Source organism: Pagrus pagrus (assembly GCF_965226575.1).
Source record: "Pagrus pagrus genome assembly, chromosome: 11".
Lineage (NCBI taxonomy): Eukaryota > Metazoa > Chordata > Actinopteri > Spariformes > Sparidae > Pagrus > Pagrus pagrus.
The window spans coordinates 22091061-22212570 of record NC_140195.1 but is presented as its reverse complement, the minus strand read 5'-3'; the positions used below and the strand labels follow the sequence as shown (position 1 = coordinate 22212570).

Here is a 121510-nt window from a genome sequence, read left to right as displayed (position 1 = left end):
GTTAGAATCCATCTTAAATCCCTCTAAGTGCTGTATCGTAGGCCACATGGACGTGTTTCAGTTTCTTGAAGACGTTTAGCTCTCATCCAAGAGGCTTCTTCAGTTCTCACTAACTGAAGGGGAGTTGCAGTTGCACTTTTTCCTCTCGTCTTGGAGTTTGTCCCAATCACTTTTAAGCATAATTTGTTAAAAATGTTCTGAATAATATCTTGCACCAAGAAATTGTGACACATGAAAATGACTGGAACTTTCTATGTAATATTGGCATTGTTCTGTTCTGATTATCGTTCTTGGTTGTTTAACGTTATTGTGGTTTTTTTATGTATTTAGTAGGCTATAGGCTGGTGTGCAACTAATTCCCACCTTAAAGTGACACCCTTGCTATATAGTATAGTATATACAGTATACTTTAAAATTGGGCCATACTCCCCTTGAGATCAGTACGCTTGTGCACTTTGCCAGCCTGGTTTATGTGGTGTTTTATGCATAAAACTGAAGAATGATGAAGGGTAACATTACTCAGATGGTTGACATTATTGCAGTTGAGCTGGACAGCACACATCAGCCAGTAGGTGGTGTAATTGCATCACAAAATTCCTTCAGGAAAGCCTGTATTGTATGAATGTAGTGTTTGTAGATGAGTGCTCACATACAGTGGGCATGAATGAAACAAGGACCCAGCTACTGATTAAAAATGCAGACTTCTAGTTCTTCTCACAGGGTTTTTTTATTTGGTTTTGGGACTAAGGATGTTAAATAGTTCTGACTTTATTCTTGTCCAAACAGTGAGGTCCAGTTATCAAAATATTACTCTGCTCTCTTACCACCAACACATTTTGAGGCCTGGATGTAGTTTTGAAAGCGCTGATCGCATGGTGTTTTCCTCCATCATTGATCTCAGTCTGAGCAGGATGAAAACTTTCAGTTGTATCTGGAGGAATTAAACAGTTGTATCATTTCAGACGACTTCCTGAGTCATTGCTGTTTTTTGACTGCACAGATGAGGCAGTAACGTTGAAATGCAGCAAGCTTCACAAGCCAGATGACCCACATCACTGCAAGCATATGTCACAGTATTCATCATCACTCTGTTTTCTCTCAGTAAAGCTCTCTTCTCTCATCCTCCTCCTCCTTGTTCATCCTCGTGTCAACACCTGATAACACCTGAAGAGAAAACTGGCTGTGCGACAGCAGTCCAAGACGGAGATGTTTGAGGGTTTTAGATACTAAAACTCACGCAATACACAATAAATAATTATAATGTTTTTTCACTCCATCTCTGTCTCCCTCGCTTTCTTTTTTCTCTGCCCCATTTTCTCTCCACTCTCTCTGAAAATGTAGGCTAGCCGCTCTCCTTGAGACAATTTTGGAGTTTGCTGGAACCACATTAGCAGCAGCAACTCCCAAAGGATGGCACTTCTAGGAAAGCCAAGACCACAGTCTCAGCTGTAAATGTGAATATTCATCTGTCACTTTCAGTCCAGATTGTACTGCCACTTGTTCATGTTTCTGTGGGTCCGGAGGGAAATTATCCTTCCACAGAAAAAAAGCACTCCCACGGGGGGGCCCACACTGACATGAGTGTTATTGCAGGCCAAGTCGCATACATCACATACAGCGGTGATTATTATTAACAGTAAGGTTCACAAGATAATTGTTATCATATTGTTATGTTTTTTAAAGAGTGTGTTATTTCTAAAGTCTATTCTCCCAGCAGAGGGAGCCTGAAGGCCTGTTTTTCTCCTGTGTTTGTTGGAAACAAAGATCTAAGCCAATCAGTAACCGGTTTGAGGAATTAAATCCGGGCTCCCTGTGGCCATGGCAACGGCTTTACCTCTGTGACAGCTGAGGAATGGAAATGCAAGAGAGGAGATGCTACATGGACTGTGCCGGTGCTTAGCAAACCTGTCAGAAAAGGTACCTATAGATGCAACCTTAGTGACCCCTCTCCACTTCGACTGCAGCATTTCGGCAGGGGGGAAACTGACTGTGGACCTGGATCCAAACAAAGTTAACAAGAACAGGAAGAGGGGAGGGGAAACAAGAATCATTAGTAGTGATGTGCTGACGCGGTGTGTACAAAAATAGAAAGAAAAACAGACTGATGAATTCACTCAGATGAAATGTGATTTTGAAGGTTGCATGAAGATTTGATATATAAACTCAAAGGGTAAGAGCAGAGCGTGCTGTCTTGTCTGAACAAAGGGGGGGAAATGTGATGGATGGATGGCAAGTTAGGGCGTGGAGTGAGTGTGTGATGATTGCAAGGAATGGAACTGAGACAGAGAAAAATCTTAGGTGTTTAGTCCTTTTACACTTAAAGTTGTACACAAATGCACTATTACATACAGCTGCATGGCGGATAATGTAGGCACCAGGTTTTGAAAAGGCAGTAGAATGGGTGGAATAACAGGCCGATATTTCTGGTTCTTCTGTATCAGTTTTGATCATCTGTTCATAAACTGCCCATAACGAGTCCAACAGACATTGTGGGTAATCGCTCCTACATTACCCACAATGCAACTTAGCCAATGAGTAGCATCACTGTAAACAGTTTATGAGATATATATACAGCTTCCTCTGGAGCCAGAAGCTTTATACTACTTTTTTCACATATGCAGTAGTACTCCTCAAGACCTGTAAACACACTTTAATGTGTACAGTTGGTGGAGTTACCCTTTAATACCACAGAGGTGTTTTCAGCTCCTTGTTCTCATTCTCTTCAAGGTCCCTGATCGCTATGTGTTATAAGTCTGTAATTCAGTAAGTATGTAATAAAACAATGACACAACTTGAGGTGAAGTGATGGGTTCCGATGGTTAAAGTGCAAAGTTTACCATTTTCCTTTAACATGTCAGTTATACATGACTGTTTTCTTAACTGTATCGCATCACAGGTGCATTTTCGAGGAGAGATCCCACTAATTGCAACACAAATGCAAATACTCTGAACACATTTTAGAAAATATATTAGAAAAGACAAACTCTCACAGCTGTTATAGATCAATGCATGTGTGCGTGTCTTCTTCTTTTTACTTACTGATCCTATGTTTCTAGATATCTCTACCAAGGCCACTTCTGTGGGTGTGGTCCTATTTAGGGTTTGCAAATATGGTTCAGCCTATACTTGCATTGCCAAATCCGATTGGCTGGAGTATTATAAACCTATTTTCTGATTGGCCGTTCTTTCTGTCGATCAATGTCAAACGCTCTCTGCTCACCGACTAACCACGCCTCCTCACGCTCGCTTGATCTAGAGGTCCATTCGTGCGTGTAAAGCTGTGGAGTGCCTCGCCGGGAGGGTGGATGCGTGTTTTCTGTTCATTTTTGCAGGCTTCTCCCGTTGTAATTCGCCATCATACTACAGGAATAGCGTTAAATAAGGGGTTTCCCTCAGTACTTCGAGTTGAACTTAACGGCAGTGTGGCGCAACGCTGTAAGCGCTGAGCTTAGGATCTGTCACCTTGGTTGCAGCAGCTGCATTACTTGTGTCTTGAGGAGAGTGGAGTCGCTAGGCAGTTGCCAAAAGAAACGGGCAGTTGCTAACAAGTAGTTAGCAAGTCAGACAGTTAGCCTGCCAGCTAGCCACCTCTCCCTCCTGCCACAGCAAGTCCCACCCTCAGCAAGTGCGTGGACGTCGTAAGAAGCTGCAGCGGTGAAGTCGAGTGCTTTTCCCTCTCAACTTAGCCAGCATCGCTGTACAGCTGGCTGGCAAGCTAAAATAGCCCTCCAGACGTTAGCTAGGTGACGCCAACGTACGATTGTTGGCTTGAACGGTGGACAAGTGTCTTCTGTGGAGGGATACGGTCGCTACACTGGCAAAGAGACTGGCTAAAAAGAAGAGGCGAAATAAGAGCGAACAAGGAAGACACCGAGAAGGAGGGGACTGGCTAGTATAGCCGGGGAGACTGAATTTCACGTAAGTGACACACAGTTGGTAACATTAAGTTAGCTTACCAAACGGCTTACCGGTCCTGTACAACTTGCTGTGCTTGCATGGCAACGTTTATCCAGACAGCCACTTAGCTTTATCTGTGGCTTAACGCTAGCTCCTACAGCCTGTGCGCCATACTATAGCGTAAGCTAACGGTAAAGGCTTCCTTGAAGGTGGCACACTAGCTAGCAAGAGAGCTAATGCCTGATGGATTGAAAGTGAGACTGCACTTGAATCGCAGCCTGTGCACGTTTGCTGCACCCTGTCCGTATGAGCTAAGTTAAACAACTTCAGTTAAGTAGTCAGCTCGTCAATTTGTACATTGAACAGAACACCAAACCGGCTGTCATGAGTATTGGCTAATTAGCTGCTTTGCTAGCTAGTTCAAGCCGGCCACCCACCCAAGTTAACAGTTCAGTTTCTGACGATGCCAAGCAGTAGTGTTTCTGAAACCCCGTGAATGTGACTGGTTATCTGTTCCCCCCAAATGTTGGGCTCATATCTGTGTGGTGCAGCTGCGGGAACTGTGTGTTCCCTGGCTCAACCCTAGATTAAGTGGCCTCTCAGTGACAATGTCACAGCAACACTTCATGTACGACATTACACTGCCTTGCTTATAAATGGCAGTGCAGTATCTGTTCAGCTGTCAAACCTGGTGGTAATTTCTTCAGTTAACCTGGCTGTCTCAGTATATTTCAGTTGCCATGCAGAGCTGTCATCAGTCACTTAACATTCTCGGGCTGCACACAGCCTACTGGCATAGTAAAAGTCAAAGTCAGCTGTTCAAAGCAACAATTAGGCAGTCCTTAGCCACATCAGTGCCTGGTACTCATACACAAATATGACTCTGTACCCACACAAATTCTGACTTATTTTCTCTCCTTCTGTAGATAGATAGCAAAAGCCGCCACTGAGCCACGCACAGCCATGAGTATTGAGATACCGGTGGGCTTGACAGAACTGCTGCAGGGCTACACTGTGGAGGTGCTGCGACAAAGGCCGTCAGACCTGGTGGATTTTGCAGTACAGTACTTCACCCGTTTGCGGGACACCAGAAGTCAGGATGGAGCTGGTGCCTGTGGCAAGACGGGGAAAGGAGTGATGTTCGATGGGGAGCCGATGCAAACAGAGTCTAACGGAGAGGATGATGAAGATGATGATTCTGACTTTGAGCGTAAGTCCATATTTTATTGTCGTGATTGTCAGCCGATGCATTGGACAAGTCTGTGTGAGTGAGGATGAAAGAGTGTGTTTGCGTGAGGCGGTTGGACGGTGAAAGAGGGAAAGTGAAGGTGAGGATTGGAGCCTTGTCACTGATGTAGTCAGAATATATTTCATCTCTTCTTATAGAGACAGATTACAAGTGTGTAAGGCCTGCTATATTTACATACACACGTTTGCATCCAGAAAATCCAATTGAGCAGACAGTTCAGCTAGGCAGCCCTCATCTGCCACTCATCTAATCTAGGTCTTCTCCATTCTCATTATCTATCTGGCTGTAAGGATCTAAAATAGTGCTTGAAGTTTCAAGGCCTAAAAGGTGTCATTTTGTTAAATTTAGCTTTCCAATCACATTGTTTCAGAAACAGTGGAAATATATTCAACCATGAGGTGAAATTATTCCCTGACTATACAGACATTCAGGAAAAGCTTTCCACTTTGAATAGGAAAACTGAAATAGGATGGCACACACAACTTGACAATCTTGGCATCTCTTGACAATTGGAAAAAAATATCATGATAAAATGTGTATGTCTCAGCAACAGTAGATACACATTTTTAAGTGTAAGAGTTTATGAACTGCATAACCTTTGCTTTCTACCTTTACTTATGGTTCTGCAAAAGCGATGCCGTGCCATTTTCACAGCACTCCCCTGTCTTCAACACGACTGGCAGAAGATGTAAGCTGCTCCATAGCTTTGCTCTGGTACTGAGCTGCAGAGAGCAGCGTGGCCTAGATCACATCAGTGTGCTGTGGAGCCAGGGGCTGTTACCTTGTGAATGGGGGTTCTGTGTTTTCTCAATGAGTTTATCCATTGTGATGATCTGCTGTGGATGATCCGTGAAACTATCTTGCGTCTATCTTCTAGAATCAACTGAGCAAGTCCGATTTTTAAAACTAATGATAGAATTTCATAATGCTATTTGCTTGTGGAAATGTCAAATTAACACAGTCTGATCACAGTATGATTATGGGTCAGACACTTTGTCTGTCCATCAGTATCATTGGCAGATGCTTAAGCGTTGTTGGAGTGTCACATCTAGGTGTGCTTCAGCATTGTGAAATTTGGAATCCATCAGAAATGTTTCCTGCAACTTGGATACAATTTTTATTTTAAAGTTTTAGTTTAGTTCAAGTTTTACTCTGTTTCATTTGTAGGTTAACCATATTTATCATGCCCCATATGCACATGCTCATCCCTGCTGAAAGCAATATTGGCCAACCTTGTAGATTGGTACAAGCTGGCTCAGGGTAAAAGAGGGATTACAGTTTCTGTTTCTATGCTCACACAAGTGGGGTTTGGCTACTGTCAAACAGCTGTGACCTCAGCTGAGAGAGCGGTGTGTGTGTGCATGCGCATGTTGTGTCTGTGAGTGTATGTGTATGTGCACACTTGTGAAGGCAAACAGTGTTATGTCTTGATTTCACGCCCGTTCAAATTCCAGCCTGGTGACGGCATGAAGCGATTCTTCCTAGTACATTCTGATTAGCGATCCGTTGTTGAGCATTTTCCACACCTCATCCAAGGTAGCAATAAAAGACAGGGAACTGAAACTGTTGTGCTCCAGGGAGAAGCTGGCTGTATGCTGTGGGTCACACACATGACTTCCATGAAAGTAGGATAAACAGCCAGGCTTGTGTATGCAGCCTCCAGGGGACATTATTATTGAGGGGAACAAAAAAAGGCCTGTATAATGAAAGCCATCATGTGCTCTTGCCTGACCACTGTTGTAGCCTTATAGGTATAAAGAGTACCATAGTGTTACTAGTTCAACAGCACATGCTCCAGAACTGTTTGGTCTTGTGAAGAAAACACCAAAATAACTTTTTAAACTCGGGATTGCAAAACAGGGATGGATATTATTAGTTAGTTCCATAAGTGACGCGCACACAGCCTGGTGTTCTTAGTTTCAACCCCTCAGCACTGAAGAGTCCACAGACATTACAGTCACAGTACTTGGACCAAGTTATCATTCCAGTTTTATGGGGTGTTCTGGTTTCCCAGGGTCTAAAGACACTGACCGTGTTATCACAACTTCCCTGATTTGAGTCCGACTGGGGGCCTGTGTTAGATGTTATCATAGCTCTGCTCTCAGCTCTATATTGTTCACAAGCCTGTAAAAAAAAAAAAAGTTTTAGTTTGAAATAGAAAAATATTGTGTTGTCAAAATTCTTGTGCCAAGATTGGATGAAATAACAATAATAAAAATAATTCAGCATTTAGCTTCACCTTAGCACAAAGCACATTAAAACATAATATCATATCATCACGTAGGCCAATGACTCATTTCTGGTTTTGACCCCTTGATTAAGAAATATGGCCATTGTGAAATATAATATTGAGCTGAGAGGCTCTGTCTCTGCATGGGAGAAGTCGTTTATTGGACTAATGATCAAGATTGAATATGGTTATATAGTTTGGAGAGCTTCAAGGTGAAATGCCAGTTGTGTAACATGAACATGATCTGTTATATGTATCTTATGATCTGTATCTGTTGTAAATTGCTGACACTCTTGTTATCGTTTTTTATTAGGCTACTTACAGTTGAAGTGATTCACCAGTGTGCTCTTAACCTTTTATTTGTGCTGCAGGAAATGGCTGCGTATGAGTGTTCCGGCTTAACGCCTAAAATGCAAATGAGTTAGATAGCCACCAATGTATTCCCATGGACAAAACAGTGTACTCCTAAAACATGACGTCCTGTTTTACGTGCCTTGTTTTCCAAACTCTTAGTGCCTAAGTCCACAGTAGGATCAGTAGACAGGTCTAAGCTGCTTAACAAAGGGAGATATTGTTTTGAATACAAACTGTTGTACCTCCATTATGTCTAGTGATGTTGGGCCAAAGATTTTTAAGTAACCCTTTGTGTCGAGGCTGAGCTTCAGTTATGAAGTGGTATACATTTGAATCAGAGCTGCTGTATTTTGCATAACAGTTGACTGAGAGGCTAAAGCATAGGCTCTGCTAGAAAGAGTAAGTGTAGTTTGACTAAAACTGATTGCTCTGAACATCAGGATCACCTGTGGTCTTTTTTTTTTCAATACTTCAGTTAGAAAGGGCTGTGGTAGATGAACGAAAGAACAGGCGTTATTCAAAAAAGGTGCAATCCAAATATGTGTCCTAATATGTGCATGCTTTTTTCGCTCCTTCAAGCTGGCTGGGCTAGTGTCTGGCTGTTCACACAGAGAAACAGGAGGGGATGAATGGATGCCTCTGTGACTGAAATGAGTGGGGCTTTTCATTAAAAGATGGATGGAGGCACAGATGAGTTCCAGGGATGATAATAGAAGTGAATTTAAATGTGTTTTTATAGGGAAGACAGCAGGGATAACGCAGAGGCTATATGAAAAAGTGATTGAGGGAGGAGAAAGGATGAGAGTCTTTCAGAAAAAAAATCTGCTCTCGCTAACTCAAAACAGAACATGACAAAGCTTGGTAGCTAGATGACGAGTCACCTGGATACATAACAGACTTTAAGCTCAGCTCTTATTCATCCCTGACAGTGTGGTTTTTACCACAGATGAATGGGAAATTTCTGCTAACTTTCAAAGATTTACCTCCAAAATGATGTAATCTGTTTGGGGGAATATTTCTCCTTCCTGAAAAGCAACCAACCAGTATTTTCAAAATCCTACCTATGTGTGTTGTGTTGATCATTTATAAGCACTGGTATTTTGAAAGCAGAGGTCTCGGGAAGACACATAACACCAACAGAAATCTGCAAAGTGTTTCCTTTTCATTGCAGCAGCACTCTTGGAGCAGCAAGTGCAAATTTTCCGAGATCTGTGTTCATTTTGGAGTGTAGTTCAACTGTTGGTTTTTAAACATTCACGTAAATTGTGACAGATGGCCCATTGCTTGGCGAACTGTAACCTTGAAAATGATGGCCATGATATAAGGAAAACTTACTACGCAGAATGTCTGTCTGCAAGTTATGGAGAAGATTGAAGGCCTTGCATAGTCTGAAATACAGTACAATAAAGGGTTCTACACTTTAAATTCAGTTGCAAGGATTCTTAGTTGTGTCTATCTTCTGTTAAGAAATCGAATGTGCATCAGTTTTCATTCATTTTTCAGTGCCCTTCTTACAAGTAAATTGAAGAAAATGTTTTGTGTACCCTTGGTCTTAACTGTCTCTGTATGTGGGTTTACATACTAAAGAAGACATACAGGAAACATGTATTTCTGTTTCCATAACGCTGTACTGAAATATTTATGTGACCAAATCGGCATTGGTGACATTAACATCAAATCCATCTGCCGTGTATGTTGATCGACGGTGTGAACACGTCCATGTATACAGACCACATAGTGTCTGTGGAGCAGATAAATATTCTTGCATGTTTGGTTGTTGTTAAGCCAGGGGTCAGTGTGGCTCGGGGCATGATCACACACAATGTGGTGAAATCCTGCCTGTCTGATATCCCTCACTCTATAATCTCCTCGTTGTCACCCTGACTCCCTCTCTCTGCCCCTCCCTTCACCCCCTGCTGTTCTGCCGCTCTCTCTCTGTTGTAGTTAATGATTAGGCTGTGTGTTTTGTAGATAAAGTAACTCTTGACTGTCATAACATACATTAGAGTTGCTGTGGTGATAACATTTTCCCACTGGCTAATAAACTCGTGACAACAAAAGTGTTACCATTACACTGTTTTGTTTTTTTTTTAAAGAAAGATGCTCACTATCTGTAAAAATGTACCACTAATGCAAACCAAACATTTACTACTGCTAGGTTTCACATTGCGACAGGCTTTACACCTCCAACTTCTCAGTGAGATAACCAACTACTTTTCTCTATTTAACGTTTCAGGTTCCCTTTTAGTATTGGGTTAAATAAAGAAACCAAAACATTGCCAAATAGGTTTGACACTTTGACAAGAAATACTCCACCATCATGTCAGTTACCTCTCCTTACACTCGTCCCCTGGAAAGTGACTCCTGCAACTACCATGTCAAGCCTAACATACATAGAAAGGCTTTACTGTGTACTATTCTCTTTCCTGAACTGTTCTCACTGTATCCTATTTTTCGTCTGATTCACACGTATGTTCTTTGGCTTCTACTTTGGACAGTTTTTAACTAACCTTGCTTTGTGACATTTTCCTTTCAGTTGTGTGTGTGATAAATAGACATTACACTGAGCCCCTATAGGTGCTCGTAATTAGTGCAATAAGCAGAGCTGCAATGTCCCTGTTCATTATCCTGCAGGGTGTTTGCGTGTTTGTGTGTATGTGTGTGTTCACGGTTGTATGAGCGATTAATAGGGAGAGGGAGTGCATGCGTGCACAGATGCCCCCTTACTGAGTGTGTACATTTGTATATCTGTATAGGTGTGTGTGTGTGTGTGTGCACGCATGTGGCAGGTCTCAGCGCAGTGTTGTGCAACAGGTGACCTGATTAGCAGGCTGCAGTGTGTGTCCAGTGTGCTTTTAGCCTGCAGGCAAATCTAATGCAGCCTAGCATCCCAACAGAGACCTGCTGCACTGGCTGACTGACAGCGTTAAGTGGAAAAGCCCTCAGATGGCTCATGCTACTCAGTCTGGCTTTCTGACTGTTTTTTAATACGGTACCTGTCTGTCTCCCGACTTATCCCTTCAGGTCTTGTCTTTCTTTCTCTCTGTGTGTATTTATTTTTTGTAAACACTCATTTTGGCTCTTTGCCCAGTTAACTGTCTTACATGTGTGCCTGTTTGCTGAACATACTCTGTCTTGCTCCGTGTGTTTCTTTTCCTTACAGTTTTCCCTCCGTTTCATGTACCTGTATGTCTGTTTTTATCTACCTGTTGATCACCCTCTCTATTTAATTGTCTTATTTTTCTGTCTGTTTTTGCGTCATTCCTTTGAAAGCCAGTCTGCTGGTTTGTCAACTTCCCTGCCTACCTGCTGTCATCCTACATTGCCTTTCTTATGTTGTTGAGTCTCTTTCTTCGAAATTCTCTGTAGCTGTATCTCTCTGCCTCTCAGTGTACCTCTTTCTCCACCTCCCTTTTGGTCGTGTTCTGTATTTTTATACATCTCCTTCTTTCTGTCAGTATATTTTGGTACATGACTCTTTGGATTTTTTTTTTGGTATCCCTTTCTGTGTCTTTATTAGTTTATTATGATAGGGAGCATGTTAGAAAACATTAACAGTAATTGTTACAGACACACTATGTTGTGCAGCCTAGATACTTGAGATGAGGCAAAAACAACCTAAACCAGTGCAGTGTCAGTCAGTTCTTTATCAATTCTTAGGCCACAGTTCACGTCACAGAGACACGCTTTGAAATTAGGAGGAAATAAAGCATTGAAAGTCTGTGTCAACTTGTAGCTGTCTTTATCTAATCTCCATGTAAGGCGACGTGTCTGCGCATCCACTAAGACATTTTTGTGGTTGACAAAAGGACATAAACAGGGCAGTGTATTTGTTTGTTCTATTAGAATGCCATAGCGGCAATCTGGTCTTCTTTTGCAAGAGTATAGAGAGACCAAACTGGAAGAATGGAAAAACAAAAATTTGCACATGTATGTGAGCCAATGAAAGAATACAAAAAAGGATAAATCCTGTGACTGTGTTACAACCTGGACTGCTTGCATTTACCATTACACATAATTTAAACTTTGGTACCTCCTAATTCTCTGTTCACAAGCCATCTTTTGTAGCACTGCAGAAAAATGAGGAAATGGAGGGGGTTGGCAGGCCTTTAGCCTGTGGCTGTACATCCTCATCCGCTGCCCCTGTTAAGAGTTCACATGGCCCCCTTCCTCCAACACACACTGTCTCTGTAAAAGGTCATGTTTTCCCCCACTGACCCATCCAGTCCACCTGAAGCCTTAGCTGATATACCACATATTGAACTAGATGGAGGTCTGAATGAAGTAAACATAACCCACAATGTTTATGTAAATGTGTTAACCTCCTACTCCGAGTCATCTAGATTAGCAAGGGTGTGTTGCGCGTCCTTTCTCACTTTTTGTTATTGTGAATTTACAAGCCATTACAAGTACCTCTCACCTCAGACTGCATTGCTAGTTGGAAACAACAGCGACACAGGATAAAAGCCACATGTCCCATTCATGGAGGCAAAATAATAAATCCGATGAATAAAGCATTACCGGTCATATGTGGGAGTGAAATTGTTTTGAAAAAATGTGAGGAGAACCTGCTTTAGACTACATTAAGATGGAAACTGTAACTTTGGTCTGTGTGCGTGTGAGAACAAGAGGCAGCAAAGCGATTCGCATCAAAGCCCTGTACAAGTGGGTGATGTTTGAAGAGAAACACTTAGTGGCCATGGACCTAAACTGACCCGAGATCCACTATGTACAGAGAGAGGAGGGAGTGAAAGTAAGAGAGGGGTATTTATGGGTGGGGGTTGGGGGTTGGGGGTAGGAGGGTGTAGGAATGGTCACAGTGGAAGTTGTTCTTTTAGAAAGTGAGGGTGCTAAAAAAATGTTTTAATCAGTCTTAAAATCCAGTATTTTAAACTGGATTTCAACATATCAGTCATTACCCATTTGAACTTTTGTTAGAGTCTTAGTATAAATTCAGATTTAACAAAGACTTTTGTCAGTTTTTCAGTATTTTCACTCCGTTGCCAATTTAATTACTGCATTACGTACAGGAGATAAGATTACAAAGATGCCAATTCCTCAGTTGGCCAGATAGCAGCTGTAAAACTAACATTGGGCTGAAATAGTACTGTTGCAACACTGCTACTGGAAGTAATGCCCATGTATTGATGCTTCTCTCAGGAGAGAAGTGGGAGTACAGAGGGGGTGAAGAGAAGGGCATGGGATAGAAACAAAGTTAGGGAGGGAGATGAAGAGAGAACAAATGAGAAGAAACTCAAAACAGAACAAGACTGAGGAGGAGGAGGAGGAGGAGGATAAACTGGGCTGAGAGTGGTCAAATTACAGAGGATGTGGGAATCGGGCCTCCAGCGATCAATGTTGTGACTGGCTCTGCATTCGGCTTCGAGATTTTAGGATCTTCAGTTATTCCTGAGAATTAAACAGATTCCTATTTTTTGTGGCATTCTATATATTGTAAGTAATTTATGTTGTGTTTTCATGTCAAATATTCTCAACAGTATTCCAGTATTAACCCAGTTAGGACGCTGCTTTAGCCCAAGTAAGGAAATATTCTGCGTTTGAGGTTTCACAACATTTAGTCACACATTCGGCAGTCTGTTTTACAATGTATGCCAAAGATGCACCCTTGCGAAAGAACACATCACTCTATACAGTATATCTTCCATTGTTTTGTCATTTACAAGCGTGTGTTGCCACTATCTCATTCTTGGCAAACATGCTTCCTGTGTGGCCGTTTTCCAAGTGCTGTGTCTTTCCTCCGGGCAACCATCTTTGAGCTCCATCTCCCAGTTGAATTTACTCTTGTATATATGTGTTTACAAGGAGGCTTGAAGCTGTGTTTTTGAATAATGTGAATGGAGGATAGAAAGGATAGTAGACAAATGATGGCAGCACAGGGGTAAAAATACTGGAGGGAAACTGAGATGTTGTAATGTGGAGATGGTGGCCTTATTTATCACGCTATGCTCAGGAGCATGAATACGAATGGGATAGTTCTATAAGGAAAACATGTACACAGCGTACAAATAAGCCTATTTAGGATAAGATAAATGGTTGCATCATTGCAGTTATGCAAATATAGTCAGTGATTTGATTCAAACATTTATCAGCACTATATCAGGCCACCAGATCTTTTTAAATTAAACAATGCTTGGTTACTCAACATGGTAGCTGTAAGTAGATAAACTTGCCACCTGCAGATCTTGTTTGTCAGTGTTTCCTAACCTAGCAATGTGAGATAAGAGTGAATTGGCTATGGTTTTAGGACTACTAGGTTACCTAGCATTGCTTTTTTATCATTTTCTACACTTGCACAAGAAAAGCTTGTGAAAACAGGTTCAATTTGTCCTCTGCTGTGGAGTTGGCTGCAACAGTCTTAATCATGGTCAGACTGACAGAATGAGAAAACACATGCCATGAATTTATCTCTGTCACACTCCTGGTTGCTTTTTTTTTTTCCAAATTCAGCGTTTAGATCTCTACCGCTCTGAAGCACCGTCCACCACATCTTTGTGTCTAATCCGTTGGTCTGTCGTTATATGTCAGCCATCACTCGCTCATCCTGTTTGCTCTGAACCTACTCTCTTGTCCTCTCAATCCCCCTGTCTCTCTCGCTCTGCATGTGTTGGTCTCGTTGTACAGGCCCAATCTCATTAGACAAGATGGCTTAGAGAGAGAAAGGGTTATAAGGGCGGTTTAGCTGAACCGTATTTGGCACAGTAAGAAAGAGAGAATTAACAGGGGGGACAAGTGTAGAGAAAGACGGAGAACATGAATGAGACGAGACTGAATGAGAGGGAAAGTAGCAGGTTAGAGCCAGCATTAAAATGCCAGCCAAATACAGTTAATTTCTGACTTGGACTGCCTGGTTTGTCTACCCTTTTTAGCCACCTTGGCAGACAGGATGTAGATATCACTAAGAGGTACCCTAGAAAATATGTTTGTCTTGTAAACTGTGAAAAGTGGCTGTTTTTGGAATCCTTCTTACCTGCCTCGATACCAGCCAGTCACTCCAGCCAACTGGACTAAACCATGTCCCTTAAGTGTCTGTAGAGCAAACATGACCATGCATTGGATTTCTGTGCGGAAAGAAATGTGATTTATCAATTCCAATTTAGCGCTGTAGTTTCCAGAAATGCAGCCTTGTGAAGCAGATTGAATCACAGCTCTTCAGATTATGAGTCAGGATGGAGAGATGGATTGCATGAAGGTGACAATGGCCTAGTTCTGGTGTAGTACATAATGATTTACCTTTTTAAAAGAGGTGTTTCAAATTTGTCGGATCATCTGCACAGATGTTTGTCTTGGGGTTCTAATAAGGGCATTTTATTATATGGACTCCATTAAAAGAAGGAACAAAAATGTTCAATTTAGTGTCAATTATTGCCCTTACAATATGTGGAAATGTGTGTCTCCTACTACATGGGCAATGGTGATTGATTTTTTGCACTCATTTATGTCACCTGTTCAGAGTAACCTTAGACCAGGGTTATGAATGTACTTTGACTGTGCTGGGTGAACAAAAGTGTTCCCTAGCCTCCAGCTCGTGCGAGTTTTAGAAAAGGGATGATGGTTTGGTTTTCTGCCAAATTGGCTGTTAGAGCAGACAGCTGAACAGACAAAGAGCAGCGTGTCGCTCACACCCTGCCTCAGATATCATTCTGACTTGTCAACTGAACAGTCGAGCACACATGTGAAAATGGGGTATATTTTATAAATTCTGCACTGATGCTGTAAGTTCTTTGTTGCTTTTACACAACACCAAACTAGTATACATGGTTAAGGCCACATGGAAGATCATGTTATGGATCTAGAAAACTAATATTTGTTATTAATTTTTATCAAAAGTTGTTGAAATTTGTTCCAAAGTTTTTCAGATATCTTGTTAATACACACAGACGTAACATAATTGGAAATGTGACCTCCTTGTTGGAGGCAATGAGAGGTTGCACTCCTTCTCCTACATTATATAATGTGGACCCTCGCTGGGCTAGAGATGGCAAGTAAAATGGTCTTTTCTTCCAGTAGCAGTTTTTGATGAATCCCAGCCCCCCCAGCTGTTTTCACTATATACCATATAGGAAAGAGGCTTAATAATGTACCTTTTTAAAAAAAACAAAAACAAAACAAAAAAGATGTATTTACAATACTGTGTAGATTCTGGGTTTAACATGGTGGTACTAAAGTGGCACAGCCATGGTCACTATAGAAACCACTGACATTGAAACTGCTCTCAGCCAATCTCAGCTGGAAGTGACTGATGGGCAGTGGCCTCGCTTCATCATGATTCAGATAAAGAAACTCGGGAGGTCACCAGTAGTTCACAGTCCTCAGTTCTTTAACTAGTACCTTTTATCAGTGTATTTGCATAGCCTTGATATGACAGACTTTTATACCGCTGTCTTTGTGTTGCAGTTCTGATAATGTGTGTTTGTGTAACCCTCTTATTATTTATCTTCTTAAAGGGCAGCTGCACTGTCAGTGAGGGATAAAGTTGTCATTGAAAGCGAGAGAGGGATAAAAAAAATAGCAAGAGAGACAGAGCACAAACTGTTACTCTTTGCCCCAGCTGTTTAGGTTGTTTATGTATAATTGTTTATTGTATAAACCACATTTCTTCCTGTGCTAGCCTGTGTTACTAAAGACCTAATTGGCATGACATTGACAAAGTTTGGCCTGCTCACCGGACTCAAGTACCTGGTCAAATGTTACTGTTTTGTCTTTTTTATGGCTGCAGTCTGATTTAAGGTAAGCATACAAGTGTGCATTCGTAGTTTCCATGGCACGGGAAGTAGTACCCATGTAGGTCTAAGTCAAATTGTATTGCATTTAATGACCTAACTCTAAACATAGGCTTGAGAATGTGGAGGTTTGGAGCTCTTTTGTGACTGTAAATGGTCAAGTAATGGGAGACCAGATTGTCCTCGTTTACGTTACACCACAGTGGTTTGATGAGAGTATGTTGCGCTCTCCTACCCGCAGGCTGGCCACTAATGTTATTCTGCAGTTTGACATTTTACCACTGCACAGGACCTCTGGCTGATATTGTACTGTACTTGTGTGTTAATGCCATTCAGTTTCTAACCCGCGCGTTAGTAAACTTTTTAACCCAGGGAGCCAAAATGAATAAATTGAGTGTCATCCTCAGGATATGAAAACATGTCACTGTTCTTGTCATGTGGAGACTTGATGCTTTAAACCCAGATGTTGTTGCCTGAGTTGTTGTAATTGTAAATGTCTTATAGCTTGCCTTCCCAGGCTGCTGGCCCACTACTGGTCCATGTAATGTCTCCAGGGTCTCATCTCTTAAACTGTGTGTCAAGACGCCAAATAATTACAGCCCATCTCTTGTGGGTTCTCCTTATGGCAAAAGGGGCAATATGTTTTCATGAGAAAAGCTCCAAGGGGTAGAGTGAAATTATTTGTTGGGGTTGACACTGTAAATGTTGCAGAAAACCTGCAGCATCTAGTTTCATAAAGTCATTGTCAGATATGGTAAGAAAACAGATTCCTTTCTCCCACATTCTGCAACGTCACATTCTACAGGTCACGGGTAACACTCCTCAGGTTCTGCAGGTTTACGATTATGCAGGCTGTTACTGATAACGTGGTGGACTTTGTGAGCAGAAGTTGAGTGAAAATGTGCTTGCAACACATGCCAACCTCATGTAGTAATGCTTTAATGCATTCAGAGTATTTTTGAAGTTTTTAAACTGTATCTTAATATTATTATATTATATTATATTATATTACTTTATATTACATTAATATTTTCATTCATATTCCTAAGCAGTGGCACAGGTTCACATTACACTGCACAGTTTTGATATAAGCACAAAGCAAAAATCATTATTGACCAGTTCCTGCTAGTTCTCCGAACAACTGTCTTTTCCAAACGGCTCACTGTTTCCCCTTGAGAAAAGAAGTCTGGGAAAGGCAACCCATGAACAATCTACAGTCAGTTATTTAGTATGGTCTCTTCAAAAGTCTTAGGTCATCGCTGCTACTGTTGCACATTGCATCAGTTTTAAACAAATTACTTTTTGCATTTACGGGAGTTTTCTGAGAGCTGGTATACAGTTTTCCTCCTTATCAACATCAAAGTCATACTTACATGTTAGCTATCGTAAATGAATGGGTGATTTTATTTTATTTCATTTATTTTCTCACATTATTGAATATCAAGCACAGGAAACATTGCTTCAGTATTACGTCATATGGCTGTGTTATCATAGGATGATAAAATGCCGTAGTCTCTCAATACTCTTCTGAACCAATGAATTGTGACCTTACTTGGGTCAGTCTCAGAGCAGCATGTCCCCTTTAGGAAAGTGGAACGGTCAGCTCAGGAATTAACAGGCTAAGTAACCACTAGTGAATTAAGTTGACATTGAAAGCTGTTTTGTGTCGCTTTCATGCAGCATAGCTTGTCTCTATACCCTCTCTTATATGTTTGGTGTGTCCAGTAATTGAAAAATATAACACTCATACTATTTATAAAACAGTCATTTCTGCTTTTTTCACTGCAACTTCTGCTGGCCTGTGTGGGGAATGCATAGTATTAACACTACCAGGGTCATGGGGGGATTTCCATGGACACTAAATAAGCACTTTCTCATGGCGCACTAAGATACTTTGACAAAGCCTGTGCTTAATGGCGTACATGTGCGTGTGTGTGTGTGTAGTTCCATTACTGCTGCTATCAAAGCATAAAACGGTAGCTGCTGGGCTGATAATGTGTGGGCTGTACAACCTGTGGAATTTCTGTTTGGAAATTGTTATAATGTAACTTTTTTTACTTTTATTAATCCTGCTTGGTCAGATTTGTTTGTGTTAGTATATTATTATTGTGTGTTTGGGCCACAAAGACCATGTACTAAGTGGTGTGTTAAGAAAGGTATGGCCACAAACAAACGTAAGCAGCACAGGCATTCTGTAAATTAATCAGTTGATGATACCAGAAAAAAAACACCAGAAAAGTTGCTTGTGGTTTCTTTCCTTAGTTTAGTAAATAGCCATTAAGCTACTGCAACATTTTCTTTTCATTGAGCCTCAGTTAAATTCTGTTTTTTTTAAATCGGTAAATAAAACAAAACAAAACACTGTTTTGTACAGGGGTTGCCAGTACTGCTAGTACCACTGGGAATCAACACCTGAATCAACAGCTCTGTGCAGCTGACGCACTTAAAAAAATGTTGTTCTGTGTAACTAAGTAGCAAGTCATTAACACATTATCCAGAGCAAATGAATAAGTAAAATTTTTCAGTCATCTGCTACCGAGCAACTTGTGTATTTATTGATGGGTTACAGGGGGAGTTTGGTTACTTCAGATGCTTTGATCATAGTATTACTTTTACGTGATAATTGGCACATAGTCTCTGCTGAGGCTGTCACCCTCAGCTTGTGACATGCTAAAGATTAGACCTTGATAAACCAAGGAAAGGTCATCAGGTCAAGTCAGGCTTAATGGGGTTAAGAGGCATCAACAAACCTGGAGCTGCTGTGAAAGGGTTAACGGCAATGCAGCTATGAGCAGGACATGGCTGCTTCCTTTTAAGGGCTTAAGTCCTCTGAAGTGAGCAATAGACTGAGAGAGAGAGGAAAGAGAGGGGGAGATACTGGGAAAGGGACAGACTCGGATATGGGGCAAGGGAAGACAGAGAATGTGAGAGAGATGGAGACCAAGAGGGAAATGGATAGAGTTGGATAATAGAAAAGGTAAAGAGAGTGAGAAGGGAGCTGCATGATGGGAAACAGGGAAGAGCGTGAGAATAATGGTGGAAACTCGATGACATAGGAAGCGAGCGGTAAAGGCTGTGAGAGAAGAGCAAGAATTAAACGGAAAAGCTTACAACAAATGAGAAAGCAAACACAACAGTTAAAAAATAAATAAATAAAAATAGAGGAAAGGGAGAAATGTGAAAAGTGAGCTGCTGCAAGAGAACGAGTGAGAGAAAACGTTACAGCTGTTTTTGTTTTGGAAAAACTTTGTTTGACAGGGAAATGCAGCATGGTGAGAAGGAGAGAAAGAAAAGACAAAAAATTGTTCGGGTGAAAAGTATTTAAGTAATCAAATGGACCCCTGCTGTATATCTTTTACAGAGGAAACCCCAAGTGTGTATCTTTTGTGATTGAGGTATATGTGAAGTGCAGATATTTGTGTGTTAATATTTGTATATATATCCCCTTCTCCAGTGTTGCTGATATCTTGTAACCTCGTATCTTTGTTTGTTTTTAACTTCTGTGTAGTAAATTCAACATTCAAACAAGTTCTCACAGCTATAAATCATAGTGCTGAGAAACCGTAAACTGGTACAAGCTTACAAATGTATAACTCATGTATGCTCAGCATGTTTATGCGCCAAATATCATGCTTGGATTCTGCGTACGGGTTCAGACATACATGTTTGCGTTTGTGTGTCACAGAAAGAGTGAAAGAACTTCTATTAATTTAAGTGATAAAATATGACCGGGAATGTAAGGTCTACACTAACTTAATAACATGTTGACCTGTTTTACTACTTGACGCTACCAGTTCACCCTGTTAACCGTCAATAAACCAGAAAAAGGTGTCCCTATGTAGACGTAAGGTAATAAACTGTGAAATATCTCCATGTGTCAGAAAACATCTTAATCAGATTGTCCCAAGGCCATACAGTCCACCAAAAGCCAAATGTTAAAACTGAGTTCACAAGGGCTGAAGTCCTAGCCTCTAGAATTTCACTTAATGGAAGCGAAACTGACGGCTTCTAAATCAGTTGCTTTTCCCAGTCATTGCCCTTCACAGCAAAACACAGGACACATCCGTCTTGTCTGTTTTCACTGCAACTCTGCATCAGGATATAAGAATTATTACTTCAAAAGAAGCATTAAAACTGTATTTGACTTAATGGTTACAAGTGTGCCGAACCATGCTACAAATCACAGAACAACTACGTTATGCAAGAGAGCATGAGCACAAATACAGTCCCACAAACTTCCTTTCCCATTTGCAGGTAAAGTTTCCAAGCCTCAAGAATGGTATTAGGTACTGTCCTAACCTCGACTCACTCGGTACTTTATTGCCTCTGCTTTAACCAGAATTCTCATACTCATTTTAGCCTCTTGGTTCTTGAAATGTTGTTTCTTTAAATCCATCAAATTTCCAAACAGTCCAGATTTCTGATTTATGGGTTTTGTTATGAGTCATTCGTCACCATACATACAGAACCTTTTGCTCATTTTACTTATGTCATCCTCCAGCTACAGAACAACAGAGGTTTCAAACCCACAGTATTTGGAAAATTAGTCGCTGATCAGCTTTACAACATTTGATATGAACTTGTAAACCAACTTAGTCAGTATAACCACACAGGAGCTCCACTGAGCTTGGTGCCTTGCTCTAAGCAGTCTCAAAGGTAGTTGCCGTAATGTTTCATAATGGTAAGAGTAATGTCAGAAACTCGCTCTCTGTAACCCCTATTCTACCGCCAGACACATTAAAATGTACTATTTCTCAACAGTCGACTCCATTCATGTCATCTATTTTCCAGCTGACTCTCATGTGATACAAACAGCCGCCGGCGTGAAAACAGCCAGTACTGATGACACACATTAACTCCATGTTTGTATGACAAAGGAGAATTCCACTGTAAAATATGATCCTATTGGTGTGATCCAAAGTACAGTTTTAATATTCAGTATTTTGAGTTTATACTCAATCCATTTTGTAAGGTCCCAGTTTGCTGGAGGCAATAATTGATGTGTTTTTTCACACTTATAATTTGCCTCTGGTGTGACGCACCACAGCTGGCAGACATGACACATCAGCAGTCCTGATACCTGCATTGCACTACATATTTTACCTGAAATGACACAAAGGATGTCATTATTATGTTAATGTTTATTATCAACTGTCTGCTCCCTCTCTTTGGACACCAGCTACATCAGAGCGGTCAAAGTATGTCTCTGACTTGACATTTGTGTAGTAGTTAAATTGTCAGCAGATCCTGAAACCATAGGAAGACGTTTACGTGATGGCTCCAGAACTGAACTGTCGGGTTGATTTGCAGTTCTATGTGTTGCTTATTGTACACTTCATTAATGGGAGCTATTTAAGATGCTGGCAGATTAAATCTAAATGACACCCAAACTAATTTTCACTCTGGACATCAAATCTAAGTGAAAATCAGTTTCATCTGATTTGCTCCTTTTTTAAAAATCATGTATATTTCAGTGATAATTAGCTTATACTAAACACAATGATCCATATAACAGTGTAGTCTCTAACAGTAACTTTTAGAGGTACACTTTGAAGGTTTCTGCTAAAGTCCTTCACTTGTGGTGGGCTGCCACGCCTACATTTCCATTCAAAAACATAGATCAAATACGTGTCAAATACATAAATACAATATATGTCAATATAATAATACTAATTTTGTCAATATTGCCCACACCCTAAATCATTTGAAATACATTTAAAAAACGGTTTTGGGCTGGACAGCCGTTTTAAAGAAAGCAGTAATAGATAATTAGTGGTATTGTGTGTGTCAGTGAATCAGGCTGTCTGTGTATTAGTGTACCTCCCCTGCTGTCTGTGCCTCTGCTTTTTATTATGCGGCTCTCCACATACACTGCAAGTTTGCAGCCGGCATGCATAATTGTGCAATTGTGTGCAAATTTGTATAACTTGTAATGTATTGCAGACATTATGTGCTTTTTGGTTAGATTCCCACATTAGCCTGGTATTGTAGTGCAAGCTGTAGAGCCTGCAGTCAATGCTGCTGAGCTCAGCACTTCAGCACGCATCGACTGCTGACATATAGAGGCAGACTACATATATCTACTCTGCGGAGGAGGACGCGCTGGGATAGGATTTATGTTTGTTCCTCTCTGCACAGGTCTTGGGGAAAAAATGAAATGGGGCTGGAGGAAAAAATGAGGAGAGAGACTTGGAAAGACAAGAGATATATTGATAACAGATCATGATGACTCAAAGTTGGGTGAAGATGAGATGGTGATCAGGTTGTTGACAATACAAGCTCCTCAAGAGGATTAGAGGGTAATGCCACAGTTTCAACAATCATATCTCAGCTGTTTTCAAGGGAAATTATTAATGTTTTTTGTTTATCATGTTTATTTCACAGTCAGCCACTGTTTATTATAGTATAGGAAATGTTGCCCCGCTGCTCTGTATGAAGAAGCTGCACGTGTGTGTTTTGAAGGCATGATTCTGGAGGGATTTCTGGGTATACGTGGGTGTGCAGTAGGAGATTGGAGCTGATGTGCTTTATTGAGTCTGCTTTCAGCTTGCCAATTGTGCGTCTTCCACCTCCTGTGTATGTGTGTGTCTGTATGAGTTTGCACATGTACACATGTACTGTATGTATGTGTTCAGCTCTGCCTGCTTTACGGTGTGCCAAAGTGCATGATTAAGTCCCCCCTGTGAGTGCATGCCAACAGAGGCTGACAATGACGTCTGAGGCTGCTGGTTCTGGAGGAGAGGCAACATGTGAGGGAAGCTCCCTGCTCCACATCTGACCCTGCTGTTATCAATCAGACCTTGAGAGGAGGAGAAATGGGGTGGGGGGGTGATAAGCAGAGAGGAGAGAGGCAGAGAGGAAACAAAAAAAGAAAAAGAAATGGAGAGACAGAGTGGGAGGATAGAAGAGGAGGACCAGATGGCTGGGCCGTTGTTGAGGAAGAGGAATGTGGGGGAAAATAGGGAGATACTGTAGGTCAGAAGAGAAAAAGGGGAATGGGTGGAGGAAAGGTGAGAGATAATTGTATGACTGTGTTAATGTAACTCGATTAATTATTTAGTATAAAAAAAATATTCTGTGTTAATATTTTGTATAAGTACAATAGTCATTTTTTTACGGTATTGTTGCAATATTGATATGGAAGTATTTGGTAAAAAATAAAGTAGTATTATTGATCGCCATATAGCCTAAAATATATATATTTTAAGGAATAAGTATATGTATAAAATCATAATCTTAACATTGTGCTTACTTGCGCGCTCAAACTTTAAAATTTCTCAGTAAATAAAAGCTGCCACTGTGCCCTCGACTTTGTCTGACAATCAGAGAAAGATGGAAGAACAATAAATGACTGGAAAACTTGTCAACCTTCTGTACCTGAAATGGGCACAAATTGGCCATTTAGGTGACAAAAATGTCACTGAGTCAGCGACTGAAGCATTAGGAGAGTGCCTCCACTCCTCACAGGCTTCTGGTTTAGGATATTTGCCATCTAAAATGAATTAATCTCACAAGAGTGCCGGTGTGTGTATTGAAACTTGAGAAATAGGAAGTTAAACAGCTTGATCTTCTCCATTTAATGCAACGAATGAATAGGCAGGCACCATTCATATCTTACATGACTATTTTCAGTGATGGGCTGAAAGACCGCCAACAGCACACCCATCCCCAAACATGATGCAGCTCCTGTCACTATTTTATTCTGCCAAATTCATCCGGTCCAATAGATTAAAGGCTCCAAATGGTGGTTGACTCACAGCCAAAGTGGCTAATGTAATGGACAGACTTTTCCTTTTTAAAGCACACATTTTCCCTGTGTTTTTGCTGTTTCTATTCAAGGAAGCATTGGTAAGAGGGAAACCAGGAGGTGTGAACAGCAACAGGTGGGCGGACAAATAACAGACCTGTCCAAACTTAGTTTACGTCACCAATTTTCCTTTAACTCCCCCAGTTGAAAGCCAGCTGTTACTTCCGCAGTTTAGGTTAGGGTTCATTTAATCCTTACCAACTGTGTCGCAGGAGCTGTCTTTTTTTCATTTATTTGTCTTCTGCTGTTCCCCTCTGTCTCATCCATCTTATCAGTCGAACCTCTCTGGAGCCGTTTAGGGACTAAAGATAAGCAAAATGTGAAATATTGAAATTTAAAGTGAATGAGGCGGAGTGGCCACATTGAAGTTCTCCCCTCCAGCTAACTGGCTGGTGTATTGACGGGCCATGCAGACAGACAGTCACACATTGAGAATGGCTGTAGGGAAAATCAATGGAAAACACCAGGCAAGGACAGACTTATTGCTCCCTTTTTCCCTTCTTCATTTATTCACTCAGTGGGCTCTGTCTCAATGATTATCTATCCTTCTCTTCTTTTGTAATTGTTTCTCTACAAGGTTTTCCGAATCACCAGTCATCACATGCTATAATCATCCTCTTATCCTCTTATCCTTTTTATCCGCCTCTTTCAGTATTTATACACATAACAAATCTGAAGCTAGTTTGCTGTCTGTCCATCTTTCTTTCCCTTTTTTCTTTATATCTCTCCTTTCTCTTTGTGTTTCCACAGGCATGTAAACTACCTTACTACTCATCACTGCCATCATATTGGCATTTGCTATCATGTCTTTTTTTCTCCTCTATTTTTCTCACTGTTTCCTTTTTATTCCTTTAATCACACCACACAATAAATTTCTCCACGTCACCCCTTCTGGTCTGTCATTTTGTATATCCCCCTCTGGTTCTCCCTCTGTCCTCCCCTCTCTCTTTTTCTCTCCCCCTCTATCTCTCTCTTCTCTCCATCTGTTAATGTTGTTATGGCAGTGAGTGGGAGTATAGGGAGGGATGGAGAAAGATAGAAAGAGAACGTGAGAGGAGGTGGTGGTGGGGAGGGGGGGGATCTACCACTTGGATAGAGGAGAAGGGGGGTGGATGGAGGAGGGAGGGGGAAGGGGGTAGAGTTGTTATGGTGATGAGATCTTCTTTGTGTTAGGTTGCTAAGGCAACTTCAGGCGTACACTTGATACAGCCACCATCACCATCACCACCACCCCCAATCCCCCCCTAGCCACATGACTGTAGGGAGAGCACTTCACACATTGCACACTCAGACTAGCACACCCACACATTGAAACACACAAATGCACGTGCACGCACACACTTTTTTTTTTTTTTTATTATGTCCACCTGCTCTTGACAGACAAAACTGCATTTTATGTGACTGTTGGAGACAATGTATGATTCATTTTCAAATCAACCAAACCACCGGGACTGAACACGTGTTGATCAACCTTCTGCTTTTGGTTTAAAATGGACAAGAACAACAAACTCGCTAGTGTTCATCCTATTCTCCTGACTTTTTTAACACCCCACAAACTTCAGGCTTATGTGTTCAGTTGATTTACCAGTTGTATAGTATTTACTTAGGTAGAGTTTAAGAGCTCACAAACTGTAAGGTAACCTGACTCTTGAGTCCAAACAGTAAATGTTGAACCAAAGCAAGAATATCCACACGTATAAACAAAGAGGAGCGACTAGACAAATAAGTGTTCCCTTGCATGACCTGCTTTGTTTGCATCTATGTGTAGATCTTCAATTGTGTGTGTGTGTGTGTGCGTTTTCATTGGTCTTTGTACCTCTTAACTGCAGTACCTGCAGCGATCTGACCTATTCACGAGTTTGATTTGGATCAAAACAAATCATTTGAAGCAGTTTGGAATGTGTCCTCCTGGTAGGTGGTACTGTTGCAGATGACAGAGTTTCGGAGTGAAGGGGGTTGTGCTCAAGAAAACAAAAGGAAAGGAGGGTAAAAATGAGGTCACTGAAATGATGATTCTCATTCTTTTCAGGTGGCGCTATCATAATTTCTGTGAATGGACCTTTTTAAAGGATGCTTTTGGTGGGGCATGTTTCATTCCATTAATCACAGATTGTGTATACTTTAAAAAGACTTTTCACTAGTGAAGGAGGAGGGTTTATGTCTAAATTGGGTCCATGGGGAATAGGCATGAGGGAGTAGATTATTGATGATCAATGAGTCAAGTGATGTTAAAGGATGTTGCTGTATGTTTTAGGACAAATGACTCATTCATTTTTCTATGTAAATATCAGCTGTATCCATATTTATCTGAATGCCTCAGTTGTGCTGAACTGAATCAAACAAGAGATAATTAGCTGCCTACCAACCTTTTTTTATTTTTTTTTCTATCCATACTCAATGGACTGTACTTATTTTTGTAGTTATGTGTTATGCCAGGGACAGGGAGGTCAGAGGTCAAGGTCCAGAGTTGTTATTTAGTTATTTAGTTGTGGCACCACATAGCTCAGATGGGCATTAGGTCATGGGAGCAGAGCTGTATCAAAATAGCATATTTGATTGTTGTTTGGGAAGAAGCCTGAGATCAGTTAAAGACATAAACTGTCATTACAAATAAAAGCAGAGGTGTTTCTGTAATTACTGCTCTTGTCATTTCTTTTGTAATTGTTGTTGTTCATTCATATTGACATTACATATTCATTACATCCTGAAATAAGTAAACAACACAACGTCACCCCAGAAAATACAGTTTGAGTAGCATCTTGCAGCTGAGCGTGATGGCCTGTAGTGTAAACATGATGGTAATGTACTGTGTTAAGAGTTAACATCCTAACTGTGCACCAGGACTGAACAAGAGGCTGGTATCTGTTAAATACTGCCATCAGAGTGTCGACTCTCATCTTGGTCATAAACTGATGAAGACAAAAATATATATCAGGAAATACACCACAGTCTCTATTTTGTTATTTTGTTACAGTCCCCAACAGCAACTCTAAAGGACTGATCTATCTCTTGAGGTTAAGGAGATAAAGTAAGAAAAAAGACTGAGATGCAAAAGAGAAGATGACGGGAGGGAGAGGAGTCATGAAGCTCTGGGAGCAATACGGGGGAGGAAGGTCTGTTCCTTTGAGACAACTGAGGGGGCGACGTATACAATAAATGACAGAGAGGAGGGAGCTAGAGAAACTGAGAATAGTGTGGAACTCATGGGAGTGCATTACTATGACTGTATTCCTTTGTAGGAAGAAGAATTCATGATGACGAAGAATTAAATCTAAACATGTTTGATGTTAAGTGGTTTGTGACGTTATTCAAGGCATCTGTTTATTACCGTCCTCACTATGAATAATTTTTCATCGTTTTTTTTCTTTTTGTTATTTTTAAGAACAGTCACATTGTGATTGTAATAGCCTGAAGGATTTCTGGTACCACTGTCACAGGGTTTGGTATACGCTGCAGTTACTTGGATGGGGATTAAGTAAATGAAGAGACAAAGACTCGCAGGTCAAAGAGTTGACTCGGTTGCTGCTCGTTTCCTACTCCATTTTGGCTGTGGATGGTAGGTTTGTCTGCCAGTCTTGTTGGCAGGCATTCAAACATGGTTCCGAGATTGTTTCCATCCTAAAAAAAAGTCCAAGAAAAGTAAGGATCTCAAAGACCTGCCCTGAGACATATGAATAAAAATGTTACGGATGCATACAGTATATGGATTTTTTTAAGACAATACCTGTAACGATAAGTTCCTGCCTTTCATGTCTGATATCGATAAGATAACTGATAATTTAACATTTTTGAAGTGTTTATTGGTAGATCACAAACCAACTTTTAAGGTACAAACAGCCACCTACTGTGTCTGAGTTTATAAATGTGCTTATTAAGTCAGTGAAAGTAATTTGGCTTCATGTTATTGGCTCTATTTATCGGCTACAATTTCACAGATACTTATAAATACCAGATAATATGAATTTCTCATTATCAGGCTGATAATTTATTGGTCTGATATATATCGTGCATCTTTAGAAAATATTTAGAGAGCAAGCAAAGCCTTTGTGAGTAGAGACAAGAGTCAAGCAAAGTGAAGGAGAAACTAATATGTAAGCAATATACTTTTTGGATTAATTGAAGTGTCTCTTGTAGCTGCACATGTAACACATTTGTCTTTGTCTCAAATATTGGTCTTGGGTCAGTCTCATATAGACTGCAATTCACTATGTACTTCCAGAACATCCGGCACCCAGTGTGGACAGGATTAGAATGGATCCTCTTCCTGTTTCCTGTTTCAACTAAAGTTCATTAACATTACCCATCCAGTCTTCTAAGACACAGAGAGATGACATGCCACTGCTGTGTAGAACCAATTTCAACACACTGACATTTATGAGCTTGTTTAACCGAGCCATGGTTTTACTTTGTTTTGATTGGTTGATGGTCAGAATGTGCTGTGGCTGGCAAGGAAATCTCTATCTGCCCAGAGCCCATTTAGCAGGTGTTTGATACTTCTTGCGTTATAATTCACTGTGACTGTGTTTAAACAACATTAAAGCCGCAGATGCAGGCACAATGAGAATCACATAGGTAAAGCAGATGCCAAATGAGTTTAAATGTCCAGCATGTATGTGAGAGTTAACACATGCGTACAAATGGAGTAGAAATGCAGAAGTCACTCTTACTGCATTCTTTCTTTGTGCTGTAAAAAACAAACTCCGTTTCAACAAGTTACGACACTGATGTAGATAATTTCCTAAAAAGAGACAAACTTTGTATGTAAAAATTTCCTTTGCAAATGCTATAAATGTCAGTACGGCAGTGGCTGAGACCATGCTTGATCTGTGTTGAGTGATGGTAAGAGTGATCTCCACGGAGAGTAGAGTGTTAAACTCTGTCCATCTCCCCAGGTGACCGGGGGGAAAGTGGTGTGTGTGTGTGAGTTTCCCCCAGGCTCCCGTCTTCACAGTCTAGATCTAATGGGCTCTGACAGGATGGTAATAAGGTAGCAATGGACACACACTGTGCGTCTGTGTATATGTGTGTGGCAGCAGTGAGCTGTGTCCATGCCGGCTAGTAACAGCCCAGCCTTAGAAAGCAGGTGTTTAGGACTCTGACCTCACCCCCTGTGTGCGTAATTTATAACACCCTGTTACACACATTCACAAGGTCAAGGTGCTCCTATACATGCACACAAATGCTGCGCAAGGCCAAATTGCAGACATGCACTGTGTCGACTATGCAGCCACACATAATGTGCACACACATACACAGCCCTTTTGTTTCTCCCTCATGCACACAGTTCGTTCTCTCTTGACTTGCCACTTTATTAGTCCTGATGCATATTCATATCCAGCAGTGTCTTTCCAGGCTCCCACTACTCTGATGAATACTGTCTAGTGTCAAGTACACAGCGCTGAAATCATGACCAGAAATTAAACTCGATTACGGCTGCCGTTTAGACATTTCCAGGAAACATCCTCTGCCTTGCACAGGATGTTTTTCCTGTGTTTGGCTTTGATGTTGTTAGAAACATAGGTTGTAGCCAGGCTGTGCCATCATCGTAATCTAGGAAATGTGGCTTAAAGATAATGCTTTATTACAGAATGAGACTCCCACAATTTAAAAGAAAAAAAAAAAAGGCTGAAACCATGAAATGAATAAACTTTGTATTGATATTAAAAATATTTACAGGGTCTGCTTTTAGATACATACGACCTACCATCCTCAGTATTTCACTAGCAAGCTAAATCAGGTGAGGCAGAACCCCCCTCACCCTTGGGTCCCGGCCTCTGCGTGTAGCCAGGTCTGTGGAAAGCTTACAGGCAACAGGCTGGTGTCTTGGCCTATAGTCCTGGGGCAAAGCTGCTGCCAGGGAAAGGAAGTGGTTGCTCTGCATTCGTCTAAGCAGAAGAAAAATGAGTGAAAGGAATTTTTAACAGCATAGGACTGGTTACCCACTAACCTTGACAATAAAAATGCAATGCATGCGCAAGAAACATTTGCATTGCATTGGGTGGTGTTAATTTTACCTTTTAATACTTAGATTTGGGTTAGGCTGTTAATCGGCTTAATATCCTGCTTGCAAACATCCCCCTATACATGGAATATTCTGTAAATTCCCATAGAATCATTACTGTCATAACAGGATGATACATTTAGGCTATATGCCATTCTTCCCTAGCTAATATCAGCGTCTCTCACCTGTTGTATGTATGTCACATAATCTCACTCTTCTGGCCTAGTGTAAGAGGCACTTGGCATTCTCATGGGCCAACACTTAAGAGAGTATTATCTCGAACAAATGTGAGTATAAATGTGATAAATACGCACACGTACACGTTTGCATTCAGAACAAGCTGAACAGTGTGATTAGCAATGGTCTTTTGTTAGGAAATATTAATTTTTTCAATTACAGGTTCCGACCTAGATGCAAGGGCACACAGCAGGCGTCAGTAAACACAGACTTTTAACAGAGAGGCATCATACATTCGACAGTACTTTACTTTATTTTTATATATTTGTAATAATATTATTCTCTCTGGCCAGAGATCTGCAAGGGGGTCAGAGATCAGGGTCGCCACTCAATAGCTCATCCGGTAAGCCTCATGTTTTTCTTTAGGAAACACGCAGGTGCCTATTGTTGAGAGTCTTTGAATGCTGAATCTTAAAGCTGAAAGACATCAGATGTGCCATCCTGGTGGCGCAGGAACGTAAACAGTGTCCCAACAGCATCTGTGCATCCAGACAGTGCTTTGTAGCAGCTGGCTACGCTTGCACAGACAAGTCTGCTTGTTGAGTTTAAACGTAAACAACCTCTTTGTCATTTGTAATGAACAAAGAAACACAGTTATCACAAATACTGATAAGGTTACTGTCAATATTTGGGGAAAGAAACGTGTTGCTGGTTCAGACAGCCTAATTGATTATATGTAATGGGAGCTGTTGGAACATAACTGTCATTACCCTTTCAACCTTTCTCTCTCCTAATACATTATTCCATATAAATATTTTACTTGAAGACATGTAACTACGAGTGCTTTTATTAAGATATTTGTTAATCCTCTCATATCTGTCTGGCTTCAGGCAGTCACTGTGCCATTATTGCTGCTCAGTTTGATCACGTTTTGTTTTATTAGATTTAAATTGGAAGTCATGAAAAAATTATACTGCCATTTGTTCAAGGGAAAGTGTGTTTGTGTGTGTGTGTGTGTGTGTGTGTGTGTGTGTGTGTGAGACTGATGTCAATGCCTGAGGCTGTAACTGCTCACAAAAGCATTCATGTGTATAAAGAAAATATAAACTTACAATACTGAAAATACCTTTTCTTCCCTTTCTCAATTCATCTCCTCGCTCACGTCTTCTCTCACGGTTACGCTCTATCTCTCTCTGTTTTTCTTCACGTCCGCCTGTATCTGTGAGCGTGTCCTACTTTCTATCTCTTCACCTCTTGTTGCCTTTATCTGTTTGACTGTCTGTGTCTTTCTTTATTTCTCCAATGCTGACTGTCAGTCTGACTCACTGTCTGCCTTTTCCTTTTCTAAACCCCCTTCTTTCACTTCAGTTATTGTTATGAAGAGCCTGTTTAGAGCAGATAATGTAAATTAGGTTTTGAAAGCAATCATAAAATCATATTAAATGTCATTATGAAAAAACAATGATGTTAATTCCACCTCTCTTTTTCTCTCTCTCTCTCTCCACAGCTCCACCACCCAGCAGATTCAACAGGAGAGTGTCAGGTAAGATGTGTGTGCGCATGTTTGCGTGTGTTTGACGTCATGTCCCTTAAGTGTAAACCACACCAGGGACAACATTGCATACATCACCGCCTAAGTGGCCCACCAGCAGCTTGTGTGTGCGTTATTGTGTGTGTCATGTGCGTTGAGGCTAAGTGGTTGACTGAGTTGTGTCTGTCTCTGTCACTGATGTCAAACACTGTTCAGGCAGTGTTTTCATAATGAGAGCATTTGCGTATGTCAAGCATGTAAAACAGTGTTAGAAGCATCACTGCGGTGTGTTTTGGGTTTTGTGTGTGTTGCTGTCTGTGGTTTGTGTATACGGTGCTCTTGTTTTCTCACGCTTGCTCTTACACGTCTAGTGTTTACATATGAGTAATTGAATGTCGTCAGCCGTCACAGAGCGCTGCACTTTGATTAGGTTCAGGGTGTGTCTGCTGATGTTTATCTTTACTGCTGTCCTACTGTCACTGTTGACCCTGCTGTCTATACCGCAGCGCCATAAAGATTTATTGTGGAGGATGTTCATTTGTGCAAGTCATCAACTTTGTTGTACTTGTTGTTTTATAGCTGTAACATCTAGTTGTGTAGAGTTCCTTGTTGTTATGATGTGGTAAACAAAGTAGTTTGAAGTTTCTTGTTAACAAAATGTTGTGTGATACAAGTAGGCCCTCTTTGTAGTGGTAATGTTATAAGACATAATGATCCTTTTTGAGCCCTGAAAAGAAAGTGTGTTAATACGACAACAGAGATGGAGCGTCACTGTTATGCTCATCATGTTTCCCAGAGATCTTCCGACAAAAAGCCTGTTTCAGTTATTTTGAAAAAGATTCCCATTTGTAGTGTGTGAGTTGTACAAAGTTGTTTTCTTTTGCAGGTGTTTTGTATGTGTGGTGTTTTCTCAGAAAGAGACACGTGAACTTCTACCAGGAAAGGAAGGCTCATTAGATCCACCTCTTTATCACCATAATATTCTATTAACAAAAGAGGGGAAAATGCTTTGTGTGGTGTCCCATTTAGTTTGGTGTGTTTTAGATTTCTAAAGATAATTGGTTATATGTGCAGGACAAGGTGTCACATTAGCCAGGTTTTCATTCAAATATGGTACAAATATTAAACGAATCTAGAAAAAATCGTCAATTGAACATGCAAATTAATGTGTTTCTATGCGCTACCATTATGTGATTATTAGGGATCGGTTAATGAAAATTAACAGTGAGATAGAAATCCAACTAATGACACACTTTCAATGCAGTTACCCTTAAACATTGTAATGTCAGGCGACAAGTTCTATAATTTATATTATCTTTTGAGAGACTTATCATTTTCAATTTTTGTGACACTGTAAGAGTAGTGTTCATTCAACTTTATGCTTATCCATAGCCGTATGTACATGAGGTTGCAGATATTATTAACACATTTCAATGTACCATACAATACACAGACAGCCTATTAAAGTGGTATTCTCAACCAAAAGCAGTACTTTTAAAGAGAGGCTAAGAAGTTTTATTGGCCACTCTGGATTAAAGTTTTACGCCCGTTTCACCTTTGACCACTGCACCACTGATGGGTGTGGTTGGTTGTCGTCAGAAGTGTGCTTTGTTGCACAGTGATGTCTCAGGGTCAAAGAGTACACCTGTACGTCACTATGGCAGGATGAGAGGTCAAACATCTGGTGGTCAGCAAAAAACAAGATATTTATGGTGTGTTAAGTTTATCTTTGTTTACGTAATGCAGGGCTATAATGAATTACATAAGATTGTCCAGGTGTTTCTGTTTCCTGTTCACGGTATCTATAATAGACTGTGACGAGGGAACTATTTGCATGTTGTAAAGCCTTCAGTGACCATTAAAACCAACACCAGTGGTGTCATAGAAAAAATCGTCTCTTCTATTGCATGAAGTTATTCAAGGTAGAGAAATCTGTGTATTCGCAGAATATCAAAAATCAGACTAACTTTACTCCTGGAACGTACACACATACTTTGTTCACAGCTAATAATAGATTTCTCTCCAAAATAATTTTTAAGAACTGTAAAAAAGTACTAACTGGTTTTGTAGGTTAAGGGAAAGTGTGCAAAGCCGCTGCAAATAATAACTGCAATTGGCTCCTGGAAATCATTCAAATTTGCATGACACCTTAAACATCATCTTATTTTTAGGAGCATCTTTTTCACTGCTCTTGTGGTTTTGTGACCCAGTAGCACAGCTGAAATCACTACGCCTTAAAGTGTTGCCAACATTACACAGGATGGTGGTTCAAATATTTCCATGTCCTGTCCAGATCCTATCTTAAGGTTGTGTTCAGCTAAACTTGAGATGTTTCTTGAGAAGGTAATGCAGGACTGATTAATCATTGATGGACACGTAGAGGAACAATCTGTTTTACAATCCTTATCTTGAGACATGCACACTACATTCAGGCAGTAAGATATCATCAGTGTTACTGGGAATCAGTGTTTTCTCACATGTGAAACATGAGCCCACAATCACAACTCCTTTTTTATTTTTTTTTGTGGCTGAAAGCAGGATGGAAATGACGACTTGATTATATTTGCATTAGATTTGACCACACTGCCCTGTTACAAGTGAACTCAGGCTTGTAAACAAAAACATGCTTTTGGCTGCTGTTTTGATATCCTGTCATCCCGCCAGGGAGAGATAGATATTTTGGCAGCGTGGAGGAAGCAAATCTGATTCCTGCAACTTAAGCTAAGCATGATGGACCTGCCTCTCTGCCTTATCTGATTTTCAATTCACACCAGTGAAGAGCTAAATATTTACACTAACAACTGTGTTTTCATACTTTTTAAACCCTTGTGTGGGTTTTGGGGTCGTATCTTGTCGTTGGTTGAGATTATGTTCTCACTCCTAATTAACAGCATCACATTCTGCTTGGCAGAGCACTGACGCCAACATTAACTGCTTTTCACTCTGTTCATTGTATTTACCTGCCCGATCGAGCTGAAACTAAAGCAGTTAACACGTTGACACTCCACAGGTCACACGGCTCCAAACATGATTGGTATGAATGCTGGGAGATAAGACGTTACACTCATGACTGCGCGCACACACACACACTTAGAAACTACCATGCGTTTTGTGATAAATGTCATGTGAGAAGTGGAGTGTGTCTCTGCAGAGTTGGAAGAAACACAGATACATAGTGACAATTTAAAAATGACCTTGTCAGTGTTTGTCATCCAGTGTGGGGAAACATGTCGCTGTGCATGTGTCATTTCCTCACTTCTGGGCTCCTTCAGTGGCCTGCAGTAATGATGTCCTCTCTTCCCTTCTACTGCAGGCTATCGTTTCATTTTGTGTTATACAATATCTCCCTCTCTGCTTGTGTGTGTTTGTGTAAGGTCTCACCTTTCCCTGTACTCTGTGTGTAAGTGTGTGTAGAAAATATTTGACCAAGATGAAGTGGATACAGTGTCTGTGTTAGCGTCTTTGTGGTTTTCTGTCTTGCTTGTGTTTGTGTTGAAATCATAACATGAGTCTCCTTTTGCATCTTGTGTCCAGATGAGTCAAGATGTTATTTAACTGTCACATCTCAACATACCTTTAGGTTGTTCACCACTATGATGGATATGTGTTGTGTAGAATCTGCAGAAATGTGATTATTTACAAAACTGCTTACAAAAAACTGCTTTACAAAAAAGCCAAAATGTAATCTTGATTGTAAAATCATTACCGACTGTGATCCCACAGCCATGCCTGCATATTTTGCAAGTTACAGGGGGAAAAAAAACCCTTAGTAATACAGTGAAATGGAAATGAATGTCAGTCTGTCCTTCAAGAAGAACAATGAAAATGTTATATTACTTGTTCCCTAGTGGCAGTATGTACAGAGCTGCCTGCAACCTGTTGGCTGGCTTATTTTATTCTTTTTAAAGGTCATTTGTAGTTATTGGTAGACATTACACTTTCTGAACCTGTCTATAGAATACTTTCTTACTTGATTATTTGCTCAGTTTAATAACAGTGTAATCACACCATACATGTTAACACAGTATATAAAATTAGTTTACATGTCTTCCCTCCAGTGTGTGCGGAGGCGTTCAACCCAGACGAGGATGACGAGGACACGGAGCCCAGAGTGGTTCACCCAAAAACAGATGAACAGCGTTGCAGACTGCAGGAGGCCTGCCGAGACATCCTACTCTTTAAAACACTAGACCAGGTACATGAAACATAGAGGAGGAGATGTGTACACAAAACAATCAGAGAGCTAGAGTTAGAGAATCATAATGTTGATTTCAATTACTTTTTGGTTAATTTCCCTGCCCTATCATGCAATATGCATTACATGCTTTGAGGGTTCCTTTAGGGCAGCTGTTTAAGGCACTACATTATACAGAAGGTGCTTCTGATTAGAGGTTGACCGATTAATTGGTTTGACTGATTAACAGTTCTAATAAAGTTGATACCAAAGATTGTTCAATTTCGACAGTGTTACATTTAAAAAAAGAAGAAATAAAAACATTTAAGATATGGATATAGATAACTCTGTTGTATCTGTCCAGCTTTCACCAACAAAAAAATATCCCCATTTTAATTATATATTTCTAATATTAGCAGATTAATCGGCTATCTGCTTTTTCCTTCTCCCAACTATCTTTATTATATCGGCCTTTAAAAATCCACTATCGGACCTCCACTTCTAATATTTTCTCACTTAATCGACATATGATGGAGCAAAAAAATTCGCAATCCAATAGAACAGCACCAGAAACTACAGCTTTATCAGCAAGGAAAAATTCTATGTTGCATAAAAACAGAATTTATTGCAGTTGCATTGGATTTCGTGACAAAGGACAGTTTCTGTCTTGGCTGCTCAGTGTATAAAATCACTAAATTCTTCTCAGGAACCACACTTAGAAGCAACTGGTCCTGGGGCAGGTCAGATGATCAATTTGTAAAAAAGGAAAGAGAAAAACAGCTGAAGAACTGTCCACAAACGTGAAGTCAAGAGAAAATGGACAAAGAAGTACTTGTTAAACATCTTTGCATGTCTGCTTTGCATCATTAATCAACACAATCTATTCTCTGCTCAGTCATAAATGTAACAGTGGTTTGAGTATGTGTTTTTGTTGCCGTATTAAAACTTCTCAGCTTAAACCCTCCTATATTTGGGCATAAGTAGATTGCCTCACCCGTTTTTTTTTTTCTTTCAAAAAAATTGCTTGTCTGTGTGATGTCACTATAGCTGATTTATCCAAGTTTGTTTTGGCTTGGAAGATGCCTTTCAAATCAATTTGTTATTTTTCATTGTAAACCATGCAGTATTTGGCATCTGCTATGATAAATCTATGAGATTATGATGAACTCAAACCCCAGAGACAACAGTATTGTCCTGGAATTGCATATCCTGATAAAACATGGAGAAATTGTTACGATATGAAACAAAATGTCCTCTGTTCCTTCTGCTGAGCACTTTCTCACAGTGCCCCCACTGGGATAATTCAATTTAATCTCATCTCCCTTCAGGAGCAGCTCTCACATGAGCTAGATGCCATTTTGGGCAGCTGGTTTAACTCCATAGCAAGTTTTCACTGTTGCTCCATGTTTCTTCACCTCATCTGTGTCTGACGTCCTTCTTCTAATCCCCCCCATCCAGGAGCAGTTCTCAGAGGTGCTGGACGCCATGTTTGAGTTAAGGGTTCAGCCCCAGGAGCACGTCATCGACCAGGGAGACGATGGAGACAACTTCTACGTCATAGAGAGGTAGGGACATGTAGTAATTCACTTTATACAATCACGTGTTTGACAAAGTGGTGGACATCGTTCCATCATTGCTTGTGAACAGCTGAGCTTTTCCAGGATGCCCCTTCCAAACCCCTTCATGACGCTATCACCTGTTACCAATGAACCAGTTTACCTGTAGAATGATCCAAACAAGAGTTTTTGGAGCATTCAATAACTTCAGCCTTTTGTTGCCCCTGTCCCAGTGTGTTTGAAACATGTTGCTTGCATCAAACAGATATTTGCAAAAAACAATTAATTTAGGATGAGGTAAAACATTAAATATATTGTTTTTGTACTGTTTTCAATTGAGTATATGACAAAAATGAATAGCAAATTATCACACTGATTTATTTATGTATTACACAGCGTCCCAACTTTCTTTGGAATCGTTGGGCTCGCAGGGTTGTTCAAAACATTTGTTTTGTCATTGTAAGGAATAAATATAAATGGAGAGAAACAAAGATTCAGCAAACAATTACAGCCTCAAAAACACAATGTCGAGAACAATTCCAAAGCATACGTTTCTTAATGAAAGGACTGTTTAAATGCAATAAATAACAATGGTTTAAACAACAAGAAATCTCAAAGATTTACAACAGTGCCTCCATTTTGCTGGTCTTTCCAGTTGTGTTTAAGCTGTTTATGATTATGGTGGTTCATATGTGTGTGTCCATGTATACAGTACCTGTGAAGGCTGTGTGTAATTTTCCTACCATATTGCTGATGTAAACTGCTGCTGTGTACACTAGCCTTCACAGGACAGCCTTTGTTGCCCAGGCTGGAATACAGCACTCGGTTGTAGGAACATTTATATGGTTCTCCTCATTATACTTGTGATGAATATGTGATGAATGACACTTTTTGACTGCAAAAATATGATTATGCATCAAGCTGCAGGCGGTTTTCTTAATTGCTGTAATAATGTTCCCAGGTTCTTGTCATGTAAAGAGGTGAAATGAAAACATTGTAGGTTGAACTGATTATTTGTTTCAATCATGGAGGCTACTTTGATCATCCATGAAACTGCACTACACTATCATTTCACAGTCACTTGACTAACCTAAGTGATTACTTAGCATAGGTTTTTAACCTCTGCCACCAGTGAGAGAACAGACCTGCCAGTGTTTGGCTGGAGGCTGCTCATTGTTTATCCCACCCTGGGCTCTATTCATTCTTGGCATGGCACGTATCAGTTCAGCACAGCGGTTTGGTTCCACTTGTTGTGTGCTATCTTTCTATCTGCATACACACTTTCTAACACAGCATGCTGCCTGTACAAGAGACATGCAATGACCTTTCAGAGCAGCACGCCTGCCTGGTCATATACTATCCCGGGGTTTTCCCTGGCCTGTAAAAGGCGTAGGTGGGAGCTAATGTCACCAGCAGGGTGTGGTGTGAGCATGGACACACACAGAGATGGAGGGATAAACACAAACCAAAAAACAAAAGCAGGAAAGAAAACAGGTCAGAGTAACACATTAAACTTCATTTCTACATCTCCACTGCCCCCCTGTTGGCATATCATAATGTTAGCTATTAACTTAAACAGACTTGGTTGTCAAAAATGCCACATCTTGACGATTTTATGTGGCGCGAAGGCTAACTGAAAGCACTGCCGCCCTGGCCTGTGTTGTGCTAAAACCTAAACGATCCAGTTCTGAAATCTTGAAGACAGGAAGTAACTGGAAAATACTCAGAAGCCCTTAGGGACGAGGAGTTAGTATTTGTTAGGAGGGATGACGTGTTTGGTGTGAGAGGAAGTTAATTTGTTTATACATTAATGTTCCATCGAAGTCATCACAAGATTACTCTTTGTTTTCTCTTCTTTTTCTGATCATAATAAAGGATGAACGACCTAGTCGTAGTTCTCTATATTAGTTTTGAAAATAATAAGCAGCTCAGTCTTGCATTTGTCATTTTATCTCTAGTCCCTACATCTTTCCAATAGCACTAAAACATCCCAGTTATTTACAAATTTGAAACTGCGTTGTTGCGTCTTCTATCTATAAGTTTTTAAGAGGCCTGAGGCTAAAGTATACAACTGTCACTTTCTAATCGTTAACCAGCAAGTCAATTTTGGAACAAAACCTCAAAATTCTGGCAACTTAAACCAAAACATCTTCAGGGTATTCATCGATCATGGCTGAGTCGCCTGTTTTCCAAGAAGTAAAAATGTTTTTTAAAAGAGTCTTGGCTCTTTCTTCTACAGCTGTCTTCTTGGCTCAAGCAGATTTGTGAAATGTATCAATGATCACAGCTTTCACACCTGCTTGGCTTCTTTATTAAAGCGCTAGCCGCACAGTATTTAAAACCGTGCCTCTTCTCAGCTGTGCTCACAAAGGTAGGCGACGACACAAGTGATCATCGTCCCCATCGTCATGGTAATCCAAATGAAGTTAATACTCCAGCAGCGACAAGGGTTTTAGCCCCACTACACAGCCAATGGGAGGACAGGCTACCTTTATGAAATGACTGGTTAATCCTGCAGAGCAACAACGCTGCAAATTACCTACGCCGGGTTTAATCCTCATACAGAGAGAGAAGAGGGGAGGGTCAAGCAGGAGGGAGGGGGAGATGGAGCTGCTCTGCTGAAGTATTACTATCTGCCAGAAACCTAAAAACCATGACCAAACATTTTATGATACTGTACATGAAGATATACAACAGTATTCACAGAAATGCAAAATATCTTTCACCATTACATATTGTCACCATTTAGCACTGTTCAGTCCCCAAAAAAAGATCAACTTGGAGCACAACTGTACACACTAGTGCACCCACACAAACACAGTTAATGGTTTGACCCTGAACCCTCCTAGTTGGCTACTCCATATCTTTGTGCGAAGCCCTGGCTACAGAAAATCTGAGATTAGATGTTTAGTTAAACCAGTCAGTAGGTCAGTAAACAAGACTCTGCCCCCCTCTAAAGTTTGTCTCAACTCAATCAGTCATTATACTATATAGATTTATGTGATTTTTCTCTCTCAACGTTTGCCTTTTTTTTTCTCTTTCCCTAACTCTCTGTCCCTCTCTTCTCTCTCTCTCTCTCTCTCTCTCTCTCTCTGTCTCTCTCTCTGCAGGGGTGTGTTTGACATAGTGGTAAAGGGAACATGCGTGGGTCAGTACAACAATAAGGGCAGCTTCGGGGAGCTGGCACTCATGTACAACACACCACGCGCCGCCACCATCGTCGCCACCCAGGAGGGCGCATTATGGGGACTGGTAAGGACATACAAACAGACAAACACACCAGGGTCATATGTAGATTTTAAAATCATCATGAGTTAAAAATCAGATCAGTTTTCTGTCGAAGTAAACGATTGCTTAATTATCTGGAGTTTGTCCTCAATTATCTAATTTGTCAAAGAGGTGTATTCACTCGCATTTCTATCAGTGTCACATGTTTTCAGTGTTGCTCTGTCAGTCAGATTCTAACTGCAAAAGCTGCTTAAAAGCTCAGTTATAAACTCTGCTCCCCTGTCAGGATTGTTCTGTGAGCAGGTTAGGTCCAGTTTCTGTTACCAAATACAGTACATTGAGCTATGATGCTCAGACATGTTAAGAATGAAGCTATGTTATCTATGAATGGAGCCGGTGCTGTGCTCTCAGGGTTTGTGCTGCTGCAGCTCCTCCCTGTGGCTGAACAGAGGAGGAGCAGCAGCAGTCTGTCAGTCTGAGAGAATGTGCCCTCAGGAGGTGTTTCTTTTCTCACGTTTTTTTTTTCTTCTCCAGGACCGTGCCACCTTCCGTAGACTCATTGTGAAGAACAATGCCAAGAAGAGGAGGATGTATGAGTGTTTCATCGAGTCTGTGCCCTTACTCAAGTCACTGGAGGTGAGTTCAGTGGTTGTAGGCCTTTCTAGAAAGGACTCTCGCTGTCTGCAGCAGAGACGGTGTACAGTGTACGTCCCGCTACCTGGCCAGTTAATGATGGGAAATTTGTTTATGATGGAAAAAAAGTTTTGTCCCACACTCACCAACAAACAGTATTTTTAAATCAGCTGAACACATTTTCCTCGATCTACGGTTGTAATGTGAAAGTGAAAGAGTTGATTGGATTTTACATGATTTTCTCTACTCTCATTATTTCTCATGACCCCTCTTGAATTTTTTTCTTTCCAGGCAACAGAAAGGATGAAGATTGTGGATGTATTAGGAGCGAAGCAGTTCTCAGATGGCGAGCGCATCATCACACAGGTAAGACCTTGTAGATGATGTGGTTTCAAACAATGGAAGTGTGACTCTAGCATTGGAATGTTGAGTATTTTATCATACACATAACCACCTTTTAAAATGCATTTTTAAATGATCTGTTCTCTTCCTCCTCAGGGTGACAAGGCCGAGTGCTTCTATATTGTAGAATCTGGGGAGGTCAAGATCATGATGAAGAGTAAAGTAAGATACTCCCCCTCACCTTCTTCATTTCTCTGTTTCATCACTGAAGGATTTTTACTCTGAGGTCGACTTTATGTCACCTTGTATCCGTCAGAGACACGTGTAGGTGGATACATTAACCCCCCTAGTTTCTACTTGACAAGTTTTCCAGCAGTCACTTTTGTACCAGTTCATCTGTAATGTAAAAAGGCTTGATCACGTAAATGTAAGGCAGAAAATGCAGCTGCTCTCAGAGGCTGATCATTATTCAAAAAATTCTTTCAATGGTAGGAACATGCACCAATATTAAAGCCCACTCGATTCTTCTACTAGGTACTTTCTATGTAGAACATTTAGACGGTGACAACCCACACTCTCCAGTAAAGACCACCAGAGTGTTTCCTGGTTTTGCCTAGCAACAGTGGAAATCACACTTGTCTGCTCAGCCACTGAGTGCTCCTCGCTGGGGGGAGGAAAAAAACCGAGGCACTCAATGGTTCCTAACCTTTAATCCTCTTCTCTCCTCTGTTCCCCTCCGTCCTCTTCTTTCCTCCCTGCAGACGAAAGCGGACCATGCAGACAATGCGGAGGTGGAGATAACGCGCTGTAGCAGGGGTCATTACTTTGGGGAGCTGGCCTTGGTCACCAACAAGCCCCGGGCCGCCTCGGCCTACGCAGTGAGCGATGTCAAGTGTTTGGGTGAGACGGAATGCACTCGGACACACTCGTTAAACGCATTTGTCAGCATCGATGCTCAGAAGAGAAACAGTAATGAAGTCAGACGTGTACATAAAGTAGCTTTGATTCATCATCAGATTTCCACAATGTGATACCTGCATCCAAAGCCTTGACGGTTGCGGTCAAAAGTTTACATACACTTGAATACAGAAAATGTATATCGTGGCAGTCTCACTTCCAATGATTTCTACATCTCTCATTTTTCTGTGATGGAATGAGTGGAACAGATACTACTAGTACACATACATGAAGTTTGCTTCAAATCTGATTGGATCTTCTGAAAATGTGACCAAATCTGCTGGCTCAAAAATATACATACAGTAACTAGAACGATCAATTTTGGTGATTATAGAAAGTTGTGTGAATCTTTGTAGCATGGCCTCTTAACTTCTTCTGAGTGGTTATGATTGAAAATGGCTAGTGACTTTTCTGTGCACATTTTAATAGGGCTTGTTTGATACACCCACTAGACTCGGCCGCAAACACTACAGTGTGAAAGTCTGAAGAGCTCAGCATTGATCTGAAAGAGCCAATTATTGATTTGAACAAACCAGTTAAGTCATTTGGAGCATTTCAAAGCAGTTACAGGTCCAAATATCAACTGCTTTTTTGTGACAAAGTAGTTTGTGTTCCTCTCATTCCATCACAAAATGATGAGCTGTAGAAATCATCGGAACTGAAAACTGCCGTCATGTACAAGTTCTTTACAAGTGTATGTAAACTTTTGACCACGACTGTACGTGAACATTGATATGGGATAATTGTATGATCTGTGTGTTGTTTCAGCCGCTTCACACCAAGTGCAAAACCAAGCTCTCTATGAACATTATTATGTAAAAGATTGCAAAAATCCTGGTATATAGTTAAAGTTAATAAGCAATGTTTAAACCACTCAACCTCACAACAACGTCTGTGCCATTCACTCATTTTCCAGTAATTGTACTGTTACAAGCCGCTTGTCATGAGATATCAAGTGGCATTTGAGTTTTGTTTAATTCCCGATCTGCATTCGGCTCATATCTCGTCTGTCATCACCTTGAATTTCTGTTAATTTGAAGGCCATTTAGTAATTATTTTTGCTTTTAAAGTGGGTGTACTAATTCAGCCCCGACCGTGACATGAGCAGCTCTTCACTTTGGAAAATATCACAGGATTTTCAACAGCTGCTCGTGTTTTTTGTAGTTTCTCTTGATTCTGTTGTGAAATCTGCTTCCGCTTTTTTTTATAGCTCTTATTGCACAGCTTTTATTTGTTTATCCACACGTTATTTTTTCCTTAGTAGATGTAGTGTCAGTCACTCTCACTCTTCGCACTCCCCTATGTTCTCCCCTTCAATCCTAACCATGCACACTCTGTCAGTATACTCGCTCACCTGTCCGTCTGGTCTTTCTGTTTACTGTACTCACAGTACAGCAGCCTGTCTCGAACAGCTGATCCGCTTTGAAGCAGAGAGAAATGTCAGTCAGCCGCACTGCAGCAACAGATGCTGTCTCTTCTACTCTTGTCATTCTCCTTTTTCTGTAACAGCTGTAAAAGATGTGCAGGACTTCAAGGGTCCTCTGGGGACAGGTAGAGGGACAGGAATGCCTCTGCCTTTATCTAAAACCACTTTTACACCAAAATTAGTATATAAATGTGTTTTGTTATTTTAATGCATGTACACCCACTAAAAACATATGATTGACTCCTCCCATTGCAAGGACACTAGTTTGCCTTTCTGTTATTTTTTTCCTTGTTTATCACCTTCTTCATCTCGAATTTGACGGAAAAACAAAGTAGCAGATCAGACTAAAAAAAAAACTTGTTTCATAAAGTCTTAATCAGTAGCATTCTGATTTAGTTCTGTCCTCAATTATCCAGTTGTGTCCTCAATTATCTAACTGGCAAGTCACTGACAATGTAACAGTGGTTACTTTTTTGAAAAATATCTTCAACTACAGTCTCTCTTTCAAACTCAGCGCCAAAGTGATACAGTTGCATCGTGCCTGAAGAGGGGCGACAATAAGTGTGTCCATCACAGATGATCAGAGGTGGAGACAAAAAACACCTGTGACTAGTGCGGAGTCATTTGACCCTGGAGTTAATGCCGATCGTACAACTTCACACTGACGACAAAAGCCAGATGTTAGCAGGAGTTAGTGATTTTTTTGTCAGTGTGAACGGGGTGGCCTCGGTTCTGATGCTCAAAGAGGAAAACCTGAATAATTATTCTGACAGATGACGACATGATTATGTGTTCTTGTCACGTTTCTTGTAACATTTTTAAAACCAAGAACAATTAGCCCAGTGGATTATTTGACCAAGATGATGACACCTAACATATCTGGCTCTTTCTCTCCCCCTCCCTCTCTCCCTACAGTAATAGACATACAGGCATTTGAGCGCCTCCTGGGCTCCTGTAAGGAGATCATGAAGAGGAACATCGCCCACTATGAGGAGCAGCTGGTGGCCCTGTTCGGCTCCAGCATGGACCTGAGAGACTGAGCCTCCCACACCACCCTCCGTGCCTTCTTCTACACACACACACAAACACACACACACATATACAAACACACATGCACAGACATATGTCCTCTATCATACAGTGGCTATACAGACTCGTAGTAAGCTTTACACAGGCCGTGAAATATATGAGAAATTGGCTCACCTGCAAGTACATAAATGCCCACACATTCTGAACACACATACATGTACACTGACACCTATGTAGGCACAGATAGATGCTCACTTCACTTAGCCTGCTCATCCTCGTGCACATACTAGCTCAACACACTCCTTTATAAGATCAATTTGTAGATGCACACACACACACACACACACACACACACACACACACACACACACGCACACAGAGCTAGCTAAAAGCCAAGCACCTTGTTGATTGAGCCAGCTTCAACCTCTCAGTATGAATGTCTTCGCTGCAATGACCTTGATGCAGGTAACGCGGTGTAAGGACATAAAACACACATTCGCACACACTCCATACACATGTTAAAAAACACATCATCATGCTTCATTTGTGCAGGCTTTGCATTCACATTGAGCACTTAAACAACTTAAAGTTGTTCGAACGAGCCTCAGTAAAGGACACATCGACATACAAACACACACACACACACACACGCAGACAGGGGTACAGATACTCAAAAGTTCATAGGTTACCACACTTGCAAAAACGGACACATTGTGGTAAAATGGAGACAAAAAACTTTAAAAATCTCTGAAAAGGAAAATGAATCAAAAATGCAAAAAAAGAGAAAAGTTTAAAGAAGACAGATAAGTTTTAGAAACGTTTTATGAAGATAAAAAAAACAGAAGCTTTGATAAAATATTATTTAAATAAAAAAAGTGTTTCCTCTTTGGGAGGCCGGGGTGCAGAACTTTGTGGGCGTGCTCCATTTCTTCCTCTACTGTTGTTGATTGAGTTGAGTTGAGTTAGTGCTGGTGATTATTGCAGTACCACTGAAGAAGCAGCGAAAACGATAACAACCCTACGTTTTCTGGGACATTGTTATTCTGTCATTGACGCCACACGTCATTGTATTGAATTAATTATTAATGTATTGTTATTATATATTCATTTATTATTTTTTTGTTTTACTTTGACCAATTCTGATAAAATTCACCATCCATCTGACAAAATGATAAAAACAGAAAAAAATTCTAATAAAAACAGTAGTGCTTATTTCTCCTTGATTATCCTTGAATGAGTTGTCCTGGATTACAAAAAAGGAAAAAAAACTGAAAAAATAAAGCAAACATTTTGTTAAAACTTGTCTTTGTGTTGATTTTCTACTCACACTCACTAACACCTTCATTGCCTTGTGTGTATAATTCATAAAACTGTTATTTTGATGACTCAGCCATGCTCTGTATACTCATAAGCAAGGGAACCTTGCAGGTTGTCACATTCAGTATGTGCTGACTGTGGGGTAATGACTGAACTCAGTGGCAGTGCAGGATACAACAATTTGCAGTTCTATGAAGCAAATACCCTGTTAAATGTGTTTCAGTATGTGTGATATCAGACAACTTCACTGCTCTGTTGATGCAGTTTTGCTTTGTCTGCAACTGCCAGACCTCTGGTTCATGCAGTCATTACTGCAGATTACTGTCATAGAGCTACACAGGCCAGTCATATTTAGTTAAATACCTGCTGAGTCGTATGTTTCAGCTTTAACAAAAGGTTGATGATTATCATGTTTTTGTAAATACAAAACATTTCACCTCAATATGATATATAGTTACTGCCAGGCTGCGGTTATTGTACAGTACCAACAGGTAGGTAGCTTGATCTGATTTGTGTGGTGTAATAACACTCCCAGCCGCAGGGTGGCAGACACGACCGCTTAGATTAGTGACCAGACGAGCATCAACATTTCCTCATGATACAGACGAGATAGTGTTCATGCCTATAAACTGATCTGGGAGCAGATTTCATTGACGGTCACCAGCTGTTTCTCCGCGTTCTAAGATCTAAACCCGACCACAGATCAGCTGTGAGTCCAACACGAGCTCTCTGAGGAGGACCAGCCCCGGCGATGAACCGCGAGAGTAAAATGTAGGTATCGTTACAGTGTGGTGAGAAAATAATGCAGTTTTATTCGCTAATGAACATTAAACGTGCTTCTTTCTAATATCTAATAAATGTCACTGTGCTGCATGCGCGTCCGAAGCTAAAAGTAAGCGCATGAGCTAGCTAGCATGCAGGAGTGACTCCTAACTGACAGATTTGTAGTCTTACCTTACATGGAAGTTGAGAAGGAAGGAGAGCAAGTAGTTTACAGTGTGGTCGAGCTGCCTGTTGTGTGCGGGGAGAGAAAACATTGCTCTTTCTTTGTAAAGGAGCCCAACGTGTCTACTGAGGAGTATCACACTGAAGAAGACATTTTGATATCGCTACAGTCACAGCCACTGTGATGCGTTTATCTTTATTACTGCTGCAACCAGTTGGGGGGAAAAGGTTATTCTTGACAGGATAGTAACAAACTAAGTTACCATTTGCTTTATACGTGTATTTACTGTCCACCCACCTGGTGTGCTAGCTTACTGTAAAAGTTATTGTAAAACTGGCCCGGGGAAGCATGAATATAAACGAAGATGCTCTCAAGCTTACAGTAGGTTAGAGTTGGGAAGAGTCTGCAAAGATTTGACGGATAAAGAGCAAAACTGCTAAGTGATATAAATTCATTAGAAATGTTTACACACAAATTAAGACCATATAAAATAATACCACAGAGATGGAGCATGGAGCAGAACACAGCCCAAAATAATGCATATTTAATCGAATATTGCTGGCTAGTAAGCAACTTCCGTGATTGTCACACTACGCATGTGCGAAAATGCTCCGATTAAAAAACAACAACACATATTTCATGTGTGAAATGTGTTAAATTCAGAACATGGAGTCACTTTGTCAATAGAAGAGGACACACTCTCGGGGAAGAACTATGACTACAATTAAATATACTGGCTTGATACAGATTTTCGCCATGGCGAAATTGAAGGCGATTACTCTCCATGCCAGTTATCTTCGGACTGCTATACGCGCATGCGTACAATTTAGCGCACGAGTGGGAAAAACATGAATTAGTAGCGCCTTTCTGAAGTCTGGTGGAAATACTTCATATCATCTCGTAGTTCAAACGTCACAGCATCATCACACGCTCATCGATACAAAAAAGCATTTCGTTTTTAACAGAATATAGCATGTTCAAGAAGAGGAGGCGTGGCCATATCAGTAGGAGTCCCAGAATGCATAGCGTGCGTGTAGTAAAATACTAAATTATTTGTACTTAAATTACATTCAAAGCATTAGTAGTGCGGTTTATAGTCATTGTTAACATTGTGTGTGTCTGAATGACACAAATGATCCGTGTGCACTCTAAAGCGCGTAATCTGTAACCCTAACAGAGGGAGATATGACGGAGAATGACTCCCGGCACTTAGCCCTTCAGTCTTCAGTACACTCTTGTTTCTCTTCAGATCGTATAAATCTTTCGCCTTTTACTAAAGATTTCCGTGGAGAGGAACAATAAGAGTTTCAACTAATTTTTTGATGCCCTGCTTCATTGCGGGGCTTCCTAACTTTGTTCAAAGATAAAAACATTTGGTTGTTTTACGAGTCCGACAGGAAGTTAAGTAACTTGACATGTGACACCAGCTGCTCGTATACGCAGCGTCACCTCTTTCTCTGAGGCAATGTCCATGTGTTGCATCTGAGCACTCCTTCCATAGATGATGTAAATATACATAAATCTTACATTTATTTAATGATCTAGTCACTTACCCAGATGCACATGTATCACATTTTTCAAACACTGAAATAATGAATGAATGCAAATTGATTTTTGACATGTGAAAACCAAACAAAACGAAAAGTTAAATTAGTTCAACAAATAAACATAATACAATGAAAAGCATGTTACAAAGTATATTCCATTAACAAGCTTTGACAAGCCTGAAAAAAAGTGGAGGGATATACTTATTAAATCCTTTTTTTTAATCTACATTATTCTAACATTATCTATCAAACATCTACATACAGTATAGTAAAAATAATTTAGGGCTATGATAAAAACAAAATAAAAAACATTAAAACCGTAAAAATAATTATTTTCAATCAGAAAATCTTAAAAATAACTTGTGTTTCATTGAAATACTACTGTGGCTAAACCACAGCAATCCTGCTAAAGGCAACTGTGGAGCTAAATGTTGGCAACACAAGGTCGAAGTATCTCCACAGAGCTGTAGCAGCATTGAAGACCGCAGGAGTAAGTGGCAAACATGTTAAATACAAAAACAAAACAAAAATTCAAATTGATGTCTGTAAGCAAATTATTTTCCTGCAGGTCTCACAAGAATGTGAGGGAGTCGGTGCCTTGCTCAAGAGCCCTTCAGTGCGATGGATGAATAATAAATTAATGATGGCTGGCTTCCATTTAGCTGCTGACTTCCTGTGACACAGCACAGAGCCATTGTTCGTCGTTAGTTCACCTGTGTTTGTGAGTCAAAATGTCTGTTGTGAAGACGGCCCATCACATCCCTGTCAAGTGTCATGAATTAATGTCACTCTTAACAAATGTAGAGAATGTGGATGTCTAATTATTGTTATTATTTACTCTGAACAGCATATTAATGAGGAAAAATAAGTGTTATTTCCTGATTTTACTGCCGATGTTACTAGTGCATCTGTGGTGTCATGTTGTCATTTTTGACATTCTTTTATCTCTGTTCTTATCAGTAGAGGGCCAGTTTCCTGTTGCGTCACTGTAACATCCCTTTTTTACATGCATGTGTTTAAATTGCGTTAAGTAGACAGCACATTGCTACAGAGCACAGCAGGTTGCAGCTGTTTGACAGTCAGACGTCTGGCTTCAGCTTCTCTCCGTTGGTGAGTTAGTACTTTTTCAGTCATTTGTTTTCCAATTTCTGCAATGAATCCCAGACTATTTGGGCCACGGCATTTAAAAAAAACCCAAACATTTTACATCTGTGTTTTTTCTTCTGTGAACATTTTCGGATGGAGACACTCCTCAGTGCTTCTTCGCAGCTTTAAGATGAACTCTGCTGATGTGTGATCCACCACGTTGGCGCACTTTGTGCTACAAAATGCCAACTTGTAGTGGACATCGTGGTCTAATAGCATGATATGATACGAGAATATGAGGCTGAAGTATAACTTCATCAGAGTTGACACAACTGAACAATGTTTTTATGTACTAACATAGAGAAATGATGTGTTAATAGAAGGCTAAAACACCAAATGCAGCAGAAACCGGCATACTTGTGAGTTGAGCAGAATGGGTGTCTTCACTGCATTGCAGTTCAGCCTTCTGGACACTGTGTGGTAAGATGTGGTGGATAAGAGTTGACTTCCCCATTCATGATGACAGCATTAGATTGTTAAATAACTTGACAGTAAATGCACACAAAGATCTGTAGGAGATGTGTTAACTTAAATAATGTCATTATTTGAGTAACAGCTCTTTAATTGTGACTCCTGTAAACACAGTTTGAGTCGAGTGAATAAATCATATCGACTCTATTCATGGCAGTTAATAGTTTAACTCTATACGGTTCTTGTATTACAGAGGTTTACAGAGTTTCATCCTTGTCTTCATGCCAGACACCAGCTTTCCATCTAAAGTTACATCCAGTCGGTTCCTGCCAAAGCTAACATGATGCTGCAGTGGTCTATCATAGAATTACAGAGGGGAAAAATACAGGACATTAGAGTTTTTGTGACTACATCGAGCGCCTCTTGTCCTTAAGCACTCTGCATCCTCCTGTTGCAGTTACATTTACCCATTTTTTTGCTTAATTAGTTCTGGTTCTTGAACCTTTGTTCAGGATTTTTGGATCCTTGGCTAACCAGCCTGTGTTTCCACCAGTTTTGAGCAGAACCGTTGCAATCAAGAGTTCATCAGCGACGTTGGTTGGCAAAAGGGAGTAAACAGTAGCAGCGACATGGCAGATCACACCGATTACCTGCAAGCTTTTGTTGTGTTATTACAGATATTTGTTTCTATTCATACAACAAGCCTGGACCGACTATTAATGAAAGAAGACGTAGAAGACTATCAGGTGTAAGACCAACAGCCTTCGCCCCCTGTGGAATATCACACTGATGTCGTCACTTCAGGTCGAGGACAAAACTGCCGCTCTTTAGTTCCAGTTGGAAACCTGCCTTTCAGGCTCCAAATGAATTTGTTTTTGGTCAATTTGCTCCAAATGTTTCAAAATTCGGTGCACAAACTGGACCAGAACCTGTGTAAAGGTGGTAACTCTGGATATCAAGCTGGAGCTGTGTGACCAGCACCTCAGGACAACTTACCTGTGATCGTCAGTGCGACCAGTCATCAGTATGCACGTTCTATAAAGGCCAAAGGCAGAAGTCAGCTGATTCATTCTGCCGAGGACGAAGCACATGTTCACACTCACGCTGGTAAAACATGCAGCGTGAGAAACGTTTTTTCTGTGGTGAGACTTTTCATTTGGACAGTGTTCCTAAAAACAACCGTGGTTAACAGTAGAGGGTGAACATATCTCTGTATCCGCCAGTAAAGTGCTCATGAGCAAGGCACACCTCGTCACAGAAACCCGAGAGGTGGACAGTAAAGGTTGCAGTGGAAACACAGATTAGAAGGAGAGCGACAGTCTAGTTTTATCCTCCTGCGAGCGTCTCCTCTTACAGCAGCTCTGTCAGGATCCTGACGACAGGTCTGATCCGTGCGAGCTGCTTTCATGATGATGAAAGTCTCGTCTATCTGCTCAGACTGTGCTGTGGTCAGACTAACCCGCAAAATTGAGAAACTGCATGTTGAAAACGTTTTCTAACATTTGACACGTAGCAGCAGGAGTTGTGTGAAGACTGACTATAGTTGAACCCTGATCACCACAGGTCCGAACCACTAACAGCGAGGAATTCCACACGGAAGAGCGGAGGTGAGCTGAACTGCATCTCAACTTCAGACAGTCCGACACAGTGTGCTGAGAAAGACTCTGAACACCCCGAGAAGATCCGTGCGGTTCCCATCCACCGGCGTCCGGACCTGCTGGTACCCTGCGCCGACCTGGTCAACTCCGAGTGGCAGAGGAGCCAGGCCGCCCGGGTCCACTCCCTCCAGAAGTCCTGCCCAGAGTTCCCCGTCTGCCTGGTCCTCCTGCAGGGCCACAGAGACACGGAGCGGCTGCTCGGCCACGCCCGGCTGTCCCGGGTCGTAGGTCACGGCAGCAGCCTGTTCGTGGAGTCGGTGGTCGTCTCCAAGGCGGAGCGAGGGAAGGGCTACGGCCGGACTCTGATGGAGGAGACTGAGCGCTACGCCAGAAGCCGAGGGTTCAAGCGCATGTGTCTGACCACCCACGACAAGCAGCACTTCTACGCCCACCTGGGCTACGTGCTGTCGACGCCGGTGCAGAACGCAGGCGCCATGACGGCGTTTGTTCCCATGGAGATGCTTCTGAAGCTCTCCAGAATGCCGAGTGAAGAAACACGGACAAATATTGATGTACCACCAGGGAACAGAGACTCAGGGAGTGCTTGTGACGTAGGGTCACCTTCACCTTCTAGTTTACCTCCTCATCTTCTTCTGCCTCCTCCACCACATCCTCCTCCTCCTCCTCCTTCCATCCCTCCTCCACTACCTCCTCCCGCCATCCCTCCACCTCTTCCTCCTTCCATCCCTCCTCCACCACCTCCTCCCTCCATTCCTCCCCCATCTTTCCCTCCTCCTTCCATCCCTCCTCCACCACCTGCTTCTCCTCAGTCAGCAGGGCAGCTTGTAGTTCAGACTCTGACTGAAACTCCCTACAGAGACGCCAAAGGAGTTCCCATCTACTGGATGCACAAAGACATTTGACGAACACACAATCAGAAACACTTGGGAATGTATTAGCCCACATTAATTAAAGTTCTTTCAACGCACAGAAAATTAGTAATGGAGGAGATCTGGTAAACCAAAGAAATACATAAAAGCACTCATGTACACATTTATTCACTGCCAGCACACATTTGGACACAGCCGGTCTCTCTCAAGCACGGTCGGGAATCTTTGGGCGGACACTCGGACACCAGCACAAATGTAGAACCAGAGATGTGTTGATGTGCTGTAAGCTTTAAAACAAAACCATCACTTAATACTGAAGTGAAATCTTTTATTTTCATGGTGTGGGTCATCGTTCTTATTGGATATGTTTTGAAGTGAAGAAGATGAAGGTGCTACTGCTGGCAGCTTGAAGCGATCAACCCTAGTTTGACTTCCACATACCTGGTTTAGATAACTACATACAACTGTGTCAAACTGAACTGAACCTCAGTGTCTGTGTCTGTCCCTGTGTATCTGCTTCAAAGCTGTGAGTAAAATAGAAATGGTGGCAAACACTGTGAATAAAAGAACCGGGCTGTAAAGTGGATACATGATATTGAAGAATGTGTTGTGCTTATTATATCTTTGCTTGGATTGTCTGAGCTTCACTGTGCAGAACGATCCGTGTAAAGGTCCAGTGTGTACGGTTTAGGGCAGAAATGGAATTTAATATTCATAATTATGTTTCCATGAGTGTAAAACTACCTGAAACTAAGAATCGTGTTTTTGTTACTGCAGAATGAGCCCTTTATATCTACAGAGGGTCACTTTGCACTGCGTGTTCATGGTCGGACTTATTGGCTACAAAAATGCAGATGAAGAGTTTAGATATTAATTCAAATGATAAGTAGCAGTAGAGTAAATTACACGGTGTGATGCACAAGCACGAGTAAAATTAGACTTGAAGAAATACAAGTACCCAAAAAAAACTTTTTTTCCCCCAGTAATTAGAGTAGCTGTAATTAGTTACTTCCACCTGTGTTAAATTGGTTGCAGTGTTCCACCTGTACCGCTAGATGCCACTAAATCCTACACGCTGGACCTTTAAATTCCTTTACTAAAGGGGGAAAGTTTCTCTGTGCTCACCTTGAATCTGAGTTTAGGATTTAAGATTTTGTGACATCACAGCTAGTTCAGAAGCCAGTCACAGTCCACTGTCCAACAGACACAAGTGTGATGTGGAAGCTTGCAGCCTCGGGGTCAGGACCGCTGAGAATGGACTGTTCAGACACATAAAACCTTTGAAATTGAAATAATTCACATTTTTGTAGAGTTTGGATTTTTAATCAGGGAGAAGAAGTAGATACAATTTAGAGAATATTTAACTATTAACTGACTATCACACGTTATTGTTCAATGTCGAGTGTTATTATATGTGTTAAAAGATGTCTGGGGGATCTTTAAAGAGGTGGAGGGGTTGTGACGAGGATGGCAATTGACTGTGACAATGATTATCTTCCCTCATCAAACAGCCAGTTAATTACTTTTGCCTCCTGAGCAGCTCTGTTCCTCCAATCCAGTCTGTATCTGCTGCTGTTAAATGATGTGACGCGTTAATGTTGAACTCGAGGTTTGAATGTGCCTTGTTGAGAACCGAAGCCTTATTGTAGACTTGTTAAAGTGATGGAAGTGATGCGTCTTATTACATCTGATGTTTCAATCATGAACAATGATGTTAATAAAGAGAATTTAATGACGTATTTCTTTGACTTTTTTTAATTTTTAAAATGTTATTAGCTTACATTCAATGAGTAAAATTTCTGGCAGCTAAGTTCAAACAACCAATTAATGACAAGTTTAATTCTTGACAGCGGTCTTTATCCCAGTGCAGAAAAGTTCCTCATCAATCAAAATCTCACTGGTCCATTTCTCTCTCCTGTCAGGAAGGACACATCAGTCTCTGAGCGGCCATGGTGCTGTCTCACCTCTCAATTCTCCTCCTCCTCCTCTCCTTCATCCCCTGCACCCGTGGAGATGCCCTCCCCCATAGTCCCACCCGTGGAGATGCCCTCCCCCATAGTCCCACCCGTGGAGATGCCCTCCCCCATAAGCCACTGCCCACTGCAAGCAGTGGACAAACCTCCACCCCTGGAGTTGCGCTCCCCACCACCCTACTGCCCATTGTGGCCGCAGCAGCACCGATCCTGCAGAGCCGGCCCTTCGTCGTGGTGTGGAACATGCCCACTGCACAGTGTCAGAAACGTTACAAGATCCGCCTGGACCTGAGAGACTTCGACATCGTGGAGAACAGGCAGCAGCGCTTCCAGGGACAGGTGATTGACCTCAGACTGTGTTTTAGATATGAGTTATGTATGAACACAATAGACAAGAGGCAGGAGAAGTCAAACAACTCATGGACAGACAGCCTAGAATGTTTTCCACCTTATACAAGGCTAAAGTGTCAGCGAAGGATTGCCTTTTATACATATTCCAACCAAAACAACATTAGCATTCATTTGGAGTTGTGCCTCTGTCTGTCCTATATTCCATTTTTCATTTTCCTTAAATCTTTGGTTTGGTTTCCACTAACTCACTAAGAAAAATGTCTGGCTTTTTAGCTGCTAGATATTATGCTACATTCATTAGCTAGTCGCTAACATTGTCTGTCTGCTGTTTGATCCTGGGCAAGTAGTGTACAGTGGGTTTATCAGAGCCTGTCTGCTGAATAAAGTTGCCTGCTGCTGTAAGAAACAAAGTTGATGACGTTAAGACTCAAGCAAACAGTAAATGTGTCATGAAACCAAAACAAGCTAAAAGAGGCTAAAAGGAGCAGCAGAGCTCTGTTATAATCTTATACATGCTAATGCTTACATTTCCCAGAAAATGACCATCTTCTACCGCGACCGCCTGGGGAAATATCCGTACCTCTCCCGAGACGGCAGGAAGGTGAACGGAGGCATACCGCAGCTTGGCGACCTCTCAGCTCACCTCACCAGCACAGTGACGCAGGTCACCAGCATGCTGCAGCCAGACTTCAGTGGTTTAGCCGTTATCGACTGGGAAGAGTGGCGGCCATTGTGGGAGGGAAACTTCGGAGCCAAGATGGAGTACCGGAGGATGTCCAAGCTGCTGGTGAGAGAGGAGAGACCGGATCTGTCGGAGGGGGACATAATATCACTGGCAAGGGAAAGGTTTGAGGAGAGCGCTCGGAGGTTCATGGAGGAGACGCTGCGGTCGGTGGTCACAGAGCGTCGAAACGGACTCTGGGGGTATTATGGTTTTCCTGCATGCTTGAATAAGAATAAGAGAAAGACAGGTAGGACAAAGACTAAGTTAAGTACTGTTTGGTTGTTGATTATGATCTTGTTTAAGACAGAACTGAGGATACAAAAACTGACCTGTGTCTCTTCTTGTTTTCTGTCTGTGATCAGATAAAAACTACACTGGACGCTGCCACAGGGGAACCAAAAGGCAAAATGACCAGCTGTGCTGGCTCTGGTGTCAGTCCACCGCTCTCTATCCCAGCATCTACCTGCCACAAAGGCTGGCAGGATCCAAGGATGCAGCTCTGATGGTCAGGTACAGAGAACTCTCTGTGAAACCGAGAATGGAAATGACTGTTTTTGAAGTTGAGTTTTGAATGACTTGCTGATGAACATTTCTGACTTCTCCACTCAGACACAGACTGCTGGAGGCCTTGAGGGTGGCGTCAGATTTGCGCCATAACAACGTTACCCATGTTGCTAAACCAGTCCTCCCCTACGCAAGGCTGGCATTCACACACACCCTCACCTTTCTTAATAAGGTGGGGTTTGTTCCTACTCATGCATGCACAAACCAGTTTATTGGCAACAAGATAAATCTCTCATTCAAACTAGTTATTGTGAGTGTGTTTGTGTGTGCAGACGGACCTGAGGCACACGCTGGGCGAGAGTGCGGCGCTGGGAGCTGCTGGAGTGGTGCTGTGGGGAGAGCTGAAGTTTGCCAAATCCAAGGTATGTAATGTTTGTGAGAGAGTTATTGATGTGTGTGTGTTTATGTGTGTAACCCTCTCCCCTCATCCCACTCCTCAGCATCAGTGCATCCTTCTCAGAAACTACATACGCACCGTCCTGGGTCCAGTAGTGCGGAAGCTGAGGTCTGACACCCGCAGCTGCAGCCTCCGGCTTTGCCACGGCAATGGGCGCTGCGCCAGGCGACGCCCCAGCTCGGGTCTCATGCTCTCCTCAGCTCCAGCTATGACCTCTGACCACTTCCTGTGTCAGTGCTACCCAGGCTGGACCGGGAAGGAGTGTCAAGTGGAGAAGAGCGGAAACAGACCGCCCAAGCAATCCAAGCCAAGGACATAATAGTAGATTTGAGGCCTCCACATTATTACAATTAATGAATTGACAGCCCCTTGTAGTACTGTAAAAAAATAATTTAATTGAACGTGAATTTATCAGCATGTTTTCTAAAGGTGACAAGAAAACATGAAGACGTGCCTCCTAGGCTGCCCTGCAAGCCGTGCTGACAAATGGTTAAATAGTTAATGTTTCCTGTGTTTTTGTATTACACAGGCGTAGCAGTTATACTTAATCTGAGTAACATCATAAATAAAAAAATAATTGGAATCCTTCCGGGTTTGCCCCACCACACGCAGCCAGTGCCCTTTTGATTGTTTGCCCCCGCCCCTCACACAGCTTGAGTCCACCACTGTTGTAAGCTGTGCTCATCACAAGTTGATCTTGCAGTACACTGTATCACTTTTCTGCAGAAAACACAATAAATTTGAATTGCCTGTCCAACACAAAACCTTGTTAGGTTTTCTTTTTTGTAATAAAAAAAGAACAATGTCGATAATGCAGGAAGAGCGTCTCCATCCAGCTCGATCTTTTCTAAGGAGCTGGAGTCCAAAATAAGAGAAGGGATCTATACAGTGTTGCAATGCTTTCGGTCTATTAGACCTTTATTAGAACAAACACCATTCAATAATAGACAAAACAAAGAGGTTAACAGGTATATACTTGGAAAACACTATTTATCACATTTATTGATCTGTTCTTGTGATCAGAGGCGGTTCTACACTTCGTCACTCCACCATATTCTGACTGTTGCTGTCCCACATGTACCCACACAACACGACACAGCTGAGCTGGAGGCTTTTAAAAATCATTTACAATAAATACACTTGGTGTGGGACAATGGTAACAGTTTAAAGACACTCATTATTTTGAGCAATAATACTGAACGTGATTTGCTAAAGACATCCAAGGTGTGTCATGCTATGTAATGATGACATACTGCCTCCATTCATTTAATCTGATCTCTTATGCTGCTTTAATGACAGCGCCATCACCGAACAAAAAGTGTCTGAGTTCAAGTCCTTTTCATACAGTGGCTGGGCAGGAGTGAGTGGAAACCTCCCATCTCTTAATAAAATGCTTCCATTAGATACATTTAATTAAAAGAAAAGGAAAAGTTTCCTCTTCAAGGTAAATCCACTGTAAAACACAGTTTTGCTGCACTTGAAGGCATCCGATGTCCTTTATTCATAATGTGCATGTATACATGAGCATGTTTATTTTTGTAAACATGTCCTCATGTTCCTCTGATGGCTGTCAGGTTGTGTCTCAGCGCCTGCAGCTCTTGGATCAGCAGTGACAGCTCTGTAGCTGCGGCCTCTTTCTCCCTCAGAGCCTCAGTCAGCATCCGAACTGCGCCGCCCTGCTGGACTGGAGGAGAAAAACCAACAAATTCATACTATCAGTTTGAGAAATGTTGGGCTACACTATGCAACATTCTCCTTTGTTTGAAAAATGTTAAAAATGATAGCATGGCGTAGCCCGAAGTAAAGATTTTAAGTCAAAAATGTGAAGACATCCAGGACAAGAAACTGGATGAAGTGTTATTCATAGATCGAGGAAATACAAATATCAAGAGAAACAAATGAAAAACAGTGAATGTGATATCTCACCCAAAAAGTAGAAGATGAGAAACACGGTTAGCAGTAGCAAAGAGATAATAGCACAGCCCATGGCATAGGCACGTGATGAACTGGGTGTCAGCATATCCTGTAGACGGCTCTGCCATTTGCTGCCGACTGGGTGGCCTCTTTGATTGACAGCTGTTGCGTCAAATGTGTAGAGGTTCCCATTCTGTGAGGGTGCGTAAGCAGGACGAGGAGGCCTTAGCACTGAAACCATAGAGAGCACAGCCCATCAGTGTCAATGTGTGTGTACATTTTGTGGCTGGTTCAAGACACGCGTGTGTGTGTGTGTGTGTGTGTGTGTGTGTGTGTGTGTGTGTGTACCTTTGTGGCTGTGATCGTGGTGTGTCCGGTGGAGGTCGTTGATGGAGTCCACAGAATGGAGCTCGATCTCTGTGAGGTCTCTCTCGCTGACCCTCTGGAACTGAGGGGTGTTCTGGGAGGAAGGAGGCCTCGACATCTCTCCTCCGCTTGAGGCGCTGACAGATAATCAGATAGTTCAAACACTTCACGAGTTAACACCTTCTATCCAGTGCCTACATCCACAGTGTACGTTTCTAAATACCAGGAGAATCAACTTTTACACAAAACTCTGAAACTTGTGTCAGTAAACAGCACATAGCAGGACAGTGTTTACCAAGGGTTGCAAAGCAAAGCAAAGCAAAGCAAAGCAAAGCTTTGAGTGATTTGATTCATTAAGAGCTGGCAGCTTTCTGTGATGTGTTGATAATCCACAGACAGACGGGGGAAACACACTTTATGTGTGTCTCACTTGCTTCATAGGAGACACAGTGTCAGCTTCTGCAGATGCTGTTGGTCTGCGCTCTGGTGAGACACTTGCCTTTCATTAGTAAATGGAGTTTTGGTTCTATTTGGGAAAATATGTTATACAGATATGAAGTTGGAAATTAGAGGAGGGTCGGCATGTATCATGTGAGAGGGCAGGAAAACATCATCCTGGTTTCTATTTGAAGACAAAACAAACAGGTCATATGAATAGCTGATTTATCAGAGCTATTAATAGAGCTGGTTGTCGAATCCATAAAGGCACAACGTTGCTGGAGTATGAATCAAGGACCAAAGTACAGGACAGGCTCCTATATAATGACTAACTGAATAAATGGATGGATGATTAACTGGATTACAGCCTGACTACATGATTGTACTCAGACTAGATCGGTTTTATTGGATAACATAGATCAATAAATACTGTTCTCCTCTTCCCACTTACCCTCTGTCGCCTCGTATGGCTACTTGTTCTTGACTATCTGCTGCTCCTCTCCTTCACCCTCACACTCAGACTCTCGATTGTGTCTGCACCCACATGAGCAGCGACGGGTTACATTAAATATCCACACAGGTCGTCCAGAAGTAACCCAACGGAACTCAGATTAAATCCCAACAACGAAAATGTAAATTCCAGTAAAATCCTTGATGTATGAAAATAGGGAACCTCCTGGTTTTGCCTCGGGGTCCGAGTCCTCTTTGTGAGTGTGTGTGTGTGTCACTGAGCAACTGCAGGACGCCCCAGTGCCAGCCCCTCATGCTAACTATGTTTGTGCGCGTCCCTGTTCCCGTTTAGCCCACCCTAACTGCCCTGTGAGAGAGGTAGAGAGAGGTAGAGACATGGAGAGAGAGAGAGGGGGGAAGTCTTCTCAGCCCCCTCCAAACATTCACACACACCCAACCCTGCAGGCCCTCAAGGCCTAAAATAGCAGCGGAGACATGGGGGTATTATTAGTTTCTCAGGCCAAAGGATGACTCAATAATCTGGGTGGAGGGCATGATGGGATGAACACACACACAAATACTCACATGGACAAATGTCATGGGGCACACAGTTGTGTGGGCGACTGAATCTGACCAAAAACACCTGTTTAGTTTCAGGAACTCAAGAACTGAGTCTGTTTTCTGAATAATGGAAAAATTGAGTGTCAACGTCTTGATTTAGTGGGACGTAAACTCTCAAACAAGTTCCATTTTAGTAATTGTGAATTAACAGTTAGCAGTCAGACTCATGAATACTCAAGCTTCCACATCACACTGCTGAATATTGGACCAGGATTAACTTCTGAACTGTTTGTGATGTCACTAATCAAGCTCGTAGCCCCGCCTCTTTGAATTAGATTTTGAATGAGAGCAGAGAAAACACACACTTTGAGCAATGAATGTGAAAACAGCCTTCTCGTGCCAAACTCTGCACCGACATCGCTCTGCACAGTGGAGCTCAAACATTCAGGAAGAGAAACAAGATTTTGACAGGACTTTAAAACCAATTATGACGCATCAATTGCTGCTCCCATTCAAAGCCCACGGTCCAGCCGTCCGCACAGCTCCGCCATATTTCAGTTATAATGTTTCTTTTTTGGTTTAATCCCAAGGTTGTGATCTTGTTGAACCAGCTGCCACATTGTCTTGTCTTGTCTTGCATGCCTCAATCCTTTTCATATCAGCTTTAGTTTGCCACCATCCTTTAGAAACGTACATTAGGACGGACTTGGTGTTGCTTTTAAATAAAACATTTTTTCTCTTCTTCTAAATGTTGACTGTAAAATGTCCCTCTTTACTACACTATCAGTACCAAACCAACACATAAAGCAAAAAGTTTGAAACTTTCTATGTCATGATTATTGGATCCACATTAAAACAGTTGAGCTTCCTGAACAAATACCATAATATAGATAATATAATATGGTATTTGTTACTGATTCTGCATGACAAGGCTTGCAGACTCAGCCTCAATCAGAATCTTCTTTTAAATCACATCTTAAAATCCAATTTTATAGACTTGTTTTTATGTGAAGGCACTCTTTTTAACTGAATTTTCATCTTTCCATCTTTCACTCCTTTTACTTAGTCTATGTATCTGTTTTTATTCCTCTCTTGTGATGTCTTAACCCTTTTTTCATCTTTTCTTACCTTCCTTTACTGCTTTTATTTGTTATTTTTATCTATTTATTGTCATTAAATTTTTTTTCTTGTCTCTTTTTTCGTTTTTCTGTTTTATCACTTTAACTTACCATTGACTTTTTTGTGTTTTTACATTTTCTGCCCTGCCTTCTTGTTTTAACTCACCGTAGACGAGGCTTCCTTGTGTGTGGCTCGACTGTGGAGTGCTTATTCTGTAATATTGTCTTCCTGAGTTTCCTGCTTTTGCTTAATAGTCAAGGCACTTTGTAAACTCTGTTTCTAAAGGTGCTATATAAATAAAGCTTATTATTACCATTATTATTATTATTAGGCTGCTATGAAGGTTCTTTATAGATGTGTAGTTAATGGGCCTATGATCTAATCTGTGGTCAGCTAATATGCCTAATGAAAGGAAGCCCATTTCTGCCAGTTAGAGGGGGAAGAACATGTGAAACTAGGCTTGATGAAAACATATTTCCATGGTAAATCATAATTGTGAGAGGAAAATTCAACATTTATCTCATCATTTTGATTTACCATCAAGTTCATCATCATTTTTTTCATCTTGAACTGGCAGAAATGGGCTTCCGTAGGGAGGCTGAGACATTGTGCCAAAAACCACTCACCATAACTTCTGTCTTACACGACCTGTTGGACGCGATGAGGCACACTCACTGCACCAGCCTGTGAACCCCTGCAGGGCGAACACAGCCATGAACCGCATTTCCCACAAGTCTTTGCTCCTTCCTTCAATCGCTCCCGCTCCGTGTGTTTTTGCCAGGAAAGCACAAATTCCAGCGAGTGTAGTCCAAAGAGTTTAGTAACCCAGCGGAAGTGCTTCAGGAGAGCGTGCGTCTGTGCGACACTTCAGCGGGGACTCGGGCGGCATGATGTGGGCTCGGTTGATGGTCGGGGTCGGGGGCTCGGGGCTCGGGCTGCGGGCTTCCAGGGACGGCTTGCTGCGGGTCGCTGGGGCTGGATGTGCGGGGCAGCAGCAGCAGCAGCAGCAGCAGAGACAGGCTTCAAGTGCGGAGGTTAGTGGAGCATGACTGTAGACTTCTGTCGATACGGCTCATCCACAGTGCTTTAACATTAGTGTCGTTTAAAGCAGCTTCATGTATGTAAGTGTTGCATTCTTCAGCCGCCTTAAACTCTCCAGGTCACATGTTACCAGTAGGTCTTCCAATTATACTGATCAGTTAATAGCTTTATTTTCATATGACATCACTTTTCCTATAATATAATATTCTTTTTGTGGCCTGTAAAAGTTGTTTACATGTGTTGATTATCCTCAGTAGTCATTTTAATATGAATTCATCTCATGCTTTATGTCAGGTTTTACATTTCTGCATCATATTTTACATTTTTGTTGTAAAAATCCAAGTTTTTTAGGATCCAGAAGGTGTTTTTGGAATATATATATATATATATACATATATTGGAGCTGTATCAGCCATCACTGGCTCTTTCAGTGTTACACTACACATTACAATAACAGCATCAGGGTCTGTGTGTCAGTTCATGCAGACTTAACATGCGTCTGTCCCGGCAGACTGCCATCCTCCCTCCCTCCCTCCCTCCATCCGCCTGCCTCACTTCACTCAGCTGCACAAGATGATTTTATTAAAAGCACGAGTGACTGGCTCCACAGCACTGTCAGCACCGTCTCTGTGAGGCTTCGTTCATCCGGCAAAGGAGGTTATGAATGACAAAATACAGCAGCGTCTCATTCATCAAGCCGCTCAGATAAAGTCCATATCAGTGGGAGCCTCTCAGGTATCAGTCCCTTTTATAATGTATCTGATTTATCTCAGTGTTGCACAAAGCAGAAAGACTAAAGTCCTACCCACGCCGTGTGCCCTAATCTGTTCATTAAGTGCACGAGTGTGTGTCTGTGTGTGTGTGTGTATGTGTGTGTGTATGTGTGTGTGTATTACAAGCAGAACAACCAGCTCTCCCTCCTTTCATTCATATTAATAGCTGACTTTGGACTTGGACAGTTTTGTAAAAAGCGATAGAGCCTTTGTAAAGTGCCCACACGCTCCTACTCCACATGTCCCATAATGCATTTCTGCTACTGCGCTGATAAGCCCCTTTCGGCGGGTTCAAAGCTCAGAAGTTACAACAGAGGGAACAGTCTGTCATTTGGCTGTCTGATGGATCAGACTAGAACCTGAGCTTTATATTTAACAAGGATGTGTCATTATGTCCCTCCTCTGTTATCTGCAGAACAAACTGTTATTGAATATAAAACAGTCTTTCCAAACATGCTTATTTTAGTGTGTGCATCGTCTCTGGAAGTGGTTGGACTGTTGTTATTCAATTGAAAAGGGCAACATAAAAATGAAACACTAACAGAAATGTAACGTTTAATATTTAAAGCTGCAATATGTGAGAATTGGTCACCTGTCAAACTCATAGTCCAGACAGATAAGGAGCAGTGTATCACCAGAGTAACCGCTAACTGCTGCCAACTTTAGCTGCTGATGGCTAGTTAGCTCACTTAATCGTGCTGCGAGCGGTCATGTAAGCTTAAATGTTTTAAACTCACATTCTTACATATTGCACCTTTAAACATCGACAACATAATGGATACTTAAAATCCTCCATGTAGCACCTTTTAAGATGCATCATTTCAACAACCATTTTACAATTAATACATACAATTTCACTTTATCTCAACCGTGGTTCTTGTATTCTCTGTGTTTTTAATGTTTTTGCAAACTGAGTGTCGTGTTTTGTTTCCCCCAGGCTGCCTTGAAGAAGACTCAGCTGTTTGACTTCCACAGGGAGCAGGGGGGAAAGATGGTGGAGTTCGCAGGCTGGAGTATGCCTGTCCAGTACAAAGACAGTCACATTGCCTCACACATGCACACCAGAGAGCACTGCTCCATCTTTGACGTCAGCCACATGCTGCAGGTGAGAGGAGTCCAAACAGACACAAAGAAATACATAAAGTAGACTCCTGAAGGCAAACAGACATATACAAACTCACGTATCCCATCCATATAGAGACATATAGTTCACATGCAGTACTTTGTCAGTTATGAGCAATTAATTGGTTGATTAATTATAAAAGAAACAACCCTCAATAAAAAAACAAAACTGCCATTACTGTGTTTAAATACTTGTTTTTTTCCTTTTTGTGACAGACCAAAGTCCATGGCAAAGACAGGGTGAAGTTCATGGAGTCTCTAGTGGTTGCAGATATTGCAGAACTCAAAGACAACCAGGTGAGAAGAAGGATTGTTTCATGTTGAACCTGGAATTGTGTCCACTTAGTGAGAGCTATTCTTAAAGCAGAATTCTGTAACTTACCTTACTACAGTAATAATAATAGTAATAATAATAATAAACTTTATTTATAAAGCACTTTTTAAAAACACAGTTTACACACAGTTTACTTTGACAAAACAAAGCAGAAGGGAGTAGATCAATAACAGCTTCAAAATCATTTTGATAGTACAGTGTCTTGTAATAAGGTGAGTGGTGTCTCCGCCCCCTATCTCTTGTGTCTGCACTATGTAACTTCAGTGAGAGGGTAGGATCACAGTGTTACATACATGTTTACTTCAACATACAAATTTCAACACATAACATTGTTATGATGTAATGAGTTTTGTTTGTAGTTAGCACCTACATTAGGTCTGACAAATTGTTACACACCTGGGATTTGTGTATACAACAGTGGTGTTGCGCTCAGAACCTGGGGGGGCGCCAAAACGCTCAAAACAACAATTTCTACATAATGTTGCTTGAAACACGACTTTACTAAAATCAATCTTGAGGCATCCTCAATCTACGTTTCAGCTAATCATAGAGAATGTGGTATTAAATGTCCAAACTTCACATAACATTGACTAACAGATCTGCGCTATGTGAAAGAACCAATAGAGAGAATTAGATTGCAATAACATCACATCCACTCTGACCTTTAATCCTTCACCTGCTCATCTTTTTCTCCGCCCAGGGTACACTGACCCTCTTCACCAATGAGAAAGGGGGAATTATCGATGATCTCATAGTGACAAGGACGGACCAGTCCTACCTCTACGTCGTCTCCAACGCTGGCTGTGCCGACAAAGACTCGGCTCGCATGAAGGTGAGTACAGACAGAGAGTGTGGAGACAGACAGGTAGGTTTGGAAGACTAATAGAAAGTGTCTGATGTGTGTGTGTGTGTGTGTGTGTGTGTGTGTGTTTTACCTGCAGGCCAGACTAGCAGAGTTCAAATCTGCAGGATTTGATGTGGATCTGGAGTTCCTTGATGAAGCGCTGATTGCTCTGCAAGGTAAAGTATTCCTCCTCTCTCCTTTTTTACTGTTTGCCTTTCCTCCACTTCACTATATTGTTGTTCTTTCTTTCTTTCTTTCTTTCTTTCTTTCTTTCTTTCTTTCCTTCCTTCCTTCCTCCTGTATGTCTGCCCATTTGTTGTCTTCTGCCTCCTCTTTCATCCTCTCTCCATCTCGTTTTCCTCCCTCTATATGTTGTTCTTCCTCTCTCTTCTCCCAGGTTTTTGTTTCATTATCTCAGTTGCTTTCTTTGTTTTTTCTTTTTTGCCCTTGCCAGTATTACTCTAATAATGTCATGTTTCTGTTGCACTTTGTTTCAGTTCTTTTCACTCTTTACTCACTGAATCCTTTTTTAAAGTTGTGTATGTGTGCTGTCAGGTCCGTCCATGTCTCAGGTGCTCCAGCAGGGGCTGAAGGAGGACCTCAGTAAGCTGACCTTCATGACATCTGCCTTGGCCACTGTGTTCGGCATTCCTGGCTGCAGGGTCACCCGCTGTGGATACACAGGAGAGGACGGGGTGGAGGTCAGCATCTCTCTGTCTTTGCTTCCTTCCTCTGCTTTTTTAGCTTTTTGAAAGTGACTTTGAGGAAAGTTAAACGTTAGCTAAGTTTAAAAGTTATAGAACCAATTTACACATTTTTCTGAGGCCTTGAGAAAACTTTAAATGACTAGATCTCAAACAGGACACTTCACTCAACAGTTTGACTTTGGTTCTGAGTCTATACGTAAGATACAGTTAATTAAACAGCAGGCAACCAACTGTGTATGTGTTCATGGTTACCTTTGCATTTCAGGAAACCCAATCTTCTGTCATTGCTTACATATAATGGCCAAAGTGGTAAAAACCAAAATCAAGAGTCTACAGGTTGGAGGTTCTTTGAGATTGTATTTTGGCTCTGAGTCTGATGCTAATGTTAGCATGCTAAAAATGTATAAACAACAGTCACATCAGAGTTAACTAAGCTAGCAGTAATGCTAGTTACTGGCTAACTGCAAAGTAAACAAACTTTACCTAGCTCACATCTGTTTGTTGACACGGTTCAGCTGTTTAAAAAAGAGCTACAAACATAACATGAAGTCTATGAGGGTATTTTTTATTTTGTCCAGGACACGATCTGCTGTTTTAATATTTTGTTTGTTTGGAGATAAGCCATTCTCAAGTCGAAATCAATCAGCTGAAATGGAACTTCACCGTACTGCAATGGTACTTAACAACTGCTTCAACCGAGTTTTGTGCATCCAGAGGGCTTTGCAACTTGATTACAGTTTAGTTGGTTGACCTTATTTCAACCGATTAAAGTTGCATAAAGGTTTCACTGTGTAAGGCCAGCCTAAAAAACTCACAATGACAACACTTACATGCTTACATCGCATCATATGAAGGGTTAAGAAATCACCGAAGTTAATGCAATGCATCGTGAGAGGAACATGAGCACACCAAATTTCTCTGAGACATTTCTTTTAATCCACAAATGTGAGCCTCATGATGACACGAGAGGAACAGTCAGTCAGGGGGAAACTGTAGAGGATGTTTAGCGTTTCTTTGTATCTGATAATTGTCTTGTGATTTACATGCTCCTAAACTTGTCGCATAAACACACAGACCTTTTGTTGTCACTCACTTAACATAATGATAGAGGACGTCTCTTGTTCTCACTGTTCAACACAGCTATTCTGTTTTGCGAGGAACCTACTCCTTGATTCCAGATTAATTGTTTACTACATGTAACTTTTTCTTGTCGGCCCGCTGTGCTGGAGCTCTGTAGAAAGCAGGATGGATGTGGGTTGGTCTTCTGACAAAAGGGAATGTGGGAGTTTGCTTTTGTTTGTTTGTTTGAGTCATTCCCTCACTGCTGAGACTCACAAGTTCCCTCAAGTAGACCGACTCTACACTATGTAATAAACTATTTCAATCATCTGCTTAATGATAGTCCATCTTTATTGAAACAGTTCCTGCCAACAGATGTGTTTTTATTTCAGTATTGATGACGAGGTTAAATAAACTGTTTCCAGTTAATCATTTCCATGAGAACTCTTGGATTGAGACTCAACCTCAGTGCGTCTGTCTCTCTGTCCCAGATCTCCGTCCCTCAGTCCAGAGTGGTGGAGCTGACGGAGAAGCTGCTGACTAACAGCGAGGTGAAGATGGCCGGTCTGGGCTCCAGGGACAGTCTGCGGCTGGAAGCGGGGCTTTGTCTCTATGGCAATGACATAGATGAGACCACCACACCTGTGGAGGCCACCCTAGTCTGGACCCTAGGTGAGATTTGAATATTCAGTCTGAAATATTTCCATGAGGTTGTTTTTGAGGAAGGCTGTGATGGAACGGGTGATTTTAGGACACGTCAATCTTTCTTTCTATATCTGGACTCTTGTCAAGCAGCGCGTTAGATAAGAAGATTGATGGAAAGATCTCTCTAATTAACATGTTATAAAAAAGACAATTTGCTGTTTTATGGGGGCTGTCAATTGGAATATTTTAGTTGGTGGGACCGGTTGCCAGGTAACCAGAAGAGACCAACCAAGACATGAACAAACAAACGAGGTGTCACGTGCTGAATCAGAAATGTTCAAGTCCGACACACAAGAGATTACACACAGGAGCTCCCTTTAGCTCATTGTTTAGCTGTCCAGCCCACAACTTTAGTTTTAGTTCGCTCTCACCACGCTCTAAGCATCATTTTTAGCCATAACATGCAGCTGATTTTAGTGAAAAATCTCTAGAGCTGTACATTACCTGCTCAGCACCAAACAGCATACAGATGCAGTTAGCGATTAGCTGTTGAACTTAGTGGCGCATTTAGCAGCTAAAGAGCCAAATATATCCCTATTGATGAAGACCATTCCCATTAAATGTGAAGAAGTTTCTCTGCGTGTTGTGGTGTCTTGCTGTGTCAGTCTGTCCTGTGTATTAACTCTGTTGCTCGGTCTTCTCACGCACAGGAAAGCGTCGGCGTAAGGACAAGGACTTCCCCGGCGCTGACATCATCGTACCTCAGATCAAAGCCAAGACAACCAGGAAGAGAGTCGGTCTGGTGTCCACCGGCCCCCCCGTCAGACAACACACACCCATACTCAGCCCTGACGGAAAGGTCATAGGTAAGAAAGGACAACCACTGACGCACAAAAAAGATTTATCAGTAAAGCCTCTATTTGATTCTATTAATTCTATTTTTTGTCACATGTTCACATGTTATTTTGCATACATACGTCAAATTGATATATGTTAATAATCAAAAGAAAAGTCCTTATGAATTTAGGTATATTGCCAGTCCTAACATTTAGTGATTGTGTGAATAAGGAAGTAATGAACATAATGTGTGAGCAGCTAAAAATTGAGTCAATCAACAAGTCAGTGTGCTGCTCAGGGAGGAAATCTGAAGCACGGAGTAGCTACCAAAATGTTTTTATTCTGGCTCGCTATCTGTGTTTTTTCTGAAGATGTAGCCAGAATGGGTGTCAGACAGAGATTTCCAATCAATGACAGAATCTTTGCTGTTTGATTTAGGTGAGGTGACGAGCGGCTGCCCCTCTCCCTGCCTGAAAAAGAACGTTGCCATGGGTTACGTGGATGCGGCATTCGCTAAGAACGGCACGGCCATCCAGGTGGAGGTCCGGAAGAAAGCTGTGCCCGCCACCGTCAGCAAGATGCCCTTCGTCCCCACCAACTACTACACTGGATAGATGCCCAGACGCACAAACACACATAAATGCACAATACACACTGTATACTCTCACTGGAACATTCCTCCACTCTGTCCGATATTCACCAATGCTGCCCCCTTCTGTTTACCTCCAGCAATGCAACACCAATGTAAGACTGAGTCTTCAAGGTAGAGTACACTGAAAGAAAATAATACAAAATGATAAGCTGTTATACAATACAGTATGTGTGCTGGTTTGATGTGTTCAGTCACTTTATTGTGAAGCACATTAAATGCACAATAGTTTGTATTTGAGACACTAAAGCAGAGACGCAACAATATAAACTGACAGGTGGTTCGAGGACACCAGCACATAATACAAAGACTATGAGCAGGACACTTAATACAGACACACAGTGTGCTACCTGTGTGTGTCAAGCAACACAGCATCCAGGTTTCCCCTGTGAATGGGTGTGCATGAAATACATTACAAGCAGTGTTGTAGAGAATGTATGGGCCCAGATTCTCTGTTAACATGGTTTATCGATCAAGTTGTCGGTGGAAAGCAGGTTAACTGAATCAACTTACTGCACTTACAGTAAGAATAAAAACAGTGAAGCCCTGTGGATCCATTAAACAGGAGTATTTAATTAACTTTTTCTTGTAGGACATAGGTTTTGCTAATGAAACATGACAGCATTTACTTTGTCACCACTGGACCAAAACAAAGAGATTCCAAATGCTTCTTTTGATATTAATTCACTACATGTTGGCAGTGTTTTTAAGGTCTTTCAAATACCACAGAGCCAAATTTCCATGTGTATTATTATTATAATTAGGCGTAAACAGCTTAATCATGGGAGGTCAAACAGGGCCAGCTCATAATCCCTCCGACACAAAGCCCCTACCTGAAATAAGCCAATTAACACAAACTTGCCAGTTCAGTTTGTGAAATTTGCATTTTTGTGTTAATTATTAGATTTTCTCATCAAGTTCTTGTGTGGAGGGATTTTAAGGGAGTTCTGGTTTACTCTGTGATATCATCAATAACCTGATCTCATCAGACGGTTGGAGTAATTTACACTACATGAGGTACGATGATAACCTGACTTGAAAATATGTTAATTGTCATTATATGTGTTCTGTCTGGCAACTAATGAAATGTAATTTCTGTATTAAACTAGGACATTGTCTTCGGACTTTCTGTGGCGCTCTGAATGTCTTATTTTCTGAAAATAATAACATAGTTATTATAGAAATAATACTACTGATTTATAGGTTCAAAGTTTGTTAACTCTGAGTCACTGTGAGTTTTAATTCTGAACTGAATTTCAATGTAAAAAATTTGAATAATATTGTTTGTTTGATTAAAAAATATCATTTCTCTATTAAAGACGTTTTCACTTACCCCTGAGCCATTGTGGTTTTATTTATGGAAATGAACACTGACATGAAAAAAAGGTTGCACAAATGTTTTATATACAACAGATTCCTCATCACATTAATGTGGTGGTAATTTTGGATGCTAAAGAAGGTCTGGAGGGGTACTGACATATGTATGAATTATGGATATAGATACATATATAGTTAGTGATATAGTTTTATATCTATGGAATTTTGCCTCTTTTTTTCCTTTTTGTCTCAAAATGTTCTCATAATAATGGCTTATAACAACTTTTTGTAGGACGATATCTGTTTAAAAGTATTTGTAAATGTGTTCATGTGTTGTATTAAACGTTTAATATACAATTTTGTCTCTCATTTCTTGTAAAAACAAGGGCTTCTTCCATCAGGTCTGGGGTTGGTTTAATTTAGACATACCGGAAACGGGGGATGCTAGGAGAACTAACCTGGCAACCTCGGCTGCCGGTCTGTTCAGTAGTTACTGAGAGGAAGATGGTGGACTTGGCGACAGCAGCGTGCTCAGAACTCCGTCCAGAACACTTTGGAAAATACTTAATATCTCAACCTGGTATTAGATATAGATTACCGGGGGACAATCACAGATAATACATTGAGAAAACCGTTGAGGAAAGTGACTTTTTCGCCGCCGGACAACTCTTATTCCGAGGCAGAAGACAGCGGGGAGTTGCGGAGCTTGGTGGTGGTGGTGGTGGTTTGTTGGTGCTCGTAAAGGAAGCTAGCCAACGTTAGCCAAAGTGTCAACAAAAGTGTGAAAGAAGGTGGGAGCTTTTTGCCCGGCTGTCGAGATAAACCTCGGAGACCATCAAGCACTGTACTGCTGCTGCCTTCACACCAACTGTCAAATCAGTGAGGAGCGGGGCTGACAGTTGGACTGGCAGCAGGCTAACTCGGCTAGCTAACGCTCAGCTAGCTTTGTTGTGAACTGTGGATCAAAGCGCCGCTCACAATGCCACGGAGTAAAAAGGGGAAACGTGGCTCCAGCAAGCCGGGTAAGTAGCTAACAGCCATGCTAACTCACCCTCCAGCCTCTGGCAATAAAACAGTAGGAGTGTTATGACAAGTGTGATTAAAGTATTAATTCACGCTTGGTTGCCACACCTAAAACCCAGACAGGTGGTAGCAGTTTGTTTGTGAACCTGCTCCATGTGGCATGAATGGTAAAAAGACAGCTTGTTGCTACCTGACATGTAAAGTGTTGCTGTCAGACATGTTACAGCCATGTGGCTTAGCTATAAATAGTGCTGCAGCTTAGCAGTGCAGTCTGCATGTGTCTGTCACATTTTTCTGTTGAGGCCACTCACTTCGATGAGTTGAAGGATCACATAATAAAAGTGTGATTCATATCAGGGCTAACTGAAGATCTCTGCTAACACTCAGGACACCTCATGCTACACTTAAGGTTAACCGCATGTTATTTTTAGCAGCAACGCCACTTAGCTGAAAACTGTTGAAGAGAAGCAACAAGTGCAACAGAGTCCCTGATTACATTTAAACGAGTCGATTTGCATGCAGTTAGGTTGCTGGTTGCTGCTTTGGGAGTCACAGCTACACGTTTTTAATCAGCATACTGTACAGTAGTGGTGTGGATCATACATGTGCGAGGAGGGCGTTACAGCCCCCTCACGTTTTATGGAGTGACGTAGCCCTGGAGCACACACGTGCCAGCGTCTAAATGCACACACATGTATTTTTGTGGAGTGTACATTTCTGCTGGCTATTAAAAGGAGAATAAGGGGCAGGAGTCAGTATTTGTTAATCCTGCATTATATTTGCAAATATTATGTAAATTGTTCGAGAACTTACTTTAACATAAGGTTTCTGATTGTGCAGTATTGTCAAGTGTGCATGACTATTATGCAATGCGTAAGTTTCACCGATGGAAAAATGGAGCTCACTTCTGCTTTTTTCTTCTCCATCATGCTCATTCATTCATTTTTCCCATCTTTCCATTCATTCATTCATGGATGCATCCATGCTCCATTCTTCCTCCAATCCATTCACCCTATATTTCATCCATCTTTTCATTCATTCATTCCGTCGTCCACACGTCACCTGCAGGCTCTCTTCGTCAGGAGGTTCTTCAGCTGCAGCTGTCGTCTAAAGCCTCGCTGAAAGGTAACTCCTCTGACTCCTGACCTCAGCTTCGTGTCCAGCTCGAGGCCTGTCCAGCAGCTCCTGAACCTCGCGGCAGTGCATGCAGTAATCCCAGCAGCCCCTCTCATGCTAAACTCACCGTGTGTTTTTCTTATTCCCAACTGCGCTGAAAAGTTTTAACCCTCCCGTCTCTCATATCACCTGCTCATGCTGCGTACTGCATTGACTGACTGGTTGAATTTCCCATTACTTCTTAGTTTTTTCAGTCCTCATGCATGTCACACTTGAACACCACAAGTTAACCCCCCCACGTAATGCTGAGAGTAATGGCTGTTTCACATCTGACTGTCTCATCCACCCAACCTGCTCACTTACAAATGGCTGCTGGTAATGAAGCAAGACTAGATACTGTCATCTACTCCCATCATGCCATTCATTTGGTTGATATCTCTCCGACCATCAAGCCTCATTTTCGTATCTGCACTGACACCGGAAAAGTTTTGTTGCAGGCACTCATTGCTTCTTAGAGTGACTCTTTCTCTCTGATGCACTGAGTTCATATCACGCAAACTTTGTAATTGTGTCATCCTCAATCATTGTGGCTTTCCCATCCCACATTTCCTTATTTATAACACATATTATGTTTTACTGATTGGTTGAGTTAGAGTTAAAGTCTGCGACTTTCCAGGAATCTCTACATACAGCAAATTTGACTGAATCTGAAGAAGACCTGGACTCATTCAAAGGCCTGTTAAAGGAGTTGTTCCGGTGGGATCTACAGTTTAAAGACATTTAATTGGATCTTTACAGCATCAGAAAAGAACACATGGTGATGACTAGAACCTCAGCAAAATGCTTGTAGTGAGGACACAGGTAAATTTAGTCTTGTATTTAAAGCTTGTGCTACCAGGTCATGGCAAGGGGACTCGAGCGAGCTCCCACCCCTGCGGCTCAGAGTTCTGATTTGTCAGCCTCTTTGTCAGAGGAGCTGTGTGAGTGATTGCTATGTAAGCATAAAGTGGCAAAGTGGAGACGACACGTGAATCGTGGCAGGGAGCTCACAATCACCACAGTGAGCTATGTGTGGGTGGGCTTGCGTGGGAAGGTGTGTAGCTGTGTTTTTCTGTGTGTGCGTGTGTGTGTGACTGCAGGGAAAAAAGCTTGTACAGTGGACGGGGGTTCAAGGATGATGACCTGAAAATCACTGATTGATACAGACTCGCAGGGTGTGTTATCTCTGCTGTGAACATGAGAGCCCACAGGCTGTTTCTGTCAAAGAAATAAGAATATTGGATAAGGAAAGTAGCAGGTTGGTCAGGGCTGCATTCAGGTTGTTGTAACAACGAAAATGTGTTTAACCTGCTTCTTCAATACAATCATTGTCTACTACAACTATGAAATAGTCGAAGGTGTTAATATAAGAGGTAGGGGTGTGACGATTTCAATTTTAAATCAAAAAATCAATCAAAATGAGCGTTCAGTTCAGGATCGGCGATTCTCTGGGTGTGTGTATTATATTATATTATATTATATTATATTATATTATAATATATATATGTGTGTATATATATTTTATATATTATATATGTTATTACATATGTATATATATAATATATATATTATAATATATACGTATATATATATATATTACTTTTTGTCTACTTGCTTGCATCTGGCACATGTCAGAAAAAAAGAAAAACAACAACTCTTGCAACCTCTGTGTGCTGCTGGACAGACACTACAAAAAGTGTGAGAAAACTCAAGCTGTTGTTGTTAAGTATCCTGCCAAATAGCGACTCTTCTTTTTGTTTTGTGTTTAACAGTTGACTGGTAATATGCTGTATTATATTTTAAATTTAAGGTTGACCAAAAAAAATATGGCGGTTACGCCCCACTTGATAACATGTAGCCTGTCTTGTTAAAGAATAACTAAAAAATGTAAATGACGGTTGTCAGGGCAGGAAACTGATTTTCTGTTGATCTTTACAAATCAAGACGTGACATTCTAACAATTTTAATCTTAATCTTAAAATCAAATGTCAAATCAAATTGTAGAGTTGGAGAATCAGGGCATCCCTAATAAGACGCTATGTGTCATGTTACCTACTAGTGTATGTTTAGCAATATTTTTGAAATTCCTCTTATTTGAAATGAATCTGAAAGATGTCTGTGTTGAGATGCTTGGATGTTTTACTCTGATCTAAGGACTTTCTTGTCCCACCTGTGTGTTCCCAGAAACAGCAACTGTTATGATTTCCAAATGGGTCCAGAGGCTTAACTTTTTATCGCCAGCTCAACACTATAAGCACTTACACACCCAGTTTTACAACTGAGTGTGTAATACTGACGCATTGGAAAAGGTGGCTATTAATAGGAACAATAGCAACATGCAACTATTGTGTCATTGTTGTACAGTACAGTTTGCATATTGAGTAGTTGCCCAGCTATTACACAGTCAGCTCAGCTGTAAAATATTTCGCAGGCAGAAAACAACAGTATGTATAGGTTTTATGCTATAATGGCCAAACATTAAGTGTAACAAATATTACTGCCTCTGTCACCATTTTGCCAGACATTAACAATTTCAGAAGAATACAAAAGAACCTTTACATGTCTAATACTGTACATAGTGGTATATCATTTGTCAGCCCCAACAAATTCAGCAGCATGTGGCTGAAGATAACGTCCACCCTGAATGTGTAACTTCTGCAGTGTAAAGAAATGGCAGACTATGACTCTACAATTGAGTCATCTGAACTTTAGCCTGGTTCACTGAGTTGACACATTATTGCTTTTCACACTGCACATAGCCCCAGGCTAAGGGAGCTTTTAGCCCCAGGCTAAGGGAGCTTTTAGCCCCGGGCTAAGAAAGTGTTCACACTGGCACATTCCAAAGTGGGCTAACCCGACTCTAGCCTAGGACTTGCTGGCCCTGCTCCAGAGCAGAGTTAGCCCTGACTTTGTGAGGTTATCCCCATAAAATCAACTAGGCCTGGGGCCTAAGAGGTGCCAGTATTAAACGGGGCTAAATATAAAAGGAGTAGTAAGACAACATTCTGAAATGTGAAGAGAAGCTACGAATATGCAGTGTGAAAAGCCCTGAGCTCAGATATTGTCCTTTATTCAGTTACTCATTTAGCTTCAATTGATTTTTCTCCTCTGGAATTTTCTTACTACATGAAGACAGGTTTAAACAGCTGAATGAATTGTCATATTTACAATGTAGGCATTGAGCCTGAGTACCTACAGAGTGGAATGAATGAATGCCACTGCAGTTAGTCTACAAGTGGTAACCTGAGAAAGTAAATGCATGCTTTCATTGAGAAAGTAACTCACAGCTATAACTTCCATGTTGCGTTGTTGCAAAAATAACCATGACCTCTGGGTTACCTCAACTGTCCTGTTTGACCTGAACATGAACACACACACATAAACACACACACACACACACGCACACGCACACGCACACACACACACACACAGTCTGACCATTCTGGATGGTACACACTGAATGAATGAGTAAATGAATGGCCACTCTGGTCTCCAGTAATCCCACCAACAGTAGAAAGTCCTGAGCCAGCAGGAACCTGAGGGTTAGCTTAGCTTAGCTCGCCTGGCTCTTAACCCCTTTTCTGTTTTAGACCCAGTGTAACAAACCATCCCACTTCTTCTCTCACACACAGGACAGAGCTGTGTTGAAACATTGAAACATTGATCACCGCCCAGTCCTAATAAAAACAGAAAAGATGACAAAATTCCTTCAGTTATCTGCTACTTCCTGTCATTATGAAGGAGAACATTAGCTGCTGTGTGGACGAGATTGATAATAAAATGTGATGGTGGTATATTGGACGTTGTCTGTGGTTCTGAGTGTGTCCTTGTGTGTCTCTGTATAAGTAGAGCTCTGCTGGTGTACAGTTACTGACAAAGACAGACAGCTGAGCAGAAGCCCACAGTCAGCTTAATCACTGCTGGAGAATGGCCTCCAGCCAAATTCTGGTTAATTTTGGGATGCTTCCTGTTACTGTTTTTTTTAAAATTTCACTTTCAATGTTAAACAGCTGTCGTTTTGAAGCTCTTGTCCATTTTATAGACTTTGTAACTGGGTGTTAAAACTAAGGATTGACCAATAAGATTTATTAAGGGTCAATACAGATTTTTAGTAATCAATGAGACAGAAAAACGATATTTGGAACTGATATAAAATTATTTTCTTCGGCTTAAGATTTATAATGACGAGATAGAATATAACCAAACCTGAAGTACAATTTACTCCACGTGCTGTATTTAGTATAATTTTGAGGCACTTATCCTTTTATTTCCATATTCTGCTACATTATATTTCCACCCCGCTACATCCTGGATGGAAGTATTACTTTTTACTCCACTTTATTTATTTGCTAACTTTAGTTTCTTTGGTGGTTAGTTAGTGCTGGGGGTGAGACATTGAGCAAAACCACAGAGCGGTGACTACAGACAGAGAGAGGCGGCTGCATCAGAGCCAAAAATAAATGTATTTAAAAGACACCGGTTCTGATAATCGGACATCACCATAGACTTTAAATTTGTCTTATGACCAGAACCTGGACATTGTATGCTTTGAAAAAGTATTTATTGCAGGGTTCTTATACTGGAGAAGGTGTTTCTGCTATTCTGTCCACTCCCTTGTATTGCAGCCTGGTGTAGAAAAGCCAGTACTGAACTCGGCAACATTTTGGACAGTACAGGGAGGAAGTAACTGTTGTTGCTCAGAAACATTGTGGCTTTTTATTTGGAAACTTTGACATCTAATTTGGACCTTATGTTGCTCATTATTTCCTACTCCCATGAGCAAGCTTTTCTTGTACTCAATCACTGACCAAACAACAGTTGGTGGTGAGCTTGTCACTCCTCACCATACCTGTCATGTTCGAGATGATCAGCATTATCTAGATCTGATGATTTTTAAGTCCCCCTACACAGAGCAACAGGCAGGCAGCAGGACATGGCTGTCTCTGAAAATAGCATTTAGACTTGTGTCGTTTGTATCACGATTCATGGATGATTCATTCACATTTGCTCCCCTCGGTGCTTGTTCAGATTAATCTAATTTACATCTGTAGTCCCTGGGCAGGAAACATCTCTGCTAACAGGCTGTCAGTTTGTTGTGAATGTAAACACACTCCTTGCTCTTACCTTTTCCACTCCAGTCTCCATGTCCCTTATTTCTTTTTCAATCTTCCCTGTTCTCACTATTTCCCCATCTCTCTTTGTAGGTATGAAGAATGGGGTGAAGGGAGAGTCTGGTGCCAGCGATGATGAGTTGATGTCTGATGTTCTCAGCCACTACAGCAGCACCAGCGAAACCGCCTCTGTGCAGGAAGATGGCACAGGTTTGTTCACAAATGCAGTTAATCAAGCATACATGTGCTTTTCAGAATCATATTTCTTTTAGATAATAGCCAAGGTACTGCTTTCGTACTTTTAAGGAAATACGTGACAGTAAAAACTGAAGTATTAAACTTGCATACAGTTGTTAACATCCTGTTTGTGTTGACTGGCCAAACACAGGAGGGGAGCAGGTGGATGAGCAGACTGCCCAGGAGGAAATGGAAGACAAACTCAAGCAGTGTATAGACAACTTGGCTGATAAGAGGTGAAGTTTTATTTTTTGTCTTGCTTTTTTCCAGTCACTATCAAGAATACAAATCTGATATGTCAGGAACAAACAGGAAGACAAATCATGGTGCACCACCAGACTAATAGATCATTGCATGAAGTGATGTTGCAAAAAAATAAACTTAAACTCTCTCTTTCCCTCCCAGTGCTAAGACGCGTCTTGCAGGTCTCGAGTCGTTGCGACAGGCCTTCTCCTCCAAAGTGCTGTACGACTTCCTGACGGAGAGACGCCTCACCATCAGCGACTGCCTGGAAAGGAGTCTTAAGAAAGGTGAGATGAAACAGTAATTCCACTGGTTTAGTTAAATATATTTCTGCAGACTCATTGAAGACACATGTAAAGATTATATACACACACAAAAAGATCATTAAAGTTTTTTCTTCCCTCAAGTGTTGCTGAAGGTGGAGCAGAAACACCGCCAACAACAACTGCAGTCACTGACAAACAAATACTAACTTTTTGTTGCCTCCAGGCGGCGCGGAGGAGCAGGCAGCAGCAGCCACAGTCTTTGCCCTGCTCTGTATCCAGCTGGGGGGCGGAGACGAATCAGAGGAGGGCTTCAAGATGCTTCGCCCCATCCTCACTGCCATCCTGATTGACAGCAGTGCCAGCATAGCAGCCCGCCAGAGTGTGAGTTATCACATCCTCTGGTATAGTGCACAACTTTGGTTATAGAATGGCAACTTCTGGAAACACGAACTGCACATTGGCTCGGACATACGTGCATGTGAATGCTGGATCAAAGAAATGAGACGTGGACTGCAGCTTAAAGATCAGTTAGCAATGTGACAATAGAAGTTGCAGAACAACCAACAATCCAAAATCATCTGGTTCAGAGTTCACTGAGTGCAAAGTCTGCAGTACAGTCACCCAGTTGACCTCAGTCTCACCTCCATTGTTGTACAATGATCAAGAGAGTCATAGGTCAGGCATTCAGTTCACAAAATTAAAGGAAAATTCCTCCTTAAAAAAAAAAAATCATTCTCTGGTGGGGATTCTGAGTAAATTCAGTTTTAAGGTGGACTATCGAGGTTGTAGCTCTGATGTGTTCTAACACCCTTTTCGACTACTGTTTTCTGTCCACTTTGTCAGTTTTGAAAACAAACAGAAGACATAAAGACACAACACCAAACAGTGTTTAGGGGACTCTTGAAGACCACAACCACCATGTAAAATCAACAGCAGCCATTTAGGACTCTCAGGGTCAGAATGCAGGCCAGTTTGACAGAGACATGTTCCTGCATTATACTGTCATTCATTTCCTTTCTTTTGTCCCAACAGTTGCCCATCTTAAAACAAGGTTATTTACCACATTGGTGTTTTTCGAAAAAATTTAACAAACCAGTGCAGAGTAACAACTCTAAGGTAGGCTAGGTTATCTAAAAAAAAAAATCGTATTAGGATCATGGTTGCAACCCTATTGTAAAGGTTATATGGGTTTTGAACTCAAGTTTGCTTCAGAGGAATCACCGCTTCACTGTCGGTCCATTCTTGTTTAATTAAATGTGTGAAAATTTGACTTTTCTTGTTTCTGTCTCCATCAGTGTGCCAGAGCTTTGGGGATGTGCTGTTACGTCTCCTCTGCTGAAGATGGAGAGGTAAGAACAACTTTAAATTTAGGTCCAAGGCTCCAGTATCTGCTGTAAAACAGCTTCAAAGTAGTATTTACCATCAGCAGTTTGTCCTTTTCAGTCCTCATCACATTTTCTTCTCTTTTTTCCCCTTAACATCACCACTGAACCCTCCCAGGACTTGATCAAGTCTTTGGCCCTTCTGGAGAACGTGTTCATGTCTTCCTACCCCAACAGAGAGGGAACGCTGCCCACACCCAAACCAGGCAGTCCAGGCCTCCACAGCGCCGCCCTGCAGGCCTGGTCGCTGCTGGTCACTCTCTGTCCTGCATCTAGACTGACTGTGCTGCTCGACATGTGAGTGAAACAAAACTTAATTTTTAATTCTTTTAATTTCTAAACATTTCATTTCTATAGCTGTGGCATTTTTATAAATCAGGATCTCATGAGGAGTAGTGTAACCAATAATGATTCTCTCCCTGTAGTCACCTCCCCAAACTGCAGGCGTGTCTGGAGAGCAGTGACGTCAACTACAGGATCACAGTGGGAGAGACCATCGCCCTGCTGGTGGAGCTGGGGCGAGATATAGATGAGGTAAACGCACACACACAGATTGTGTGTATATGTCTTTTACCATTATACCCATATCTCCAGTTGAAGGGTTTTTCTGGTTATAATTTTGCATTTCTGTGATATGTTTATGTCAATGGTGTGCAAAGGAATTCGAGGTTGAGGACAGTGAAAGTCTGTGTCAGTGTCTGAAGGGTTTAGCCACAGACGGCAACAAGCATCGGGCTAAGAATGACCGGCGGAAACAACGCTCCATTTTCAGAGAGGTGCTACATTACATAGAGGTATGTTTTACAGTGCAGCCGTATTAAACAAATCAGGGCAGTTTTGCGCTTCCACCCTGATTTTTGTTGAAAGGTTTATTCTTGTTTCCATATGTCTTTCTTTGGCTTTTTGCAGAACGAGGACTTCACAGAGGAGAGGATCAGGTTCGGAGTGGAGAGTGTTTACATCGACAGCTGGATGAGGAGAAGAATCTATGATGCCTTCAAAGAGATCATGGAATCCGGAGTCAGACACCATCTACAGGTCAGGATAACACACAGAAGCCAGCAGTGACGTTCTAAAAAAAAAAAAAAAATGTGTTCCTCGCATAAAGTGTCGTGAATTTTAGTTTTTACGTCTCTTCTGCTCTGGCGTGAACATCATTAAACAAACACCAGAAGCTGAGTAGGAACACTGATATTTGCCTGCAGAGCCAATTTCAGCGGCAGGCTGTGAGAACGGCAAATGAGACACACAATGAACACACCTACACATGCACCACATACGTGTGGGTGCTCCCCACTGCCTCGCTGTTACTTTATTGTGTTTAAATAAGCTGAACAATAATGCACTCTAAAATGAGACATCCGGCATTTTAGCAAAGTGGCACTTTGCTAAAATGTAACCGATGATGGTACATTAGAAAGGAAACGCTAATGGAAGTCACACGCCAGTTAATTGAATTACTGTAATTTCTCTATATTTTAGGAGACGTTTAAGGCACGTATTTCACATCCAGCTTGATCTACTGATTTGTTCACCCATCCATCCATGCAGACTGTTAGAGATCTTGAAACAACATAAACACAAAATCAGTAGTTTTACTGTTATACATGCACACATAAGTTTGTCCACGCATTTTGTTCATTTAGTGTGTGTTTTTGTTTTGGTGCAGTTCAACTCACTACTGAGAGACATCTTTGGCCTCGGCCCTCCCCTCATCCTGGACGCTGCTGTCAAAGTAAAGATTTCTCGGTTTGAGAAGGTAACGGCTTCTTTTCTATCCTTGAATCTCAACATGCGTTACCTAAGAGTGTGTGATTGCATTATGTCAGTATTTGTCTGGCATTTATGTTGCATTCCTGAGCTGCTGCTGTCGTGTGGCGAAGTTGTTGCACTCATCTTTCTCTTTTGTTCTTCCACAGCATCTTTTCAACTCAGCTGCCTTCAAGGCCAGGACTAAACAGAGGAGCAAAGTCAGGGACAAACGTGCCGACGTCATGTGAGAGAGGGACGGGCTGTATTGTGATGGATACAAAATGATGCCTTCAGATGTCAGACACACAAAGACGCAACACCTCTTCACAGGGCTTTTTCACTTGTGCTCTTCACCTGCAAATGAATTCTCCAAGATTGAAGATGGCCAACATTTATTGTTTGCTCCAACAGGCAAAGGCAATTACTGCTCCTACTCGAAGGCATGTTAATGTCGGATTAAAACAAACATGATCTTTGGATATGAAAAAGGTCTTTTATTCATATTATCATAAAATACAGAGAAAGTAAAGTATTAAGTGTCACTGTAGGAGTTATTTTTAAAGCTTTATGGTACATTTGAGATGTATGGAAGCCTTTCACGTTACACTCACTGAAACCCTCTGGTGCTGATGGGTATTGTTTATACTCAGCTTGAAGTGCTGCTCTGTGACTTGACAGTCAAGTCTTTTTAATCCTAATTTCCGACTTCAGTAAAGTAAAGCCACTTTTCCAGGACATAACAGTCCTGGCTAGTCTCTGAAGCTTAATGTTGGAGCATCCACTTCTGCAAAAAGAGAGAGAAGAGCCACGGAAATACTGGTTATTCCCCTCTGTCGTCCTCCGTTTCAACAACCAGAGTTGCTTCTTCAGCTGCCAAACCAGAAACTGACGTTACAAACATTGCAACCTGAAGGAAAATGTGTGTGGTGTTTTGCGTGAGTGTGTTTTATTTGAATTTTATTTAACATCATGAAAATAAAACACTTAAAAATCCATATAAACAAGAAGATGCCTAATTAAAACATGATTTCAAAGAGTTAATATTGTCATCTTTGTATTAATATTTTTTGAGAGGAAAAATACATTTTAACCATTTCTGGTGGATAATTGAATTTTACTTTCTAATTTATTAAAGCAACAGTACTGTGTGATTTTTATTTTTATTTTTAAGAAAATTAAAAATGCTAAGAACTGTTTACATACACAATTATGGGATGACAAGAAGAATTTCTATTTTTTATTCTTTCATGTATATTTTTAATGCGGGTTGGGGGTCATACAATCTATCCATGTGTACAGTATGTATTGCAGATGGACTATATAGGGATTTATGGTAAGATGTGTACTTGAATCATTAGATGCTCTTGAATGATTTTCCCTCTGATGAGCAGTAAATACACACAGGCCACTGACCAGAGCTGCTGATAAGAAGAGTTTGATGGTGGTGTTTGTAACGGTGGTCAGGTCAGCATGTAGGACTCCTGGGTGTGCTTCTGATTGTGGCAGAAGTATCAACATTTTTATTAAAGGGTTTTTGATTATATTGACACCTAACAGCTGCCTGTAAATTTCAGTACTTTGGTGAAAACCCTCCAGTTGCCTCTCATATTACAGCCTCACCAAGCTGTCTTTATCAGTGGTTCTGTTGTTGCAGCACATGGACAGAATATGGATCAAATGAAATAAAGATTATCTGAGCACGTTCTTTGCCTCTTTTTTGAAAGTTCTGTCAGGGCTCCTTCCATTTTCCCATGACCAGCTCTTATGTTGTAAACAATGCAAATATTAAAGGGGCAATATGTAAGATTTTTTGTGAAAACATTAAAGAATTAACCAAAATTATCATCAGAATGTGAATAAATACCAGTTCCTACGTTATGTCTATGCATTGTGTTGCAGAGATACCTACTGAAGTTAGCATGCTAACCAGCCACCCCCAGCCTGGCCAAGTCCAAAGATACTCAAAGCTTCTCAACTTTTCAACACTAACACTCCTCTGGTCCCTGAGCTCCCAGTCAGAACTGCTAGCTGCACAGCTAACTGAGCTAACAGCTACAGTAAGCAGCATTCAGTGGTTGCTCCACTGCCCCCTATTTGTTTTGAGTATGGAGCTGACAGGTGGTGATTCTTACATATTGCACCTTTAAGTTATACAATGTTAATAACTAAGACCCCCTATACATCTGAACAGAGGGGTGCTCTTGAACGCACAAAGAAAACTTCAAACAAATGAAATAAAAACGAAGATAAATATTGTACATTTAATAGCTGGTAATGAAATGTTTAATAAATCACAAGGTAATCATCCTTAGTGATCCTCTGCTGCCCCCTTGTGGCCACTCTCCTCTGCTACCTCCCCCTCCAAACGGAACTAAAGTGGTTTCGTCCATTCATGAATTCAACATGGAGGCGCTGGTGCAGTGAACATCATTGTTGTGAAATGTTGAATCAAGTCCACGGGAGTCGATAAAATCATTGACAGACTGGTGTGGATGGATTCATGAACGGAACCGCGCGGAAACCGAACCTGACGCCTGACTGAACCCTCCGAGCGGCTGACGGGACGCGGTTTGATGCTAATGTCCGACGCATGAATTAGCACTTGTGTCCGAGCTGCTGGTGTTGAAGGGGCCAGTGTGACAAGTCGGTGATGACACAGATGGAGCCCGGACAGATCACCGGGGTGTACGGGGAGGTCAGCACCCTCCCTGCGCCTCTTTCCGCCCACGTGACTGAGGAGCAGCTCCCAGAGCTCCGCATCTTCACTGTGGCCGCAGGTGACCGTCCATTTGTAGTCAAGAAGCTAAAACTGTGGCACTTAGAGGAAACATATGCTCATTTTCAGGTTCATAAAGTATTCTGGGTTACTGCTAGAATAGGTTTACATGCTATCGTTCTCAAAAAACACATTATTTTTCTCATACTGTCCAGTGCTGCATCACTTTATTCCCCCTCTGTATGAGACTCTCTGTTTTAGCTCCTGTCTCTTTAAGACCCAGTCTGCTCTGATTGGTCAGCTCACACATGCCTGACCCAGCACTGCTCACCATGTCTCCTGTCAGCTCCGTCATGTTTTCAGCTCCCAATGAGCTTCACTTCTACCAGGAATATAGCCATAAATTATGCAAATGCCTGACATGGTGATGAAGTTTGACATCGAAGTTGCGGAATTAAAGGCGGAGCTACTGACAGCATTTCAGGAGCTTCAGGAGCAGTGTTTGCTGTGGGAGAGAGGCGCTCCTGTTGCCACAGATATGTGCTTTTGACTTGCAAGTTCTTCACATGCACAAGAACCTATATGACACACTGAAAGAAAGGAAAAAACTGATAAAGCACACTAGGGCTCCTTTAAAGTTGAATGCCAGTTTGCCCAACACAGCTCATGTAGGGAAAGCTGACAATTTGGGCTGATGACGGCACAAGAAGAGAAAAACTCATAATGTCTAAAATGGAAATAGTTCATCATCTGGGGATGATGAATGTATGAATATGAAAGCTTTATGGACATAATTTCCATTTGTGAATGTCCATTCAAATGACCATGTGAGGCTCTGATGTGAAAGTGAAGAGCTTTAATAACAGTTTGGACATTCATCCAGATATCTTGCTCTCTTATAATCGTGTTAACCTGAATCAGCTAGTGAATAATGCAAACAATTAAAGGCCATCATGAGAAAAAAAACAAACACTTCCTCTGACTTTCAGCTTTTCTTTGGCTTCCGTGACCTGCAGCTCTGGGACTGACACCAGTGATCTTGTCTTCAGGGTTTAAAAAGGTTTACAGAGTAAACCCATCTGTTTGTCTGGGAGAGTACCATCCAACCTGACCGCTGTTTATTGGATAATGTGCAGTACATTGGATTGGGGGGTTGAAGGAGGGACATGCAGGTCATCCAAACAAAGCACCTGTTTTAATGGCCTCAACATAACACGAACAACACAATAAATGTTCAAATCAACCAGTGTAATGATCATTTATACCAGGATGCTTGCATTTTCTGGCTAAGAAGTTTCCTCTCTAAGTTTGTATCGCATAGATTTGGATTATTAGAATAATCAAGCGTCCCTTTATTTAACCCAACTTTGTAAAACGTCTCATTGTGTCCACATCCAGAGTTGAGTCAGAGCGACCCGGTCCGAGGCTCCAGAATTCGCTACTCGCAGCAGTGGACTCTGATCGTAGACAGCAATGACCGCAAGAGCATCAAGACTGTCCTCCCGCCAGGACCCTGTGTCCCTGTGTCTGGAGAGTGAGTACACTCAAATATACATTCACAAAATACTCACTCATATTTCACTGAGAGCTTGATATTGAATTGATTGAATGCTCGGACCATGTTGCTGCTGCCTGAATGTGAGATCTGAGCAGCATACGATATGAACATTTGGTCATATATTTGGCATTGCTGACCAAAGGGCTGACATACTTCCGCATACACTGTTTTTATCCACATTTACATTTGTTTATCCAGACCAACTGGAATCTAAAACAATTTCCCAAATATTGTAGCAGCAGTTGTATCGTTTAATCTTTAACCAGAGAGGCAGTGGAACATTGATTTTCAGCTTGCTGTTCATTTTTCTTTAATCAACAGAATTCATTTCTCTTGTGCTCTTCAGATTACTGACCGGACTCTCTCCCGTCCGAGGCCGGAGGGCTGTTGTCAGGGAAACAGGAGGCCATCAGCTCCTCGAGGTGAGGAAATTAGACGGAAATATCCTCTGTAAAGTCCATGTTTGAGCATTTTGACAGACTGTTGTTGTTTATGGATGTTGCTGTTCAGATATGGGACCCCCAGGGCCTCAGGAAAAGCCTCAACCTGACTGCTCTCAACAGACACGGCAGAGTGTACGATGACGGTAAGACACACGTTTCAGGTTTGTCTTATTTCAGCAAGCTCAGCATCACTAACCAAGTCACATCAACCTATATGATATTTTCCACATTTGAGAAGTATGACTTATTGTGCGTCTGTATTGTTGTGTGTTCATGTGCCTATATATACTTTTTACTGTGTGTGTGTGTGTGTGTGTGTGTGTGTGTGTTTCCAGCTCAGTTTGGCTGTCTGTCCTGGTCGGAGTGTGAGAACAAACTGCTGTATGTAGCTGAGAAGAGCAAGAACACATCAGCAGAAACACATGATGGGAAATCTGCATGTTTGAAGGTATTACACACACACACACACACACACACACATACACAAACAAAACAAAAGATGACATCCAATCATGTCATTAACTATACAGCGTTGCATGTTTTTGTCTTTTATTTTGCTTGTGTGTGTAATTGTGCTCCAATAGGACCGGAGTGTGTACAGTGAAGACTGGGGCGAGGGTCTGACCCATAAGAGCGCTCCGGTGCTTTGTGCGGTGAATCTGCAGATCGGCTTTGTCAGCGTGCTGCAGGGCGTCCCGCCTGATGTCTCACCTGGACAGGTGAGGACAGATGAGGACAGACAGACTTTCAGCTCCCTCACCTGACTCTGCAGGCTTTAGTTGTTTTTGGACTGTTAATTTATGGAGGTCAAGTGTGAAATCAGTATCCCAGTGTGTCTTTGTGCTGGAGTATAAATTCCAGTGCAGATTTACTGGCATCTGTAATAATACCGATACAAACAATAGGATTTCCTCTGCACTTTTTACACATGGATAGGTTTTTTCTGTAATTATCAATCGGTGTGTGTGTGTGTGTGTGTGTGTGTGTGTGTGTGTGTGTTTTTGTCCTCCAGGCTCTGTGGGCTCCCGGCAGTCAGTCTGTGTTTTTTGTCGGTTGGTACCACGAACCGTTCAGACTCGGACTGAAGTTCTGCTCCAACCGCAGGTGAGACAGCTGCTCTGTGTTCTCGTCACAAGCATTAGAATAAACAGAAATAATGTGAAGTGAGTTTTATTAACATTGCCGTAAAAATCATCCGTTAATTCGAGAAGTAATAAAAAGAAAACTATCAGAGAAAACACTGGCATATAACTTCTTCTAATTTTTCCTCTTTAGCAAACCCTTTAATCACTGTTGGTCTGTTGTAAACAAACAAACAAACAAACAAACAATGGACTTCTTGTTCTTGAAACCTATAGAAGCCCATTTCCTCCAAAAATTGATGAAAACCTAATTTCATAATTATCTAATTTTATGGTTTTTTTGTTTAATGGCAGTTTCCATGGTTTACTTTCCTTTTTATCCCATAATTATGACTTACCATGGGGATTTAAAACAAGTTTTGATCAATTATTTTCTTTAACTGGCCGAAATGGGCTTCCATATAAAACACATACTCTGTATAAAAGCACTATAAATGATCATTTACATAATCAATCAATTATCATTGTTATTTTAACAGTATGTTGGCGACACAGGAGGTTAACTCGTACCAAATTGAAACTGAAAAGGAAAATGGAAAACAGCGGCGATTGAGCAGAAAAAGCAGAAACGATGTTAAACCTTGTTTGTGTTTCCAGGCACCAAGTACAAAACATTTAGTTCACTGAATCATGTAAAAATAGTTTATTTGTACAGCAGGCCTCAGACTAAACAGTGGAAACTTCATTTTGTGTCTCTTTCTCCAAAAACTGTGTTTCAGGTCAGCGTTATTCAAGCTGGACCTGGACGGAAACTGTGGTGAGCACTTTGTCTTTGAGTCTTTGTTAATGAACCAAACTCACACACTCTGTCTGCTCGGCTCATCTGATCCCTGTACGTCCTCCTCCCTCATAACCAGAGTGTCTGTCTGGACACAACCTGTCTGTGTCCAGTCCCAGGCTGAGTCCAGACGGGTCCACGCTCATCTACCTGCAGGGTCGAGTGTTTGGTCCTCACAGCCAGTGCCTCAGTCTGCAGCAGGTAGCTACTCTGTGTGTGTGTGTCTGTGTGTGTTTATGCATGTGTGTCTGTGCTTTTATTAACCATCACTGTTGATCCTCCACAGCTGGACCTGAAGAGCGGGAAGACTTCCACACTGCTGGATGTTGTCAACAGAGCACAGCCTGGTAGGTCACATACTGTTAGCTTTTAGCCACACTAGCAATTTGGCTCAAGGGATAACAGTGCTGCTTGTTTTTGTTTTTTTAAAACACACATTCATGGTCCCTGGACGATGAGATCTACTAACTTCTCCTCTAGCACCATCCTGTGGTTGACATTAACAGTTTTGCGTGTACGGATGGGTTTTTGAACTTTGGTCCAGTGACATCATCAGGTCAAAATGATCCAACAGTCTGGCTTATGATCAAAGACTCAGCTGTACTTCGTGTTTAGTGCTTATAAGCAAATATTGTTATTTTCATTGTGAGCATGCATGTGTCTCTGTTTCAGGTGAGTTTGCAGGCGTGTATGAAGCGCTGCCATCCTGCTGCTGGTCTGCAGACAGTCAGAGAGTGGTGTTCAGCAGCGCCCGCAGGAACTGGAAGGTAACAACCACATATTTAAGAAGTAGTTTGACATTTAACATGTTTTGTTTTATTTGTGTGATCTGTACATAAGCTGAAATGTAAAGCCACAGCTTGTGTCCATCAGTGAGCTTTAGAAGCTCTCGTAGGCAGATTTTGTGAACTTGTAATAGAGCCAGGCTAGCTGTTTCCCTTCACTTCCAGTCTTTATGCTAAGCTAAGCTAAGCTAAGCTAATCAACTCCTGGCTCCAGCAACATGATTAATACACAGACATGAGAGTAACTGTTACCTACAAAGCAACGGTTTAAGTTTTTGTTTTTTTTCCTGTACACGCCATAACTGGCTCACTCTCTTCCTCTCTCTCAGGATCTGTTTATGGTCGACAGAAGATCAAACAAAGTTACGTCCCTCTCTGATAGTAAGAGTCCTTCCTCTCCTCTGCCGCCTCCTCCTCCTGCTCCTCCTCCTCCGCCGCCTCCTCCTCCTGCTCCTCCTCCTCCTCCGCCTCCTCCTCCTCCTCCTCTTCTGTCCTCATCTCCATCTCTTAGTTTCCCTCCGCCTCCCTCGCCCTGCTCCCATCCTCCCCTCTCTCCTCTGCTTCCGCCTCCTCCTTCTCCCTGTTGGCCTCCCCATTATCCCCTATCCCCTGCTTTCCATGCATTTCATTTTCCTCCTCCTCCTCCTCCTCCTGCTGCTGTTCCTCTGCCATCTCCTTTTTCTCCTGCTCCCCTTTCCCCTCTTCTTCCCCCTCCCCCTTCTCCTTTTACTCCACTTCCAGGTGTTCCCCTTTCTTCTTACTCTCACCTTCCTCCTCCATCTCCTCCTCCTCCACCTCCAGATCCTCTTCCTGATCCTCCTCTCCCCCCTCCCCCTCCTCCACCTCCTCCTCATCTTCATCATCAGGAGCACAAGAGAGAACAGGAAGGTATGGCAAGACCAACAGGATGTTGCCACCAGCATCCTATCGGCAAATTTCAAAATAAGAGGCAAAAGTTAAACAAACACCACAGGAGCACACACTGAATAAGTAAATAAGTTAAAATAAAAGTCAAATGCATTTAATAAATCACCACATTTGATCACATTTTTGTTGAGATTTGTATTTTAAGAAGTGGTCAGATGAAGGTTGTATTGCAAGAGCTGAATGTCGCAGTCAACAGAGCTTTAACTCTTTCCTTCATCGTGTCTTTCTCTCTCTTTACTCCTGCCTTTGTTTGTCTGTGCTCCCTCCTCTCCTCTGCAGGTCTCTCTGATGTTTCCAAACAATATGGCAGCTGGAAGCTGTTGACAGTGCAGAAAGACCTGATGGTCGTCTGCTGCTCCAGCCCCAACACACCTTCCACTCTGGTCAGACAGCACACACACACGCGCACACACACACACACACACGCATACACACACAAACACAAACACAAATGTGGTTGATAAAACAAACTCATCTTGTTTCACAATGCAGTAAACTGTATTTTAGCATAGCAGTCATAGTAATATGTGTTGTGTTTCTTATATCTGTGTGTGTGTGTGTGTGTGTGTGTGTGTGTGTGTTTGTGTGTGTGTGTGATTAGAGAGTGGGTTTCCTCCCCTCCGCAGGTGAGGACGTGACCTGGCAAACCCTGCAGCAGCCCATCACGACCTTTGACTTTCACTGGTCAGTTCTAGATGTTACACCTCCACCAGAGGAGGACAACACACACTACTGTGAGGATGAGTCACACACACACACACACCACTGCGTCAAAATTATGATAAATGTAAATTTGTGTGTGTCTCCTTTCATCAGCTGGTTTAGACTTCGGGGCCGTCCTGGTGAAACCACCTCGTCCCCTCCACGATGCCAAGACACCTCTGGTCGTCTTCATCCATGGTCTGCATTAACTTCACATATTTGACTGGTTGCTGTATTTCTGTTTACATGATGGAAACATATCGAAACATTTTACTTGATTGTCTTTATAATATGATTATATGTGTGGTTGTTTGCTCCCCCAGGTGGCCCCCACTCCCAGTTCTCAGCAGAGTGGAACAGCACCACAGCTGGACTGGTTAAACTTGGCTTAGCTGTGCTCATGGGTGAGACAGCTCAGTTTGTCAGCAGCTTCTCCACAGAATTAGTTTGACATGTTGGGTCATTTACTAATTTGCCTTCATAAATGAGAAGATTGACGCCACTGTTATGTCGGCACACTAAATATGAAGCTACAATCAGCAGCTGGCTAGCTTAGCTTTAGCATAGCGACTAGTTTCATTTTAGCACAAAAATATGAGAGACGTTTACTGTAAAAGTGGTCTGTCTTTTTCTTGTGTGAGGAAAAACTGTTCATATCATTTTATTTGGTGTAAACCAGAACAGAACTAAAAACAAATCCTGATAGATTCACATTATCAAAGACTTTTCCATTCCTCTTTCTTAGCTGTCTCTCCTCCTCTTTTTATTTTCTCTACCTAGTGAACTACAGAGGATCAACAGGGTTCGGCCAGGACAGCATTTTGTCTCTGATCGGTCGGATCGGGAGCCAGGATGTAAAAGATGTGCAGGTACTGACTGACACAGCGTCAGAGTAAAAAAAAAACAGGAGTTGTAATGATGAGGGAGGGAGGGAAAGGACGAATCGTAGGTAGAAGGCCGGCACGCTCGTGTCACCCTGCAGCTGAAAACGATTTGACCCGATTGTCTTTCCCCAGAGGGCCGTGCTCACTGCGCTGCGGACGGACATCACCCTTGATCCCAAACGCTTGGCCGTGGTTGGCGGCTCACACGGGGGCTTCCTTTCCTGTCACCTGGTTGGTCAGTACCCAGACTTCTACAGAGCGTGTGCGGCCAGGAACCCCGTCATTAATGCTGCCACTTTACTGGGCACCAGTGACATTGTGGACTGGTGAGACATGTGCACGTACACAACCTCTTATCCACAAACTGCAACACATCCCAACCACTTTAAAGTCAGAATCTTTCGTCCTCTCTCTCTGTCTGCAGGCGTTACAGCAGTGTGGGGCTTCATTATTCATATGACCAGATCCCTACTGCTGAGGCCCTGGCTACCATGTTGGAGAAGTCACCCATCACACATGCTGCTCAGGTCAGACAGAATTAAAATGTATTTAATATAATGTACAAATAACTTAACATATTCTTAGAAACAGACGTTATTTGTATTTGTCACTTTATGCAGCTGCCTCAATATCAAGGCTGGAAATCTAAAGTCTTACAAGCATCTTCTAGAGCCTGCAATGCTTTAGACCTCAAACTACGAAAATGTATGTCATTTTGCTGTTCTTAGAGCCTTATCAGTAGTCGCCTAAAAGTGTTTATGTTTTGCAGTTGGTAATAGAGAAAAAAACACTTAAGAGGACATTATAAAAAGTTTTTCCTTTAATTCCACGGCAATCTGAGAATTAGATGTGTGTATTTTGACCTGACTGTTGAGCTGAAATAAAAGGTGCAGTTTTGAAGAAGATATTCAAAGTCAGAATTTTAATATTTACAATATTGATGAGTGTTACGCCCCTGGTCTAGGGGAACCCAGGACATAACAGGATGTGTGTCTCCCCATTCTTTTCACTCCCAAGAAAGCCAGTGTCACTTATTTTTGCTTCAGAGGGAGAACAAGGTCAACACAACAAACAAAAGAATCTGTTTACTCTAACTTCCTGCTGCAAATCTAAAATATAAACAAAAGACAAAATCTTACCTAACTCTTAAATCAGTATAAACAGGAGAAAAAGGGTTATCAAAGAAAAAGGCTTCTCCCTCCTACTATGCTACAACACCGTCTGTCTATTTACAAAATTACAGATTGTACTGCAGCTGAGTTACTCACAACTGGTTTACATCACAAATAAAACACTAGTCAAACTAGACACTGGTCCATGTTGGAAGTGGAAGATTGGTGGAGAGGGAGATTGCAGTCAGCTGGCTGTTCCCATGTCAGCAATCAAGCTGAGCGAGCCAATCAGCAGGTCCAACCTGCTCTCAATCAGAAACACACACACACACACACACACTCAGAGAGAGACTGCTCACACACAACACTGAGGAGGAGAGACAGATCAGCAACAAATAAAAACACACTAATGACTCGGGGTCATAACAATGAGGTAATAATACAAACTCAGAAATATTTATTTTTCCATAACTGAATAAACAAGCTGTTCTCAGAGGAAAATAAGTATGTAAAACAGTATGAAATTGTGTTGTCCTTTAAGGGTAGTTTGTTTATTCAGTCGTGAAAATAAAGAGTTTGTTGAGGCATAAAAAAATCAGTCTCATCTGATTAAAGTTCTTCCCCAAAACTACATAGTGCACCTTTTAAAATGAAAAAGTTATTTTCATGGCAATCCAGACATCCGTTTTGTAGACATGAGACCTTGTCTTGGGTTAATCTCTTGTGTCAAGTTTAGTGACATTTTAGTGGCACTAGAGCAAAGGTCTAAAGAAAAAGTATTTTTTTTTATAAAGGAACTGTAGTTGTTCGTTGCATGTTTTTGTAAGGCGACAAGAACCTACAGAAACCTCATCAAAATCTGAAGAAACTGCCATGAAGCTAGTTTCTGTGTGTATTGTAGATCAAGGCTCCAGTGCTGCTGATGCTGGGGGGCAGAGACAGGCGAGTGTCTCCTCACCAGGGTCTGGAGCTCTACAAAGCACTGAAGAGCAGAGCTTCACCTGTCAGGTACAACAGAGCATACAGAGGGTTTCAATCAGTCGTGCTGTCCTCACCCTGAGTGTCATCGAGACTAATAATTGTGCGCCTGTTGTTCTGTTTGTCCCTCCAGATTGTTGTGGTTCCCAGATGACGGACATTCTCTGTCCAGAGTGGACACACTGGCCGACTGCTTCCTCAACACGGTGCTGTGGCTGCAGCAGCATCTCCAAACACACACACACCAAAAGGAGTTCTGCTGCTGAATTAGCTCACCATCACAGCAGCTGACAGACTTGAACACACCACTGCCTTTTAATAACAAAACAAAAAACATTCTGTATGTTACATTGTTTAACATTTTGTAAACCCATTTCTAAATCAAAGCATGTAATAAAGAAACTTTTACAAACCTGTAGTGATGTGTAGATTATGTTGTGTTTGATCACTCAGTTGCCTAATTGTATGCCTGTTGAGACTGTGTCACATATGCAGTTTTACACTTACAGTACAGTACATGTAATTAGCACACTGTCCAGCAGATGGCACACTCTGTCTATGTATAACAGTCTATAACAGTTTTCCTTTTCTCTCAACATCTAAAATATATAATTTAACATCATAAAACATATATACATGGATGCTTCGGTCTAAATGCACAAAATCCATTGCACATTAAAATAAGTTGTTTTTTTGGTCGTGCAAGTGCGACCTTGTTGGCCTGACTCGCCATCATCAGAGTCAAAGGGATCCAGAGCTCAAAGTGCTGCGTGAAACTTGAACAGTCACATTTCAAAATCTGACATCTGAGGCCTTGTAACCGCACGGACCCACTACAGAGCTGTAAATCACCCAAACCACACGAAACCTCATCTGGACTCTTAAATTGAGGCTGTTGACCACCTTCCTTGCTGTGCTGCCCAAACAAATAATCCGTTGTAACAAAGTTCAAACTTACAGACAGGATTCGACAGAGTGGTCTCTTCCTGACTGTCTGTTTCCCTCAGTTCTGGATTTTTTTGTCATGGTGATCATCTCTTGAGGAAAATATCTGGCTCTCTTGCTTACCAGATATTTACGTCTCCTCACCAGACGCTTGTTTTACATTGTCTTTCCTCCATCTGGCACTTGGCAGTTCAAATTGTGGGATTAGCATAACAGATTTTCTGTATCATTCAGCAAACCAACCCTGTCCACAAACACGCAGGATGTAATTTCTGCTGCTAGGGGGCTCTCAATCAAAACAAAAGACGTAAGTAGTGTGGGAGCATGGGCTTTCGTTGTTAAACAACCCCCATTCCTGATGAAAATCTAAGTGAATTGATCAGAAATGTTCAGTGACAAGGTAATGTTTTAAGGTTTTATTCACATTACGTCATCTAATTTGCCGACTTCTTTCCTCACTCTCTGATGCATCCTCTGATGTTTTCCCAGGGGTTAAAGCAACAGATGAACAAATGAACTGCACCGTTACCCTTTAATAAAATTACAGATTTTTTGGGTTTTGGACAATTTTGGCTGTTTCTTGCCGTATGCGGTTGCACAGGTTCCAAGAAGCCACCAGGGGGCACCATGCTGAAACAAAATTGTAATGTAGATGAAACTGATTGACTGAACCGGGCGTGTCTGATCGGATCAGGGGGCACGTCGTCGTGGTGACTCAGCACCAAGACGACCAGCATCCTGAAAAATTTGGGACAGTCCTGAACTACGATCTGTTCTCAAATCCCGAATTCTGTCCTGTTTGTCCCGAAAATGAGTCGTAATAATAAGAACAAGCTAAAACGAGAGCTATCTGTTTGTCTTGAGACTTGAAGGAAATAACACTGAGGAGACTGGACTCGGTTAAAACTGTTAAAACAAATAAAATAGATAAAAAGCATATGGGATCCCCCCGACACACATAACACTTTCACAAAATATCAGCCCCCAAACAACATTTCGCATAGGTCCCCCAAAAAGCTAGAATCAGCCCTGAACAAAGCTCCAGTCGTTTTTTGGCATTTTAATGCACAAATGTCACCTCTGTCTCTAAAAGAAAAGGGGCAACATGTGAAAACATCTGAGGCGTGGGACACTGATAAGAGGTGCAGTTTCTGAGGAAAGCGCTCCCAGTGTTTGTCAGTGCGTTGGTGGCTTTGTTGAGACTTCATAGCGACCTTCAACAGTCCCACCACTTTCATTTCCCAGACAACACAAGCGGCCATTCCTTCAACTGATACTGCTGACAAATGAATTTCACAGATGCAGATTTTCGAAGATTAAGTGCCTCAGATGATATTAGGTCGGGGTGGTTGATATGTTCCAGAAGTTTCCTCTCAGCAGTCTCACCCTGGTGTCCCAGACACAGCGGCGGTGTTAATTGTCCCCTCCACCAACACTTTTTCTCTGCGGCCTTGAATGCAGCTGCCGCCTGATGAAGTCACTGTAATGTGGGTGTTGGGTGAGGTCACCAATTTGAGAGATGGAGGGAGAAAAGGATGCAGATTGAGAGACTGCGTTGATGAGGAAGCGACAGATAAAGAAAAGCGGAGCGAGACAAAGGCGACTGGGTGCCTGATAGCGGGAGAAGTTCGGGGCGCCCCGCTGTGGTATTCTGGTGTGTGGGCCGGGACACAGAGATGAGGCATTGTTGAGAGCTGAAGACAGGGGAAAGACTCATGCTCATGCTGGGTGTATGTAGGAGGTAGGCAGACAAAGGGAGGGAAGAGTGCAAGTGTGCTTTCTGACGCTGGAGGACAAAGAGCCCTTTGGATGTGGTTTGTTCTGGTGCTTCCCCTCTCCAGCCGGCTGCAGAGAAAGAAGACAGAGAAAACACAGCACGGCAGAGAATGATGGAAAAAGCTGAGGAGAATAAAACAGGGGAGAGCCAGGTCGGGTTAAATTGTCCGGCAAACAGACATCAGTGAGTGAAGGCTTCATTCCCAAGGATGCATGAATTCACTCAGCAAATTTCATGGTAAATCTTCCCATTAGAAGACATTCTGGCTCGAGGACAGAGCCAGAGGGAAGCTCCTGGAACGTGCACATGGAAAGTGTTCAATCATCGCCATTAAATGTTCCAGGCACATTCATACTGCTCAATCTGCAAATTAAATTTTCATTTTCATTGTCATTGTTTCTCTTTCACACAAGTGGAAACTGAAATTCATCATCTGCTGCTATGTAGTGCTCTGTCTATAAAACATTTTCTTTTGGCAGTCTTGCGAGTACTTTAGATCAAACTGTGTTCTTCCATGAATTAAAGGAATATTAAGATTAAGAATATTATTCATATTAAGTGTTAAGAGTTAGATGAGAAGATTGATTCCAGTCTCATATATTTATGCTGAATGTGATGCTACAACCAGCAGGTGGTTAGCGTAGCTGAGCATAAATAATGGAAAAGAGCAAACAGCTAGTGGGGCTGCGTCCCAAGATACCAAAAGTAAAATCAGACAGGTTGAAACAATATTGTATTTCTTTTTACATGGTTTTATATAAAATAACAATTTCTGTTGTGTGCAATAACTTCCTGGATTGTCCGTTTGCTTGGCAACCACACGCTGAGGACAAAACTTTTGGAAGGTGCTGTTAGGTGGATTCTGTTACCTTTGAGCAAAGACAGGTTGGTTTCAAGGCTTTATCCTAAACTCAGCTAACCCGTTGCTAGCTAAAGCTTCATATTGACCGTATACGCATGAGAGTGGTATTGATCTTCTCTTCGCAAGAAATTGAATAAGCTATATTTCCCACATACTGTGTGAAAAAAGCATATGCACTGGAATATATAGCTAGTGGCTAGTTTGGCAAGTAAGAAAATACTTTAACACAGCTGCTCTATTGTTGTAAGCGGTGTTGGCTCAGGTGTGTGAAAGCTGACCAATCAGAGCAGACTGGGTATTTGGGGCTGCTGCACTTGACAGTATGAGTTTTTGGAGAACTAAAGCATGTAAATCTATTCTAGAAGTAACCCAACATGAAATTATGAACCTGAAAATGAGCATAATATGTCTCCTTTAATATGAATAATTATAGTGTTGGTTGAATTTGAGTAAGAAGTGATGGGTCCTAGCTAAGGTCTAATATTAGACGCACCTGTTAGTGCTTGAGGACTTAAACCCACAGAAGACAAGGCCTGGCTGTAATCGTTGACTGAGCTTTACTCCTCTGTGTGTTGACTCGCTACAGGAAATGGGCCTTGAGTTACGGGGTTGAGAAAGTAATGTACTGTACTGGTGGAATCCACTGTGCTTTAAAGTCCAAAGAATAAAATGACTGGAATGGGCTGAAATTGGGTTTGGATGGGCTGTGAGGGCGTATGACTCACTTTAAGCTGTAAATGGCTGTTCAAACTTCCATTTCCTGCTTGACAAATGTAAAAACTGGTTTTACAAGGTAAATAAATCAAATCCTCCACCATAAAGTTCCAACATCTGCACACTTGGTAATGGCAACTTCCCCTCTTCTCATCCAAAGACTCCAACCATGTCCTTCACCTGTGGATAGTGGGCGTGTGCCAAGATGTTACATCTCTACATGTGTGTAGAGTGTGTGTTTTTGAAAAGAGGCCGTCGGCAAAAGGATTCTTTTACAGTCTGACCTCACACGATTCATTAAATCGTGGCCTTTAGCTTCTCGTTCCTCGTTACATTTTCCCTTTGTCCCCCTCCTCTGAACCTCCATCCTCGTTATTTTCTTTGTCTTCCTGTTTTCACCATGAAACAGCATTTGTGTGTGTACACAGCGCTCATTCACAAGCCTGTGAACACAGGCCTTAACAGGGGAAGCAGCATTTTTACCATCTCCCTTTTGATTCACCCTTTGACTGTTAAAAGTTGTTTGAACAGCGAGGGCCCCGTTCAGGAAAGGACGGGACGTTCCTTTATGTCATCGCTACGTGTGCTGTGACCTTTCACTTTTTTTTCTTCTCATTCTTTCTCTCTGATCCGTTGATTCACCAGCCCTCTGTCTCTCTCACTACAACTATCTTTTCTTTTTTTGGTAAATCTGACGTTTGCTTTGTTAAATGCTGATGAGTCACAGCAGACCGGTGGTTTTGTCTCTGGATAGAAATGGTTTAACAATGCAGCTGCTTGGGACTGTGATGGTTTTGGGTTAGTCATCTATAACAGGTGGAGATATTGTCTATGTAGTGAGGGAGGTGGAGTGAGATGGTGGTTAGGAGGATGCTGTGAATGCTTTGTGTTTTCTTGCAGGTTCTCTAGAGGTGTGTGTTAGCTGATATGGACATTTTGGGCAAAACTGTAATATATTTTAAGTTCTTTTAAAATAGTAGTGACTGTTACAGCTGCTAACCTGTTTCCAGTGTGAATCAGCCAGTTTCATAAATTTGGAATAATCAAGTGTAATTGAATCTCCCTATGTGATCTGCTTTTCTTCAAACAAAGTGATTTATATTGGAAACAGGATGGAATAATTCACTGCAGGGCCAGAATTGTTCCCTTTTTTTAAAAGAAAACAAGGTTTTTTAGCAGTGGCGGACTCAAGATGTGTGCGGGGCAGGGGCCAAAAAAATAAAAAGGGCACCACATGGAGGGGGTGAAGAAAAGTGACTGGGATGTGAGATGATCGCTTATATGACAGAAGGTATCATTAAGTCCAGAGGGCAGTCACCATCCTGTAGTTATCAGAGGATGAGGCACCGAAGGATGCTATAGTTACTGTCACAGACAATTTCACTAGAACTACTCAGTTGGCCTCCATTATCAGGAATTAATGGACACTGTGCAGCAAATCAGAATTGAGAATTCACCCAGACTATGGTATAAACATACATAAAGTCCAGATTTCTATATTGTTTTCCTCTGTTTGAGGTTTGATAGGCTCTCTCCCCTTCACGTCCTCTTTTTGTCCCCTCTTCTACACTGTTGCAAAAGCACCTGAATGCAGAATTTTAATATTCTGGAGTATATTGCTCAAATATTAATGGTATTGGATGACAGTGAGCATAAATTCTCATTTTCTTTTGCCGATTTCCTTGAAATATGACTGGAATTAGTCAAAAAGCAGATGGATGGAAACCTGGCTTATTATAGAGAAAAATGACTTCAAATGGAGAATTTCTGCAGTAGTGAGTCCTTAAATTTAACCTGAACTGTTCATAAACCATGCTGAACAGCTAATATATATTAATCATTATTGTTTTCCATTGCATGTGCAGTAAATAAAGCACTTTAATGCTTTATTATCATGTCTGGAATATTAGTTATTGTACTATCTACTGGCTAAGTCCACAGTACCCAGCAGATCATGGGAATATTCCCTCCCTGCTCTTTTTAAAGTGTGGGAGCCATCTGAACTCCACACACACACGCACACGCACACGCACGCACGCACACACACACACACACACACACACACACACACACACACACACACACACACACACACACACACACACACACGTCTTTCATCTCTCCCCCTCCATCCATTTGGCTCGCCTTCATCCTCCCTTTGTCACATTTATCTATCTCCCTATTCCCATGCTAAGCTACTTTTGTAGCGCTGCCATGCAGGATAAAATGGGGGGAGACATTTCTTGGCTCCCGTTTACAGTTTAAGCTTTTAGCATGATTCTCTTATCCGGGGAACAACTTACACCAAAAGACGAACAAGACAGCTGCAGACCTCTTGCCCCAGTGGTACAGTGATATCTCTCGACCTCAGTGTTGTTGCTGTTGTTTGTTGTTGTTGTTGTTACCAGATGATGCAAGTGTAAGTGAGGTATTGTACAGAATATGTGATAATCGAAGGTAGATTTTTGTTTATATGAAACATTCCTTCACCTGAATTCGCTGATATGGGTGGTGAGAGCTCATGAGGGCCTTATCTAGTGTAAATGAAGAGATGAATGGAAGATTGAAGAGGTTAGGAACAGTTCAGAGAGTTATTGATAGGAGAATTAAAGGGGCACTTCACTAAACTGTCTAAAGTTTCAGAAAACAATTATTTCCGTGGGAATTATCTTCGCTTCAAGGACTGCAGATTTATTACAGCAAGCTTACAAACTGAAGGGTCAAAGTTTTGAAAGACATTGGTGTTTACCACGCAGAGAGGGTTTAATAAAAGATGCTATTGCATGGGGGGAATTGTAGTGTTTTTGTATCCTGATTCATACTAGGGACTAAAAGTCACAATATCTTTGTTTTTGTTGCACCAATGACCATTGAGCATTATGTTTTAATCTGTTTACCAACTTTGTAGAGGTCCTTTAAAGTAGTGCCTGCACAATATGAGCTTTAGTGTGTGCTGTGATGACATTTTTGTAAGGTATTCATGTTACCCAGTCACTTTTGAACCACATTGGCTCAGCAGATATCAAAATATTGTTACTAATAGTCCATAAGGCTATTTTCTAACTTCAGATCTGGCAAACCAGAGACCACTGTTCAAGATGCTGTTTCAATATTTGCAAGCTGGAAGCCGCTGGAGAGTTTTTAGATATCGGAACAATTTGCAGCCATTTTTGTAGCATCAGAACCAGGTAAGCCAAAACATGATCTTTACTAACCCTAACCAATGTGAAGTCGCTTCATAAAGAAAAGAAGTTTCTTTCAAAGCAATGATGGCAATGTTAACGGGGACAAACCCAATCGTATTAACATTAAGTTCAGTGAAAAGGAATTTTTTTATGCAATGACAATGAATCAAAGCTTTAACGGCTGTTTCATTTCAGGTGCCAAGTCACATTAAAATGTATCAAATCTTTATTAAATGTGATGATTTGAGCAGTTAAACACTTTCTCATTTTTGAAGCTGTCCACTGCCCGTCATCCATCAGCCTGTTGCGTTGCAGCTGTAGCTCCTCTGATAACAAATATGGCCTGTGACTACTAGACTACTGCCATGATTCTGCTGTCAGCCAATAACGTTCACATCTCCAAAAAGTCAATGTCAGGACTCAGGAATGACAGGAATTCAGAAAAACAGCCGTGAGTGTTTTTCATGGCTCCTGCAGTTATTGAGACTCCCTCCGCACTGAAAGGATCGTTCAAACTTTAAAAATATAAAAGCAAATAAAAAATTATTAATTTTTTACTTTGCGAACATGCCTGTTATCACCTCAACCATCAAGAGATGCAACAACTCACACTAAGATAATTCTTTACATCTCTGAATCATGTATGAACTTGTGTTTTCTGACAACTATTTTTCACTTTCAAGCTTCTTAATAAAAAAGTTGCCACCTCGTCACGTCACTCAAACTTCCATGTACTCTTTTAGACTCAAGCTCGTCTCAGTGAAGTCTAACACGACCCTGCCGAGTTCAAATATCACAACACCTGAAACTTGAGGAAAATAACACTAAACTCTGAGTTCACTGAGTCTGTTCACGTTTGAGTGACGGGGAAGCTGCAAAGTCAGCTGGTTCAGACCCTCTGATGTTGGTGTCAGATCTTCAGACGTAGAAAACTGTCACCTTGTCTAAACAATTTAAACACCTATAAACCTCTCTGACACTGTAGTATCTCCCAGTGTTACGACGTCTCTTTATGAGCACCAACAGAAAGCATTCACTTCAGGTACATAACACAGATAGTTATGTGTTTACTCTGCTTTGTAAGTCTGATGTACACTGCTTCAGTGTCTCAACACGTATTTGTCCTTTCTTAAACTCACACTGGCCATCTGTTAGAACTACTGCAAGCTAATAAACACGTCCTCAAACACTCATAAAAATACTTCCCTGCAGATGTGGAGATGAAGCTGCACTGTATTGTTAAGTTTAAACGTCTCACATGATGCACTTTGTCGACTGCTTTCCTTCTTCAGACTGGGTTACTTTTTAATCTATCAAGTGGTTGAAGGAATTTTCTAAAGACTATTCTGCACAGTTTTACCTGAGGAAGTCCTGTAGACTGAATATTATCCATTAGCCCGGCATTTTGTCAGATAAATTTAGAAAGTGTATTTACTTACGCTTGCCTTTTTATGTCGCAGCTGTTTTGTCGCTTCTTTGTTGTTGTTATTTTGTTTTCTAACTTTTAGTGGGATTGTAGACAGATTTAGTCCATAAATGGGTAACTGCAACATTACCAGCAGACATAATACTGTAATTAAAGATGCTGCTTAGGTTTGCAGCAAGTTATGGAGATGCTTAACTTAATGAACTTCGAAGGACATTTTGGGCAGGACAACATTTTACCAATAGGCACCGTGCAGTTTATGGTTCTGCAGATCTAAGACAATGTCAACTGAGTGAATGTTTTTTTAAAATAAACTGCACAAAAAATATGTTTTTGTACAGTTTTGTAAATTCTCCTCTCAGAACACACAGCAAAAACTCAACGCCAATCACATGAATATTACACTCAATAAACCAGGCTCACAGTTCTCAGTTTGTTTGTTGACTTTATCTCACAACCTCAATAGAAGGGTTAAAGGCAGAAGGGGCTTCCCCTGTAAAATGTGACCAAGCACTTATAACCTTGTCTCTTTTCACACAAATCATTTCAGGTATTCTCTCTCTGTCCTTTTAAATCATTCTTATGTCAGCAGGTAACAGCCTCATCGTTTAAGCTCTTGCCCAGTGAACATCTGTAAAGCATGCTGGGACTCACCGGAGGTTAAAAACAAACATCTTCCTACAGGTCTCTGTGTTACATAAGAGAAAATGTAACTCTGGCTCTCTTCTCATTGTAATATAGAACCTAAGAAAAACTGTTAATTTTAATAATAAAAATAGAAAGTCTACAGAACTTACTGAACATTAGTATGACCAGCTCAGTGGATTTTGCTCAGGCAGTGGTTATGTTTTCGATTAGTTGTGGTGGTTGTTGCTGTGTTTTGTTCAACTTTTCACATGTATATAAAAAAAACGTATAAAGTTTGAGATTATAATAATAGAGTAGAATAATGTGTATTCAGTTAAAAATGACAAATCAGGGGAATTAGTGTGAAAATCACAGAAATCAGATCGCTGCTGTTAAAAATCACAGTATCCAACAATTTAATGTAAAAAACCCCAGTAACCAAATAATATATTGTAAAAATACAGTAACCATGCTGTACTGTAGTTAAAACACTATTACCATAAACACAAAATACAGTACTTAGAGATTACTGTATTTTATTTTTCGATTACATGATTGTGACTGTAAATAAAAACACAGTACTGTTCTTCTACGGTAAGTTACTTGTCAATGGCTGACATGTTAATAACTGTGAATTTTCTTATATAGTTTCTTACAGTGTTAAGAGGTGGGACCTCTCCTCTCTCTGAGATTTAGATCATGCACAGTGTACATACTCATCACTATACAATGCTGAGAGCCGTTAAATTCTGTCGTACTGTAAGTACAGTTAAATAATGCCTTTTTGTCATCATGCTCATCATGATGGATACTGCCATACTGCCACAGTGAATGCAGTCGTGATGAACAACGGTATTTCTCAGCAGCACAACGGGTCCTGTATACAGAAGGCATTGCTGGAATCCAGTGACAGCCTGAACAATTTAGATCAGAAAAAAATACTGTATAAGTGAAACAGTAGTTGCCTTTGACTTGCAGGATTAACCTGGTTGCCTAATTTTGTTGCGCAATTTTCAATCCAAAATACATTCAGTTACACTGCAGAGTGTCGCTTATTCTCTTTGAGTTAATCCACATGCTTTTAGCCTGGCTGAGTAGATGCAGAACACTTTTAATTCCAGCACGCTGCAGTTTTATTTAATATATCAAAACCTTCATTAAGCACATTTTTTGGGGCTTTTTTGCCATTTGTGCAGGTTTTTTTCATGAGCTTTTTGTTTGTTTCAGCATTTTTGTAAGCATGCCTGCATGTCTGTCTACACATGCATGCAGTGTGTGTGTGTCTCTGTGTGTGTGTCTGTGTGTGTATCAATAATCTATGCTGTGGAGCGTTTTGTAATATGCGTGATGCATAATTCATTGATAAGAGATGGGATGCTCTTTCATTAGTCAAACCAAAAGGGATGCTGCCCTGGACACACCTATCATTACACTGCTCAGTGATTCATACTGTGTGTGCATGTGTGTGTTCATTTATGTTTACCATTTTAAGTACATGATGAATATAATTTTGTCTTTAACTATGCAACATATGTAAGAAGTACAACATAAATGAATTTTAGTTCTGTGTTTGTTTAGTAGATACTTAAAATGGTGTCAAGGTTTTCATCTTATGGTGATGCCAATAAGAAGATTATCTTATATTTCATATACAGTAAGATTAGTGCTTTCCTTAGAGAGCATCTGGACACAGGGATTTAAAGTCCCGACACACATTGCTGAATGTAGACAGTAACCATGAATTGGGCGCCATTTGCATAGTGTAACATGGTGAAAGTAAAAAGATCTGCCACTGGAACAAGTGAAAATGTCTAAAATAAAGTCCCTATATCTCACCGAAACATTGCTTTCTATGTGATTGTGTCTTATAGTAGGTGTAATGAGAAATACAAATGACAAATAATGAATATTGTTTTTTTATATACATATTTTTAAAATATATGTTAAACATTGTTTAATATAAGCAGTTGAAATTTGTGGCCCCTCTATCTGCGCCCCCTAGTGGCAGGGAGGCCCTGGGCATGTGCCCAGATCCAGTCCATCGTACGCCTTCTTTTGTTACTACGCTACATTCAGAAATGAGGCCCCCGGATGTGTTGGGATGTTGTTCACTTTATAATCCTAGTAATTTATACTTTGATAATCTCAGTAAATGTATGTGTTCATGATGGCTGGTCAGTTAATGATAGTTTCTCTGCATTTGAAACAAGCAACTTAACAAAAGCACCAATAGATGTTCAGACATGTTTGCTTGATTTTAAATGTGCAGAGTTACAGATTTCAGGTTTGAGCTGGAATTTTTGATACTATCGCTCTGTTTCTTCGATTTTTCCTTCTCTTTTTTTCTCTCCCCTTCTACCCTAATACTCCCATTGTTTGGTCTGTCTGGGGATTAACCTGCTATTGGCTGCTGAAGTCCATAACACTTTATCCATCAGTGGAGTGTTTGCCAACGGCTTCTGCTCCTTATTGGGGGAGCAGAGAGACAGAGAAAGAGCGAGGGGAGGGTTCAAATGTGTGTTTGCTCTCTCTTGCACTTGCGTATGTGCATGTGCATCTCAGTGTGTGTGTGTGTGTGTGTGTGTGTGTGTGTGTGTGCGCGTGTGTGTATATACCTTGGCTGGTGTATGTCGGCTCATGCAGGGTTGGTTTCAGACAGTGAGGGTGTGTGAGGACATTGTGTGTGTGTCTTTCATAAATGCAGGATTACCCCGTCGCCCCTTTCTGCACAAAGACAAACAGGCAGGGGCTGAGTTCCACTTAATGAAATGCACACACACACACACACACACACACACACACACACACACACACACTACTTTTATACAGTATGACTACAGTGTGTGTGCCATGTTTTTGGTCTTTCCTTGACCTTTCATTAAAAACTGTATAACTGTGCACTGACTGTGACTGTGGATATATTCTAGATTAGTGTATGTTGACCCTGAACAGTGTATGTGTGTGTGCATGTGTGTGTGTTCATCCCTCTGCACCTATGTTAAGATTCAGCAGGCAGCACATGTGCAGCAGTGATGTTTACATTCTGTCCGCTGTTCTAAAAGGGATGTGTGTGTGTGTGTGTGTGTGTGCGTTGCATAAATGTCCCTCCTCATGTTTATTCATCAGCTGCTCAAACTTCACCGCAGTGTTCATCTAACTCTCCGTACTTTGATCTCTGGATCACTCAAAGAGCTGAGTCAGGAGAAAAACTAAGGACACACACACACAAACACACACTGCTGGATACAGACGCTGAACATGGACACACTCGTTCGGTACAAATATACTGACGTACACAATGTACCGGCATTGTTGATACTTTTTAAATTCACACACACAGCCATGTTAAGGCACTGCAGGTACAAACACACTGATGTAATACAGTTCATACAAGACTTACACACACTAATAAACACTAATATTGATCATCTGTTTCTAATTAAAACACACATGACTCAACACTGTGCTAAAATTGCTGACTTGTAAGAAAGCCAAACTCCCTCAACTCAAAAGTACAGTAATAGGAAGTAGAAAAGTTAAATGTGTTTTTTTTTTTTTTTAAATGTTATTCTGACATTTGTCTTTTTTCTTTATGTTTTGCTTGTTGCTTGGTGTTTCCAGTGGTAGGGTGGTGTACTATGGCTTCTATCTAATATACAGTAAGTGCATGAATGCCATCTGTGTCATTGTTGTCAAAAATATGTCAATAACTATTTGATGGATTGGCACAGGTGCCCACATTAATCCTCTGTAACATCAGAATGTTTGCATCATCATTTTGAGCATGTTAGCATGCTGACATTAGACAATTTCATGTACCCATCCTTTGTTTTTCTTTGTCTTTTGCAATATTTTGTGATCTATACTCTATAAGAAACACCTGTTTCTGTTCTTTTCAATACTGTTAACTCTTGAACAGTCTGGCCTCTGTTGTGAGTGGTAATGACACTATTGTTTGTTGGACTTTATTAGCATATACAATATGGTTTTATGGGTCTATTTTGGTCCTTTCATATTCAGAGCTTTTGCTTTTGCTACATGTCCGTAAGACTTTCTGATGTGAAAAACCTTAGTACTTACTAGTAATACTCATTATCTGCAGTACTGATCCAGAGTCTGAGTTACAGTTCTTGCTTGCTTTTACTTTTTTAAGTGTGCAACGTGTGCGTTTTATGTAGTTAGTGTTTGACTGAGTGTGTGTGTGTGTGTGTGTGTGTGTGTGTGTGTGTGTGTGTGTGAGGATGGTGTTTCTGCGTGGTGGCCCCTCCTGGATTTGTTTTCAGTGAAAGGTTGCATGGTCGTCCAGTCAGCAGGGTGGTCCAAACTAATGGCCTTGACCCAGGAGCAAGGAAAGCACTCTGACGCTGACAACACTGATGTGTGCTTTTGTGTAGGTGTTTGTCGGTGTTTATTCATGTATATTCTGTGTGAGTGAAAGAGACCAGACTGGTGAAGTGATGGATAGCTTAGTTTTTTGTTTTAGTGAGACAGACCTCTGAGTTAATTGGTTTTACTGATTGAAGTCTTGATTGAATGTGAGCTGGTAGGGCACTGGGAATAAAGAAAGCTCTGTGTGTGTGTGTGTGTGTGTGTGTGTGTGTGTGTGTGTGAAAGAGAAAGTGTGTTTTAGAGCGAGAGAGAGAGAGAGACACACACACACTGTGTACCTACTTGGACTATAAGTTCCTGGAGATTGTTCTGTACCCCTAATATGTGGATAAAGTCTTGATTCCAGCAACATACTGCCTTCCTTCCTTTTGTCACAGATAAAGTTGAAAGCCTTTGTGATTAATTGTTACTCTTATTTCAAAACCTTTTTTCTGTTTAGATCAGATTTTTATAGCTGCTGACAAGTAATTAAGGTTTAAGGTTTATTTCAACCTGGCATTGTTGCAAGATGGAGAAGGTCTTTAATATCAGTAAAAATTATCCTCTGGGAGCCATGAATATTACACTCAATAGACAGAGAAGGCCTGCTTAATTCTGTCCTGTTTGCTCCTCAGCCCTCTGAGTCAGCAAGAAGATATCATAACTGATTTCTCTCTGCCAAACACCTGAGGGTTCAGCCTCTTGAACTTGGCAAGAGTATTAAAATGCACAACACAGTTCTACTTTGGCATCAATAAAGTTCCATCTTATCATGTAGTATCTCATGTATTTACACGTGTATGAGTCTGAGTGGGCAAATGTATTCTTTCATGTCAGCACAAGCTTATATTAGCAGTTGCAGCTGGTTCAAAGTTACTGTTTGCAAATTGTGCATGTGAGCGTCAGGTGAAACACTATATAGAGATGAACAGACCCTCTGGGGTTGTGTCACTATGGGCCCCTGCCAGCTGGCACCAGAGGCCCTGTGTCATCAGCATTTTGGTGCGAGTTTCATGTGTCGCGGGTTTCAGTGAAGGTGCCCGTCACGCTTGGCAAACACACATCAGCACCATAAAATACACTCTCCTGCTTTTTTCCAGTCCAAGGGTGCGCTCATTTGCATACACACAGTGGTTTCTATGTTGGTTGTCACATTTGTGCCAATGTAAGTGGAAGATTCCTCTGGATTATTGCATTCCAGGCAAGGAACGCCAGGGACTTTAATAAATAGCTGAGCAAGGCAATGAAATTCAAATTTAATGGCATTTCTCACAGGTGTACTGTGACTTCTAAGGTGGTTAACACTCAACTGCTCCAGTGGGAAACAGCAGCTGTGGCATGTGAATATGAGATGCTGAATACATGTGGAGCTAAATGGTCAATAAAAAATCCTGCCAGAGAACACATGGTTGTGTTTGAGGCTCATTTGTGTCGCAGATGGATGGATGGTCTCTCATTGCTCCTGTCAGACGCTCACTGGTTACACCTGGCAGCACCGCTCAGGGTGTCAGCTGTAATGAGAAATAAATATTGATGCAGGACAGATTAATGCAGTATTGAACAGTTAGGAAGTATAGTGGAGGATGATCAACGTGCTCAAGTTCTTCGTCCCTTCGATGTCCTGTTTGTCCCTTTTGAATTATTATTTCACCACATCTAGAGGTTGAATTTGCACTTTTAAATCCCGGTGTCACATCTGCTTACCTCCGCCTTTTACCCCCCTCAAAACCACATCCCATGATAAAAAACTACAGGGGAGCATTTCATTGTTCATAGTATTTCTTAGATGGCGGTACTTTAAATACCATGATATGCGGCCAACGTTTATAAGAGCAAGGGTCAAAACAATGGGGTTCATTGTGGAAGGAGTAAAAAATAAAAACATGTTATGTTGCAGTAAAATGTTACAATAAAAATGTGCCTCCGTCCTTGGAATATCCTTTAAAGAAAGACATAATGTAAGCAAACCCCCACAGAGAATATTTCCTCCAAACAGTCCGGCGTTATGAAGTTGAACAAACAAGGCTAGTGTACTCAGGGGCATTTTAAGGATGATGATATTATTATTCTTATTTCTGTTGCTGGCACATTCTTCTGGAGCACTGGCCCATGTTTTTGAACATTCGTTCAGCCTAGAGCGACAGACTGACTCTCTGTCCTATTAGTGAGATTCTCCTTTTTTCTGTGTTTATTAATGTATCAGTGTGTGCATATATGTGTGTGTGTGTGTTTCAAAACAGAGAAAGAGACAAATAAGTGTGCATAAAAAGAGATAAAAGCCCCCGAAGCAGCCTCTCCCGCAGCTTGTCTAATTTCTGTAGACAGATGCCTGTCTAACATGAAATAACAAGAGTTGTGTTTCAATCAGCTGCTCCAGCCAACGTTTTCACAGTGGTTTCAATGTCAGCGTGTGTTTATACTCATCTGCTTTTAAAAGACATTGTAGATTGATGCAGATCAAGACAAAACAAACAAAATAGTTGCTCATTAAAATTAGATTATGAAGCCTCATCTGAGCCTCATTTATAAATCTCCTGTGAGAGCTAATGTAGCCTGGAGAGCTGTGTTAGCTCAGCTAGTTAAGCCGCGGGTTTCTCAAGGGGGGGTGAGTTTGCATCCAGCAGTCATAAATTATATGATTAGTCACTTATTTAGTAATTTTTGTATCAAAGTCTAATCAAGAGATTATTCTTTACTTATGTTTCTGCTAAACAAAAGGATTAAAGAGTTTTCATAAGGCAGTTTTTGCCTGTTTTAAATTATTTTTTGGATAAACAAAACAAAAACAACAGAATGATAGTTTAACTGGAAAAGTAATACAACATATTTCCAGGAACCATTTGAAATGGGACTGGTGTTTCAGATGTGACGCTGTTGTCCCCCACTGTTGGCTAATCCCAAACACTCCAAAAGGGATAAGATTTTTGACGCTTTAAAGTTAATTATTCACCCATATCTCCTGTACCTGCCTGCACCTGTCCCTTTCACCTCACACACTATTTCTGCCTCAGGTTTTTCCCTCTGCGTCCCCCTTTAACTCTCCTGCGGCCCCACGCTGAGACACAATTCAAAGTTTTGGGTCAAATATAGAATAACAATAATAGCCTCAAGACTTTGTACCATTGACCTCTCCAAACATTAAACACACCATGTGTCATCTCGTATGCCCGGCATTTTTCTGCAACGACTTTCAGTGAGTTTTACTTTTCTGTCAACACTTTTCTGGACATTTACAAATTGCATCTGCAATGCTGCTTTCCCACTGTAAACAAAATACCCTGCTTCCACTTTTTGCCCTCGAGTCAGCTGTTTCCCTCCTCAACTCGTGTTTGTGGAACACATGACCTTATCCTACCATCTTCTTCTCTGCCATTCCTCGCTTCATCCATCACACCTTTCCCTCCGCTGTCAGTTCAGTGAGCTGAGAAAGGATTTAGTGCTTACAAACACGAACATGGTGTACAAGTCATCCACATCCACGTGGTACAATTCGGACACAGAAGCAACCACTTTTTGCATCAACATTGTGAGTTCAACGAATATACTCACGTCTCACGATGACAATTTGGACTAGCAAGGCGTTAATGCAGAAATTAGCATAACATTTTTTTACCAAGGACAAACTCTTGAATTTGCTCTGTAGTTACTATTAATGAACAGTTTTCAATGTGTGGCATGTTTTAAGTCAATAGACCACTGTGGTCAAGCGCATGCAAATAATCCATGGGAGTTACGTATGCTTTCAGTCTGAATACCACATTCAGCTCATAATAAAGCTCTTGTGTGTTGGATTTAAGAGGATTTACGAGGATCTGTTTGCAGAGATGGAATGTAACATTCACAATTATGCTTTCATTAGTGTATAATTACCTTGAAATCATAATCGTTGCGCAGCATTTAACCATATCAGAGGGTGAAACGAGGGGTATTCAGTTGTTTGCAGTCTACAACCACACTGCTAGATGCCATTAATCCTACACACTAGACCTTTAATCGAATATGTAAGGCAGTAAAAATACCTAATTTAGTCTTAACTATAATTTAGCATGAGGGATAAGCATTTGCCAGAATTTGGCATCAATACTCTACAAGTCAAAACAAAGGAAGGATTTCCCTTCCTGACATTTTGCTAACATGGCGCAAATTCACCATCACTGCTGCTAGAAGGCACTAATTTGTCACAGGCTAGAGTATCTGCATCATATCAAACATAAAATGCTAGACATACACACAGATGAGATTATTACCAGATCAATCATAAGCTGTCTGTATAATTAGCAATGTGCTAATGGAGTAATTTCAGTACTACAATATTTGAAATTTATGAGCTGATAAACAAAAATCAGTTGTCTCTTATTCTGTCACTCAGCTTTAACTGACATGTAGTCCTGAGACAGATTTTCAAACATGTTGGAATTATTATGTCCTTAATGCTTAAGAAAATATCAGCGCTACTGTCGGAGTTATGATTCATGACTTGCCAGGTGTGTGGAAACAGACCGTCGACTGACGTAATGTGTAACAGAAGGATTTATAGGCTTAGGGGGGAATAGAGATGAAGAAAAATGATGTTGCAGCTGACAAAAAGAAGAACTTCTCTCTCTCTCTACAGCCATATGTTAATTCCTGTACAGAAACGTAATGGCACTTCACGTACCAGGTTATTTATCCTCCAGCAGAAGTGACAGTTATTACTCAGAAGTGCATTACAGCTCTGTGAGGTCCAAACTGTTTCTAAAGGACGTGCTTTCACAACACAGCTGAATAACACAGCTGTGTGAGTGTTTTTCTGTGTTTCTGTGTGAGTGCGCTTGTATACCTGCATGCATTTTTATGACCTGTTACCTAATACATGTACCTCATATACCTGCCTGCCTTTGTGTGTGTGTATGTGGATGGAGGCTCTTGCAGAGTGTAGCTTTATATTACACTTATGTTACAATCTTTTATGTGATCTGTGGCATTAAGTGCACATGAGAGATGTTTGTTTATGGACTTAGTGCCTCCTTCAAACCCTGGAGAGAAGCTCTGTCTTCACGATACATTAAAGGAACAACAGTCCCTCTCCTACCTGTTGTTCTATAACCTGCAAGCTTTGTGATGGAGTATGAAATGGATGGGTGTAATTAATAGGGATGAGCAAGTACACCATTATTTCAATCTATTCCACCAACTAAATTATCCGTATCCGTACTCGAATTGAATGGGGCTTAAACTGAAAGTGGGTGGCGTTTAAATCAGAAGTGGGTGGAACCAAGCAGAAAGTAATAACTTGAAATTGATCTTGGTTGATCCAAAGGTGCAGTATTTATTATTCACAGAGAGGCCTCAGAATTAAGCTACACATCAATGTTTTTGATCACAATAGTAAGAAATCATACATTCTTACAGAACAAGTTTTTTTATAATGACAAGGACAAAACTCAGACTGTAAAAAGTACATTATCTCTACCAGATACTCGTTTCAGCTGAGGTCTTGCTCAACCCTAACAGTTCGACCACTACCGGCTACCTCAGCCACATTACAGCACACGTGAAAATATGAAGCAAACACACCAAAGCACATCATTAATCCTTATTAAAGACATGAAACTGTCTCAGAATGACACCATTCACAGTATACCTTCCAACCAAGACACCTACACCACTGCTTAAACATAGATTTTGGATAGACTAAAAAATAACAAGCACTTCAGAATGACAAAGTCAATGCACATCCATGGTTCTGCAGCGCTCTTTCTTTCTTCTTTCTTCAAAAGCAAGAACTCGCATCTTTGGATATAAGAACGCCTCCTGTAGTCACTAGGGGAGTAAACCAGTCAATCCTTAAATTGAAGATAGATCTTGTGCTTCTTCAATCTCTTGTCTGAAAGATGTCGGGGGACACAAGAAAAATCCTGAAACATACTTTAGAACTGTGGCACGAATACACTTTCTCCCCTTGGTTGGTTCTTTGCACAAAGCAATGACTATGACGGTGCCATAAACGGTTTATCAGAGATTTGTGACATAAGTGCAAAGACTTAATGAAGTGCCTCCGTCTTTCATACAGTGTGTGTGATCAAGTAAATCCTATTTAGACCGAGGCCTGCAGGTGAGAAGGCCTGTCTGAACCTGCCTCTCAGCAGAGGGTGACCAGAGGTGGGGGGAAAGGAGGCCCCTCGGGTGGATGGAGGTGAAGTGATAGACAGAAAGAGAACGATGCTGGAAGGAGAGGCCCGGAGCGGTGATGAGATTGGATGACGGAGGAGGCAGCTATTTCCATGTGAGGACAGATTAACTGAGGGGTTAAGTGAAAAGTCTTCACTCTTCATTTTCTCCGTTCGCCTCTCAGCTTATTATCTAAAAGGGCTGCAGATTTATGTGACAGTTCCTCTGTTCCTCCTCCTGCTCTCACTATGTCCTTTCCCTCTCAATTTAATTTAGCTGATGTTGCTCTTGTACCCCTCTTGCTTTGCTTTCTCCTCTTGACCGGGTCCCCCCAATTCACCCCCCATGACCTTACTCCGCAGATGATAAGCATTAAGCCTTGAGTACGATAGCTACGAACCACAATTTCAGCTCACATTGTCTTATCACAGCCAATAAAGGAAAGACTTTGCAAGAGTGTAGAAGAAGTCAAGCTTTACTTTAAGACTGAGGGACAACTTTCTGAATCTGGCACTCTCAAATCCACAGATTTTATTAAAAAGTCACATTTGCACATGAAAAAGTTCCTTGTGTTTAAGTATTTAAGAATCCCCTTCAGTTTGGGGCCTCCTAAATGTTTTGACCCTCTCTCGAACAGTGCCCCTGGGTGCTGGAGTTAATGTGCTGAAGTGCAACAGACGGTGTATCTTTCATCTTGTCAGTGACAGAGATTATGTAGTGTTAGAGAGCTGGTGCAGGTGATAAGAATCAAGTCGAGGAAATGCAGGTAATCCTCCACCCACATCCACAGAAAACTTAACGTCAGCACCCTTAGCCAAGGCTGAATTTGATACACACCTGATACACACATACAGCCAGGCGGGCTCTCACATAAACACAAACAGGAAGACAAGTAGGCACGTAGGCATACTTAGATTGGTTTGTAAGGTGAGCTTTATACAGGTTTGTATGTCAGGAGGGTTTTGGATTAAAGAAATTGTTTACCAAGTTTGTAAAATTTAAACCAATCCACTGATTCATGAAGGTTCCACTGATAACATGGCTGATCAATTAGGTCGATTATCTGAAATGTGTGAAAAATTAACACAATAAAGAATGAATAGTGAGGAGAATCAGAATCAGCTTTGTCTGTAGGTTAATTACAAAGAACACAAGGAACACATTTACAGAAGGATACAAGTGTGTTCACCATATATTACTCACATGACTTTGATCACCTGGTTATTTGTGTTTATTGGCGTTAGCTGTGCAGGTGGTTATCTGCCAAAAACAGCCAAAATACCTTACTGTATGCGGCAGGTTGAGTGCTGCTCCACCTCCACTCTCCATTAGTGTCACCTGGGCCTGATTGTGCACTGGTGCCACCTGCTTAATTGATCATGCTTTCATTGCTGCGCACACTGTTGCCTGGTGTTCACCTGGCGAGGGCTCTGTCTGGCGTGCTCCGGTTGTTGGTACCGAGCGGTGATTTGTACAGTAGGCATGGGTGCTGCTATACTTGTGTAATTTTATAGCGCATCATGGTGTGACAGCTGCCGTGATTTTGTCGCTTTACAGCGGTGTTGGTCGTGCTGTTTTTCTGTGCAGCTTCGTGGGGATTTTGAGGAGTGTGGCGTCTGCTCTCTGCCCTCGCCGCGAGACGGCGACTGTGTTTTGGGCTGGGTGTTAACCTCTACTAACTTCTGCTAGCTTATTAGCCTTATGTTAAAAGTTATCCTACTCGCTGTCCTGCTGTAGCTGTTGAGGCCACAGCTTGTGTCTCTTCTCTTCCTCCTGCGCTCTGTGTGGGGCTGCACCGGCAGCTCGGTGACGTGGGCCGCCAGCTGGGCATCCTGAAGGACAGCTATCCACGGCCCCCAGCCCTGGTGCGGTCGCTCCGTCTTCTGCTGCTGCTGCATGTTCGACATGAACTGATTAAATTGCACAGTAATTCTGCCGTGTGCTCACGCAGCTTCAAGTTCTCCATCCCACCACAACTCCTGTTGGTTGATTGATTGATTGATTAATTCTTTTCTTTTTGCTTATTTGGTTTATTCGTTTGGGTTAAATATTTTCTTTTGTTGTTTGTTTAGTTTAATATCCAGCTGTTGGGTTTGCTTTTAGTTAATGGGACTACTACTACTCCTGGTCCCTGCCCACAGCTGAGTCTTGGTGTTAAGTTTGTTTTGTTTCATTATTATCTTGTTACTTTGTTTTTTTCGTATATTTGTATTTGGTTTCAGTCACTCAATTAGTTATTAGGTTCATTCTTTTCTGTTGTGAGTGTTGTGGGGGTGTGTGTGGTTTAGTATAGGCCTCCTGTTTTAACTGTACAATCTATCTGCCTGAGTGTCCCACCACAAGCGGTATTATTATTTTGTTTCTTTCTTTTCCAGGACCGGAGCTGGCATGTGTGCGGCAGACTTCCCCCGGTGGTGGTTCCCCTCTCACTCCCCTTAATTTGGCGTGGCACGTGGTGGTTTGGTTTGTAGTGGTTTCCTTTGGTTTGAGTTGTGTCCCCCCCTCCCCTTTGTTTTTGCTTTAGTCTGTCCGCCAAGCTAAGTCTTAGCCCTGTTCTTGCCATTTGTTTATTTTTTTTACCGCAATTAACAGTGGTTCATTATGTTGACACCCAGGCCAAACAAAGTGGTGAACCTCATCCCATCCCTGCTTGTGAACAGCTGAGCCCGTCAAGGATGCCCCTTTCATACCCCATCATGATACTATTACCTGTTACCAATGAACCTGTTTACCTGTTTTTTGATCATTCTGCAATTTCCCCAGTCTCTTGTCTCTCCTTTACCAACTTTTTTGAAACATGTGCCTGGCATCAAATTCAGAATAAACATATATTTACAAAAATCAATGAAGTTGGTGAGAGAAAAGATGCAATATATTGTCTTTGTTCTGCTTTCTATTAGGTATGTATCAAAAAGGATTATCAAATGATCACATTCTATTTTATTCATGTTTTACACAGCGTCCCAACTATTTTGGACCAATATCTTGTCAACTGTACTGAGATAGCTTGTTGTGCAACTCTACTGTTTGGTTCACGCTTACTGGCTCTAACAACCTGCCCTGCACCCAATGGAAGACAAAGTGTGCAACTAGCTGATGAACATAGTGGAGTACTCTGTAGCTAGAGTAAAAAATGTGTCCATGGTGTGAGGAGTCTGCAGTGAGGTCACGGACTCTGACTTGTTGAGCACAGATCATTCAGTGGCAGATTTTGCTTCCATTCACAGTTGCAATTTGCACTTTGTTGTTTCCAGATATGTATTTTCATCACATCAAGTCACACACATCATACAGATGTGAAAGGTCAGTGTGCTGCTAACAACATTTACACACAGAGGATGAGAGGCAGGTGCACACACAGATCCACCCACACACGCCCTGCGGGCTCACCCACATGCTAATCACAGCTGAGTGTAACAGAAGTGGAATGCGATGCTGGACTGTAATCAGGATGTCGACCCACATACTGATTACAACACTGCAGCTCCAACCACGGCAAAAAAAAACCCCAAAACAACTCAGCGTCGACCACTTTTGCTACTGATTTTCATTACTTGTGCGCTTTTCATCCAGGAATTATTTTGACCTTTACTGTAATTTTTGCCGGTGTTTTGTTATTTGTTTGGACTCCCTTCCCACGGCTTTTGGTTGCATTAATTATTTGAACCGAGGGACAGAGAAAGAAATGCTTTTAACTTCAGCTGGTTATCGTTGAACCTTGATCCCTGACTTCAGTTCTGCTGAAGTTCTGTGCATAATTAATCATTCGTCTCTGTTTACACTCACACTCTGACATATCGCAGTTTGAACACACACTAACACGACAGTTTAATGTATTTTATCTGTTTGATTTCCACATCAAAGCCTGTCTGCACCGTCTCCTGCATCTGACTGTGTGCCAAGAGAAACCTGTTGGTATGTGTGCATGTGTGTGTGTTTTTCTGCATACAACAATGTGTGGATGTAGTTAATACCTTCTGGACTAGATCTGAAGAGTATTTGAGGAATTTTTCAAGGATTACAAAAAATCTTTTGTTGCCATCTGTGCATGCATGATTCATAACAAACTTAATATTAACCAGAAAAAGGCTCTGATTTAATATCAAACACAGTTAACAGATGCTTCAGTCCTTCCTGTAAAGTCGGTCTCTAGCAGGCTGTAAATACACGTGCCCCTTTTTCTTAAGGAGCAATTCCACTTTATTTGTCCTGTCAACGTGATGGATGGAGGGGTATGTTGTTTGGTCATGTCCGCTCACACACACACACACACACACACACACACACACACACACACACACACACACACACACACACACACACACACACATGCGCCCCCGGTGTGCCTCTCTGTTGTGGTAGAGCCCTGTCTTCACAGCACTGTTGACAGATGCACTAGACTTGATTAAAGACATGGTTCTCTCTCTGCTGTGTGTGTGTCATTGTCCATTTTTGTTTACGACCTTATGAAAGCTGTATCTTGATATGTGTGTTTGTGCACCCACCTTCTGAACTCAGATGTCAGTGTTTCCCAGGTTCCTGGATATCTACCTGTCAGCTGAACTGTATACAGTAATTTTCTATAGAGTTTCTTCTGTCATTTACTGTGTGAGTGACAGACGCTCTTTGTGCCGACTTGGAGCACCTGCCAAGTCAGGAAAAGAGATTTTCCGCCATCACTCAGCTCCACTTTATCTTCTCCAGTTGTAGCATATCGCACACCTTGTTTGTGTTGTGGTTGGCTTCATGTGAGGGCCCTTAGATTTGTGCATGTGTGTATTTGGTGGATGGGGTGTGTGTCGCAGTGTTAGATTATCTGGTTGCATTTGCTTCATGAAACTTATGAACCTTACATAAACAGAAAAAGGTTTAGAAAAATCTAGATGTTTTTATTCTTACAAATGAATCAGCAGGTCAACAAATGAAACTTTACAAATAAAGGCTTACTCCTTCATCATAAACCTGTCTTCACTGTAGACCTGTGTTTACCTCCACGACATCACCCATTCAGTTTCTAAAGAGCTCCTGCGGTGGAGCCGTTGTTCGTCATGTAGTTTGACGGAGAAGAGTGGCTGTGATCAGCTTTGATTCATTCAGTTACTGTACATTGGATTCCAGTGGTGAAGTAAAAAAGCGCATTGCTAATGTCAGTTTGCTGATCACATTAAACGGCATGTTAACTTACTCGCTATCATCACTTCAGTCCATTTAGATACTGGTGTGGTCCTTCTTCAATCCCACCACTACAACAAACTGACTGCCCATGACTCATACAAACACTACAACGCAAGTCTGTTTTTACTTCGTCTCTCGTTCCCTTGCTGGTGCTCAGCCTGCCAACTACTGCCCATCAAACACAGGACCCTGACAGGCCCCTCCGGCTGCAGAGTGCAAAAGTAATATTTCTGACGTTTCCGTTCTTTTCCTTCTTTTGATATTACAATTTTCTTTGTTTAAATATAATTTTTGACTGCAAAAGATCACAACCTAATGTGTGTGAGAAATTATGGGTTCGAAGTAACACATTGCCTATCAGACAAAGCAGCTAACTAGGATGCAATGGACTTCATGTTACCAATTACAATATACATTTTCTAACCTGATAAGCCCATCCATTCTGATATTTTCTGCCATGCTTGACTTTTTTCTAAAAGCCAAAATAAGATTAGAATGACATAGGAGTGATGAAACTCCAGGAATTTAGTTAGAATTTAGTTTTCTGTTCTTCAGTGAAAGTGGTGCCACCATAATGTCTGTCTCCTGTCAGTGCTGGAACATCATTGGTCGGGTGCTGTAGAGGTCAGCAAGTTGGGATCAGAGTTCAGTTCAGTTGAGCTTTGACCGGAAAATCAGGGCAGTGTCCTGCACTGTGGTTCATAGGCCCACCCTTGAGAATGCAGCCACTTTCTCCAATAACCCTACTCCATGCAATGTCACACTTGCACAAAAGCAGGCACTGTCAGTGTGTCTCAAGAAGGGTGATATAAAACTATTAAATATTCACAGTTGTGCTAACAACACTGAAAAGCAATTGAATAATCCTTAATGTTTTATATTATGGCCATTGTAATAAGCATTATATATTAAATATGCTTGTTAACATTAATAATATTATATAAGTGTAATAATAGCACCATAAACATGATTATAAAACATTTATGAGCACTTACAAGTTACTTGTTAACAGTTTAAGAACATCACTAAAATCCTTGAATTCCATATAATTGTTTATAATAGCATTACAAACACATTGATTAACTAGCATCATATAAGGACTTATTAATCAACGTTTATTACAACAACACTAATATAAAGTGTTACTGATTATTCAATCGTCTGAACACAGTGTTTGGGTAACAGAGTGAGTTAACGACCAACATCTCCATCCTTGGCGTGGAGCTGCTAGTGTGGCTAAAAATGGTCAGGAGCCACTGGTACAGCAGACATTGTGTGTGACTGTATTTGGCTCTTAAACGGACTGCATGTGAGTCAGCTGAGGACAGGTATTTCCTGCAGCAGTGAGCCAAGAGGGTAAATCCACAGGAAGGATGTAAAAATGTTGGCTGAGTCGAGGCATGGGGATTTAGAAAAGAGAATAAATTTGGGTTTTTAATATCCAAAGCAAAATGCAGTCAGACTAGATCAAGGTTTAAAATCTTGCACAAAGATGCTTCCAGGCTGCAACATCAAACATATCACCTTTCTGTTAAAAGACACGCTCTTCATGTACATGAAGCCGCTGTGCATCCTCAAGATAGATGAGAAAGGTAGTAGGACGAGTGCTTGGATAATGAAAGCAAGAGATGCGAGGTGAAGAAAGACAAAGTGGCGGAGAGAGGAGGAATGTGATAGGAAGACAGAACAGCTGTTGCAGTGTGTCTTTATCTGTC

The 121510-nt window shown here is 41.4% G+C and overlaps 6 protein-coding genes across 10 annotated transcripts; 5 read left to right on the top strand and 1 right to left on the bottom strand.

Annotated features, from left to right (window-relative positions):
• Positions 1 to 3240: 3240 nt before the first annotated feature.
• On the top strand, positions 3241 to 46631 carry prkar2aa (protein kinase, cAMP-dependent, regulatory, type II, alpha A). 2 transcript variants are annotated; one of them, XM_084367534.1, is made up of 11 exons: positions 3241 to 3918; positions 4828 to 5107; positions 31964 to 31999; positions 36046 to 36182; positions 37620 to 37726; positions 40828 to 40969; positions 41480 to 41581; positions 41870 to 41944; positions 42077 to 42142; positions 42682 to 42820; positions 45219 to 46631. In XM_084367534.1, the coding sequence occupies exons 2-11, from the start codon at positions 4861 to 4863 to the stop codon at positions 45341 to 45343; spliced, it is 1176 nt and encodes a 391-aa protein (XP_084223660.1). In that variant the 5' UTR covers positions 3241 to 3918; positions 4828 to 4860; the 3' UTR covers positions 45344 to 46631. The 2 variants fall into 2 exon arrangements, with proteins under 2 accessions (XP_084223660.1, XP_084223659.1); XM_084367533.1 differs by having other exon boundaries at positions 3242 to 3918; positions 4824 to 5107.
• Positions 46632 to 47334: 703 nt separating this feature from the next.
• On the top strand, positions 47335 to 57946 carry hyal3 (hyaluronidase 3). Of its 2 annotated transcripts, none has more exons than XM_084365753.1 (7): positions 47335 to 47420; positions 55110 to 55499; positions 56047 to 56482; positions 56598 to 56745; positions 56845 to 56971; positions 57072 to 57161; positions 57240 to 57946. In XM_084365753.1, the coding sequence occupies exons 2-7, from the start codon at positions 55137 to 55139 to the stop codon at positions 57513 to 57515; spliced, it is 1440 nt and encodes a 479-aa protein (XP_084221879.1). In that variant the 5' UTR covers positions 47335 to 47420; positions 55110 to 55136; the 3' UTR covers positions 57516 to 57946. The 2 variants fall into 2 exon arrangements, with proteins under 2 accessions (XP_084221879.1, XP_084221880.1); XM_084365754.1 differs by lacking the exon at positions 47335 to 47420 and adding an exon at positions 50197 to 50252.
• Positions 57947 to 58093: 147 nt separating this feature from the next.
• On the bottom strand, positions 58094 to 60661 carry LOC311264684 (uncharacterized protein). The gene is made up of 4 exons (XM_084365755.1): positions 60366 to 60661; positions 59459 to 59613; positions 59123 to 59341; positions 58094 to 58880 (listed from the first exon to the last, which is right to left on the bottom strand). Exons 2-4 carry the CDS (start codon positions 59592 to 59594, stop codon positions 58747 to 58749), a joined length of 489 nt encoding a protein of 162 aa, XP_084221881.1. The 5' UTR covers positions 59595 to 59613; positions 60366 to 60661; the 3' UTR covers positions 58094 to 58746.
• Positions 60662 to 62722: 2061 nt separating this feature from the next.
• On the top strand, positions 62723 to 71387 carry amt (aminomethyltransferase). The gene is made up of 9 exons (XM_084366495.1): positions 62723 to 63078; positions 64796 to 64963; positions 65197 to 65277; positions 66015 to 66146; positions 66256 to 66334; positions 66714 to 66859; positions 68416 to 68596; positions 69280 to 69435; positions 69845 to 71387. The coding sequence occupies exons 1-9, from the start codon at positions 62932 to 62934 to the stop codon at positions 70018 to 70020; spliced, it is 1266 nt and encodes a 421-aa protein (XP_084222621.1). The 5' UTR covers positions 62723 to 62931; the 3' UTR covers positions 70021 to 71387.
• A 461-nt stretch (positions 71388 to 71848) lies between these two features.
• On the top strand, positions 71849 to 84245 carry ifrd2 (interferon-related developmental regulator 2). 2 transcript variants are annotated; one of them, XM_084366840.1, is made up of 13 exons: positions 71849 to 72394; positions 73464 to 73520; positions 78755 to 78871; positions 79050 to 79134; positions 79304 to 79428; positions 79631 to 79788; positions 80703 to 80756; positions 80908 to 81086; positions 81215 to 81323; positions 81449 to 81583; positions 81699 to 81827; positions 82459 to 82548; positions 82709 to 84245. In XM_084366840.1, exons 1-13 carry the CDS (start codon positions 72352 to 72354, stop codon positions 82787 to 82789), a joined length of 1362 nt encoding a protein of 453 aa, XP_084222966.1. In that variant the 5' UTR covers positions 71849 to 72351; the 3' UTR covers positions 82790 to 84245. The 2 variants fall into 2 exon arrangements, with proteins under 2 accessions (XP_084222966.1, XP_084222967.1); XM_084366841.1 differs by lacking the exon at positions 73464 to 73520 and having other exon boundaries at positions 71850 to 72394.
• A 685-nt stretch (positions 84246 to 84930) lies between these two features.
• On the top strand, positions 84931 to 94984 carry LOC311265752 (acylamino-acid-releasing enzyme). 2 transcript variants are annotated; one of them, XM_084367729.1, is made up of 22 exons: positions 84931 to 85318; positions 86656 to 86791; positions 87162 to 87237; positions 87326 to 87401; positions 87594 to 87706; positions 87843 to 87977; positions 88271 to 88362; positions 89120 to 89157; positions 89258 to 89379; positions 89465 to 89525; positions 89851 to 89945; positions 90293 to 90344; positions 90765 to 90851; positions 91170 to 91273; positions 91492 to 91624; positions 91707 to 91790; positions 91916 to 91996; positions 92373 to 92461; positions 92609 to 92802; positions 92901 to 93003; positions 94490 to 94596; positions 94700 to 94984. In XM_084367729.1, the coding sequence occupies exons 1-22, from the start codon at positions 85192 to 85194 to the stop codon at positions 94830 to 94832; spliced, it is 2238 nt and encodes a 745-aa protein (XP_084223855.1). In that variant the 5' UTR covers positions 84931 to 85191; the 3' UTR covers positions 94833 to 94984. The 2 variants fall into 2 exon arrangements, with proteins under 2 accessions (XP_084223855.1, XP_084223856.1); XM_084367730.1 differs by lacking the exon at positions 90765 to 90851.
• The last annotated feature ends 26526 nt before the right edge of the window (positions 94985 to 121510 follow it).

Coding starts and splice junctions, on each gene's coding strand:
- amt (XM_084366495.1), top strand. CDS start 62,932: ATGATGTGGGCTCGGTTGATGGTCGGGGTCGGGGGCTCGGGGCTCGGG. Junction 63,079..64,795: donor GACAGGCTTCAAGTGCGGAG/GTTAGTGGAGCA, acceptor TGTTTCCCCCAG/GCTGCCTTGAAGAAGACTCA. Junction 66,860..68,415: donor CAGGAGAGGACGGGGTGGAG/GTCAGCATCTCT, acceptor TCTCTGTCCCAG/ATCTCCGTCCCTCAGTCCAG.
- LOC311265752 (XM_084367729.1), top strand. CDS start 85,192: ATGACACAGATGGAGCCCGGACAGATCACCGGGGTGTACGGGGAGGTC. Junction 87,238..87,325: donor GAGGCCATCAGCTCCTCGAG/GTGAGGAAATTA, acceptor GTTGCTGTTCAG/ATATGGGACCCCCAGGGCCT. Junction 93,004..94,489: donor CCATCACACATGCTGCTCAG/GTCAGACAGAAT, acceptor TGTGTATTGTAG/ATCAAGGCTCCAGTGCTGCT.
- prkar2aa (XM_084367534.1), top strand. CDS start 4,861: ATGAGTATTGAGATACCGGTGGGCTTGACAGAACTGCTGCAGGGCTAC. Junction 36,183..37,619: donor TCTTTAAAACACTAGACCAG/GTACATGAAACA, acceptor CCCCCCATCCAG/GAGCAGTTCTCAGAGGTGCT. Junction 42,821..45,218: donor GAGCGATGTCAAGTGTTTGG/GTGAGACGGAAT, acceptor CTCTCCCTACAG/TAATAGACATACAGGCATTT.
- ifrd2 (XM_084366840.1), top strand. CDS start 72,352: ATGCCACGGAGTAAAAAGGGGAAACGTGGCTCCAGCAAGCCGG. Junction 73,521..78,754: donor GTCTAAAGCCTCGCTGAAAG/GTAACTCCTCTG, acceptor CTCTCTTTGTAG/GTATGAAGAATGGGGTGAAG. Junction 81,828..82,458: donor GAGTCAGACACCATCTACAG/GTCAGGATAACA, acceptor GTTTTGGTGCAG/TTCAACTCACTACTGAGAGA.
- hyal3 (XM_084365753.1), top strand. CDS start 55,137: ATGGTGCTGTCTCACCTCTCAATTCTCCTCCTCCTCCTCTCCTTCATC. Junction 55,500..56,046: donor AGCAGCGCTTCCAGGGACAG/GTGATTGACCTC, acceptor TACATTTCCCAG/AAAATGACCATCTTCTACCG. Junction 56,483..56,597: donor TAAGAATAAGAGAAAGACAG/GTAGGACAAAGA, acceptor GTCTGTGATCAG/ATAAAAACTACACTGGACGC.
- LOC311264684 (XM_084365755.1), bottom strand. CDS start 59,594: ATGTCGAGGCCTCCTTCCTCCCAGAACACCCCTCAGTTCCAGAGGGTC. Junction 59,342..59,458: donor CCACGATCACAGCCACAAAG/GTACACACACAC, acceptor CTATGGTTTCAG/TGCTAAGGCCTCCTCGTCCT. Junction 58,881..59,122: donor TCTCATCTTCTACTTTTTGG/GTGAGATATCAC, acceptor TTTCTCCTCCAG/TCCAGCAGGGCGGCGCAGTT.